This window comes from Meriones unguiculatus, chromosome 17, assembly GCF_030254825.1.
Source record: "Meriones unguiculatus strain TT.TT164.6M chromosome 17, Bangor_MerUng_6.1, whole genome shotgun sequence".
Classification (NCBI taxonomy): domain Eukaryota; kingdom Metazoa; phylum Chordata; class Mammalia; order Rodentia; family Muridae; genus Meriones; species Meriones unguiculatus.
Window position 1 is genome coordinate 78,037,284 of NC_083364.1, and position 144,179 is coordinate 78,181,462.

General features: G+C 39.2%; 1 protein-coding gene across 5 annotated transcripts; it reads right to left on the bottom strand.

The window, feature by feature from the left end:
- Nucleotides 1–6,777: 6,777 nt before the first annotated feature.
- On the bottom strand, nucleotides 6,778–92,490 carry Nrip1 (nuclear receptor interacting protein 1). Of its 5 annotated transcripts, XM_060370664.1 has the most exons (5): nucleotides 92,146–92,490; nucleotides 71,179–71,256; nucleotides 49,833–49,944; nucleotides 23,163–23,276; nucleotides 6,778–14,453 (listed from the first exon to the last, which is right to left on the bottom strand). In XM_060370664.1, the coding sequence occupies exon 5, from the start codon at nucleotides 14,107–14,109 to the stop codon at nucleotides 10,618–10,620; it is 3,492 nt and encodes a 1,163-aa protein (XP_060226647.1). In that variant the 5' UTR covers nucleotides 14,110–14,453; nucleotides 23,163–23,276; nucleotides 49,833–49,944; nucleotides 71,179–71,256; nucleotides 92,146–92,490; the 3' UTR covers nucleotides 6,778–10,617. The 5 variants fall into 5 exon arrangements, with proteins under 5 accessions (XP_060226647.1, XP_021505714.2, XP_021505713.2 ...); XM_021650039.2 differs by lacking the exon at nucleotides 23,163–23,276 and having other exon boundaries at nucleotides 71,179–71,253; XM_021650038.2 differs by lacking the exon at nucleotides 23,163–23,276.
- Between the last annotated feature and the right edge of the window lie 51,689 nt (nucleotides 92,491–144,179).

Below are 144,179 nucleotides of genomic sequence, written 5' to 3' on the forward strand. Positions count from 1 at the left end.
TGCCAGCAAATATGAAGAAGAAATCATTAATTCAGGGGATAATTTCAAGAGCAATGAATTGAAATGTACTAAGAGAAATTTATCTTTTGAATTAAAATGTCTTAGGTATGGTTTTATTGCTGTGAGGAGACACCATGGCCAGGACAATCTTTTATAAAAGAAAGCATTTAATTGGGAGCTTGCTAATGGCTTTAGATGGTCACACCACTGCCATCATGTCAGGGAGCATGGCAGCAGGCAGGCAGGCATTGTGCTGGAGCAGTAACTGAGAGCTACATTTTCATCTAAGGCAGATAGAGAGACATTGAGACAGGCACGGGATTTTGAAAATCTCAAAGCCCACCTCCAATGACACATATCCTCCGAGGCCACACCTCCTCATCCTTCCCAAACAGTTCACCAATTTAGAACTAAGCTTGTAAACATTGGAGCCTCTAGGGCCATTCTCATTCAAACTAACACAGTTGTGTTTATATTCAAATAAAATATCTCACTTTGGAACTGGTAGAAACCTTTATAAACTAAAATTCTAAAGAAAATGTCATATGCTAGATATACAGTTATATTGGACCACAAGTGAGTACCCCTATATTCTTATACTGAGCCTAGATGAAAAGATCATATTCTCATTCATTTTGAGTCCTACAGTATCAGAAATGCCAAACTCAATCAACATCTTTCTAGATCTGTTCATCTTCTTTAGCAGTAAAAGGAAGTGACTTATCAAGCCACAAGACATGAAAAATCTTCAGTGCATATCACTAAGTAAAAGAAGCAACTCTTAAAAGGCCGCATATTGCTAGCTTCTAACTACAGTAGGACATCTAGGGAAAGCAATATCTCCTATGCTGTAGTATGTGTGGAGGGGATCCATGGGCATGGGGAATCTTAGGTGCTGAATCTGTTCTATATGATAATATAATACTGCTACACACCATGCATTCACCAAATTCAATGTAATTAATAAATACAAAGATTAAAATCAATGTAAACTATGGACTTTGATAGTACAGTACTATTGGTTCATCAGTTATAACAAATGAACCACATTAATCAAAATGTTAATTAATCAAAAAAGAAGGGAAACTTATATAAGGTATATGGTAAATCTTTGCTGCATCTGCTTACTTTTTCAGTAACTTTAAGTAATAAAAATATTTTGATGTGGTAGACACTGGGTTATTCCAGATTGCATGTGTAATAAACACTTGAGACAACTGATTTATGATGGAGAATGGTTTGCTTTGGCTTTTTGTCTTAGACTTGGTCAGTGGTTAGCTGGTTACTATTGCTTTGGGCCTGTGATGGCAGAGCCTGACAGGGAGCACATGGCAGAGCAAGCACCAACCTTAATGGCAAAGAAGAGATGAAGGGCTAACATGAAGACCTTTTGCTAGATAACATGGCATCTGCTAATGCTCCATCCTTCTTGACAGAACCACTCGGGGGCCAGGCATGTCACACATGAGCTCTGGGGGCACATTCCAGATCCAACTACACCTTTAGGGATTTTTATCACTGCGAAACCCATGTTTCTGCAAGCCTACCCCAGGACAAAAGGAACTAGAAATAAATCCAATGTAAATGTATAGATTTGTAACAAACTTCTTATCTTTGATGAAGGAAGTAGGATTATCCTTTAAATAGTGAAGATTAAAAGACATCCTGCTTTTCTCAAGCCAGAAAGGGATTTTTGTGTTTCTTTTCAGTCCTGGAAATCAAACCTAGAACATGAGGAAATGACCTCACTCTAGCAAAAGCAGGGGAATGAGGACTTGTAACTGCGCTTCTCATTCTTTTTACCTAGCTGCCCTCATGGTCCTTCAATTATACAAGGACTAACTTGAAAATATCCCTTTTATTTTAAAAAGCCTTGAAGCCAGGCATTTAGTTTCTCTTCCTTACAACCCCCAGCATTATAATGAGCAGAGATCAGCACTGCCTGGCTAGAGAAAGTGAACTATTCCATCTTCATTGACAACACCCACTCATTCTGAATATGCTCTAGACTTACATTTTCAGGGCCAGTTGCAAAAATTCTGAATGCAAAATTCAGAAAAGATATTATTTCTTCTCCAGGGACAGGAAATGAGCTCTCATTCTGATCCCAGGCAGACAGAATGCACTCATTAAACACATTTATGCCAAGCGTGTGGAATCAGAATAAAGGGAGAACATACCCAGCAGCCTAGCATCACATGAGAAAACTTTACATAAACCCACACACATTTATTTTTCATGTCTGGGGCCACCAAAATCCTAATGATTTGGCCATAAAGGTAAGTTGCCACATTCAAAACACTCCAGCGGGTGACTAGTGAACTAGTTAGCATTTGGTACTGGTCGATATTTCTGTACCCACAGAAATTCATACTTCCTTGGGAGTCTGCAGTAGGCTAATATTAACTGCAGCTTCTATGAGGTTGGGAGTCTTATGATGAAGAACTTTATCTGGCTACCTATTGGCCTTTTAAAATGAGTCCGAAGTAAGTATATTATTCATTCTAATGAGTGTAATAAGAGAAGTTTAAGGAAAAATATTATGCATTTGTCAAGGGCTCAACAACACATTTATCCCAGAGCAGTGAAATCTGAGCAGCTTCTTTGAGGAGGCAGATTTTAAAACGAAATGGGAGTGGACTATGAGGGCATAGCATAAGATCCTTTGGCAGAGAGTGGTAAAGGACTGAAGGTAAGAAGGCAAGAAGGCAGGAGCGCTCAGAGACAGTGAGTCATTTGCAAAGTTTCTCATTTGCATGATTGAGAAAGACGGTGAAGGATGGGAAAGTTGAAATGCAGACAGGGCTGAAAATCTGAGACTTGGATACTAAAAATCATGTAACTGAACTTGCACTAGGCTTCAGTTGTCATCCATAGTTTTGCTTGAGCAGCACAGTGGGTTCTTAAACTTTTGAACTAGAATGTATTTAGAGAGGGTGAGAGGAGGAAGGCTAAGCAGATGCTGGAAACTTGAGATATATGATAAAGTTCAGAATGATGGCCCAGGTGATGGGTTGGAAGCAAAAACTTAAGGAAATATCAGATGAATCATAGTGGCCCTAAGCCAAAGCTTCGGAGGAACACAATTTTGAGACACAGTTTTCCAAAATGGAAAAGGATTGCTACAACCAACTTGGAGAAAGCATGCACATTTGTTACATGTTTTTATGGAATGTATACAGTTTACCATTGTTCATTTAAATGCTGATTTTTCTACCCCACTATCTGGTTTCAAGCCAGACATTACATTGTGATGCTTATTCTAAGCATCATCTGTCTCAAGTTTATGTAAACATGCCACCATTTGTTCTCTGTATTGTCAATTAAACAACTAGCCAATGCTGTACAATGGTGAGAACAAGGTGGGACATCCTGGTCTGGAGGGGAAGAAAAGGAAGTGACGGGGAGGAATAGGAGAGCAGGGATCAGCAGGAGAGGACTTCAATCTTTAATTTCTGGAGACTATTGAAGACATTATAGACTTCCCAGCACAACATTTTGAAAAGCAAGTCAGGACTACCTCTCTCCTGCAGCTATTTTTTTCTAAGCATGTGTTTCCAAAGAGAATACGAAATGTCCCCTTTAGAGGGGCCTAGCCCACAGGCAGATGAGCTGACAATGATATGTACAGCATAACATTTTATGAGTGGCAAGTGGTCTCAAAGGGCTCTCAAAACCCTCACATCATGCTCTTCATGCTAGAAAGATGATCGTAATTACCTTTATTAGCATTAAACTAGGCAAGGCAAGGTATTGGTACATTTGCCTGTGGAGGTAAAAGCCTGAACAGATAACAATGCTTAGTTTGGGCCCTAAGCTACTTCACCCTCCTTGCAGATTATCAGAGCTAAGTATGTGAGACCTTATTTTAGACTCTATTTAAGATAAACAAGTGTCTGTGTGTTATTGGAGGGGGGAGGAATGGAAGATACTTGTTTTTTATATTCTAATCACCTGCTATTAGAAAATAAAAAATGAGCAGGGAGTGGTGGCTCACGCCTGTAATCCCTGGCCCTAGGGTAATGAAGCAAGGTCGTTGCAAACAGAAGGCTAGCCTGCACTTTGACCTGAGTACAGCGCTACACCGTAAGACCCTGCCACTCTCTTCCCCCTAAAAGGCTTTACAGTAAATGCCCACCATACCTTTAAAGCTTTTAGAACGTATAGTGGGGGTAAGAGATGTTATCAAATCCAAAGCCATGATCTTGTAAAGGAAATTTTAGTTTTGTTGGAAGGAAGAAAACAATTAGGAAAAGGGGAAAGCCTTAGCTGAAAGTTCACAACTTATTTATGGGAGACGAAACATTCCTCACATTCACTGGACAAGCTCCTGATGAGTAGACTCAGTCTTCTTAACATGTTTAGATTTTAGCACTCTGTTTACATAAGCGAATGACGCTTTGCCCCAAGGTGAGGTAAATGAGAGACTTATACATGGTTAAGAGTTTGAGAAAGAAGCAAAAGCAAGCATGCCAATTTGGTTTTTGAAGGTTTCTTATTTAGGGTTACTATTGCTGTGATGAAACACCATGACCAAAGCAACTTGGGGAGGAAAGGGTTTATTTGGCTTATACTTACATATTACAGTTCATCATCAAAGGAAGTTAGGATAGGAATTCAAACAGTGTAGGAACCAGGAGGCAGGAGTTGATGCAGAGGCCACAGATGGGTGCTGCTTACTGGCTTGCTCCTCATGGCTGACTTAGCCCAGAGGTGGACCCACCAACATGGTCTGGGCCCTTCCCTCTCACATCAATCACTTAATACTCTATAGGCTTGCCTAGAGCCTGATCCTATAGAGGTGTTTTTCTCAAATCGGATTCCCTCCTCTCAGGTGACTCCAGCTTGTGTCAAGCTAACATAAAGATAAGCAGCACAGACAGAGACTATGTATGACATTATGATTTGGGACAGAATGAAGATGTCTCCTACTTCCTCCCCCAGAAACAATCCTATTCAAAGGCACAATGTGACTGTGAAAGATGAATATAAGCAAATGCAAAAAAAAACCCAAAAAAAACAAAAACAAAAACAAAACAAAACAGGATAGAGGCAAAGCAGCAAGCAGGCACACTTCAAGATAGCATAAAGCTGGCTACTACAATCAATGGGGTACTCAAACCCTGTAGAAACTTCAGAGGAAAACATTCAGCCTCTAGGTAAACGTGTTTTCTGATTATCTGAAAACCATACCACTGTTGTCTTTGAATTAAACAGTCTCAGGCAATAAACCTGTACCGGCCCTCTTCTCTATGGCACTGTTCACAAAGCTTTCCAAGCACAGGATCCATACCTGTACAGTGTTTCCTCCTGTACAGTGCTCTCAAAGGTCAAAATTATAAGCAAAAACAAAACAAAACAAAACAAAAGAACAACAACAACAACAAAAAACAGACTGAAGCTTTCTCAAAGTCTGGGGAATGTGTCCATTATATTTAGAAAAACCAAGAGGCACAAAGCAGTTCTTCGGGGTCTCCATGTCATTAAAAAAAAAAAACAAAACAAAAAACAAAAAACAAAAGTGCAAAAAGGCTCAAAAAACTCCACTATATTTACTATTATATTCTCATAGGAGGGGATCAAGTGTGGCAAAACTTATGGGATTTTAAGATTATTTACACTTATTCTGCTAGCTCAGGAATACTGACTTTTGGAGCAAGGGTCTTTAACCAAATCCAAAAGACAGCATCTTACAAATGTAAATAGTATTGCATTAACTACTTACAGAATTAGAGTATTAGCTCAATGCTACCTGCTGTCAATAGAATAGCAATTCCTAAGAGACAGCACAGCATCAGTCTGCCTACAACGTTTGGAATAAAACCCAGAAGGGTACAGAACGTTTACCAACTTAATATTTAAAATCTATTTTCTGTAGCTGGACAGGTCAGTTTAGTGATCCCAGTGGCAGGGAATGAAGTTTCAATTTATTCTTGATATTCCTACACCAATAAGCATGAAACAGAACCTTACATAGCATGGGTAATTCTAACTCAATTTGGTTTGGAAGATTCTTCATATCAAAGGCACAAGTATTTTGTTAAAAAAATTAACTGGTGGCTCTTTTAAAAATCCATCTCAGGCAATGCACCTAGGCTTTCTTACCATGTAAATAAAAACATGATTTCCCACCTCTCATTTTGAACTCACCATGTATGTATACAGCAAGCTGCAATCTGTCATTATGCAGATAGTGTACAATAGCAAGATGGGCCTTGAAGAGCTAGGGTTGTGAGCTCTAGAGAAGGCTCTGCCACTGAGCTGTACCTCAGCCTAAACACCTTTAAACCTGAGAATACCTGCTGAAATTATAAAACTATCTTAATCCCAGGAGATAGAATTTGTTTCTGGGCAAATGCTTCGATCCTTAATTACTAGAAGCCATATGAAAGTATAAGCCATTAATACATCAGACTGTAAGAGCAACAAGGTTTTATTTTCCTGTTTTTCCCTAAATAAGCTGTTCTTAGCTGGGTCTGATGGCTCAGATCTATACATTTTAGCTCCTTAGGAGGCCAAAGCAAGAAACCAAGTTTAAAGCTTGTGTGGACTACAAAGTTAGTTCAAGGAAATCTTAAGGCAACTTAGTGAGCCCTTGTCTCAAAACAAATTAAAAATAGGGTTGGGAATATAGCTCAGTAGTAGAACATGAGGCAGGTAGAAGCACTGGGCTCAGGCTTTCCTACTGCACATGAACATGAAGTAACATAGTCTCTATCACTGATCACACATGGATACGGCTTGCCAAGCTGAACTCTTCTCCTAGACACATACAGCTTTATTCGGAAAGTGATCCAAAGTTTTTATTGCATTTAAAACAAACAACGCATAAAAGATGAAATACAAGCCCCTGATAAAAATCTTAAGACAAAGTATATGTATCTAATTAACTTTATTTTGGAACACTGTACAAATTCCAGTTTAAAAAAAAATGTGGTGGTCATTCAATTACATACTGAGAAATGGAAGACAGACCACAGCCAGCTGTCATTTTTAGCTATGTTTTAAGTACATGTTTCTAAATATACTAACTTCTTGTTCAGTTGCTTATTTTTTCCCTTCATTTTTCTGAGACAGACAAAATACATGATCTATTGCTTTTTTCTTTTCGTTGTTTTTCTTTTTTTCTTTTTCTTTTTCTTTATGACCTGGGACTTTAACAATGATGGAAAACCTAAAAACCAGGAAAGCCCACAAAAAATAACTCATTTCAAGTTAGAGACAATGCATTTTTTTTCTCATTTATTCAAATTCACTGCAGGAAGTAAACACTAAAAGATTAAAAAAAAAAACAAAAAATTCACACTGCAGTATGTACAATTCATGACATCACATAAAGAAATCAAATTTAATAATAAAAATGGCAAATTATATCACTAAGCAGATTGCATCAAAACTGGCTGTAAGTGCCAACATTGTTACCATGAATGGTAAGTGCCTGTGCTCCAGCATTGAGGAACACTGGACTATTTCTGGTTACGCTTCCAGTGGGATTTTCAGATCTGTGAAGTTGGCGTGTGAATTCTATGTTGAAAAGTGGTTGATTAAAAAGGAAAATTAAGACCATTGGGTTGAAAGCATGTTCTCTCACAAAGCATAAGCCACAGAGGTCATGTCCAGAAACGGAATACTGTCATGTTGGGATGGACGTCTGATCTGACTTGTGAAGACATCTTTGTCAAGTGCACAGATGCACAGGGCTCCCCATGCACGCTTCATGCAGCAGGGATCACAACTTAAATAAAAGGTTTATTTTATACATTTGTCCAGACTTGCAACTGTATACATACATGCACATTTTTAAGCCTGTCTGATTATATTTACACTTAATACATGGAATATACAGGAACCAAAGAAATTAAAATGTTTTTCTGTTGCATTAGAACAATACAAAATATGTTTTTTTTTAAGGAAATCACTATTTACATCACCTTTAAAAACCAATTTTAACATCTTCATGTAACAAGTCAATATATATATATACACATTATATATATATATATAGAAAATATATATTCTCACCAGTTTATTCTTCTGTTAAGATGTAACAGAGAATAAACAGGTAATGCTACCTTACTGATGTCAATGAGAGCTGTAGTACCCATTCACAAATGACTTTATTAGGAAGAAACCACCTAGATATCGAAAATAGTCCTTGAAAATGTGTATGTGTGCATATTTGAATCTACATATGCAAACAAAGTGAATTTGTGGGTGTGTGCCCTTTCTCTTCTCTAATATTTCTTTAAACTCAATGTGGGGAATATACTTTAGTAAGTCAGAACAGCATTCTTTATAGTCATATTTATTTCTGAATTACATATTCTCATTCCAACAAAAAACAAAACAAAACAAACAAAACAAAGCAAAGCAATGCTGGCTCTGGACGTTTTCCTGACCTATGTGCCACTCAAGACGCCTACTGCCTCCAGCTGAGGACAAGCATTAGCATCCTACAATAAATTTCTAAGGCCCCAGCCCTTTCACATTGACCAAGAAAAATGACTTAGTGTAAAGCTTATTGATAGAGTGTAGACAAGGAGATTGTCATAGTATGGACATGGAGTAAAAGATCTTCACTGGCCAGTGGAAGTTTTCATAGCAGACTAAATATATGCCTTCTCCTTTCTCTGACGTAGCGTAATATACACTCCGATCACCATATAGCATATCCATTTACTATTTACAAATCATCTTGAGAAAAAAATAATCATTTAGAATTTTAGATAATTAAGAAATAATGTCCATTTTTTGATATAAAAAATCTTAGAAACAATTTCAAGTACGTACAACTTCAAATAAACTTCTTCCTACCTAATTGCTGAGTACACAATATTTTTTTCTTTTTTCTTTTGGTAAGTCGGTTGCTAACCTGGCTCAACATTGAAAACAAAACATTGTATGGTGGATGAACTGTGGGCTATAAAAACTGAACTTAAAAACCAACTTGCTTCAAGGTTGAAATTCCACCTGGCTCAATTAGATATTAAGTCTTCCAAGACAGTATCAGTGTTTACATTTAATGCCTGTTTCTAATAAATCGATCCTGTAAAGTGAGACGTAGGTCCTGTTATGGATAATGAGTGCCCTTTGATTTGGTGTCAGGTAATCTGAGTTTGATACCTTCCTTGGGTTGAATCTGCTAGCTTCAGAAGCACTGCTGTGCAAAGGATGGTTTGGATAGAAGGTTAAGGATGTATTTGAGAGAAGTTTCCCAACCATCCTGGGATCACCTGAGTTTGCTAAGTGGCCCTGTTATTCCACCTCTAAGGCTAATTAAGTCAATGTTACTAATTAGAACAAATAAATAATCACAGATTTTCCTGAGATGTTGACCCAGTTAGGAAAGTTGTCCCTTCTACCCATTTTTTTTTTTTGTCATAAAAAGTATTCTGAACCCGATTTCCAAAGATATAACAGCAATATAGGAATTACAATATTGCAAATTTTGAGTGGATGGGTGACTGTGCTGGGGAAAAAAGAGGCATCAAATAGTTTCTTTAAAGTCCTATGATCTGGAAAAGTCATATGGCATGGTTTTCAAACATCAGTATGCAGAAGAGACACATACAGAACATGTCAGGATACAGGCAGAAGACTCCTAGGTCCACTCACAGACCCGTTCTGTAGACCTGAGATGTTGCCTATGAATCTGCATTTTACACAACTGCTCTAGATAGTGCTAATGCAGTTTCTGTGTCCAGAATTAAGAAATCCTGGTCATAAGACTTACAGGTACCACAGGAATGATGAGAATTAACTTTCACCAGACATGGTGAAAACCACCTAAAGAAAATCCATGCTTGCTTTTTTTTTAAAAACTATTTCTAAGTAGTCAATTATTCAGGAAACTGCCTGAAGATGAATATTACCATCCCTAATTTTGTAAAAGGAGGAGTATTAATTTAGTAAAGTAGTCAAAATATAAAAAAATGGAAATCTGCCTTTTAAGGATATTAAACTCCCCTCTGTTATAATCAATTTTTACTAAATAGTACAAGGTTTAAAGAAATATATATTGAAAAGGTCTGGGGTGGAGCAGACACATTGGGAACCGCAAAACCCCTTCCAAGAGTTAAAAAGAATTTTCGTTTAGCAAAAGTGAAAAATGTAAGCATTACTTTTTCTTACTTTTGAACTGAGAGGTGTGAATCAGCCCAAGGCTTCTGGGTTTTTCTTAATTTGATTATCTTTCAAACAGGTAACAATTTGGAGTTTAAAAACATGTGTGTAGGCTGACTTCTGAGATGCAAAAATGAAGTACCCTAATAACAACAGCAAATTGCATCAATCCACTATTGATGGAGGTTTGCATTTTAATGTATGCCTCTTATTTACTATTATAAAACTGTTTCATTCGTAGGCTACTCACAGTTGTTATCTGATGCATACAGAAGTATTAAACAACCAACTTCTACTTCAGTAGTTTCCTCATGACATCTAATGTTAAGCAAAAATTAGTATGCATATTTAAACATCACCAGTAACCAATACTTTCAAAAATGAAGAAGTTTCAATTATACCATGCTTTTCTCAAATCATGCTCTTATTTATACAGATCTCAAGTTCATACTGATTAATTTTAAAAAAGATCCAAAATGGTATGGCAGGTACACATTATTCTGACTCTTTTTTTATTGTGAGGACGTTTCCCAGAAGTCCATAAACTTCTCCATTTGTACTGTGTGGGCGAGAAGCGTTATTTCCCATATGGCTATTGTAAGGGCTTCTTAGATTAAAGAAAGACGCTTTAGTTTCTGCAGCAGGAAGGAACTCTTCTTTGACTGTAACCTGTGAGATGCCCTCGGCAGATGAAGGCTCCCTCCAGATTTCTTTGTCCTGTGTTTCTTGATTGGTAACAGAGCTGCCTCCTTTCTGGAGCATGTAATAGAGTATTGGGTTAGTTTTGGTCAGTCTTGGAGAGTCTTTTTCATACTCACTCTTATCCATATCTGTGATGACCCACTTAATGGGTCCCTTCTCGCTGGGCATGGGCACGGAACACCCATTCAAAAGGCCCGGTTCTGGTCTGGACCCCACACAGCCCAAATGCTCTGGGAAAGGAGGGCTCAGAGGAGTTTTTACCACTCCTGGGTATGAAAATGTCCTATTATCCACACAACTGCCAGGCTGAGGGGAACTATACATCAGTCCATTCAAAGAAGAAATGCTGAATTCTTCTTTTTTGCTATTGGGCACATTGTTTTTGTGTCCTTTCTTTTTATTGTCGATGACAGAGTTACTCCGGTGTGGCGACAGATCTCGCACACAGTTCTCTGAGAGAAGCAGCTGTTTCAAAACATTGAAGCTTTTGCTCTCTCTGGCCCAACTTCTATTTTCACTATCACTGGTGGAACCATGCCCAGCAGGATACTTATATTCAAGATCATTTCTGCTAAATTTCAGCTCTTCCTGATTAAGCAACGACCCGTAGAGTACTTCCGGGGCACTGTGACTATTGGCAGTATCTACAGCACTATTTTTCATCTTTTTAAATGGATTTTCTAGTGGTTCTGTATAAAGCTTCCTTTTCTTAGGGACCATGCAAAAGTTCTTTGATTCCAGGGGTGTCAACTCATTATTTCTGTGACTCTTGTCCTGGTCATCTGCTGGGTAGCTCTCTTGATTCTGTCTCAGCAATCTACTTAACAGACCATTCTTTGAGAAAGAAAAATCCTGAGGTGAATCGGGCTCTGATTTGAAGTCCTCACACACTGGTAAGGCTGCTGTGCCCCTCTGCACGGTGGGGGTTACACCTAAGAACGGGGTGCTCTTGCTATCATGGTTTAAATGCACATTCGGGTTGTGAATCTGAAAGTCATCGCAAGGCTCAGATTTGATTTTCACCGTCAGTATCTGCTCACTTCCAGCTTTATCCGAATGCTCCTGAATAGCTCCATCTCTCAAAGGAATCCTCTCTTTCTTCTCGCTCTTCCCTTTGTTGGAGTTTCCCAGGAGCAACTGGAGGACCGTGCGTCTTTCTAGGAGATTTTCTATCTCACAACCAGGAAGCCCTGGTTCAGGTCCTGCTGGTTGATTGCTGAAGGCTTTGTTGTCTTCAAGTGCATTTGTTTTATTTGAGAGCATAGGGCTATTTAATCTATCAATCATACCGAGAGGTTTATCTGTAGTTCCACTTAAGAGCTGTTTGCTGGGTCTCTGTTCTTCTGTGGGCAAGGAAGACTGCATTCCACACTGTGCCAAATTTTGTAACAGTTTACTGGCACTGAACGTTGCTGAGTTTTGTGCACCTTCACTGGGGGCTGGTTTCTCTCCTTGGGATTCTTTGCTTTTTGTGAGGTCCATCAAGTGGCTAGCCATGGTATTTGTTAGTTTTGAAGTGGGAGTACTGCAGGCATATGGTGGGGAATTCCACTTGATGACCAGAGAGTGCTGAGAAAGATTGATGGGAGACTCTCCTTTAGTGGATACGTGCAGGGGTGGAGTGCTTACTGGGGTAGCCCTGCTGGCACTGGGGCTTTCGATGACAGAAGTCCTTGTGTAATTCTGCGGACTGAACTTAGTCACGTCACTGTGGACTTCCTGAGGGCTGGCATTCCTCTCAGCATTTTCTTCACTCTTATGGCCAAGTAGCAACTGAAGAAGCGTGACTTTCTGGTGTGAATTCAGCTTGGAATTTGTTGAGGTATCTTGATCTTCTTTGATGTCAACACCGGGGACTTTTGGATCCCAGGTGTTTAACAAGGACTGAGTTAGGTTCTCAAGGGAGACAGGCCGGTCGGCTTCTGGTTTTTCAATGCGGTGTTTGCAAGACAGGTCTATGGGAACACAATTGGAGTATGAGCTTTCGTCTCCACTGCTGTCATCTGTAAAGCTGGGATTGTTGTCAGAGTACTCATCAATGGTGGTGGGAGTGCTACTCTCCTCAAAACTGCTTCCTCTCTCATGCTGGCTGTGCCCATTCATCGGCGTGGGGACGGTCTGGCTTTTGAGAAGATGTAAAAGCAAACTGTTATTGGCAGCTTGCTTTGTGTTGTTTCTGTCCAGTGAGTTCTTATAGCCCGTATTTTTGGGGGAAGAAGGAACAATGCCTACTGGATTCTGAAATGTTGGAGGGCTAGTCTTGCTGGCCACCAGCTTGCTGGATGATGACGATGTTCTGGCCTGCCCATTGAGATGGCCAGATGCCCCTTTGGAGAGATGGAAGCTGCTTATGTCCTTCTGACCGTTTTCTTGCAGTCTGGCCATGGCAGCAAGTCTCTCACTTGCTGCCTGATGTGCACTCTGTGTTTTGAGAGCATGTTCCCGAGAGTACTGCTGCAGGTGGGCTTCGCTCGAAAGGAGCAGTGCTAACTGGCTGCAGGCAACACTGGGCTTGGGGGAGGTGGCAGGACTGGCCCTTTTCTCCACCATGCTGGCAACAGCCTGGAGTCTTGCAGCACATGACAAGGGTTCACTCATGACCTTTGTTCCGCTCTGCCCCGCATGATGAGGTGACTCCACAAAGCTATCTCTGATGAGGTTTGGAGCTACCTCAGGGAGGGTGGCACCTGACTTTTGATCCTTGGTTTTGCTTTTCTTCAACAGCGTTTTTAAGTGACTTGAGGCCACGCCGTAGCACCTTAAATCCTTCTCCACTTTTAAGGAATCGTGACTGAGGGCATATCCCTGCTCCTTGAGGCTCTGTCTAATTTGCTGTGACAGAGCAACAGTCTGCAGCCTAGAGCTGAATGACTGAAGCAAAGAGGCCAGTAATGTGCTATCCTGTTTGCCTTTAGGCACACTGTCAACCATGCCAGCTAGCAAAGCTTCCTTCTTTACGTTTAAATTCACGATGGAATCAGACAGCCTCTTCCGCTTTGCCGCATTCCAGTCCTCAGAAGACTGCAGCAGTCTGGCTTTTTTGAGATGCAGCATGCCAGATCCCTGGTACGTATGTGTACTGAGAGCGGGACCATTGCTTTGACAGGTGGGAAACGCACTGCCAGAGATGGTAAAGTTCTGCTCTTCTTCGTTGTGGCCAGCAGACTTTTTGTCAACGGCAGTACCTGATCCCCCTGCTGCCTGATGCATTAGTAATCCTTCTAGGTAAGTTAAAACAATAGAATCCTGATGCACATCAGAGCCAAGCTCTTCTCCATGAGTCATGTTCAATAAAAGTGCTCACAGGGGCTCGGCTTCTATTCACTTTAAAGATGGTTTTCTTGTCTGTAAGATCGGACTTCAGGAAATTATTGTCAGTTGATCACCTTCCATAGCAGTCAGAGAGCAATGCACTGTTACATTCTGACCACGATATCATCTGGCAGTGACAGCTAAAAGGCAGGCAAACTCCACTGCAGACTACAGGACTGATCACAGGCTAGGCAAGGAGCAGCCGCACAATCCCCTGCGTAACTCCGTGGTATGCAGTGGCACACAGGAAATGCTTCTTAGGGAAGATACTGTTCTTTCTTCATCTTTTGTTGCTCACCAAATGCACACACCAGTATCTAAAAATATATAAACAAAAATAGTTGAGGTACAGAACTGGAGTCATGCTCATTACCTTAAGGAACAGAATATAGCATAAGTTTATGCATATCAATTTCATATCTACACTATGTACACATACACATGCAAGTCACATCCATTTGATATGTGATTTGTAGGAAGTAGCCTTAAAAATACTTCATTGCAACTGAAGAATGAGATAAGGACTCATGAATATCTGTGTAATCATACTTAGCATAGTTTGCAAACAGGCTCCAACATTGTACAATGATGTTCGTTTACTCGTCTCATTGTTTATTTCCTACCTTACCAGAAAAACTATGTGACAGGTTAATAATAATCATTTCCTAAATCAGAAATCAAGCTGAATTTAACTTTAGGAACACAAAATGACATATAAAAGTGTGCTCCTTCTGGTTGAGGTCTATGCTAACTATAACTTGTATACACAGCACACTAGACACAACACTTTATATATGAATTTTAGAAAGGAAAATCGTTCTTAAAACAAGCCTGCATACACACGTTCTTGCCCTCTGAAGTTTGGTTAAATGGGAATCTAAAAGGCTGCATCACAACTTTGAGACTGTACACTGTAACATCATTTGCATTACAGAGGACTAACAGGAAACAGCCACCCTGAGCATTCACTTTATTCCTTTCACATAACAGTACAACACAACTCTGAAGTCCAGGTCTGCATGGAGATCTGTTTTAGGATTGTGGAGAGACATGAAAAAGAGAAGCTGGGATAGGGGTCACTAGCACTGGGCAAGGGGAGCCTTTACCCACATTTCCACAACAGCCTCAATATAAAGAGAGTCCTCTTCTCCCTATCCTTTCTATTTTTTTTTTTTACATCCCCAATGAATACAAATACTTTCAAACAGTAAACATGATTCAAAAAATATGGTAAAATGCTTTAAAATTTTAAGTGAAAATTTTAATAAAAAATTTCATTTAACCAAGGACCATGTGTGGATATAACCTAGAACCTCCGCTCAGATGTAGCCTGTGGTAGCTCAGTAACCACTTGGTTTCTCATAGTCAGGGGAACAAGGACTATTTCTAACAGGAACTCAATGACTGGCTTTTTGGCCTCCCCACCCCCGAAGGGAGGAGCAGTCCTGTTAGGCCACAGAGGAGGGCTTTGCAGCCAGTCCTGAAGATAACTGATAAAACAAGATCAGATGAATGGGGAGGAGGTCCCCCCTATCAGTGGACTTGGAAAGGGGCACAGTGGAGATGTGGGAGGGAGGAAGGGACTGGGAGGGAATGAGGGAGCAAGACATGGCTGAGATACAGAGTTAATAAAATGTAACTGATAAGAAAAAAATAAAATTAAAAAAAAATATTTTTCATTTTCTGCCCAAAAAACTAAAGAAAGTTGAAAAAGGTTGATTTCCATTAGATGAACCAGAAGCTGAAAACAAAGACTCCTAGACATGCCATTGACTTATACAAGACACACCTTGACTAATGTGTTCAGATATAATGTCTAAGTAGATTTTCTCAAATTCAAGTAAGAACGAGTAAACAATTGTAGCCTAAATATCACAAGAAATACAGTGTTTTCCAATGATTTACTCAGGGGGAAGGACATCATCATTCCGTGGTTTTACTATCATAAAGTCAGAACCCGTTCTGTCCACCGGGATGCCAAGAGCATCTTTCAAACTTTCAAGATGTTGAGCAACTAAAATTCATGTGAGACTCTTTATTAAGTGGAAAAATGCCAAATGCAGGTGCAAGACAAAATGGAAGGAAAGAGAGGATTGAAAATGAGGGTCATTTGTTTGATTGGTCATCACAGTTACAGTTAATCTAAGAATGAAAAATATTTACCAGTTTTTAAGACAAACTTTTCTGCTCTCTACTCAGCATAATTGGCTGTTGAAAGTTTTCAGAGTAACACATGCTGGACAGAAAATGAAAAAAAAAAGTTGCCTTATGACTTGTGCTTAATAAAAACTTATAAATAGGAGTATACAAGTCTGATCTTGCAGATTTTTATATTCTGCGAGATGATGCAGCATCATGTGTTTTACAACTGGCCTGCTTTGAATAGTGAAGGCATTTCAGGATTGCCTTATCTTGTTGGGGACTCAATTATTGTCCTCTTGTCTTTTTAAGTGTAATGAATTGCTGTAATGGTTCATCTCATCATCTTGGTGAGATTGAGAAACACCCAGATCAGTAAAGCTCATCCCTGAGTGCACCCGTGAGAACAATTATTTCTAGAGAGGATTAACCAGGTGAGGTGAGCCACCTGGAGGGGAGGACCCCAGGTGGAATAAAAGCAGAACAAAGACACAGCTCAGCGCAGTCTCTGCTCCCTGTCCACCGAGATGTGAGCTGCTCCACACCCAGCAGACTGACACCTTCCCAAGCGTGAGCTAACGTAGCCTAAATCTCTGTTCTTAAGTTGGTTGCTCTGATATTTCAACACAGCATCATCAAAAATTCCAAACCATTCCCACAACAGCAAAATGGAAAAATCCTTAAAAGAAAACTTATAAAAGTTGGCACAGAAGGCACCAGTGGATTTGTATATGATAACAACAAAATACAATATTATACTCTATTATGAACACGTTCCTAGGATGGAATAAAGTCCAGTGCTAAATACTTGCAACAGCCCAAGGCCTTGGGTTTGACCCTCAGCACCACATGCACACAGACATACATGACTGTAACTTTAAAAGTGATTATCAATTAATTCATATTCTTTTATATAAGCTTTGAAAACTAAAGCTTGAAAACTAAAGCTGGGTTTAAAGAACCATGGTAGTGTTCCAGGGACTACTCCACTTCACAGAAATTTAATGTAGTTCATGTCTGTTATTCAAGAGTATTAAAATTGTACATTACACTCTGCTTTTATTATTATGAAAGCATTTATAAGCATAAAATATCTTTTAGATCTTCCTTATGAAATAAACTTTACTGGCTCTTTAGCTATTTCAACGCACAGATGCTTTAATGAAACAACTATCAATGTTTGAACTTAAGAGTTTATTTTCAAAAGGGATGTATTTTTGTATTTAACAAAGTACCTGAAAAGTATGAAGTTAGGGCAAAGGGTGTATGTGTGTGTGTTTTATAAGGGATGTAAGTAAGTTACATCCCATTCTTGGAATAGGTACAGTATTGCTTCCTTCAAGTAGCTAGATTTTATATTCTCTATTACTTTTGGTTGAAGATATATAATAGTACTATCTTGTTGCTTTTAGATTCAATATCTTTCTTTCAATAAAATGCTCCATTACAAACACACTTAAATGATTTGATATCTATGATGTCACAGAGCATGCTATTTAAAGTAAGTCTAAGGAATGACTTCCACTTGCTTCCATGAAAATTTCCCAATTTCTTCATTGTCAAACCATAATTATTTGAGTATTAAATTTCAAGAAATTTCTGCACTGAAGCTTTTTTTTTTTTGATTCTTGGCTTTTGTTCCTAAAAATATAGAAGGGTTCAAGGATTACTTCCTTGTGCCACTCAAGAGTAACTATTTTGACAACATTATCTATTGTGCATTATACTGTGGGTCCCTTGAAGGGTCTTTCTAGACAAAGGGTTAAAAAAAGTACATTACAGTAATTATTAATGTAAAAAGGAAAAAGTAGTAAGAACATCCCAAAGTCCTGTTTATTGACCAAGAAAGGAAATTTCAAAAGTTGAAAATGAGAGGGAAGCACCACAGCATGTAACACTATCCAGAGGTTGACAATGCTTTTCCAACCCAGTACGTAAGGAACTGCAAGAGGAAAGCTCAACAATTTTACAGAGCAAGAAAGAGAAAGCACTTGAGATAAGGGTCCTAACCCTTTACTAAGAAGGGAGGACCACAGTGACTCTTGCACTATAAATCCAACATGAGGATATTGCTGGGTAAAAAACAAAACAGAACAAAACAAAACAAAATGAAAACACCCAAAAACTTCAAAAAGAGTAGAATGAGCATCCCCGAGATACTTTACAGCCTGGATTTGACAAGTGGGAGGTAAAGGCGCCAAAACTTTCTTTCAGTGCTATCTTCATCAAAAGTTAGATGAGTGGTTGGATGTTTAATGGGCACACCTCCAAAATGAACTTATTGAAATCAGTTTGCTCAAAGCAATTAAAACTTAAAAGCCACCCTCTCAAGGGTGGGAAGTGGGTGTTTGGCCCAAGACTCTACTTTTTCTTCATTTCCGGTCCCTGGCTTTATCCCTATTGGGGACTTGCACAGGTTTAAATCAGTCACTTAAATTCCCCACTTAAAAAAGCTTCCATGGGAGAAGTAGCTGCTTGACTAACTCAAGCGTTCATCACAGGCTGGATTTATCATCACGATTCCAAGCAATTTGCTAAATTGTAGTTGACAAAGTAAGTGGCACTTTGACCAGAAGGGTATGCTGGCATAACAGTTGTACAAAAGACGCAACAACATGTTTTATGGCTTTCCTACTGAATTCTACAGAAGGAGAGGGTTTTGAAGTCCACTTAATTCCCTTCAAATTATTTATTTTCTGAAAGTCACAATATTTTAAACTGTGTTTATTTAAAAGCTAAATATGAAATTATACTCACTTATTTCATAAAGGTTATATACTAAATAAAATGCAAAAGAAAACAAAACAAAACAAAACCATTCTGGATCTTTAAGTACCCAGATAAATGCAAAAGAGAGGACAGGAAATGATTATCTCTATGCTGATATAATAAAATTCTGAACTATCTTAAGAAGACTTGAAGTAATAAAAAATAATCACTAACAAATTACTTTGGTAATGACACCAGTTTCTTTTCTTTTCGCTTTCTTCCCTCCCCTTCTCCCTCCCCTCCTCCCCCTCCTCCTCCCTCCCCCCTCCTTCCCTCTTTTCTTTTTTTAAAGTCTAAATTCACAGTAACATAGGCAATAGCTTTCAGGCTGTCTGTCTTTAACACTTCTTCAAAGTAACACAAATGCATTCTTTTAGTTTTCAAAGTCTATTTCCTAGTCTCTAACAAAATACTGAGTAGCATGGAAAACCAGCCCCTTTCTCTTGGAATTGCCTGTTTCTAACATGTGTACATGGGGATATTGGTGCATAATTTCTATTGAGCTCAACTGCAGTTTCTCCATCTTTAAAATATGTCTGACATACAGACAGAAACCCAAGGTCAAGGTCACAAATGAGCAAGAAAGATTACCAAGAGAACTGATGTAACGGCTGGCGTTCGATCAAAGCTCCCAGGGTTTCTAGCGCACTTCAGACATTTTGCATTTACTCACAGGATACACCCTGTTTTAAAAACATTCCTTTCATCTTGAAGACAAGACCTTCATATCCTTTTCTCATTACAAAGCATGATTCTACTAAATGTAATTCCGCAGGAGTTTTTAACACGTGCAGATGCATACACATCTTGTACTTTTATTGGTGATAATTCATCTTCCTCATGATAATTTTGAAAGTAAACTTAGCTTGCATATCTCCAAACATATCCTGCTCCCAAACAGGTTCAATCTACATGAGATTAAATTGAATACTGTATTTCACAATACTGTTGAGAACTATAGAAATGTTTTGTAATATTTCCATCACAATTTCCAACAAATGTTTGAGAAGAAAGTTTAGTATCCAACAATTGATATAAAAGTATGCTTTCTGTAATGAAATTATTATTAAGGTGAAATTATCTAATGAAGCCATGGACATAGAAGGAGCAGGGTGCACTTGAGATCTATAAGTTAACTTCAAATTTGTCATATCTTTTGATGCATGCTTAATATAGTTGGGCAAGTTGTGATACACTTTTAATCCTAGTATTCTGAAGGCAGAGGTGCAGCTGTATCTCTTTGAGTTCAAGGCCAGCCTAGTCTATATAGCAAGTTTCAGGACAGCCAAAACTACATAATAAAGATGGTCTCAAGATAGTTGGGGGAGGAGGGTGAAGGAAAGAAAGAAAAAGTGTAATGTAGAAATTATCCACTAATTATTTTGATAAAAAAATCACAACCTATTTCTGCCAAATAAGGAAAGTTCCATTGATGAGTTGTTTTGGAAAACAAGCAAAATTCCTTGTAAAATACATCATCCAAGTTGTCTTGGTGGGAACACTTACAGTTAATGACGTGTTCCTCTTTACATATTACTTGGGTAAAAGTGCTGACATGCTGTGAATAGACCATAATTTTCCAGAAATGGTAAACATGATGTACCACTGTTATTGCCAGTGTTGGCCAAGAACCAAAATACCTTTAGACTGCGGTATCTATCTATCTATCTATCTATCTATCTATCTATCTATCTATGACAGATTCTGCTATAGACACAGTCTATGGAGAAGACAGGCATATATAGTGATGATACCTGTAAGAAAGAAGCTAATAATGAGCCCATTAACCACAGCACAAGCATACTCTATGCACAAGGCTCTAGGGAAAGTTCTACATTTGCAACATGTCACAGCTAAAAGGAAAGAAGAACTCACACAGCCAGCCATGCTCAACTTGCAAAATAGGGGTAGCTTTTTTAAATTTTATTTTAAAATAGTTTTATTGATTCTTTGAGAATTTCATATAATGCATTTTGATTATATTCACCTCAACTCTTCCTTCTGATTGTTAAATGTCTACACGCTGCATAGGGATATAGCCCACTTATAAAACCTTTGCCTAGTGTTTGTTAGAAGCTAGCATACAAGTGATAGTATGCAAACACAGGTATACATACCCAGCTATGAACTTTCAAAGGTTTCTACTTAATGACAGTGACTCTGTAATTTCCAGTTATTTCAATATGAACTTTTTAGAGAATGAAAACATTTGATTTTGCTTTTGACTTTCACTTCACTTCATTCCTTCTGAGAGGAAAGAAAAGGAGTGTGTGCTTGTTCTTCTGTAGAGTAGGGGTAGCTTTTTACTTGTGAGTCCAGAGCACTCAGAGAAATTTTCACAATCATCTCATTTGAAAAACTGTATTTTGTTTGCTTGTTTGTTTGTGTATGCCTTGATCCTCAATACAGGGTAAATTCCACACAGGCAAGAATCAGATCTTTTCATTCCTGTATCTACAGGATTGGGCAGACATAGCTGTCTTAGAATGTGTCAGAAAGTCAACATCTGAGAACCTCAATCCTGGTAAATAGGTGCGGGCCATCACAGTATGTGAGAGACCGCCATATTTAAGATGATATTGTGTTATTTCTAACATTTGGCTTGAAATTCAAGACTTGTTTCTTCTCAATATAAACCAACAAAAATACAAAAAAATAAAGTAATAAGATTTGAGTTAGAAATTTAGCCCAGTGGTAGAGTACCTACCTACGTAGCAAATTCAAGGCCATGGGTTAAGTCCCTAGTGACAAAAACAAAAATATCCAGAAGTAAATAAAGTTGTTTGTTTGCTTTAATCTTACATGAGTGACAACTGTTTCTGATATTTCTAGAAGATTTATGCATTTTAAAAATGCATAGTTTTCGCTGTTGTACCAGTCACATGAGAAAGAGTCAGTATACAAAGATCATGTCAAAAGTAAGTGTACATTTCCATACACTGGCACTCTGCATTTTTCTTCATTTTCCCCTTTCTTATTGTTGCCTATATTATTTGTGAAATTTCTTTCGATGAAGGCATATTAAGAAATGAAGTTCCACACTGAAATGGTTGTTCTCTAAAAACAAAAAAACAAAAAAAAAATTCACATCTTATAAAAATAATTATAATGAGACAAAGTAAGAAAAACTTTCTAAAATAAAGCTTTTCCATTTTACTGTATCAAGTATAACCAAGAAAATACTCTTCATTTCCATTTTAAATATTAATCACTGAAGTAAATATTTATTCATTAAAGAATTTAGATTCCATTTCTACCCCTATATATGGAGAACATCAAACATAAGCTTTCACTTAATTTGACTAACTACAAATAGTCTCCTAAAGTGATTCCATTAGAACATGTAAAAGTGGGGCTAGGGAGGTGACTTGTGGGTAAGAGTGCTTGCTGTGCAAATGTGAGGACCTGAGTTCAAATCCCAAGAACCCATTTCAAAGCTGACATAGAAAAGAACTGTCCATAATCCTACTCCTACAGGAAAGATGGAAGGTAGAGAAATGTGACTCCCTGGAGGTTTGTGAGCCAGCTAGTCTGACAAACAACACAGATCTTGTCACAACAAAGAAATGTGAGGATCTGCAACTGAGATTTTCCTCTCACTTCCAGGTACACGTGATGGCATGGAGATACCAGCATTCATAAAGAGAAATGTGGGCGCAGGTGTACATACACACAGACACACATACTGCACACATGCACACGGACGCATTCACATACCACACATAAACACACAAGCACACATGGATAAATGCATATAATCAAGTCACCCCTTAAAACCTAAATCAGAGAAAATGAAAACCAATTCAACAAAAACAAATATTACCAACCTGGACTTTCTTGAATACTGACACAGATGAGGAGCATATATTTACTGTGTCTTTAAAATACTAGCCTGTGGCCATCAGTAGAAACACAAGGGAAACCATTCCTGGGACCTGAATTAAAAAGTGAAGGTCCGGGTTCACTCCTGTTCTCAGACAATATTATTATTATTATTATTATTATTTTAATTTTTTATTTAACTTTTATTAATTATACTTTATTCCTTTTGTATCCCCCCATAAGTCCCTCCCTCCTCCCCTCCCAGTCCCACCCTCCCCCCCTTTCTGCATGCATACCTCTCCCCAAGTCCACTGATAGGGGAGGTCCTCCTCTCCTTCTTTGTGATTTTTTTTTGTTTGTTTGTTCTTCTCAATGCAGTTTCTTCAGGAACCTTGAACAATCTTCTGACCCTGGGGAAAGCCAGCCCACAGCTTAAATAGCCTCTGGGTAGCCAACCCCAGCGTGCCTCGTGGGCAATGCAGATAGGTCCACATAAACGGAAGCAAGCCAGATCCTCAGCCTTAGCCAAATATGGGGTTGTTTGTGACAGAGAGCACTCACATCGGGAAGGTGGAAGGCAGAAACCAGCTCCATCTTTAAGGCACGGCATTACGCAGCTCTCTACAGTTCCCCCTTTTTGTTTTAGACGCATCAGGCAAGAGTAGAGGTCTGACCTCTGATATTAGAAATAAATTGGGACTTTGTACCGATGTTTATTTAGGTGTCATCCACCCAAAGAGCATCAGACCTGTCCGATACCTTTTTCTCAGAGGCGGGACCTGGGGCATCAACCCGCATGCAATCAGACATGCTCAGACAATATTATTAAATAAAGTTAACTCTGTGATTCTTTTATAAATCCAGGAAAATAATAATTTTTGGACAGAAAGTACGGACTATGTTATTAGTATTAATGTTCAACCTTATTTAAACTATGGGCTCAAGGCTGAGAGAAATTGTACTAAGATAGTAATAGAGTGAGAGATTACAGAGAGAGAGAGAACTCAGGTGAAGACTGAATGAGCCAGTGGACGAGAAGGAGCCAGAAGATTCAAAAAGATTGCTGGAGTTAGTTTGAAGTCAAGCAGAGCAATCCGGAGGTCGATAGAAAAGCCAGATTAAATAAGTCAGTTGGGAGAGGAATTTGAGCCAGAACAGCTGAGTTTAACCACCTAGCCCCAGAGCTCAGAAAGAACAAGAAAGGGTGAGCTTATTAAGTTGTAAGTCTCAGAAGGTGAAAGCATTCTAGGCCTAGGTTAGATTGTACTGAGGATAGAAGCTTCCAGGACTAGGCCTAGGTTAGCAGAAGAGGCAATAAGCCTCTAAGACAATTCAAACAGGAGAAAAAAAGTTACTTTCACAGGTTGTGTTCAATTTCTAGGTCTTTGATTTAAACTTGGGCAAGCTAGCCATTCTTTAAAATGGTATTATTTTTAAATGCACAAAACTAATTTGTATTTTATACAACGGTCTTGAGAAATAAATGCATTCAGAAGAAACACTCGGTCAGAGAATTTGTTCTATATTGCTAAAAATCAAATTATTAAATTCTTCTTTGTATTGTATCTGCTTCTCACTTTACATATTGACTTATTCTGTCTCTGGTTCTCACTTGTATGTGTTCACATCTGAGTAGATCTACATGCATGTGTGTCCATGGAGGTCAGAGTAGACCTTTGGTGTTTTGACCTCAGGAGTCACCCACATTTTCCTTTTCTGAGACAGGTTTTTTACATAACATGGAGATCAGTTAGGCTAGGCTGGATGGCCAGTGAGTCCCAGAGATCCTTCTGTCCCTGCTTCCTAAGTACTGGCATTACAAATGTCACCACTGCATCAGGGTGCTGGGGTCCAACTCAAGCCCCCACGCTGAGCACAGCACACACTTCGCTGTCTAAGCTACCTCCATGGCTCCCACTCTTTTCATCATGGTCATCTGGTCCTTTGGGAGTCACAGGAAAGAAGCACAATCATTTCAAGCAGCAGTGCCATGCCACTGACTAGCTTTCTCAACCTGAAGGTTTAGGTAGGATTGAAAAAAATCTACTGTTGATAGGAGTCTATCAAAAGGCACTAAACATGACAAATACTCCCGGTCTCTGGGTACTGTAAAGTCACATTTTTAAATTTTCGACTGGTCAAAATAACAGGTTAAAAACTTCTGGGAACACTATGTCACTATCTGCTGACTCCTACCAAGTGCATTACACCTTTCCAGCCTCTGCTTTCTCATTGGTGTCCCTTAATATTCCTCCTCCAAGAAATAACAAAATATATTTTCTTTGATTTCCTCAGAAGGTGGTTGATGGGTTATTTATTTTCACTCACATTTTTCCAGGCAAAGGCACTGAAATTTGGAAGGACTAAGAGACTGGCTGAAGGCTTCAGTCATTGGCCGATCCAAAACCAAATGAAATTCCTTGGAATTCCAACCCTTCTTGCCAAATCAGATCACTACAGACAATAATAAAAAATGCTTGAGAACATTTGCCCAACCAAATACTTGTGTGGCACTTGGAAAATTTGAGGTTATGTTTCCTATTCTAAAATCTCAGCTCATCTTTGCTCTTCTCTCATTCTCTCCCTCCCTCCCTCCTTTCATGAAATGCTACAAAGCACAGTGATCAGGAGGGCAGTACCTAAATTCTTGACTCCACAACTTAGCAGGTGAATAACTCTGGCCAATTTTATATTTTATTAGTTTGTGGCTCAGTTTCTTTAATCTGTGAAAAAGGAATCATAGTATCTACCTCATAAATTATATAAATAAATATATATATATTCATGTATATTTACTATAAATATTTATCTAGCATTTTCTAGACTACCGTTAACGATTCTGTTACTTATAGATGGATGACACAGAACCAAACCAGGGAACTTTCTCTAAGTTCTTGTTGTGTTTGAGGCAGTCTTACTTACTATGTAGCACAGGCTGTCCTTGAACTCACAATCCTGCTGTAGCTTTCTGAGTGCTGAGATTACAGACATAATTTACCATAGCTACCATGATTGGCTTTTGTTGTTGCTTTAATTTGCTTGTCACCCCTAACTAGATGATGAATCAACAGCATGTGTCTCTGTATTCCCATGCTTGGTATTTTACAGGTCCTGGAATCATCTGTTGACTCTTTCAGTATACTCAATATATAACTTCGAAGTGGGAGCATTTGGATACACAGCACAAGTAAGTTAACCTAGGAAATGCTGTAATTTTATAATCTTTTAGTACAGATTTAAAGCAAGGAGAAACTGCATGTATGAATGATGAGTAATGAATGAATGTAAGTCCTCTTTCCTTAGGCCTTCCTCTTAAACCAAAGTCACCTTCTAGGACATAAAATACAGAGAAAGAAAATGTCATTAACTGTGGCCTTGATGAAGTCACTTTTCACAAGCATATAGAAGAGTGAGTGTGCAGAGAGAAAAGAGTGGTGAGCAGCAAAAATCAGTCCAGAACTGGAGCCTGGCCTTCTGGTTTCAGGGAGCTACAGAAACCTGTCATGTTCTTATAAACCTGCCCCTCCCACACTGGCACTAGAGCTTGGACTAGGGAGTATCTGAGCCATGTAATCACACTTTTGCTGAGATAACATACTCTTAAGACAAACAATTTAATCTATGATCCTAAAGAATTCGGCCAATAGAAGAGTTATTTTTCTCCCTCTTCTTACAGTAACTTCCTCTCACAAATGGTTAGAGAGCAACACACACCTCTGCTTTTTAAGGAAGGAAAGTTAATGACACAGAGAAGAAAATGAGAATGTCCAAGGTCATACTTAAGTTTGTAGGGGCAGTACTGATGATAACAGCATTTCAGATTTCTTATTCCCGGGGGTCTGCACTAACCAAGAATCCAGCTGCTTCCCCTGATGGAATGAAAGGATGCCAATTACTCAAACTGTGTAGAAAACACTGACCAAAACAGGGGTTAATTGGACATTGGTTGTTTTAATTCCATAATCAGCTCTTTGCCTGAGCTACCCTGGGAGGGAATAGCATATCTTTTGCAGGAATGGGAAGGAGGCCAGCACAGGCCATCTGGCTGCACATGTCCTTCTCTGAAGTTATTCCTGCAGCTGTGGGAAACTCAATGATGTTGAAGAACTTTTTACTTTAAAAGGTTTTACTATTTCCCTTCTATCCCATTAAATGTATTTAACTTTTTTAAATTAACTTTATTGTAAAATTAAAAAAATCAAAAGAAAAAAACAGTAATAAAAAATAACAAATTGAAATTGACCAGACCCAAAGTATATACATCTCAGTGAATTTCTCTATTTTTAGAATAGACATTCAGAAGCTATGGAGCTGCACAGTGGATTTTACACTTCCACTATTGAATATGTTTTTTATGCACTTATTCACCACTAAAAACAATTTCAACAAAAATTTATAAAAGAATCAGACTAGAAAAACAAATATCTTTATGTCCTCTTCTATAACTTATCACTACCTGCACTTAGTGATCGTTAGTCTGTGAAATTTAAAGTAATTAAGTCTTTCAGTAAGCCTGGCAACTGTAGTGACTTTGAAGTTACTGCACATACACCGTATGCGCATGAGCACGCATGGGCACATGCACGTGTGTTCGCCTGTGCCTGTGTGAGCAGGGGTGGTGGTGGGGAGCTGGAGCTTGGAATTCTTGATATACAATTCTCATACTCAGAAAGAAGATGATTAAGACTATAGCGAGCCAATCAATACTCAGAGGTGAGCAATTCGGGTCCTCCCATCAACCCAGGAAAAAGGAGCTGCCAACGAATGGGTGCATCCCACAAGGAACTGTCCATTCCCTTCTCTCACTTTGTCAGTCTCCTGAGAGACAAGAATCTGGACATCTACATTCAAAGGAGTGCCCAGTTCCTGAGGGCTGATGGGCAGCCATCAAGTAGGATTCAGTTGTGAGCTGCGGCGCCAGCAGCTCAGCATCACACAGCACCCAGTTCTCCCTTCCCTGCATTCATGTCTCCCTCCACTCTGGCTCTGACAGGGCTTATGCTTTGCTTTTCCAGTTCATTAATTCTCGGGGCCTAAACTCCTGGCATTCAGAGCTAGAAAGGCTTCTAGCGTGAAGTGAAAAGCAGTTAAAGCACTAGAGCTTTAGCACCTCCAGCCTCTTTTCCTTGACAAAAGTCACTTTAAACAAACAAACAAACAAACAAACAAACAAACAAACAGGAGAATGCTATACTGGGGTGGGTTCCTCTCACATTTTTGGTGTGGGCCTAGCTTTTAATGGCTGAGCCATCTCTCCAAACTATGGGTTACTCTTAAGCAATGCAAGCATTCATGCTTAACTAGGGGTGAGAGTAGGATTTCTGAAGCCTTAGATGATAAGCCTTGAGCAATAAAAGGAAAGCAAGCACAGTGGAAATGTCTCTACTCAGCATGCAGCCTTGGTGTTACGTGTATAATATAGGAGTCCATGCCAGGAAGCAAAATAAAGACCCAAGAGGAGGTGGTGAAGCCTTAAAGGAGATGATGGAATTCAAGCTGCGTGAGTAGACAGATATGGAAAAGACCACAGATGAATGGTTAAGTTGACATTGGCTAGCAAAGACCAGCTGTTTCTTACTCAGATGGTGAGATATGTCATAATTTAGCTAACTTGTACTATCATCAAATACGCCCCCATTTTGTAAATGAAACTCAACATGGCATTTAACAGCATGCAGCCTTCAGTCTATGTCAAAGTTCACTGGTGACATGGATATGAAGAAGGGTTACTATGGGCCAGGTACGGCCAGCTGTCCCTAAGTACTCTGGCAACTTCTCTTTTCTTTTGCTACGGTAAACTACGGGGCCTTTACATGTTTTCAGATCTTTTTAACCTTTGGTAGTTCCCGGCCTTAGATTACAGCCCAAAATGTTTAGACAGTTGCTAAACTACAGAATACACATATTAATTATTCAATGATAGAAGAATTTGAAAAGATGGAGGCAGAAGCTCCATGGCCACAGTTCTTTGGGTACATCGACCTAAGTAAGTCGCTTCCTTCCTGCACCTTGCCTGTCACTAATAGGTCTAGGCTGGGAGGTGAGGCACAAGCATACATCACACCATGGACCAATTTTTTAACTCTGGTGTTACAGGAGATACTTAAGAAAAACATATTATTTTCCTTGTGTCGTTTACTCATTTAAAAGCAGAAGGCTCCAATAGATCCTCTGTAAGATTCTATTGCGTGTTCCTGGGGTCTGGTTATTTCCCCTCCTTATTGCAAAGGGCTAGCACAGCTAAATCTGCTCCCTTTGCCTTTTGTTGCTCTCTTTGCCCTTTAGCACAGATATGCCTTCCAGGCATGAGCATGCACTGCCCACGCCAGATGGAATAAAACACCTATTTAATCTTCCTTCTTATCTAAAAAAGGAGACACACATAGGCTCTTTGTTAGTAAAGCTTCAGTGATTAATTATAACTGATAATAAAAAAATATTTATGTATGATTCCAAGTCCCCAAGCATTTTTCTAATGAAGAAACTATTACAGGACCACTTTGGCTCAGTGGTCAAAGGCATGTACTATTCTTGCAGAGGACCTGAATTTGATTCCTAGCATTCAGTGTGGGCCACCGGCAACTATTGAGCAATGATGCATACCTACAGGAGACCCATAGCTGGGGCGATTCCATCCTCCCAGCTTCTGCAACACTGGCACTTGTGTACACACACCTACACCCTCATGCACACTCAGACCAGTAATTGAAAGTAATCAAACAAATCTTATTTTTTCAAGAGATTTCTTTTATGGAAAGGGGAAAAAAAAAAGACACAAAGTGGTCACTCTCTCTTCCGCTTAATTTCCCTACAACATTCTCTGAGGCCATGTGTACAGGACAGAGACTTACAAAGTACACTATGTGTAAAACTGCAAGATGAGTGGAAAATGCTGTCTGTTTACATTGAAGAAAGCAAGTGACCTCATCCAGTGTTAAAACTGCCTTTCCTACGAGACCACTTTTTTCTTTTTCTCCCTATTCTGAGCAATTTAATCAGAATAAATCCTTATTCTAAATACCTTGCAAAACCTAAAGGAACCCTTTGAAATTAACAAGAGACAAATGTATCATTTAAACAGTCTATAAATTGTTTGAGTTTGATTTGTAACATAATGATGAAAATGGTTAAATTTCTACTTTGTTTATAGAGAAGAACTTTCACAATAACCACAAACCTTACTATTGCCTCACAATGTCCAGCTGCAAAATGGTTTTGTGACAAAACAAATAAGAAAGCTCCTTTTTGGAGGAAGGTGACCCTCTAAAAAAAGTATGTATACAGCAGAAAGCTTGACACAAAACAGATGAAAAGGAGAAAAAAAAAAAAAAAAAAAAAAAAAACACCTCATTATGATTAAAACCAAAGCATAGAGAACACTAAAACTGTCCCTAAATTTAGTAATTTTTTTCTAGTTTTATCATTTGCTACCACAAACTTTACAAAGTAGAACTTCTTACAATTTATATTTAGAATAAAAAAAGTAATGCTGCCTTCTGCATAACTAGCACTAAGGAAGACAAATTGTGAGATTAAAACACAAAAATTGAACCAGGTGCAGAGGCACACGCCTATAATCCCAGCACTCAGGGAGGCAGAGGCAGGCACCTCTCTGTGAATTTGAGTTGAGCCTGGTCTACAAAGCAAGTCCAGGACAGCCAAGGCTACACAGAGAAACCCTGCCTTGAGAAACCAGAAAGATAGATAGATAGATAGATAGATAGATAGATAGATAGATAGATAGATAGATAGATAGATAGATATGAGAGAGAGAGAGAACAGAGAACAAAAAAGAAAAAGAAAAAAACAACAGAAATTGAATGATATATAGATGAATTTACTTTGTATCTCCCTTTGACTACATAATTTTTAAGGTAAGATAGAGAGTACACAAACAGAAACTAAGCAATATTATCACTGAGAAGAAAAGAAAAATCAGCTTAAAAGGTCTCAGTTTAACTTAGGTGGAGGGTTCATATACTATTAGCATTTGGGAAGCTGAGGCAAGAAGAGTGCCGTGAGCTCTAGGTCAGCCTTGGCCAGAGTGAGCTCCAAGCTGATCCATAGTAAAACCTTCTTAAAGGAAAACAAAACAAACAAAGAAAGAGGAAACACACACACACACAGCAAAATGAACCTAATGTCTGAAGGCCTAGGAGATCTGAGATGTAAAGAGCTCCCGACAAGACGTATCAAATCCGTATCATCTTTGTATTGAACGAGGGTGTTTACCATTTCAGAGTAGAGATGTTTACGTGAATACAAGGCTGTGGGAGGACGGGGAGATTTAACTTTGTAAATATTGAATATGCCAAGAGTACAGCAGAAAGATGGTTCTCACACTTGTGAAACAAATCTAAGGCCGACATTCACACCATTTCCTCACAGCTGCTGTGCTGACTGGCTTGGGCTGTGCTTGTGCATGTGTGTTTTACTGTACTTATTCCTAAGTGGCCCCTCTAGCACATCCTACAAATTGTAGCCAGTGCGCCTGTAACACATTCTATCCTGTCAAGTTACGCCTCTGACCTCACTTGGAGTAGAGCCGAAATTTCTCTCTTAACCTGCTATTGAGACTCCAAGGCTCAAATGCCTTGAATCATCTGAACCCAAAGAATTATCTCAGGCCAGCCCGTCTATCTCTTAAAGCAACGCTCAGTGAAATTGTGAGGAAGGCCAGAGATAGCATTTTACTTTCCTAAGTGGAAGCAACTTTAAATGTCAAGAGAAAGGTAAAATTAGAGACTGTTTTACCTAATCCCAAATATTATTTTATTATTAAAACCAATAAAAATTCTTAAGCTTTACACTCTTCTTTTAGTTGTATGTGGTGTGAACTTTAGTCTCACTGTGTTCTCTGTTGGGAAGAGCCACCTGTGGCTCTTGGCCGTCAAATCGGGCCAGCAGCTCCTCACATAGAATCTCTTGCATCCCTGCCCACTGGTAGACAGTGCTTTCCTACCTCGGGCCTGCTAACATGCAATTCCCCTTCTCAGAAAGCTCCCACAGAGTTTACTCAGGAAGGGCTCCCCAGTGTCCAAACCCTACACAGCTTAAATGTCACTTCTTAAGACACGCCTTTCTCAGCGACCACAACTAAATAATCTCTGCACTCATTTCCTGCTAAAGTACCCCGGAGACTCTGGGCCTTCTTCAAAAACTAACTTCTGCTCCCTTTCCTTTCTTTAAAACTATTTGTTTATCCGCAGGTTCTGCCACCACTAGACTACAGTGCTGGTCCACAAGGAAGAGGCTATTTTTATTCTGTTCTCAATAGGACTTCTGAGAGACATTCTGCTGAGTAAATGCGCGTCTAGTCATTATCTACATACAAATGCATGCATATAAACCCAGGGAACAAAGGGTTTATAGCCTACCTGTGGGGGTTAAGAAGGAAAAGATCTACACAACTATTCAAATCGTCAGCAAACCAAATGAAGGTATTTTATAAAGTAAGTGGTATTGTCATTTTTTCACTACCATGTTTCTGTGCCTCACGGAATTAACAATTGCTTCTTTTACAATCAGAATGCTGGCTGTATGGCTAAAACAAGAAAACATTATTAAAACTCTCAGCAAATCATTGGGTGTCTCTAACATCTCTTCTCTTGCCTGTTAGAGGAGACGAACCAACTGCTATTCCACTGAGCATTTAATCTTGCGTAGTCATACCACCCCTATTTTCTTTAAAAATAAAAAATAAACTATCCAAAATTCTGTAATTGCTCAGAAATTTCTACAATTAAAAAAAAGAAGAAGGAAGAGGAGGAGGAGGAGAAGCCACTGCCACCACAAGTCTGCAAACTGAGCAGTAAACTGAAGATATGAGAAAAATATTCTTTTTCCACTCTGGCTCCCCCTTTTCCCAAAACATTACCCGGGTTTTGACTGAAAGTCATGATTCACTGACATATGGGCATGTGCTCACTAAAAAATGTGTACAGATATGATATCTTAATAAAAACAATGCAAATAAAAAAATTATGGAGATAAAAATGTGCACATTGGGAAGATTCATATTATTACTGAGCCACAGACCTTATTTTAGGTTGAGTCTAAGCAACAGTTAACAGGTGGAATCAGTAAGCACACCAGAATTACATCAAAAACTTTGAAGTTCCAGAGCAGCTCTTAGAGACATCATAATACGGTGACATGGTTGACCTTTTATTATTCACAGGAAAAGTGCAGTAAGTTAAGTAAACATCAGTGGGGGCACATCTGTCTTACATGTGAAATGTGACCCTGCAAAGCCACCATCTCATACATGATGCTCCATCACTTTCTATGTCTTTTCAGCTAATCCTCATGGTACAAAAAGAAAGCGGCTGAAACAGCCCATTTTACAGAGGGGGACAATGTACTGGAGGCGAACTTGCTGGTAAACTTTGCCCAATTGTTGAACTAAAGGACCAGGCCTAGAGATTTCTTTTCCATAATGGGATGGGGTAGAAAGGGGTTAGAAACAGTTAAACTGCCAACTTCTATACTCGTAAGCTAATGATCTTATCTGTGTTCTCATGGAAGGCAAGTTCTCCAACCACATGCCCACCCACCATTCACTGGTTTCCTTACTGCCTCCATGCCTGGTTCATTTGGCTCTCTGAAAGAAACTCAATTCCTTGTTCATTTCTCCACAGTGCATGAAGGACTAACATACCCAAAGCTAAATCAAGTTTTGTCAGGTGCTCTAAGGAGGACTTCACTTATGCCCCACCCTTGTGTTGCTATCTGCTGTCTTCTGCAGGGACAGACTGGCAGACGGCTACCCCACCCCTGCACCAGATCAGAGTGAGCATGTTTCTTGAATTCAGCAGCTCTCTCTCAGATCAGGGGTGACTACAGTACCAAAGAAAACTCTGTCCTAAAATTTTAGTTACCGAGGGACTACAATGTGTTTATGGATGTGCTAATCAGAAACTTATTACAGTCTCTAAAAGTCTTCTTTAAAACTTTTATTTTTCTTGGTGATACACAATTTTGTAACCCATCCTTGGCATAAAAGTAGTTCTGGCTTTATGTCCTGAGGAGGCAATCCATAATAGGATGTGGTAGTATGTACATTTTGTGCATGCAGTGTCATTTTACTTCGATTTACAGTCTCCTTAGTCATAAACTAATTTAATTTTGGCTACAAGTATAAAACTTGAATAATATTAATATTTTAGGAAAATTAATTCAATCCAGTTGATATCAGATGACAGGAAGATAGTTTCAAGAACCTAGGCAACGTATGTGTCAGGCCCACCCTAGTTGCTAAGTTACCTATGTCAAACAATTTATGTGCAGCCTGGTGTTCTCAATGATTATGTGAACTCTGACACCAGTTGCAATGTATCTTGTTTCTTATCCATGAAACAAGAAAAGAGAAAACTCAAACTTCTCTTTGGTATTTGTCTTCTCCAATCCTTTTTTTCCTTGGCCTGGGGCTCAAGGAGCACAGGTCCATGCCCATAGAATGCTACATGCCAAATGAGAAAAAAGGTTACTTATTAACTAGGCTCATCATGCTAACAACACATAATGTTCTCATGACTAATTTTCACTGTATGGTTTACTTTCTTCCTAACTTAATTACGTAGGCTTCTCTAACTATAAGGTGGCACACAATTTTCCTGAACTTTTATAATAATTCATTGATATTAGTTAACAAACGTGTAAATTCACAAGTGAAACCCTAAGGAAGTTTTATAGATTTAAATAAAAAGCTTAAACAATAGTCAGCATCACAATAGGGCAGCATATAAGCAGGAAACAAAAAGCAGGTATCTGCTGTGGAAGAGGGCTCCTAAGCATACCAAGAAGAACAATATGAGGCTCAGTCAGGCATCTCAACTACTAAGACACAGAAGCCAAAGACATGTGGCTTGGCTGGTTTTTTAAAAATGAATTCTTGTCTCTGTCACACCTACAATACTTCTAGAAGTCAAAAGATGCTAAAAATCACTTTTCTGTATACAGTACTAATTAAAGATAGAAACAACAACAACAAAAAAAGATCTGTGTGGGGAGGGGTTTCATAAGTAGTCTATGTTCAGTTGTTTAAAAGTGACTGAGAAGCCATTATGTACGAAGCAAAATGAAAGCATTAGGGACACTCTGAAAAACAAAATACAGCCCTGGTTCCTTGATCAGAAACAAGAAAACATAAAAAACAAAAAACATAAAAAAACCAAATTTGTGTTTGGTTTTTCTTCCATCCTTATTTTCCTTGGCTAGTTATTACGGTCTATATGCACACAAAAGCATAATTATACATGCATATGTGTATATATACCTAGTATTTGTTTTGAAAGTATGAAAGACCAATACCTTATTACCTTGGAAAGTAAATATTCTAGTTCTTACTTCCCTGCTTATTTTACCTCTATCTTTTTCTGATAGTGAGACACAAAGTAGTTGCACTAAAAATACAGTACTAAGACATTTACTGGATATACTGAAATTTAAATATACATAATAATCTAATTTTGCCATGTAACATCAAAGTTTTAAAAATATATCATATCCTCACGGGGCATTAAGACCTGAAGTGGCTGACTTCATTACTATTTTCCTGCAGAATTTGTGTATTTGTGAATGAATTTACAAATGTGCGAAATGTTTTTCTATCCACCCAGTTTTCTTCAAACCACATGGGGCAAGTCTAGATTACTACCTACAGTCTGTTCAGCTCCATCAGAAAGTCATTGTGAGGTATGAAAGTTAGTATGCACAGAATAACCATGCATTTCATTACATGAAAGCAAGACATAATCTATAGCATGCAGCTATACATTCATTTCAACAATATAAGAGTAAACATAAGCCAACTTTAATTCGTCACCGATTGACAGCTAGTCTTCTGCTCTTAGATCTAGTGCTCGGGCTGTATTCTAGGGACTGAGACATGGGCAGAGGAGGCAAAGGGCACCCACAGTTCACATGAGGCGAGAGGGATTACATCGCTCCCCTCACAGCACAGATGTACACATAGCAAAAAATGCTATGCCTCAGACTGACAAGGCATCCAACTTCAATTGCAGATAATGTGAATCATACTTTAAAATATTACAATATCCATTCAGTTCATATAGGCAATCCCAAATTGCTCACTACAAGTCCCTATCGGAAAAGAATTCTTAGTTTTTAAAAGATACGAGAAAAGAAATCATGTAATTTCTTTTCCTATCTCAGAACCCTAAAAGTATGTCTATACAGAAGAACCATTAAAAGAATAAACTAAATAACACATTTCTTAATATAGTTTCAGACAACACAGCAGCTGCTTCTCTTCTTTTTAACATGAAAACATTTTCTCTTATGTTCTCCACTCCACTGGACCTTTAAGAATAGGACATACTGAAAATAATTTCCTGAACTACTTATGTGCATGACAATTCCCATGGCCCCTCCCACTTCATAGTTAAAGTCTCACAGTTAGCATGAATCTCATCTTTGACACATTTTGAGCAAGGAAACACATTAGTGCCTCAAGATTTTCTAGGGTTTCACTATCAATCAAGTTACGCTCCCAGTGGCTGCCTTTCAGCAAAATTATCTTACTCGAATGAACTCATGGCTGAAGTGAACCAAGCTGTACTCCTCCTATACACTTCCATTCATTTCTTTGTTGTTCTTTTTTTCTCTCCTTAGACTTATCGCACGTGCCACAGAAAGAGCGCATGTTAAACACTGCTGTTGTGTCACAATATGCCATATAATCAAACAGATCACAGCCCTACCTTTCTTTCACAGCAGTGGTGCACAGGTATACCGGAGCAATCAATTTGTTCTGCAGACAGTAAGGCTTTCATAGAATACTAATGCAAAACCTCTTTCCTTTCTCCTTTCCCTTGGCTCCCCAGTGCCCGGGTCCCGACCAATACAAGAAGGAGGGCGGTATGTCTTCTGCTGAGATAGCCACAACTACTAATCAAGTATACATGTACAAGGGCACAGGATTAAACCACCACCAAGCCCGAGTCAGGGTTTGACAACAGCTCAACACACACGCAGCATGGGCAAAATCATCACCGTCGCACGAGTGCACACACACACAAACACACGCACACATATACACATACACACACACGTGCCATGAAAACACAGATGTGTCTATTTCTGTGAACTAATTCATAGTTTATCATTTCTCACTTTTTAATCTCAGGGGATAAAAATTCCCACTGTTCCGCAAGGCTTCTACCTAACAGCATGAAAAACAATTGCTTTTTCCACTGCTGAGAATCATGATCTGTTCTGTGTAATGCTTTTCACTGTTTTCCAAAATGAGACAGTCTTACAGATTGTGCTATCCGGTACATAAGTCACAGATACAACTTTCAAGTATTATGATAGGGTTAATAGAGTCGGCATGGGTTCTTCTGATTTTACATTTAAAACAGAATAACTCAAACCTACTTCAAAAAGAGCATGTGCTTTGTTAATAACAATGAAAAAAATCCATTTATCTTGAAGCTATTACACTAAATAATTCCATGCCATTTAAAAAATATTTTCAGGTCTCAGAAATGGTTTTAAGAGTATTTGTAATACTTGAGAATTTGGAGGCACAGTAGTGTATTTGATCTCTTACATCTAGGGCTTTAAGGTTCTCCTTAATTAGACATTTTCATTTGGCTTATATTTCTTTTATTCAACACACAAAAGGTATGCCAGTCTTTGGGTAGAGTGATGACAGAAGTTACTAAATACTTTTATAAGAACACACACATTACCTCATTTTAATTTGTCTGCCTTAATGTTTGAATAACTTGAAAAGTCCTGAGAGTCAAAGGGCTGCAAACTAAGCTATAATTAAGATCAGAACAGAACACTCCATATAACTAGCAAACTTCATTAAAAAGCTTCCTCAATCAAGTCTATTTTCATATAAACAAATGTTCCACCACTGTTAAAATGCTGCTTATCTTATTCTGCATTCTTCCTTTTTACTCCACATTCTTCCCTTTTCTTAAAAAAAAAAAATTAGTAGCAACAATTAAGAAATACTAGGGAATTCAGTGAAGTATTGCAGTAATGCTTAATCGATACTGATACCTTTGTCCTTGACATGCTGACCATGTCATCAGGCTACTGTCATGTGATATCATGTCATTTCTCCACCTGGCTCGTGACCTTGTCCTCTAAATGACCTAAAGCTTCCCTCAAGTAGCAGGAGGCCCCTCCCCGCTGTCTCAGCAAGGTCGCCTGGGTCAGCGTGTCCTCATCTATAATCCACCACCATTTGTCAGCAGGGAGGCTGAAGGAGGCTGCCTTGCTACAAGGGGAGAATGCCCAATTAGGCAGCTGTCACACAAAGCATAGGCTGCAAAATTATCCCCTGTCAAAAGAAAGAGCAGCTGCGGGTGCCAATTACAGCAACCTTTCAACCCTTTAGGTACTAGAAACTACACAGAAGTAAATGAAGAACAATTAGTGATAACAAATCGATGAATTAGGACAGTAAATTAGAAATGAGTAGCAGGTGAGCTGGGGTCATATATGACACTTAAGGCATACCAGACTCCAGGCAAGGGCAAACCTCACTGCATTACCCCAAGTCACTGCATTTAGATTCCCTTTCAACTTGTCTTTGGCAAACCAGAAATCCTTTAAGATAGTTACACCTAAAAATATGTGTCTTTGTGTGAGGATCCTTTTCTAACTTCATGGACCCAAACAAATGTTTCTCGCCTGTAAGAAAATCCTTTAGAATAACAGATCTAGTAAATTTCTAGATCGTTCTTACACAATCTACCATGTTATCGACTCAAACTTAAAAATTTTAAGTGTGGCCCACAAAATACAAAATATCTGTTAAAACAGTCACACTGAAAATACTCTACATCTTCGTAAACTAGTTGGCCAGATTCCACTTTGTTCCTATTTGTAGAAAAACATCAATTTGAGGACGCCATGGGGTCTTAATTCTGAGGAAACTGTTCTGCAATTTAAAATTGAAATCAAATTTTTCTGCCCAGATGTGATTTTTTTTCACATAAAGAAATAACAATTTGTAATGGTTTTATATCTACTACTTACAAAGATAACAACCATAAGATTGCTCTTTTCATTATTGGGCCCCAATAACTACATCAGTGTCATGCATGAAGTCCAAGCAGAAGAAGTAGGCTCTCCTGGACTCTGTCCTTCTAAGATACTGGTTACTTAGCACAAGCCCACAGCAGAAGGAGATCCAGGCAGAGCAACAACACCCAGTAGAGTGCCAGCCCAGCATGGCTGCTGAGTATTCATGGACATGGTGCCATTAGCCTGAAAGTGTCAACTGCACTCAGAAACAAATTTAGTAGTGTCTGTTTTAAATCCATATCAATCCTCTGAATGATATTGGCTGATGATGCTTAGTTGAGCCATTGACATCAGAAATGGGTACCATCAGGGAGAGAAAGGAAAGTGACCAAGCCCTTTACTCACCTCCCTCCAGTACAGTATAAATAAATCACAGCTGCCAGAGGGACCACTACATCTGTGATCCCTAGTTCTTCCTCAAGCCATTTGATGAAATTTCCAGGACATGTGTCATGGAGAGAAAATTCCATTAAAAGTTTATATCAGGATTACATTTGACTTACGTTTTGCCTCAAAGAAATAAACTAGACATTTATATAAATTGTCTCATGGTATAATGCACCTCTGTAGTGTTAGAGATGAAGAGTGAAAAGAAACAGCATGTAGCCGGGGAGGAAGGAGTTAATGCCTTTAGAATTCAGTTTCCATCATACATGGGTGACTATCTCTTTAAATAATTTAAATCCTCTCCATCAACTACAAAGCTGTTTTGAAGCCATTTAGCTTTGTTCTTTACATGTGTTCTAATTAAGAAATGACCTTGTCATCACACACACCAGAAATCTGGGATTATTTCCTACAGAAAAAAAAAAAAAAATCATTCCCCCCCCCAAAAAAAGGGAGTAAAGAGGGGGGTGAAAAAGACTTCTTCCGCAGTTCCTCACTAAGTTATTGGATGGCTGAATGCTGAAGCAGTTCTACCGCATAATTTTTTTTTTTTGTTGTTGCTGTTGAATGTCACAGGGCGGGTTAGTGTGACCTTGAGCTGCATCAGCCGCTCAGCAAGGGTCGAGATGCCTGCAGGCGCCCTTGTACTGGATTTGCAAGACAAAAACCTTCAAACTGGCTGAAGGACATCTTAAATCTCTTCAAAGGTTTCCCCGAACTAATCTGGGCTGCTCTTAGCAGGATCAGTGCCAGTGTGAGAAGCAAAATTAAAAACAAGGTCTTCCACAGGATGTTGTCTCCTCTTAACTCTTCCAGAGCAGAACAGAACAAATGACAGCATTCTGGAGAGATGGCTTACCTAGAAGCATTCTTTCATAACAAATTATGTAAGCAAGCAATCACAGAAAGGATGGGGCGGTGATTAGTTCTCAAAAGTGAACACTCCATTTTGCTTAGAATGAATTCAAGCTGGGTATTTTTTCTTGACTATACTTTGGTGTCATGGAGATAAACCTTAAAAATACAGTTCTATCTGTTAGATTTCGAGCACAATGACAGGATAAGACTGGAAAATTTGCCAACATTAACCTAGGAGTTTCAATTTTTGAAGAATAAGCTTGGGGCTGGATAAATCCCAGACTTTCTGCAACTGCATATATCTTGCTAAAATGACAATGAAATAGTATCATGTGACTAGAGACATGATACTATACTGGGACGGAGCATCAACAAATGGAAAGTGGACATGAGAAAACATGCTTGTGCTGTTGGTTGTAAGATATAAACACACTATTTTTTTTTTTTCAGTTTTCTTAGCATCTCCATGTACAGGCCAAAAGAGAAAGATGGTGGCAGTTGAGGCTTGCTACAACTTGAGTGTGTCTCCCCCAAATATATGTGTTAGAAACTGCATCCTTAAGCATGTGGAGCCTTCCATTCTGGAAGTAATTTGCATTAAATGACATCACAAGCATGGTGCCTGTAGGGGATGAAATAAACACTTAGCTTCATGGCTTTTTTCTCATCATGTGATGCCCTCTGCTATCTTAAGACATACAGTGAAGCCTTCACCAGATGCCAAGCAAAGTCAGCACAATGCTCTCAGACTGCTCAGCATCCAGACCCCTGAGAAATACCTTCATTCCTCTTATAATTCTCAGCCTCAAGCATTTTGTTGGAGCAACAGGAAACAGACTAAAAAGGAGCAGATGCTTTGTCTTTCCCAGGCATTGCCTTTGGATTTTAATTTAGTAGCTATGGTAGGCAAGTTTTAAAATCATTATTCTAAAACTTAAACACAAAGATAAGGAAAAACAAAGAACAACAAAAACAGAGCTGGGCACAGTGGTGCACTGTTGGAGTGATGTTTTTGTGCACTGCATATTGGAATTCTGAATTCTGTGCTGGTACAGATGGGATTACAGTCTGACTTTGGTATTGCCATTATTTTGAAGCACCTCCAGTCTCAGTATTTCGTAAACATCGTTCTTCATCACCTTTTGACTGGCCATATAAAGAGCTGAACAGACAATAACTGGATAGGAGAGGAAAAACGTGGGATCTATGGGCCCAGACAGAGGGTCTCAGGCGTGGACCAGGGAAAGGAGTCACCATCTGGACATGGATGAAAAACCAGGTGCCAAAGAGAGATTATGATGACAGTTAATGGGCCATGTGGCAGGAAGTAGGCCAGGCTAATACTGTCCAGTTAGAACAGCTAAGTATCTGCCCAGCTATAGTGCCCACAGTTTTTAATAAATATAAAGTTCTGCATGTCATTATTCAGAGCAAGGAGAGAACAGGAAAAAGCATGGATACAGCACACACCTTTAATCTCAGAACTCAAGAGAAAGAGGCAGGTAGATTTCTGTGAGTTCAAGGCCAGCCTGGGGTCTACAGAGTGAGTTCCAGGACATCCAGGGCGATACAGAGAAGCTGTTTTGGAAACAAACAAACAAACAAACAAAAAACTAAAGACACAACAGCCCTAGCACTCAGAATACAGTTGAGTGGAATAAATTGGGTGTGGTTGTTAACGCACAGTGAGATGGCTCAGCAGTGAAGGAACTTGCTGCAGGAGCTAGGCTTCTTGAGTTTGAACCCACATGAAACCCCTGGAACCTACATGAAAGTAGAGAGAAAGAGAACCGATGCCAAAGTTGTCCCCTAACCTGAACATGTACACCATGGCATGTACACACTCCATCCCCACAATTAACAAATGGACGAGTAGTTAGTAGAGAGCTTAAATTGTATAAAGGCCCAACAGGTTGTACATTATTCCCTTAAAAACAAAACAAAACAAACAAACAAAAAAACAACAACAATAAAAAAATAAATAAGTTCGAGATTCTGCTGAACATCAACCACATTTTTACTCACCTGAATTGAGGTAGGTGGTTGCAAAAAATGCAGGGCAGGGGGTGTAATACCGCATGATATATATATATATATATAACAGTACTGTGCGCTGTTCATTCAAATCTTTCCTTTGTTCTCCACGCAAAAAGTCCGGGAGAGTACGCTGCTAAGTACTACATGATGCAAGCATGCATGTAGCAAGTGCCATGGACACCGAGTAGGGATAACCCAAACTTTAATTCTCTGTATGTATGTGGATAGTGGTGAATGGTGACTAAAGATAGGAGTAAGTGCTGGGCCACCAAAAAAAATTTGCAACTATTGCTCTGGTGTGACACAGGAAGGGACAACTGTCTACTGTGAGTGGAGATTAAGCTAAGGATGCTACTAGGACCAAGGACTTTTGAGTCAAGGCCATGCCAAGGAGCTTAGGCCTTTATCTGGTGGGAATGGATGGTTTATAGGAAATGATATGATTAAAGGAATGTTTTAAAAACAAAACAAATAAAGAAGAGAAACAGCGGGGTTGCTGATGGCTTAAAGAAAAGATTTGATGTGGTAAATCAAGTAGTGCAAAGAAGAAATCAAAGTCAAATTAAGGTATGGGCAGCCAAGTTAAATACACCACAGGAAATAATACAATCAGGACTGAACACTTAGGAAGCAACTTGTGTAACATAAAGACTGCTACAAAATAGATATAACTTAACAGCAAAAGATGAAAATAAAATAATTAGTAGATTTTCTAGCATAAGTATATACAATATTTTGTTGATATGAAATTCCAAGAAAAGCAAAAATTCCACTATAGCTCAGAATTTAAAATCTGAACTGTATATAATTAAAATATAATCTTCACTGGGCACAAGTTTTGCTTATTACAAAAGCAGTATGTACCATTTTTAAACAATGTGAAGGCATATTTCTACTTTTCTTTCTTTTTCATTTTGTCTATTTAAGATAAGGGCTTACATCCTATACAGTCTCAGCTGGCCTTGAACTCATGATTCTACCACCTTAGCCTCTAAAGTACCAGAATTGCAGGAATGTGCCACTGGACCCCACTCAAAGGGATATTTCTCTTGGCTAAGAGTGATCAAGTGGAGTAGGGGTCTGGCTTAAATTATTACATGGTTGCTGGAGCTAAGTGTTTTATACAACACTAATGAAGACAAAAAGTACTCGGTAAACATTTACTGAGGGTCTAATATGCTTAGAACAAAAAATGTTAAAAGATTACAGACTCCCAGTGTTCTGTGGCTTTCCTGCTGTGCTTCTAGATTATCACTAGTAATCATAGTAAATCTCCAAATCCTAGCTCACATTATGACATCACCATACAATAAGAGACTATGAGCTGTTAGTAAGTCAAGAGTTTGATGTGTAGCCATTTTTGGATTACCATCCAGCCACACGGTACAAGCTGCATTCCCAGAACTCTCAGGAAGACCCAGTACTCAGTGAATTGAGGAGTCGTTAAATACTCTAGAGACTGACTGTCCTGCTAAGACCTCAGGAGGAATTTAACAGAGTGTCAGCCAAGGTAGAGCAGGGGGGAGTGGGGGAGCAGGAGATACTAGGGCCAAAGAAGTATCTGGCAGATCACAAAAGGCAAGCCAGCATCAGGGGTCAGGCTGAGGCAAGAGGAAGGGAAGGGCACCCAGAGGAAAAGAGAATGAAAGACATGAAGGGGAGCCTAGCACTTTCCCAAAAGAAGGAATCGACTTATCAGAAGACTTCATTAACAACCAAACTTCTACAAACTCTCAAATGAGAAAACTTGCCCAGGAGAACGTGGAGTTTCACAAGTCATAAAAAGGGACAGGTCTTGAAAGCCAGGGTTACTGACAGTGCATGACTAGGAATGACCTTATGAGTATCCACAAATAAAATGCCTTCTCCTTGAGTAAGCATCTCTGTCGTATGACTGCCAGGCTGACACTGGTAATAGGTTCCAGCACATTCTATGTCTAGACATTAATAGAAGAGTGGGAAACATGATGAACTTTGTAGAAGATAAGAAGAAAACTTACTAATCTACCAACACAAAAGTTATGTTAGGAGGAATGTATAGAACAATTGGAAAGTAAATTTCATTGACAGCAGTCTCAGAATACGGGCCAGTCATGCTCAACAGTCCTTATTCAGGATGCACAAGAGATTAAAGACTATTTTCATGATACAAAAATGTATTTATTGCCTTTGAGCATCTTTCTAATATGTGTACACGGTGCCATTCAGAAGTCAGGTGCTATTGTTTTGATGGCAAATGAAATCCATCTTTGAGATAAACTAGGGTCAGATGGAAGGGGAGGAGGACATCCCCTATCAATGGATTTAGAGAGGGCTGGGAGGAGATAAGAGAGGAAGGATGGGATTGGGAGGGAATGACGGAGGGGGCTACAGCTGGGATATAAAGTAAATAACCTGTAACTAATATAAAAAAATAAAATTTATATTAAAAAATCCACCTTTGAGCATTTTTGCATTTAAAATTTTTCTTACTTCAGATTTCTCATATGGTAACTAACAGGAGTTATGGCTGACCTAGGTGAAAACTCACTTGGTTCCTCAACTAACTAAGAACATAAACTGGTCCTGAGAAGTTTGAGAACCACTGATGATGTACTGGGGCAAAAGCTAAGAAGCAGCATCTTGACTGTCTTCAAACAAAATATTTGTTTTCCAGCATCCAGGCTGTCCACTGTAATTGTGCCAAATAAAGAATATTCTCAACTAGGGGTGTGGCTCAGTAGTAGAGTGCTTGCTTATAATGCACAAATCCTTACATAGGTTCAATCTCTCATACTACAGAGACAAAATGAAATAGGAAAGAAGAAAGGGGGAAAAGATATCCTCCATGTCAAAAACGTTCCCAAGATCCAGTTGAAGGAAGAAAAGGAAGTTTGTTTTAAATGAAGATGAGAGGACTTGCAACATTTCCCATCTGCAGTTGGCATCAGTTCGAATTTGCCATACCATCAGTAACACCCACAAATGTTGATAAAGAGCTGCTGTGTGGTAAGAACTGAGGCTACAAGGAAAATCAATGACAAACCTGCCTGCACTGGCTTTACAAGCTTTCCAATCACCAACACACTGAGATCAGAGTTAAACAAAAACAGGAACAGAAAATAAAGAAAGCACCAAGGCAGAAAGAGCAGGGCAATGCTTCTAAAGGCAACAGTCTACAGAGGAGGCACGCGAACTGGCCTAAGGCACAATCCAGTGTTCTGCCAACACCAAAACACTTTAGGGAGTGAAAGGACCATGAGGTCAAGAAAGGAAGAGAAGGGTGCTCATAACACAGCACATTCCAGAAACACTGTTAGCTCCTCAGAGAGCAGGATTTGCCAGTAATCAGGAACTTTCTAACTAATACGCAACAGTATCCTTGTGTATGGGCAAAGACTGGGACACAGGATCCATATGTCTTTTGCTTCACTTCTACCCTGACATGACCACAGTGAGTGAGTGCTGCTACACTACTGATATGGACTGAAGACAGAAGAGAAACCAGGCCTTCACTGTGTACACACTGAAAAGTGTCAGCTTGGGGACAGCTAAGTATGGCATGCAGGAAACACGCTTTCTCACCAGGGGTTACTCATGCCACCCCATGAACCAGCTTTCTGTGTGGGTGTACAAAGGGATCAACAGGGTTTGAAAATGAGAGTGAAGTCTGATCCCAGAAGGGGAAATTGTGTTACCAAAATCAAAAGCTCTACTGCTAGAAACATGCCAAGCCGGGACAGCCAAGAGTGCAAATAATCAAGAAACCCAGTTAGACACTCAAAGGAAATAGACCATGGTCTGTGCAAGCAAGTGGGCTCACAGTTGGTTCGCCAGAGTTTTTCATTGTTTTATTTACGTCACTTGAATCTATCACAGAATAGCAAAAATTCCAGGCACATCCAGAAGTTTAGTACAGCAGGGATTTCCCTCCCAAATGATGTTAGTCATGTTAATTATTCAGAAGAGTTAAGGAAAGGCCACTCTTTACAGATATCAAATTTAGAAGAGATGTTAATTATGCTTTTCCCACTGTAATGATAAGTCAGGATTAATTAAGAAAGGCTTGTTATTTTCCTATGATCATTAAGTTGTAAGAGTTGCTCACGCATTAAATGACCAGAACAACAACACAAGTAAACTGGAGTTTGGGGAAAATCTGGTGGCTAAAATATTGGGGCAAGGACCTTGGTAAAGGGTAAAGGCTAAGCCTTTGAAATAAGGTGGCTGGGTGTGAGGAAGGGAATTAGAAGTAGATGGAAGCAATGTTGGAAATTAACAACACTTCATTCGAGCCAAGGATCTATCTAGATCTTCTTACCAGGGTTGTCCATAGCCAGCGAGGCTCCAATGGGCCAGCCAAACTGGTTGGTGGTAGCCAACCTGACTTATGGCAATTAATTCCAATTAAAGTGACTGATCGGGGCTTTGCCTGGACCATGCTCCTAGGCCCACAGGGCAGAAGTTCAAACGCTTTCACAGACTGTGGTATACTAAGCAAAAAATGCTGCTCACAGCTCTGCCTAGTCAAGGGATTTCTACTTAAACCAAGAGGTTTAAGTCACCTTGGCCCAGCACAGTTAGTACAATGCAAGGCGTCTCACAATAAAGACAGCTCCACAAAGGGTTTGTTATAGCTTATTTCTACATTTTGTCTTATCACTAGTTATTATTGCTAAACTCTTACTATAGCTAGCTTTAAATTAAGCTTCATACCAGGTATGTGCATACAATGTGGTGCACTGTACCTTGGGAATTCTGTATGACACATGATGTCAGACACGCACTGGAGGTCTCTGGATTGGAAGGAGTATTATTCTTTCAGGTTTTTCTGTTTTTAATCTTTCTACTTATTTAATGTGTTTGTGGGCAAACAGATGCCATCGTTGTACCTTTCAGAACAATTTGGTAGCGTGAGCTCTCTCCTTCTACCATGTAAGTCTGGGAGATCGAGCTCAGGTTTAGAAGAGCACATCCTTAGGTGTTGAGGTATCACTGGCCTCACAGGTGGTTTAGAAAGACATTTCCACCTACTTTTTTTCCTCACTAACCTTAGCAAACTGGCACCCTGATCTAACTGAACCAAATAAACCTCTGACCATTTTTATGTCTTTATACAAATCTCTTTCTCTGACATAAAAAGCTAGATACATGAAACACTTGCTGAACGACTTCCACAATTTAATCAGACTAGAAAAAATACATTATATAAAAATTTTCCTAGTGAAAAGACATATCCCAGAAAGCATTTCCTTCTATGGAAAATTATTATGTTCAGATAGTTGAGCTAAATTGACTTAGTCAGTTATCAATTCTACCCAGGATAATCACATTTTGCTTAATCATTTTTTATAAAAATAAACTAATGAATATTAAAGAAAGCGAAAAACAGCTCAATGTACAGGATATTATAAAAATTCACCTATTAAGAGCAAATTTCACTTGTTAGTTACTACACAGTAGGACTACATTTCTTGAAAGAACTAAACTAACAAATAAAGAAAAACTGACATTAAAATCTTCTGAGGCGTTCCATGTTTTATATGGTTCTCAGTATTTAATAATCCAATTGTTTCTTCGATCTTCTTCATTCAAAAAGACATTACCACTCTTAAAAGTATAACAGTGTTTTTTTTTTTTTTAAATTATGGTTATATGGTAAACTATGATAAGGAAAATATATAACTTCAACTTGTCAAACACAGGCCTGCCACATCTTGCTTAGCATGGCACAGTCCACTGCCTGCTACAGATATGAGAAAGCATGATGCTGCCCAGCCAGGCTTCCTTGACTATGGCTCTGATGAACATGTGATCAAGTACATGTATCTGAATGGGACTCATGTAGTTCAGTCTGGCTTGAAACTTACTAAGAAAGTAAGCAAGGGTGATTTTGCACTCATTGTTTGGCCTCTACCTCCTGTGTGCTGCTTTTACATGTCTGGGCCGCTAAGCCTGGCTTTATACCATGTTAGGATTGAACCCTGGGCCTTTGTGCATGTGGTCTGTCAACTATGCTACAGTCCCATCCCAATAAATACAGTTTAGAAAATAAAAAGCCAGGCATATTCACCTTAAAAATCTTGAATCATGTTAAGTGTATGCAAAAGATCTAAAAAATAATTAAAAAAAAAACATTATCAATGATTTATTTTTGTATTCAAAGTTGTTCACTGGTCTAAATAATTTTATTTTACTTAAAAGAAAAATCAGCACTGCTAGTTTCCCCTCCTCCACTTCTTTTCTGGAGATAAGCTGTCTCTCACCACTACCAGGTGACCCAGTCTGGCCTGCAATTCAACACTGCCCTGTCTTAGCCTCCAGTGATGGGATTACAGGCCACCATAGCAGCTAAATGTGCTGAGTTTCTAAGAACTTCCTATTGGCTATATTTTTATCTGTGCACCATCAGTGTCACCTGTTCAACTCCAAGTGATTGTGACTTCTGGTAACTCAGTCAAACAAGTGTGTTGGCAAACACCAACAAACTCGTTACAGCTGGGAGGGGTCTACCTTCTGGTATTTATTTTAACAAACTCAAGCTGAGAAAGGAGTTCAAGGTTTCCCCATCTACAGAATGTATACCAACGAAATAACTCCTTAATAAACAGAAGTGTAGTTGATATAAGTTCTAATTTACAGGAAGACAATGTATAACAATGTAAACAACAAGTGCCCCCGAAATACTAATTTTAGGCTGTTCTAAAAACAATGTTTTAAGGCTTTTCTTGGTGAGATGACAAGAAAAAAATAACACATTAAGGAAAACATTTACACTAATCACACAGCTAGGTTTCCTGAATAGAAGTTGACTCAAAATTATCACCCCTTCTTCCCAGTATCATTTCAGTTAAAACGAGGTGAATTTAAGGTGCGGGTCGCTACTTTTTCTGACCAGAGTTTCCAGTTTTTCAGCTGAAAGCAAACTCTTCCTGGGAACTTGCAAGTACAATAAAGGATCACATAGCTTTTTCCTAGCGTGTACAGGCTGCTATATCCCAGGACTAAATCGTGCATGATCCAAGGCGGCACTTACACTAGGAAAACAGTCGTGCCAATTCAACGGGAATTTACCACTCATTCATCTCTTTTGTTAACTCAAACAAAATATGTTATCATTTCTCAGAAATCCCTTGTAGGAGGTAACCATGTTATATAACTCCAAAAGCAATGACATACCCACAAAAACTAAACATTTCTATCTTCTCCAAACAATAATTAACTTTTTACATGAAATAGGATTACTATTTCAGATATCAACTATATATTTTCTATGGGCTTGCATAAAAAAAATTAAATATCATTGACACAAACATTATTTTCATTTTGCAACCCATCTCTACAGAAGTAATCTACTGGTTTCTATTCACAAGAATTTTAGTTTTTGGCTTCTGATGGCACTTTATCTCTTTCACCGCTTGCTTTCATTTATTTGATTCTTTACTGTAATTTTTTAGATTAGGTCTTATGTGTTTTCTTAACCACACTGCCTAAAGATATAATTCGTAGAGATAAAACACAGAATCTATATCTGGTAGCCGTAAGCTAATTTATAACCAAGAAAGAACTTGTCTAAAACACATTAAAGCCACAATGATGAAGCCAGAGAATGGAAGGAAAGGAAGGATTCTCACCGCTTCTGTCCAGCCTGAGCCTCGGCTATGTGGAAAAGGAAGCAGAGAAGGTTGTTGAAAGTGGCTCTGATGTCACTGGAGTCTTCAGATTCTCTGGTCCTCCTCAGTCAACCTTACCAACAGGAAAAGGACAGTTTGGCAGCTATTCCAAACCGGATTTAGGAATATTATTTTGTCACATTCAATACATTTATCTCATAATCTTCCCTCGTTCAAATTCAAAGTAGGAGTCATTTGACAGATAAATTGTTTGTGACTATTAGCTTGTTAAAGGAATAATACATTTACCTAACTGTTAGGTAAATGTGTGTTGTTGCTCTGAAGTACCTGTTAACTGACATTAACTCCTAATTTTTTAGTGTTCTGAAAACTTCATCCATTATGACTCACCTCATAATTCTATGTACCCCTTAAAACATCTCCAAAAAAAGAAAATAAGGAAGACAACCGCAGTTTCTCTCATATTAAATTTCTTCAGTTTCAAAATACAACAATTTAACCCTTTCAGTACAATAAAAATCAGCTGTCTTTCATTCATACAGACATTAGAGGGATGCTCAGACCAACTTTGATTTTAACAGCCTCAAACTGGGAGGAAAAAGAAAAAAAGAAAAAAGAATACAATGACCAGCTGAGGTAAATAGACTGTGGCAAGTCCATGCTTCTATACAGCTCAGCACTACTGACTGTATCACTGATATAACAACAATGAACACAGAAATTATCCTTGTACAAGAAACTATATAAAAACAGACAGGTGAAGTGTAATTCCACTTGCATACACTCCTAACAATGTAAATTAACTGACTCCCATCAAAAAATGGATCTATGGGGATTCTTGGGAAAGAAGAGACCAAATGATGGGTGTTCAAACAGCTGTATCTTAAATTGTAGTGGTAGTCTCATTATGACTTGAGATGCCACAAAACATTTTATGTCTCTTTATTGTGGCAAGTCCAAGCCTTAGAGTTGCCCTATTTTAGAAGATAACAAAGAACATGAAAAGGATATAAATTATTTAGCAAAAATGTTTATAATATACATTATTTCTGACAGCAAAATTAGAAAGAGCTACTGTATGTTGAAACTAAAAAACAAACCCAAAAGCCCAATGGTTAAACAATAATCTATTACACCATGGGATAGTCTATAAGATACAGTATCATATACAAAGAAATTATATAAAGAAATTGAGCTACATTGAATGATAATGAAACAACCGTATGTTTAGTGTAAATATTTTTGCATTAAAAGCATACGAAATAAAGGCATCGTTTCTGCATTCAGACATAATTATTTTTTTCCTTTCTGCTGATATTTTGTAGTTTTCTTCAACAAACATATATTTCTAACAAATGAAAGGTGAAAATAACAACCATGAAAAATTGTACCTGCCTAGTATGAAAGTATAAAGAAAAGGCATCTAAGAGGTATCCCAGGTCACAGAGGTGGCTCTGCTGACACCTTGCCTCCATCTGTGACCTATTAAATAGGGAGGGATGGGGAAACTGCAAAAAAACAAAAGCAATCATTAAGCTGCATGCTTTCCCAGTTACAAAGCACTTTATTAGACTTGGGCTTTATTAGTTAATCTTTAGAGTGAGGTTACATGGGAAACAGTAGATATGGAAGAGGGTCCCAAATTCTATATTCTGGAATCAAATCGGACCTTGCCAATAAGTGATGACAGGAGCTCCTAGAGGAGTAAGGGAGGAAAAACACTTTTCCTGGATATATATATATATATGGAAGTTATTCACATGTAAATGTAACACCAACAACATTTGCAATTATATTTGTTAGAATACAACAGAGACCTTAGGGATTCTCTACATCCTAATTCCTAGTCTTGGAATCTAGCCCCAATATAAGTCGGTCTTGACTTGGAGACAATGAATATGAAACTGCTGACATCCTGCTAAATATAAATTTTCAGTGATCTGTTTCTTCTCTTTGTAAGATGTAACATTTAACTATGGAAGAAGAGCATGATCTGATTGTGTTTAAGAATGTAGCAAAGATGGAATTTCAATCTACAATTCAAGTTATATCTTCCTTTGTGCCGTCTCTAAGCAGAGGCGTTTTCTGAAGAACGCTACCCACGCCTGGCAAGAGGAAAAGTGGAGGTTTGTAGAGTGTCTGGTGACGGGAATCATAAGCAGCCTTCCCGGCGCAGCCCTGCTCACATTCCCACAGCAGTCACCACAGACAGTGTGGCACAATGCGAAACCTGCCAGCACGCGATTCAAAAGAACCCCAAGAAGCAACTATTATCTTTGACATTCGATGGATGAGAAAAGTGAATTTAAGTTACCCCACATCACGAAGCTAAAGGAAGCCTTTTATGTCAGCACTTCGGAGGATGCAGAAGCAGGGGGATTTCTGTAAGTTCAAGATCAGCCTGGTTTATGCAGTGAGGCCTGTCTAAAAAGACACAAAAATAACAGAAAAAGACAAGAAACCAAACACTGGTAACATTATACTTGAAAACGTCCAAACCTTGGGAATCATCTAGATAATTACAAAAAAAAAAAAAGTTAATATAGAGTAACAACTTTCACAGATAAATATTTATGAAGTTCTTATGTGAATAAATGTATAAGTTAGTCTCACATGAAGCCAATGACTCAATGTTTCAGGTGTGTTTTGAATGATGACAGTAGGAAACGGGTTTTTGAGAGGAAAACTTGCACTCACTATCAGCTGGGGTATTCGTGGAGCTCAGGCGCATTTCTGTCTGTCCTCGGCTTGGAGATGTTCAGTTGCTTTACTGACTCCTGTGCTGGACACAGTCAGCTGCTCTTATGGTGGCTCTTGACATCCTGAGGGTTTGCCCTCTGTTTCATTACTACTATGTATTACATTATGTTTCGAGTTAAAACAACCCGTCCTTGCAGGTCTAAACACAGTTAATGTCACACTAACGGTAAAAGATTGCAGCCTTTACTCCCTAAGACAGTAAGATATTATGCACTCAATGCAAAACACAACAAATAAATGTGAAGGCAGGTAGTGTGATCTTGTATGATATCTACTACATATCTTTGAAGATTAATAAAAAGTTTCCAAAATATTTGATAAATGACAAGACCTAAAACAAAAGAATTACATCTCACCTACCTGCTAAGAATAAAGTGATTGCAAAAACTGGATATATTTGCTTAAGCCCTAGCAAAAAGGAAAAAAAAAAAAAAGAACACAAAAACAACTTTACCATAAGTGAAAAACTAGTGTACAGCCAACAGTGTTTGGCAACTAAACTCTGCTAAGAGAAATGAAAGTGATCCAGAGAAATGAAGATATATACTATTGTCCTTCTAATGGTATAGATTCAGTTGACTGTAAGACTAAATACAGTTTTTCCCAGGCTCTCCAAATTGGCCTAGCAAATGCCATTATGACTTTTTTTTCTTTTATTGGAGACATGAGTCCCAAAATATATGTGGAAGTTTAAAAAGGCAAGGATGTCAAAAACCCTTTTCAACATAAAGATGAGGGCTGGAGAAATTGCTCAGTGGTTAAAAGCACTTGCTGCTATTGCGGAGGACCTAGGTTTGAGTCCCTCCTTGGGTAGCCCATAAATGCCTGGAGCATATTAAAGGAATGGTACTAACCTCTGGGTTGTCGCCCCATTGTGGGTTAAATGACACTTTTACAGGGATTGCTTAAGACCACTAGACAACATAGATTTATATTATGATTCATAACAGTAGCAAAATTACATTTATGAAGTAGCAATAAAAATAATTTTATAATTGGGGGCTGCCACGGCATGAGAAACTGTATTAAAGGAAGGTTGAGAACCACTACCCTAGAGAAGTCAACAGCATTTTCCCCCTTCTGCAGTCACCCGAGATTATGTGCACAAAACCACACACACAGATACTAGAACACATTCAAGAAACCTTTAAAAAAGGGTTAATGTTAAAAGAGTTAAAATCCCCAAATGCCCAAACTTACTATAAAGCTATTGTGAGAACTAACACAACAGTAGTGCAGGCACAAAGCAAGATCTACAAACTGAACAGGAGGTGGATGGAGCACTGAAATAAACAAACTCTCAGACACAATGTCAGTTTACATTTGACTAAGATGCTGTAGAAGTTCAAGGGAGAAATACAACCTTGTTAGTAAATGGTCGTAAAAGCCTAAGAACACATGAGTAAATAAACAAGTGTTATCCTTTAGTTTACTACCTATAAAACTAATTATCTGGACCATGGTTCGAGGCAACAAAAGACAGGAAACTTCTAGAAGAAGGAACAGGGGAATTTAGGTTAGCGAAAGATTCCTTGTGTAGAGCAATAGAAGCAAAATTCATAAAAACTGAACAACTGAACCTCATTAAAGTCCCCCCAAAATATTAGTTATCTAGAAAGCCAACACCAGAGTGACACAAAATGTTTGCAACTCATATACACAATAAAGAAATTACACCTGGCATGTATTAAAGTCCTTAGAACTCAAGAATTTGATAATCTAATCAGAGAAAAATAAGTAAACTGGATGAGAAATAAAAAAACATTTCAACGAAGGCTTAGCCAACACACAGTGAGGTGACCATCATAATTACTCAATAGAAATGCTGATGAAGAGACAGAGATCACACTACAAGCACACAAGAATACCTATCATTTTTTTCAATTAAAAAAAACGTAAGTTGGAAATGATGGGGTGGGGGTGGGGCTCTTGTACTAATTCTCTTTCTATTGCTGTGATCAAACACCAGCAAAAGCCACACTGGGGAAGAAGAGGCTTACTTTATCTTACCACTTAAGCGTCCATAAATGAGGGCAGGCCAGGGCAGGAACTCAAGCCGCGACTGAAGCGCAGCAATGGAGGACTGCTGCTTACTAGCTTGCTCTTCCTGATTTTTTCAGCCTGCTTTCCAGCTCAGGAAGACCTGCTGGGGTGGTCCCGCCCACAGTGGGCTAGGCCTGCTCACACCAATCATTAATCAAGAAAATGCCCCACAGCTTGCTTACAGGTCTATCCGGTAGAGAGTGAAACTCTCTCTTCCAAGAAGGTCCTACCTAGCTAGGATCAAGTTAAAAAAAAAAAAAAAAGACCAGTACGCTCCTGTGAGAACATAAGGGGCCTGGCAACTTTGGGAAAAAGCTGGGCAGTTTGGTACAACCACACGCACACATACATCCAACAATGTCCCAAGAATTTCACACAAGGTTATTAGGAAAAGAAACAAGGCATGTACAAAACTTGTGTGCAAATGAGATCGGTATCAATCCTCTCAGTCAATATTGTAAGCACAGCGAGCATCCACTGATGAGGGGATAAGTCTAAGGTGGTAACCAAAAATACAACAATAAACAAAGGCGCTGATGACCAGGAAACAGGGCTGAGACTGAAGATCAGTGAGGGTAGGAAGCACCATATTTGCACTGCCTTATTCCACACAGATGGGACAGCTAGAAGAGCTGAGTCGAGATGCAGAAAGTAGATCAACTCCTGGCCAGAGAGGAGACATCTCTGTAAATGAGCTGAGCAGGGGACGCTGGGGAGACCATCACCTTCTAAAAAAGACAGTCACAAAGACTGGCACCTGGAAAACTTACTTGAAATCATCAGTCTCAATACGGCCAGCATGTGAACTATGTAGTGTTTCAATTACAGGTCCAGCTGGGGCAAAGACTTAAGAAAACACACACATTTAGAAAAGTAAACTGCTTTACAGGAAAGCTGATGTAAAGTAAGTCACGCTTTTTTCCCCCATTATTTAAAAGAAAAAATGCAATCTAAAAGAAACATAATGTATTACTGTTACTCCTTGGAGAATTCAGAAATAGCTGGAAGCTATGTCTCCCTCACATGCCACAGGTGGAAAGCAGGCTAACGAATGGCAGCTATAGAAGGAATTAAACATTCTTTAAAATTAACAGTTGCTATAGCACCTAGAAGTTCTACTCCTGGGTATATGGAAGATGAAATAAAAACTTTGTCTGCACAGGAATTCCCATGATCCTATCAGTGTTATTCATAATAGCAAACAGCTGGAAACAACCTAAGTGTCCATTATTCAAATAGGAAGTAATGGGTTAAATCAATCAATGGAATATTATTCCACCACAAAAAAAAGTACTGCTGCATCCTACAAACATTTCCATTTTATTACATCTACCGAAAACAGTCAGTCAACAAAAAAGCACACTTGTATGAAAGAAACAAAACTAACAAACAAACAAACAAACAGAAACTGCCATGAAAACGCTCAAGTACAAAACGTACCTAAAGAATACCTAAAGTTATAAACATAGTCTGCTCCTGTCCAGGCAAGGCATAAGGAATGATTATCGGGAGAAACTAAACAACCTAACTTGCCATGTGCAGGAAAACCCAGTGGAAGAAAACAATTCTTCCCAAATCGAATCAGTACATTCCACACAATGTGAATCTAATTTCCAAAGGCTTTATGAACTGACTGTAAACGGACCTGAAGCAGTCAACTGCATTCTCTATCGGACCACGAGGACTACAGGAGGGACCTCGCCCCTTCAGACACCAGGCTCACTGTAAAGCCCCGGAAGTGCAGTTGGTTAAATTAGAGTGAACAAATTGTGGACTGACCTCTGGAGCCATCACATGCGACACACGCAGCACTGTACATCACAGCAATTAGGTATCTGTTGACTGAGGAAAAAAAATCAGATCCCTACTATTACCACAAAATAAAAATTCCAGAGAAATTAAAGTTTTAAAAATGAAAGCAAGGGTTAAATATTTTACAAATGATACATAAGAGATTATGAACCCTGAGCAGGATGCTGGTGCAGGCTGAGGCTGGAGAATGGGAAATTTAGGCCTTCCTCAGCTCTATAGTAGGTTCAAGGATGGCTTGTGCTCTTGTCTTAGAGAGAGTGAGAGAGAATATATGAAAAGGTAGGAAGGTTTTTTAGACATAGAAAGCTAACTAGAAAGCATAAGAAATTCAATTACATTAACATTAAAACCCCCAATCAGTAATAAATATAATAAAGAAAAACAAAACCATAAAATCCATGGTCAAAAAGATAGTACCTAAAATACATGCAAATGTATGTGTGTTGTCAACAAAATTTTATTTTAAAAAGAATAAGATGCAGAGAAGATATAGCCTTATTTTTCAATTTTTATGTGTAGTATTGAAAGAAAAGATTTAGAAGACACGAATAAGCCTTCCTTTTCTTCTTTAAAAAGAAGCCTAAGTTATTATTATTATTTATGGTGCTGAGAATTGAACTCAGGACCTTGCCCAGGCTGAGCAAGCACTGTACAAACTGAACTGTATGGCCAGCTCATATTGAAACATATTATGGAAGAATACAACCATAGTGAATAGTGATACAAAATAATGTTTAAAACGGGACACAGCGGTGCACATCCATAATCCCAGCACTTGGGGAGGCAGAGGCAGGTATATCTCTGTGAGTTCGAGGGCAGCCTAGTCTACAAAAGTAAGTTCAGGACTGCCAAGGCTACACAGAGAAACCCTGTCTCAACAAACCAATTAATTAAAACAATCAGCATCTCATTAGGAAGCACAGAAAATACCACAAAAACATTTATTTCCCAAAACTCACTCACTCTCACTCTCTTTCTCTCTCCCTCTCACAGCCCCAGGATGTCCCTTTTTTGAAAGTCCCTAATAGTGCCAAGATCTGGCAAGGTAGCTACTGAATGACAGGTAACTGTCACAGTACACAGGCTCCTATAACTGAAAACTGCCTACACTTCAAGTAGTCTATCTGGAATCTTATCGGCGTGAAAACACATAAAACCAGTGTTGACCTCTGTAGCTTGTCTTTGCTACTTTGTGGGTTCTTCTTTTTCCTACCCTTTGTTGCCCCCTCATTTTACACCCTAACACTAGATAGGAGAGAAAGAAGGGTAGAAGGGATTTCTTTCCTAACCATTCCTCACAGTTTTCAGCCCAGGCTGGAACTTCTCTTAACCGTTCCTCCTTCAGGTCTCCAAACAGCCAGTCTGCTTAAACAGTACCTTCTCCCAGTTTTCCCAATACTAACAGCCCCAAACTATAATAACGGTTCAAGCCTATCGGCTCAGCTTCGCTTCTCCTGGCTCAACCGTCTCCTAACAACATCTTCTGCACCAACTGCCTTCTCTTCTCACTCAGCTCAATCTCCCTCAGCCTCTGCTTCCTTCTTTATATCCACCACTGAAGACCACAGAGTCAGGTAGTTCTGTGGACTAAGAATTCTTAAAGGCCAGTTGACTAGCAACTGGGAATCCTTTAAAGGGCCAGGTGTGTGTCTGTGTGTGTGTATATATATATATACACACACATATATATACACACACATACACACATACATATACACATATAAAACTCTAACTGTATCATATGTGTGTATAAATACATCAGTACAGACATAGCTGTTATGGTCTTAATGAGTAATGTCTGTACAGGCTCACAATTGTACACTTGCTTCCCGGTTGTGTACACTGTTTAAGATGATTATGGAACCTTTAGTTGATACAGCCTTATTGGAGAAAGTATGTCACTGAGATGGGCTTTGAGAATTTATAGCCTCACCCACTTCCTGTGTGCACCCCCTTTGCCTCTGTTTCCTGTGTGGATGAAAGATGTGATCCGCCAGCTTTCTGCTCCTGCCTCTTCTGCTATGTCCTCCCTTGCCACAGTGGACTCTAACCTTGGGAACAATGAATAAACTCTTCGGTCAGTTGTTTGTGGTCATGGTATTCTACCACAACAGGAAAGCAACGCATACCAAACTAACGTGAAACAAGCAAACAAGCACAACCACTTACCAATCAACAAAGTCATAAATAAACTCACACAATGTAATATTACCCAGCAGAGAAAATAAATGGTCTATAAATACAGCAGTATAAATGATTTCAAAAAATCCACAATGAATAAAAAAGAAGTCTCAGGAGACTATGTACAAAATACTATGATTTCACAAGGCTTAACAAAAGCATAAAATCAAGTAATGTACTATTTAAGTAACCGGGCAGGAAAAGCAGCACTATTAAAAACAAGGTAAGTAGCCTTCCCAGGCCACAGAAGAAGACAGTGCAGTCAGTCCTGATGAGACCTGATAGGCTAGGGTCAAATGGAAGGGGAGGAGGACCTCCCCTATCAGTGGACTTGGGGAGGGGCATGGGAGGAGATGAAGGAGGAAGGGTGGGTTTGGGAGGGGATGAGGGAGGGGGCTACAGCTGGGATACAAAGTGAATAAAGTGTAATTAAGAAAAAAATTAATTTAAAAACCAAGGTAAGTGATTAATATAAAATTCAGAAGTGGTCTGGGGTTGAAAACTGTGCTAAGGGCTGAATTGTGTAGGTAAGGAGAGGTGCTGGTTGATAGAAGGATCACATTAGTGAGGTTCTCTTCGCAGTAGGGGACTAGTTCTTGACATATCATTTTAATAAATATTGTGTCTCAGAATGTAGGCACAGGTGAGCAGCCCTCATTTGGAAATCTGAAATGCAAAATGCTTCACCATCTAACACTTTCAAAGCCTCTGAAACAATACCAAAAGCTTCAGATTTTAGAGCACTTCAGATTGTTGGGTTATAAGCCTAGTAAAGTTTATGCAAATATTCAAAAATAGCATGAAGTCTGAAGCCTGAAGCACTTTAGACAAGGGATGTTTAAGTGTAGCCCCATTTACAGTAAGTGAGACACAATAGGGGTAAAATGAGCCGCTGTGTTATGGCAAATGGAACTCTACCGTGATCAGAAGCTGTTGGGGTATGCATCGCAAACATTCCACACAGGCACGCTAAGCTCTAGGCGGTAGATTTTTTTTTCCTCAATTAAAAAGTAAAGGAGTATATAAACACATGCATACACTCAAAAGAACCTGACAGCTCACTTGCAGGTGAAAGCTTACACCTTGCCTAATCTAAAAATGAGGCTAAGTCACTATCATCTATCACTGAGGCCTCAAAAGTACCCAAAAGCCTTCTTGCTTGTGGCTCACTTCGGAGTGACCTCATGGGAGATGGTTGCGGGGGTTACGCAGTGCTCTTTAGGAGCTTCAGTGTCTTCAGAGGCCTTTCTCCCCAGTGAGGATACAGGCCAGCAGTCATAGACACGTCATGACTAGCAAAAGGGTCATGAGAAAAACCTAATTCAGCGTTCATAGCAGAGTATTTATTTGCCCAACCAAGAATCCCTTCTATTTGTTATCTAATGCTGTTAGCTCAAAAGCAATTAAAATCCAGTGCTGCTAATGACACAGCTTCAGAGGTAAGACATTTCACTCAAGGAAAACCATTGTATGAAACCTATTTTTCTTAACAAATTTAAAATAATGAATTGTATTGATGCTGTAGATCAAGTTTTCTACTTAAAAATTTCCACAGTCCTTATCATGGGAAAGGTCCTTTGAAACGCTCAGAGCAGGCCATGGAATGTACACACTGACGTTCTTAGTTACTCTCCTCATTGAGTTCAACTAAGTGCAGTATTCTCACATCAACAGATGGGAACACACATTTATCAAGAAAAAAAAATAGAAGTTCTTTTTCTAGTGGGTTCCATGATCTCTCCAGCAACAGGTTTGTATCCTGGCATACTGTACCAGACATGTTGAACGGCTTCTTGAAGAGTGAGCCTTAAATTCCATGTGAATGCTATTGATCTTACCCATGATAGCCCAGTCTTTATCTCGAAAGCAGGTGCTTCCTGCCTGGCATGTAGTGTTTTAGCATGCAGGACCCACAGCCAACCAGGAACGTTGGTGACAGTTTTCTCCCAGCAGCCTGTGTGGCTGCTTCTAGCAACATGAATGCCAGGCTGGAGGCTTCCAGTTCAAGCCCAAGCTTACTTTCTTGCTGTCCTGCAGTCACAGCATGCACATGCAGTGTCTTCAGCTGAAGGTCTAGCTTTGGCATACAACCAACAGCAATAGCAATACTCTTTATGGCTTGTGGGGCCTCACAGGCTTCCCTGACCAACAGCTCATAGGAGGTGGTCCACCCCTGGCATGGGGGTTTTCCATAGCTTCTGGGAGTGTCCTTTTCCACCAACTGTAGGTACCTTCTGGCTTTTTGTTTTTCAAGTAGCCCAGCCCCAGTTAGGGTTATAAAATAGGTGGACAAATCATCGCACTTGGCTGTCTCTCCAATGTCAACTGTTCTCTGCAAGTATCAGGTGACCCCAGAGGCTCACAATTAAGAAGATACTAGAGAGGAACATAGCAAGATCTAATACAGCATGGAAAAGTTCCAGCCATTGCTATCACTTGCTTCCTCCACAGATCAAAGTTGGAAGTTGTCTTAGTTAACTCTTGTAGACCTCAGTCATTCTCTCCTAGTCAGTATTTTCCATATCCTAGGGCTCTTCCGTGGATACTTCCTACCTTTCTCAGTGCATAAGGAACCTTATGGTTCTGACTTAGTTTGCTCAATTTACTCAGGGCCAAGGGGGAACACAGCCCTGGTCTTCCCTGCTGCACGTGCTGGCTCCCTGGGTCAGAGTGACCCTGGGCTGGCCCTAGAGCTGGTGCTGTTAGCTCTCCATTCACCATACTTGGCTGCTTGGGGAATTTCTGGATGTGCAAACCATATCCAGCCCTAGCACAGCCCCTTTTTACTCTGGGACAGGGATAATCACTTTCAACCATATTGTTCTATAACAAGGGTCTTCTATGAACTGTTCGTTGGACTTTCAAGCTGTCTAGTAGCCCCTTAGAAAACAATTCGGCTTTCTGTCAGTCTGTCCTTAGGAACTCCAGTTTGACAAAAATCTTGTCACGGTTGTTTTCCAGTAACCTAGAGAGACCTCCTTCTATGTGTTATCTCTTCTATCATGGTCTCTCAATATACACACTCTCTTTACATGCTGGTCTCAGTCACTGAGACCTGCCAAAGCCTTCCATGCTTTATAAAGACCTTGCTCTACCAACAGACCCAGTAAAGCCACTAATGCTCCATGCCAGCCTTAAGGGCCCTGCTGGATCAACCTTTTCTTCAACTCCTCTGTGAACACAGTTCTCTCTGACTCAATGAACTGGGGTTCAAACACAGCTTCTCTTAGCATCCACTCCTCCTCGATGGTCCCCCACCCCTGCCATTTGTCGGGGCCTCTGATGGAAATAGCCCAGTGTTCCTGATGGATTTCCTAAGCCAGGCCATCAGCACTGATTTTGCTCTTCTTTTCTCGGGCTATGCAGCCTTTCTCTTAAGGGAGGACGGTGGTTACACAGGTTTCTGCTTGTTCCAGTCCTAGTGATCCCATCTGCTCCCATGGCCTACGTTGCTTGTTAAAGTCTTCTCCAGTTCCAAGAGTTCAAGTGTCACAGCCGTTTCTTGTACTAGACCACATAAAGACCAATGTCTGCAAACTGAATCAAAGATTTCCCTCTTTTCTACTAAAGGATGGACTTGAGGGGTATCTTTTACTGTTCTTACTACCTTGGTCGCATCCTCTTGTCTATCTAATTTACTTGCCAAATCAGAGGCCAACACAGAGAATGATAGCATCTCCCTTTCTTACTGCAATTTCTCCTTTACACATCAAATTCTTACTTCATGCTGTGGCTGCCCCTTGGCCACAGATGCATTTCGAACTGCGTACAACAATGGCCAAGCAACCTATGTCGCTGTTTGCTGACAACCCCTACCCTTGTACACTAAGCTTAAAGAGTGAAAAATTTCCTCTAAACCTTTAACTGTTTTCAGGACACCTCCATATTCATGTGGTAGACCCCACTCATCCAGCAGGCATGCCACCCCATATCACATAGATAAAATCCTGGGATTCACCTCACAAAAACTTCTAATCTTGATGGCTCAGCCTTACTTGCAGGTCTCATTGCACATGGCAAGAACCATGCAACCCCTGTCATAGATAGCACAAAGGCACATAAATGCCTGCCACACAGGAAAAGACAACTGCATCAGAATTTACTCCATGGCTCTTCTCCTTGGCCTTGGTTGCGTGCCTTGCTACCCCATAGCCAAGACCATTCACTCATTCCTCCCCAGAATCATCTTTGATTCTGTCATGTGCCTGTTACGGCTCCAATTATGAGTGTGACAAAACTTTTTTCTGGGGTCTACTTACCCCAGATTGGATACCAACAAAGTTCAACTTAGTGAACAATGAGACTTACTGGCTACTGGAGTATGGGTGAGGAGAAACAGAAGCAGAAACGACTCGAAGTCAGCTGCATTCTGTCGTTGGGCCACGCCAGTATGGGTGACAGTTCACTGAAGCGCTGGAGCACACTGCACAGACTTGAGGCAGCTGCACAGGTTGGAGAGTGCACTTTCCAGGTGCCTCGGTGCTTTTAATCCAAGTGCTTTCTGTGGGAGATCATCTTGGCAGATGAGAACCAAGGAATACCACAAAGTCACACCACAACAAACCGCACACAAGAGATTTACCAGGAGAAAAATACAATGGCCCCTGTCTCTGAAGAGGAAGAGACAGCAGAGGGCTGAATGGAGGGGAAGGCTTTTATAGAGTTTGTGGAGCATGTGACAAAAGCTTAGTGGGAAAGTATTCTAGTATAGGACACATGGTCTGGTGATTAACTCTGAATGTGTGTGGGGGGTTATGTGGGGTATTTGGGGGGATTTCCAAGTTCCAAGTCTTAGAGGTTAGGGTCAAACCAGGGGCAGGGTATTTTTCCTTTTGCTCTGGTGCTTGGGGTCAAGTCAGGGTCAGGGTGTTTTCTCCTTACACATGATCTCAAGGTTAAGTCAGGTTGATCTTCCCTTGGCCCCGTCCTGGGATCAAGTCAGGGTAAGAGTATTCTTCCCTTGGCCCATGTGCTTGGGGTCAAGCCAGGGTCAGGGTGTTCTTTCCTTTGCCCATTTATCCTACATTCAATTGGTCTAAACCTCTTCCAGGCAGCTTGGCTGGCTTCTGTCTCTCCCAGGGTCTCAGAGCCTTCTTTGTAGCTTGCCTTGTGTGAGGGACTCTCAGCTTTTATTGCTTACTCTGGCAGGGAGAGGTTTAGTGAATCTGGTCAGTTTTAGGAACTTCCTGAAGGTATTCTGAGTTGTCTGCCTTCTCGCCTAAGGAGCTCCTCTGTAGGATAAATGTTTCAATCTCAGAGGAAACAGTTAAACAATTAGGAAACTAGGATGGGGAAGATTTTTCTGCATACACTTTAAAAGGTCTATTGTATCACATTACTGAGGAAAAGGATATTTTTTTTAAAAATCCATACTACTGGTTCTGAGGTGTATTACTTATTTAAAACTACCATGTCTATTATAAGGCTTGCGTCTTCAGAAATGAGGCACTGACCCAAATAAATACATTTAATATGTAATTTCTAAGACTAGAATAAAAATGGGCCCTAAATCTATGCTCAGCAGCTGAATGCTTTGAATACTCTAAAGTTACTTCCATTGTTTCCATTTATTAAGCACAGAATACTTGTCTCAGACTTCTTTATTTCTTATTATTTGCATTTGATTTTTTTTTTCTTTTTTGCAAATGTGTACCATAGATTTACTTATGGTTTTGCACTGCTGTGAAAATGATCCATTGAGGTACTATTGCTATCTGTCTAAAAGCTTCATCTCCCCTCCACCCTCATCCCCCATCCTCCTCCTCACTCACCCACAGGAGCCATAAACCTTCTGGCAGCCATGCTCCTGTCCAAGGACCTCTAACTACAGCTTCCACCTCTCAGCCTTTTGGCAAGTGAGACCTTCAGCAACAAAATCTCAGCTGGCACTTGCCTTCCTCCAGGTCTTCCATGCCGTGTGCTCCACTTCCATTTCTATTTAGCACTTACTAAGACACCATAATGTTCAATTGCTTTGCCTGTCTCACCAACAGCAGGCACACTCTGGAAAGACAGCAAAGCCTTTTGCTTTTGAGTTCTCTGCCCCAACAGCACAAAAGAACAACTAGAAAAAAGTGTCACTGCCTAAAGAGTACAACATTTTATGATCACACAAAACAGAATCTGAACATCAACAAAACTGCAGTCTCCATAGATATGAAGCACTGGTGTGAGAGGAGGGGAATCTAATTAAGTCCAGCTACATCGAGCTATCTATGATTAACAAACAATATTTTCTCTGATCATAAGGGGTATAGCAGGAGTAGATAATGTGACTTTGCTCCTTCGGTTTACTGGGAATTGTTTTCTCACTATTGAACAACAAGCAAACAGCACAGGCAAATGGCCATCTTGCAGCTATGATGAGTGAGGCAGCTGAGACACCAACATGGCAGGACTCAAAAGGGAAAGCATCAAGATCCATCCTGATAACTAACTGCCCACAGTTCAAAGTTTTCATGTGTGGGGTGAGGATCACTCACTACCAGAGCTGCTTTTAAGAAGGTCTTCAAGAGCATGCATTTTACTTAGCATGGAAATATTTTTTAACTATGCAGGTTTCCTATGATTCCCTAGACCAAATTAAAAGAAAGGCAGATACCTTTATCTGAGGGAATAGGCTTTTTAAATTATCTTTTGTTGTGATGCATACCTATTAGAACATGTCTCATGAAAGAGAAAACAAGTTATTTTAACATAAAACCATTTTCTACTGGCAGTGTTATAACAGTATTATCATGTTTGCTGTTCTAAGAACAGGTAATAGGGCTGAGTATGGTGGCACACAGGTATATGTCTGTGAGTTCAAAGCCAGCTTGGACTATCTAGCAAGTACCCAGCCAGTCAAGGCTACATGGCGGGACCCTGTATCAAACAAGAACTGAAAATAAACATATGACCAGAGCAGAGACCATCCAAATGTATTATTCAACATAACTTAGGTTACAAAATCATGCTCAAATCCCTGTGTGCTTAAAACATTCTGCAAAATGGTAAGTGTTCACTCAAAGAAGAGAGAAGGGGAAAGGAAAAGTCGTGTAGTAAGAACGTGGAAGGAAAGGGCTCAAGCCAAATATATTAAGGTGATAATGGATTAAACAAAGCTACAGAGGAAATTATTTGTTCCCCATGAGTGTGCACGCTCTTCAGAAGGCAACCCGGAGGCACTGCCACTCATTACACATATTACCCTTCATCCCAAAGAAATCTCAGACTGCAAATGTGGTGAGAAAGAGGGCAAATGTCAGTTGGAGTCAAAAAGCCCTTTGATCGTTAACATAAAAACCAAACCTCCAGTTAGCCACAAGCCTAAATTTTATCCTTCTACATGGAGAGCTCAAGGTCTCAAAACAATAACCAAAACACCACAATGAAAGAAAAACTTACAAACTCACATAATTCTTATAATAGTAATAGAACCAAAGTTGGACCAAACTTGGCAATGTTGCAAAGTGTTACTATAGACTCAACTCTACATTTATGGTATCTGTAATATATACCATGACTAGTTATCAATATTTTATTAGGTCTAATTTTTAAAAGATATTTGATTATATTAGATAGCTATTTGATTATATTTTATGTATGCAATTTTGTATGCATATGTGCAGATGGTTAACCTATGTGGTGGTCAGAAGAGTCAGTTCTCTCCTGTGGTGGTCGCAGGGATGGAACTCAGGTCATTAGCCTCGGTGGCAAGTGCATTTACTTGCTGAGTCATCTGCTGGCCTTTGAATATCGTTTAAAAACCATTTGGCTAATTATGACACAGAGAAAAATATCTAAGGCCAATATTTAAAGCAGATGTTTCCATCAATATTTTCTCATCACAGTCTCTGGTAGCAAACAAATTCATGGAGATAATTCTGTAGTGCAGCTTTAAAACAGTCACTGAATCTGTTCTAAAAAGCAGGCTGAGAAAGCCACGGCTAGCAAGCTAGTAAGCAGCACTCCTTTGTGTCAGCACCTGCCTGAGGTTATTGCCCTGTTTGAGTTCTGGTCCTGACTTCCTTCGATGAGACGATATGGCAGCATAAGCCAAATAAACCCTTTCCTCTCCATGTTGCTGTGATCATTGTGTTTCATCACAGCAACAGTACCCCTAACTAGGACAGTATCAATTATTGTCAATAGTGCTAAGTCAAATAATGACTCATTTAACTGTAAAATAGATAGTAACCAAGTGTAAGGACAAGGCTCAGCAAGGTTGGGTAATGTGTAGTTAAGAGGTGGAGCTGGGATCTGAACTTGAGCCAGTTTGGTTTTGTAATGCAAGTCACGGACACCACAAATAAGCCCTCCATATAGTCTCATCAAAATTGCCAGGGCCAGGCAGCCCTCCAATTATTCATTTCATCACAGACTACCAACCTAGTCAAAACCACTGTATTCCCTGCCTTGTGCTGTGCTGCAGATGCAAATACACAGCCAAGTCATTTAAGACCAAGCTAGACACCATGAATAAAAACACAGTCTTAGGGACTCTATCTAGTCTCTGGCAACACCTATCTGCAAATTTACCAGGGAATAAACACCCTGGATTTTCCTTACTGGAATAAAGCTGGCTAAAACTTTTTACAAAAAAGTCTCTAAGACTTTTTTTTTATGTATTAAAAAAAGAAAGAAAGAAAATAGTTGATATTTTAAAATAAATCTTGACCCAGTAAGAACTATTGGGGCCTTTCTTTTTGTTGCAGTCAGCAAAAACTCTAAACCTATAAGAACACAAACAGTGGTTAAGAACATATGTTTTAAGGCAGCTCCATGTGTGGTAAGCCAAGTTCCAAACTCACCCTTTATACCAAAAGACTTCTAGTAACCTCAATATGTCAGAAGAAATCACTTTGAAAACCTACAGCCTTCCATGAGAGGAAAAACAAATCCAGGTGAGATTTTACTAATTATTTACCTGAAAGCTATTTCCTGAGAAGAAAAATGAATATCATTGTTTCCAATTGTACTGCTTTGTTTTACAGCTCAAACTCAGGAAACTACCACCCCAAGTCCTGTGCAATCTGGATGTTTGGAAAAAGAAATGAGGGCTGGTTTACACTTCGCACACACAATAAGCAAAGGACATGGGGACAGCTGAGGAGCTGGGAACTGTCAGCAGCTGGCAGACCCTTATGTGTTCAAACTTGAAAGGAATCAAAAAGTCCAGAGTTGGTAGGGTTGGGATAACCCTTAAACGAGCAAGGAAAGAAAGACAAGATGGTAATGTGTGTAAGGACAAGTCCTGATTTAGAAGTCCATGTTGAAATGATGCTGATTTCTATACCCAGAATTGAATACAGGCTGGACTTTGGTGTTATCACTATGAAGCCTTAGTATTTTGTAAACATTGTTCTCCATCACCTTCTGATTAGTTAAATAAAGAGCTGAACGGTCAATAGCTGGGCTGCAAGGTTTGGCCGGACTTCCGGAGCTTAGAGAACGGGTCTCAGTTGGGGACCAGGAAGGAGTTGCTCCCCACCAGGACTCAGATGAGGAAGCAGGTGCCAGAAAGAGACTAAGATGACAAGTAATGAGCCACATAGCGGACTGTCATGGCCAGGCCAGGATTGTCATGAGAATAGCTGCACATCTGCCAAGCTATAGACCCCTAAGCTTATAATAAATATTATATGTCTCCGTGTCATTATTTAGAGCTGGTGCAGGCATAGAAAACCTTGCGGTTACAAGTACTCGCAGCGGAGTCACAAAGATCATCTACAACGTCAAATAACCAACACTACCCAGGTCATTTTCTCTTTCTTTAGCAGTATACACCAAGTTGACACACTATGCTTCCTTGTTCAGCTCTCACAGTGCTCCAGTGACGTACGCTGTAGCCCCAGTTTGCAACCAGGAAACTGAAGAACAGGTTAACGAGGAATCTATATGACCACCTCAGGCTTAAAAATGGCTCTTAGGTCCTTCGGGCCAGAATTCACCATGCAACTAAATGATATGTTACTGTGATGCAGTTATCATAGTATATACAGGTAAAGGAGAAATACTGCTGACATGCACACATATACTCCCCCCCCCCATATAAAGAAAGGTTTTGCTACTGTGGATTTAGACAAATTGGAAGGGAAATATTTACTGGGAAGTACTCTATTTCCTGACAACATACAGATCGTCCTGCCTCTGATACAGTTTAGAGAGTAACAACACTATTATTATATAATGATATATAATATTAATAAAGACATGATAATAACTATGGCATTATACTCCAAACTGTTATCATATATAGATACTTACATGTCATTTATATTGATCTGTGTATATTCTAGAGTTGATTTAGTTGCTATAGTAGGAATGACGTGGGTTTTGTGTAAATGCTACAGCGCTTAGAAGAGATGTAAGCATTTGTTGATTTTCCTGGAAGCCCTAGGACAAATCAGAGTCTCACTTCCTGTGGACTCAGTTCTCTAAGATCAACTACGGTCTAAAACTATTAATTGGAAAAGTCTAAATAAATATAACGACACACAGCTGCAAAGAGCACGATGACCTCTCAGTCTATATCCACAAGACACAACATGCTTTTGTCTAGCGTATCCGCTTTGTATGTGTTCCCAGCCCACTAGCCAGGAACTTTCTCTTTATTAGAGTCACTGCATCACATTATTTACATAATAATGATCCTCTGTATGTCAAAGGAACCAGAGAGCGCATCCTTTAGTGAAAAAAAAAAAAAGGTCTTTACTTAATTAGAAAGAAACTCATATTGAGGTTGCTATCATGGAATTAGGGAAAAACAAATCTACCCGTGAGCTTGTGAATAGAAACAAGCAATTTGTGTTAGTTTGCTGAAACACTTCAAACTGCAAAAGTCGTATTTACTTGGGATGGAGCTTAATCAAGAGAGAAAGGCACATGCAATGGTGTTTGAGCATGGGAAGCCAGTACTTAGAAGTCCAAACTAGGGTTCCGTGAGCCACTGGGGCCTGGAACAAAGAGCTGCAGAAGAGGGGACTTGTGTTTGTTCCATACAATTCTGGTACAAAAGGTAAGGTAGCATGATAATCCCCATTTAACATCAAAGGAACCAAGATGAAGGGAGGCTGTGCCGGTGAAAAGCTAAAAGTGGAAGGAAGGGACTGTCTTACCAGATGGAATTTCAGCCATACGTGACTTTCAACAAGTGCCAGAAGGCTGCTTTGCACCCTGCACAGAAGAAACTTGGGCACACCCGTGGCGCGTGACAACTGAGGCACACACTTACACAGAACTCGGGAGGAAGGATGCCTCCTTCCCAGGATGAAGTCATACTTCAGCAAAAAGTCTTGTAAGTAAACAGTTTTTTTTTTTTTTAAAGGAGGCTCCTGTATTATATCTTCAAAGAAACTACTTCAAAACCATTCCTATTCTAAATGTATGAGAGGGGCTGTCCACATTACACTTCATTTCAACGGTACGTTTCTCTTTAATAGTGTTATCCACCTCAACATTCAGCCAACACACTCATCTTCTGAGATAATGATACATTTCTGTAAATGGATAATTCACAAGGGCTTGAAAAGTAGAACAATTCTCTTTATTACTACACTTGAATGCTTCTATACTTAAATGCGTAATTACAATAGTTAATTCTTATCTTTGGTTAATAAAAGTATTCCAAATTCCTTAAAACCTCAAGATTTCTAAGCTTATTTTTCCCCAAAATATAGTTTAAAAAAGAAACATTCTAAGATTCTAAACATTCATTCTAAGATTTTTTTTTTTAAGAAAAACATCTCAGAATAAAGATTTCTAATATTCTGGGAAACAAAGCAATTTTCATGCATTCCTCAGTATTCATACTGCTTGAGAAGTGATTAAGGTAATTTATAAACTGGTATTTGCTGTTCCACATGAATGTAGACCATACATATTCAACTGGTGAGCACATAGATTAACAGTTCATTATGCACTGTAACCTTAACAGATACCCTATATTATTAATTATATTTATGCATTCTTCCATCATCTATTTGTATCAGGTGAGCTAGCAATGTTGTTTAAAGGAGTCACACCCGAGACAGAAGAAGATGAAGCAGGACATTTCTCATTGGGGTTTAGATATGAAGCAGTCTCCAAGAAGGCACATCTGTTAAAAGCTTGGTGCAACAATAGGGGCTCACTGAGAGGTAACTGGATCGTGAGGCTATTAACTTCATCATTGGATGAAACCTCTGATGAATTGACAATTGAATGGGTGACTAGAAGGTTGGGCCTAGTTAGAAGTAGGGTGCTACTTCCAGGGGTTTATCTTGATTGGGTCCTATACCCCTAACTCCACTTCTACCCTCCAGCCTCTTCCTGTCCATAAAGATGTGCTTTGTGGTTTTGCTCCAATATATCCCTGGCCACCATAACCTACTGCATCACACCTCACAAGACAGGAGACAATAAAGCTGGATGGGATGGACTGTGACAAATGTCAAGCTAGTTGATCAATAGATAAAAATTAAATAAAACAACAGAATAAAGTGTCACAGAGTCTCATGTTCCTATCACTGAAAAGACTGACTATAAGTAATTTATTTTAGTAATGGAGCAACGAGATAAATTACAATACCTTTGAATGTGTTTCTCCAAAATGTTAAAATAATGGGTCCTGAGAACAACTCTGCAACAGCTCTCAATCCACGCACTTCTGAAAGAAAGAGAGAGATGTCTTACTTTGAGTGCAAACAATACTTTCAATAACGTTTGAAAATGGGGCGTTGACTATGGACTAAAATAAGCTAATTCAAAGAAGCAGCAAATAAATGTATTTTAAGAGATTCTCATGTGAGCATGCTTTCCTTGAGAGCAGCTCAAGAAAACTACCTATCCTAAAGAATTACTAGCAAAAAGACGCCTGTGTTTAGACTAATAGTAGACTGTCCCCTACACTCAAGGGTGAGCGACGCTAATGTTGAGGACAGAGAGGAATTTGGATCATGGGAGGATTTCTGGGAGAAAGCACATCGGAAGTATTTGGCATTCATCAGAGTTGGAAACACCTTGCTGCTTCGCACCCAGTAGGAAAAGAACATTAAACTCAGAATTAGAACCAGCTTCAATTCACAATGACACTGACAAGGAGAAAGATGCAGGTGGGCCCAGCTCAACTCAACACTGGACACCTGTCAAAGCAAGAACCGCACAACTGAGTCAGTCTCTCTCTCTCTCTTATACACACACACTCTTACACGTAGCTTGGATTTTGTGTTAGGCTCTATCCATAACTATCTTGGCGTGGGGGCAGCCCACCCCAATGGATACACTTGGCTGGTGGATGCATTTGGCCAGCAGAGACCTGGCCTTCACTCTGCAGGCTTTGGCTCTGTAAATGTTACACTGATCAATATCAGTGTAGTCAGGCAGTGACAGGGAAGGTATGAGAGACATACCCTGATCTTCCCCTGGACTCACACAGAATTTACACCGTTGCCCTCTTTAGGATTTAAACTATAGCTTATGATGTTTTACAGGATCACAGCTTTACTTAAAAAAAAAAAAATCCAAAAGCCGGAATACCAACCTACCAAAATGAAGTATTTAGTTCATCTTCATTTTATTCAGTCCCCTTATACATACACCAAATTTCTTGGTGTGGTCTTCCCCCATGGTAGCCAAGCAGGCTCACAAAACTACGTCTCTGGGTTTCATTGTCTGTATCAAGTTATTGTTATTCTCATTGTGACTGGGGGTCATTCATTTTTCTTTGATTTGCCCCAAGAATATGCATGCTGCAGAAGCATCTAGCTGACTCTCAGTAAATAGCTGTTAAATAAACATGAGCCTTAAATCCTGAATCAATTAATACAATGTACTTTAAAATATCACATGAGGGAAGGGAATGGTACTTATTTTTCATTGTTTTATAACCACACATTCACACTCACTTGCAGTACTTTTTTTCGGTACAACCTCCAGTGTCTACAGTAGTGCTCTCTCTACCGCAGACAATTGGTCTTGCCATGTGGTGAGACTCTCATTCCTACAGTCTGAAAGTCCTGTGCCACCTGCTTGGCATATCACAAGCCCTCTAAGGACATACACTAGCAAGCCCAGAGCTACCTCCCATAAACAGCCGCGATGTCAGCCTATATGCGCTGGTCATCACACATAGAATTCTAACTCTGAGTATGATGTTCCAAGGTTTTAAAAGTAGACAAAAGGCAGTTCCTTAAATGTGTTTACTACTAGGGAGAAATAAACAATCAAGCAATAAAAACAAAGCGACAAAAACCCGAAGAAGTCATCCAGGTAATTAGAGGGGAAAAAAAATTATGATTTTTCTATTATGACACTAGTTTTTCATCAGCTAAATAAAAACATCACCATATCATTTTATGTAATAAAATTCAACCTTATTCTGACCTTCCTCATAAGGCAAACAAACCTCTCCACCCAGTAAGCTTCCATCTGAACTATGTAAGATGATAAGCAATACCTTAATTGCATTCATTTACATGACTTTGAAACTATTCTGGGCTGAAGTCATGACTGCAAGGTCACAGAATACAAAAAGTAGAATGTATGCAATTCACCTAGGAGAAATTATCCACTTCGAACTGTGTGGAAGCAAGTGCCTTCTCTATCCTGCATTAGGAAACATCAAATGCTGTCTGCAATCAACAGGTACACACATCTGTGCACACACACACATATTCACCAGTTTTATAAACACATATAAAACATAAGAATATGTTTGAATAAGTCAGTCACATACAATGGTTCTCTTATTAAAATTCATCAGCCTAAACTGAGGCAAAGAATAATTTTAAATATTTTTACAAAAACACATAATAGAACTATTATTTTCTACCAATGCACAAAGATGTCTGGAAACTATAAATAATCTATTTGTAAAAGCTATATTTTTTTGAAAAATGATTATAAGCAAAGGAATGTATATTAAAATACTAACTCTTTAATACATATATAATATATGTAAAACATCCTTTGTTTATAATTACTTTCCAAATGGACATATTTACAATACAACTCCCTTACCTAAGGTTCAAGAAACATTATAGAAGAAGGGAGCAGAAAGATTATAAAAGCCAGGACAGGAAGTCAGCAGTGAGATTGTATTTGCTCAAAATGACAGAGAAGCTTATCCATGAATTCTCAACAACATGGCTGCCTAAAATAAGATCTAATCAATGACAACACCAAAAACATGCTAATATAGAGCAAGGGATGGGGTGGCTCTTACAGGGCCCTAACCATAGACAAAGAACTACAGATAACTAAGAAATGCTAAGGGCAGGATAAATAGTTTTCCCCAGAAAGGAGCCTCCTAATTGGTTATTCAATAGCAAGTGATCATATACATACAAGAACAGCAAAGGGACTCAGCGTGTTGTGTGTGTGTGTGTGTGTGTGTGTGTGTGTTTGCATTTATCTACACATTTATTGATAACAACTAAAGAAAAAGAGGCCACCAATTTGAATGTGGGGGTTACATGGGAGGGGTCGGGAAATGAGGGGGAATTGACTGTGTTTTAATTAAGCTGTGTTTTAAAAATAGCTGTGTTTTAATTAAGATTTTCTTTTCTCTTTAATAAGGGATCTATGGGGCTGGAGAGATGGCCCAGTGGTTAAGAGCACTGACTGCTCTTCCAGAGGACCTGGGTTCAATTCCCAGAACCCACATGACAGCTCACACCTGTCTGTAACTCCAAGTTCAGGCATCCTCACACAGATATAAATGCAAGCAAAACACCAGTGCACATAAAACAAATAAATAAATACTTTTTTTTAAAAAAGGCTCTAGAGTCTAGAACAGTAGCTTACTGGTGGAGTGCTTGCAGAGCATGCACAAGAGCTTTCCATCCCCAAAGTAAGAAAGAGCCATGAGTTTCTGTTTCGTTTTTAAATAAGTGGAACAAGCATATGTTCCCCTGACTGACTAGAGGGCCATACTTCCAATATCTCAAGTCCAATAACAGCACTTTAATAGAAGAAAGGAAATACCACAGGTTGAAAGAAATCCACTCTTGTAAGTGATAGGGCACATGCTGTACTCTTCAAAATCCCAGAACATATCAAGACATACCAAAACAACAACCTTATAACATAGTTTCTCAACCGTAACAAAATGCAACTCTAAAGGAATTGGATATCACAACACTTGGATTCACCCCCCCAAAAAAGGGGGAAACTATAAAGATGGGCTGAAAGATACTTAAAATTTTATACATATAACACATACATATATGTTATGTTGTGTTGTGTTATGTTGTGTTGTGTTGTGTTATGTTATGTTATGTTATGTTATGTTATGTTATGTTATGTTATGTTATGTTATGTTTATATATGCACATCAACATAAAGCATCAAGCATTTGTTTGGGGTTTAATACAATATCCCAGGAAATTCTCTCAAGATGCTTCTCTCTGCTAAACTTAGGAAATCTCCTCTATTTAATTTATTAACAAAACACCTTCTTTTATACTACCCAAGCCAAACTTTTGTAATTTAAAAATGATCTGGCCCATTTCATCAGATGCTTCTCTACAAAGAACATGGGGTGAATGCATACTTACCATGCCATGTCTAAATACACTGCAATATCGTGAGATCACAGTTAATTTTTTACCTTTCTGGGCGCTCATGCCTGTGGTGGCCAGAGGCGGATGTGGGGTGTCTCCCTGTGTCACTCAGCACTGTGTACTTTGAGACAGTCTCTTCCTGAGAGTAGAGCTCTCCAACGCAGCAGCTCTAGCTGGTGACAGACCACCAGGGATGCTGTCTTCGCATCCTAACTGTTAAGGCTGCAGGCTCTGCGGACCTAACGCCAAGTCCTTATGCTCACACAGCAAGAGCCTCACTGACTGAGCCTTCTCCCTACCCTCGCTGTAGCCTTTTAGAGTAATAAATTAAAAAGCTTCATTTATATCTATAAATTAATTCACTTTGGATGAGCTTAGTTTTGAAATACAATTGAAGGTCAATTTTTAGCCTTATAAGAGGAAATTATTGCTCATCTCTCTCTCTCTCTCTCTATATATATATATATGTATATATGTATATATATCGAAAGATTGTTTTGTTCATTTGAGCTAACACCTCCAGTGGAATATCAGCCTTCTGATGGAAAGGGCATGTGTTTCTCTGCACACTGCTCACGTCCCATCTCATGAGACAGTGATTTAAGCCCCTCAGCACATCAATTATGATGAGACTATCCTAAGTTCTAAAACAACCACAGAAAGTCAGGATTTTTCCATTCTTTGGATGTTAGAAGATGTAGATGCCAAATTTTATAATGACAAATTAACCATCATTTATTGTTAAATATTGCTATAATGTTGAACTGAGAGCCATCTATATTAACAGGATCACATAGCCTTCAGAAAAAAAAATCACACAGAATGAACAATAACATGAGAACAAACTGATGTCTTGATATTGGATCATATTTGGAAACGTAATATTAAGTATGCATTCATCCTTGTGTTCTCTGTGGTAAAGCCTCAGTTGAAGTGGGCTATGCCTATAACACAGTTAAAATAAAGTGCTAGCCCTTCTCTGACAGACAGAAGGTGAACAAGTCCAGATTCTGAATCTTATTCGTAGATGACGATAACAAACCCCACCCATAAAGCTTACACATTTCACTTTTCATTTTCTGTATATAATAATGTTTCAACGTCTTAATGATCTTTTATCTTAAAGGCTGCTCCACTGGAGCAGCAAAGTGCTCAATCTGAGCACGCCTCTGTTATGAACAGAGAAATCAAGATCACGCCCTCTCCACTTGGTCCCACAATCTAGGAGGCAATATTTTTCTGCTTTCTTCACACACTGAAACAAAGGAAGCCTACTCCTGTATATCAGTTATACATCTATGTCTAATTCAAAGCTACTATGTGATACCAGCTATTATGTTGATACATATATAAGAAGATGTAGCTCGTTAGTATCTAACCATTGTTTACTAAAACTATCTAGTCCTGTACTTGGTTACCTTGCCTCACTCTGCATTGCTTGTCCTGGGGAAACTCAATAAAGGCCAAAGCCCAGGCTCCTTCCTAGCCCCTCCTTGGCAACACTGGTGCTTTCCATGAGCTGACATGTTATGGGAGATACTGAGCACAATAACTTCATTTTCCAGAGCCTCTTTCCTTACTGTACTTTCCTATCGAGGAACGGTATGTGTCCATGCTTGCGTGGAGTCCTAGTATTTTTTTTCCCTTTCCTCCTCACCTTGTAAAATACATAAAATGAAATAGAGATAGACTATCCATCTGCTTGCGAAAGAGGTGCCTAAATAAAGATGCCTATCAATCCCATAAGCAAAAGGAAATCCTGGGTTCACAATGCCACTCAGGTAACACAAAAAGAACAGTATGACACAAACTGAAAAGGTGAGGTCAGAAGCACTCCAGACAATTAAACATCTGCTGCAGGATATGTGAAATCATAATTTCATCTAGGAAATACTGTCCCTTCCTACCTCACCTGCTTACCCACCCGCTTTGCATTCAACGCCATAAACAGCAGTTATCCTCCATTATAAAACATTTGACGGTTAAAACAATGAGCCAACCAAGAAAGTACAATATTCCATAACTGACATTTACAGCATGGGCCTTGGACTTCTAATCTTTCCCAGACGGGCACACAAATCAATCCATCAGCTCATAAAGGTGTGCTTTTTTAACCTCTAAATCAGATGGGATTGGCCAGAAGTATCTGGCATGTCAAACTGCTAATCACCACTGCCCTTTGCTTAAGTTGAGGCATGGCTGCGCTGTAACCGACATTAGTCTGTGGGAAACCCATTTAACTGTCACACACCCCTGCCACTCCTGCTCTCCCTTAATTAAGCCTAATGCCTTATGCTTTGACCTTTCGTTCCAGCCTATTAACCCTATCCAGTACAAGTTCAATTATGTTAAGCTAAAAACTTTGCTGTAAAACATTAAATGCCAAGCTCGAAAATTCAGAAGGGCTATCATCCTAACATTAGGTTCCGTCATCCAAACTTTAGGTTCTGTGCACCTTGATACACAAGCATTAAAAAAATAAAAAAAACAAGCTCCCTTCTGAAGTCACGCTCACTTTTAGAGCTGAGAAGAACCACATTATCATCCTCGCCCAACCTCCTTACTTTATAAAAGGAACAGCCAGAAAACATTGAATGACTCACCCATTTCAGAGCTTTGCCCAAGCTATCAAACACCAGTGTCTATGATGAGCAGCTAAGCTACCACACACAGCATTAACATACAAGTTTACTTTTCAATATCCTATAGGATTTTCTTTATATATATATATATATAAAGATATATATATATCTTTGGTTTATTTTTGTTTTTGTTTTGTTTTTGCTTTTGTTTCTTTTGAGGCAGGGTTTCTCTGTGTAGCTATCCTGAACTTGCTTTGTAAACCAGGCTGGCCTCCAAGTCACAGAGATCCACCTGCTTCTGCCACCCAAGGGCTGGGATTAAAGGCATGTACCGCCACCACTGGGCTTCAGTATAGTTCAGAAGTGATTTTTCCTTTCTCCTCTAAGACTTCTCCTGTGCTTACTGCCTTTTCCCTTTCAGAACTTGTAACACCACGGTCAACAAGGGCTGTCAAGTGCTGCACCACCCCCAAGGCAATATAATATTCAAAGGTAATTTTTCTTTGATGTTTCATTGACAAATTCAGTTAAGCCAATAGCTTGAGCTACAGGACACAGCTTCCCAAGACAAAACTACAGCTCACATATATTTCTGAATAGACCTTTCTTTACATATGTAAATATGGATTTTTTTTTTGTTCAGTTACAAGAATTACAAAAATAAGAACAAAAAAAAAGAAAAAGAAAATGTTAAAGCTTCACAGTAATCTCAAGCTGTCCTATACTAAACAATACTAAAAACTGCATGGTACTGGCATAGAAACCAACTGGTGGATCAATGGAATCAAATAGAAGACCCTGAAATAAATCTACACACTTATGGACACCTGATTTTTGACAAAGATACCAAAACCATTTAATGGAAAAAAGACAGGATCTTCTTCAACAAATGGTGCTGGTCTAACTGGATGTCTACATGTAGAAAAATGCAAATAGATCCATATTTATCACCCTGCACAAAACTAAAGTCCAAGTGGATCAAAGACCTCAATATAAAACACACTAAATCTGATAGAAGAAAAACTGGGGAAGAGCCTTGAACTCATTGGCACAGGAGACAACTTCCTAAAGAGAACACCAACAGCATAGGCTCTAAGAACGACAATCAATAAATGGGACTTTATGAAATTGAAAAGCTTCTGTAAAGCAAAGGACACTGTTGTCAGAACAAAACGACTGCCTACAGATTGGGAAAGGATCTTCACCAACCCTATATATGACAGAGGGCTAATATCCAGTATATATAAAGAACTAAAGAAGTTAAAGAACAACATATCAAATAATCCAATTAAAAAATGGGGTACAGAGCGAAACAGAGAATTCTCAACAGAGGAATATCGAATGGCCAAAAAACACTTAAAGAAATGCTCAACATCCTTAGTCATCAGGGCTCTCCTCTTAGCCAACTCCAACCAAGTACCATGCATGGAGATAACCTAGAACCCCTGCACAGATGGGCCCATGGCAATTTAGTGTCCAAGTGGGTTCCATAGTAATGGGAACAGGGACTGCTTCTGACATGAACTGATTGGTCTGCTCTTTGATCACCTCCCCCTGAGGTGGGAGCAACCTTACCAGGCCACAGAGGAAGACAATGCAGCCACTCCTGATGAGACCTGATAGACTAGGATCAGAAGGAAGAAAAAGAAACCCTCCTGTACCAGTGGACTTGGGAAGGGGCATGTGTGGAGAAGGGGAAGGGAGAGTGGGAATGGGAGGGGAAGAGGGAGGGGGCCATGAGGGGATACAAAGTGAATAAAGTGTTAATTAATAAAAATTAAAAAAAAAAAGCTTCACAGTAAAATAAAATCAAATGAAAACCAAACTGGCATGCCCATTTTATCACATAGTATGTAATCTTTGCTATTTATTCTCTTTCCATATACTTCTCATCACTACAAAAGGAAAAATAAAATAAAATAAAATAAAATAAAAACCTTATTGCTTTCACTGTAACATAATCAACTAAAACATAATCAATAACATAACATTTTAAATGTCCATAGCAACTAGGAGAAAATGCATATCAAGTTTAGCTTTGTTTAAAGCTGGAGAGATGACTCAGTGTTTTAGACATACCTACTGCTCCTGCAGAGGGCCCAAGCTCTGTTTCCAGCCCCACATCACCACCTGAGGTACCTCACAACCTGAGGTAACTCTAGCTCTGGCTCCAGGGGATCTGTCACCCTCTGACCTCCTCAGGTACCTTCATGCAGGGTGCATATAAACTCACACAGACACACGTGCGGAATCATGAATAAAAATAAATACAGCCTAACTTTAGCCAATCAAAGGGTTAAAAACAGGATGGATATTTATCATTTTGTTCATGTCACTGCCATATGGACCAAATTTTAAACTGATTTCTTATTAGGTAAACTTCTCAGCTACTTCCAATTCTGAGCTTCACAGGTGTCAGGTAACCTACCACTAAATGGAGCATGCGCATTTGCAAAAGTAGCATCATTTACACTGCACAAAGCAACTAATCATCCCGATATTAAGGGTGGGAATTGGAACAGTAAAATCAGTGCATGTGCTCATGTTATTAGAATATGCTCATGCCCTCATTAAAAAAATTCCTGGGCATTACTGGGAGGGATACACAAGAACGAATAAAATCTGGAGCTTGTGGATGAATAACTGGCCAAACTCAAGAAACACCGGACATTCCCTGCCTGGTGCAGGTGACCTTGTGTCCATTAAAAACTTTGTCTTTAGCTGATGAGACACCTCAGCAAGCCAGAGGACCTGAGGTATATCCCTAGATTCCAAGTAGTGGAAAAATTGCCACAAAAATTGTCATGTTGGCATGCATGTTTACGCACACACAAACACACACACGCACACACAAACAAATGCAATACAGTTTTTTTAAAACCTTGTCTTCACAAAACATGAACTGTGTTAAAATTGTTTTCAGAACATTTGTTAATGATCAAAGCTAATAACAATACAAGTTTCAATAATATGCACATGCCTAGATGTATATAATATAATATGTATGTTGCATATTACAATGTATATATTTATCATTTGAAACTAAATCTCCCAGCAGCTAGATATTTCTGAACTCCATTTCCACATAATTGTATTTTCTGCCTTCCAACAGCAATTGTTAATTATCAATCGACACAATGACATCATAACAGGATTCATGTCCAGGGGAGAGCAGAGCCATCTTTGGACGCTGCAAAAGGCTTCCTTCCTATGCTACCGCCATCCTACAATGTACCAGACTTTGCCTCATCAATCATTCTTGATACAGTAACTTTGTAAGGTTATTAAAAATCAACAATATCCAGGCATGGTGGACACTCATTTAATCCCTGTACTTGGCAGACAAAGCAGGCAAATCTCTGAGCTTGAGGCCAGCCTGGTGCACACAGGTAGTTCCGGGACAGTCAGGGCTACACAAGATAACCCTGCCTCCAAACCAAAACCAACCAAACAAAAAAGAAAAAATAACTCTAAGCAAGTACTGTCCTACTGGCCACATTCCCACTGTCAAAGTGAAGTCTATACGTCAATTTCTTTTTTTTGCTTGAGACATCGTCTCTCTCTTTCTGTCCTCGTTCCCTCTCTGCCTCCCTTCCATCCTTTCTCCTTAGAACTCTGTAGACAAGGATGGCTTGAAATTCACAGAAATTCGGCCTGCTTTAGCCTTCCTTGCATCACCGCATCTGGCTATAGATAAAACTGTAAGGCCTGTGTTTTAAAGATGTGTGTCCATCTTCTTAAATAGACAAATGCACAGGATTAAACATCCCTAGCTGGTCAGTCCTTCTGGCTATTAGAAGTGAACTAAGAAAACTGTTTAAAAGGCTTAGAAATACTGTTTTACTTCCTTAAAAATAAATAGTGAAGAAAGAAACTAAATGTTTTCTACAGATTTTGCTAAACATATTTTCTAATCTAATTTGTATAATTTGAAGACACTTAGTATTTATTATAAAACAAATTCCCATTTCAAGCGTCAATTAATTATAATCTCACCAACAGTTATGTTCATTTTTCTCTCCTATAATTAATACAACTGAAAAGAAGATATATTTTAAGCATACAACATTATTCGTTTTAGAAGTGCTAATTTAAACAGACTGAAGAAATGCAGAACAGCTATGATTCGTAAGTTCTCCGTAACAATTAACAGTTGTCAGGAACAAAAGAGATTGGTACAGTTCTAGTCAATAAAGATTCCTGGACTGGACACTGTCCTCAGTCCTCTGTGGCAGGCTGAAGAGAACAAGCAGTCTATCCATGAACACTCTGCATGGAGTTTAAAGACTACTGCGAGGAACTATCAGCCAAGTGGGGCTGTGGGTAAGAGTGAGGGGCTTCAAGAAGCTTCTGAAGTCCCTTGCCCACTGTCACCATAAGCAAGAGTCTTCCAATTTGCCTTCCAAGGTGAGGCAGCCTGTCAGCTTGTGGCTTGTGTAAAGGGCTATAGTTAGGTTTGCTGCCTTCCTGTCTACTGGGCATGCAGACTAAAGTAGACTTGGTTCAAAGCACATAAAACCACAGGTTTGTGCTCTCAATTGACTAAAAAGACCCCAAGCAACCTCTTTGATAGTTTTAGAATACTGGTCATCAGTAAAGCAAGCTGGCTGAGAGAACTCTGCTCATACCAGGCAGCTAAGGGTGATTGGTCCTGTTAAGTCTTCAAATAGGAAGCTCCTCTGTGGCTTTCTTAAATTATCTACTTATTATTTTAGGTTAGCATATAATTACATCATTTCTTCCTTCCCTTTCTTGCTAAAACTCCTTCCATGTATCCTGACTTGCTCTCTTTAAAGCCTCTTTTCCCCTTAATTGTTGTTAAGTGTGTGTGTGTGTGTTCCTAAATACATAAATACAGCCTGCTGAGTCCATATAACATTACTTGCATGTACATTTTCAGGGCTGACTATTTGGTATTGGATAATTAATGGGAATTAACGGGTGTGCTCTTCCCTGGGGAAGACTATTTCTTCAACTCTCAGCATTTCTTAGTTGCCTGTAGTTCCTTGTCTAGGGCAACCTACAACCAGATAAATGCCTAAATACATCCTAGTTTGTCTTTATAACTACGTTAGAGTCCCGACATCCCATCAAGAAAACGTCTCTTTGTAACAACAGAGCGAGATCATCACAGAAAACGACAACTGATCAAAATCCAGATTCCTGCACCCAAGGCTCAGGGATCACTTCGGAGGATGGGCTAGACAGACTGTAAGAGCCAGACACTCCAGGAGTTTGCTGTGAGATTGTGTCTCCCAGACAAGTCAGAGAAGCTACCCCCTGAAATCGCACCAACAGGAGTACCTTAAAAAAGACTTGAAAACGGTGATGTCATGCTAATGTGGAAGGGAAAAAGCTCAGAAAACCTCAACCCTGTCGCGATTTAAAGAGAACTGAAAATGTATGAAGACAGAAAACAAAGTGTCCGCAGGAGCACGCACATACCTGTGCCACAGAATGGCCTAGAAATTATATTCAAGTCATAGGACTACAAAAAGAATCCTAACTATGAAAAGAATCCAAGGCTACTCTGAAGAGCACAAGCAAATTAAGTGCCAAGGCCACAGAGATGTGGCTGCCCTCCACTCTCCCCTTATTACCCAGCCCTGGGTACGAAGTACTGATCTCTCCTTGGCCTTAACTTTCACTTTGCTGCTGTACCCACTGCCAAAGTTGGACTCTGCCACACCTGCTACTTCATTTCTCATGCCCTAGTCTCTCTGTCCTCCCTGAACTGCACCAAGAAACCAAAACCAGAAACAGAAGAGTTCCAGATAAATCAAGACATGACTTCTCAGCCTAGGTCTTTCTAACTGCCATCTAGATAATTCTTATTGTTAACTTGACTTCTTACAGGCCCAGTTCCTCCTCTGGGGGATTTTGAAGTTAATGATGACACACACACACAAATACTAAAGGATTTAGTAAACAGCAGCCTAGTTGTATGGAATGGATCCCTGGAGATAGGTAGATGAGAAATTCCAAAGTTAAAGGAAGCAATACTAAACAGAAAGGATTAGGATGGAGGGAAAAAAACAACAAAAACCATGCCTAAATACCAGGCGTACTGGAGTGCTTGTACTAAAGAGGAAGCAGAGCGAGGTCCTTTTCACCCATATAGATGCTTAACTTCACCCATCGATAGCGTTCTGTATTATTTCAACTTATAAAGATTGAAAACTCAGTACTGATTCACATGGTGGGGAGGGGATCCTCAGCCCCAGAGCTATGCATGGCTATGCCTCAACAATACAGAACATGCACACACCAAGAAAGCACCAGATGGTAAATGCCCAACCCTTATGTTTGTTATCACGCATCCTGTTTCAATTAATTCAGTAAAGGCACAGGAGGGTTAGAGAAATAATACCAATACATAATCTTCAAGGGAAAATTTTTCCTCCCCAGATTGTTCTCTTTCCTAATTCCTCTCATTTCTTATTTAGCCAGAATAAAATATCTATTCTCTTAATAAAAGATAGAAGCAAAGCATTCTTTTGCAGCTTTTATGGAAACCCTTTGTTGCCTAACATTTATTTAGCAATTCACACTAAAAACTATTATGCATATTCACTTTATGTCTCCTATGGCTCCAATATAGTTTCAACTTGTACCTTTCAGTACAGCTAGAGTGGTTTGGGGTTCAAAATTTTATAAATTTTAAATGAGTCAAGTTAAAAAAAAAAAAAGTGGAGAGGTACATAACTCCATTTCTCATGGCCTCACCAGTAAAAGCCCAGGACAGGTGTAGCTAAAAATGCACTCTGTGCCATAAGCCTCCTAACTCAAAAGGCTCCCTCCTCACCAAGGTCTACTCCCCAATTGGAGCCAACTGTTCCTTATCTCTCTCCTTCCAATAAACTCACAAACGCATTATCCATTTCCTGTTTGGAGCACATTAACATGTCACAGTCTTTAACAAAAATACTGTGGGGGAAGAAAGGTAGTAAAAAAAAAATCATATTAAGCATAGCCAAGAGTGGCAATTTTTCAACCAAGAAGCCTAAGGTACCTTTGCCACAGCAGCTCCCTGAAGTGGACAAACACAGTTAGCCTTGGGAACACCAGGATTAAGATCATGACAAGCTATTTTAATGAATTATATCAGGAAACACAGCGGCATTCACCGCCTTGAAGAACACTGCAATAATTCCGTGGTACACATGTCGCTGGCGGAAGAGTGGCCAGCTGCCCCTCGGGACTAAGTTTCCCTGGGGTTTAAGGTAGGTAGCTGAGGAAACCATAGAAGAGAGGCCTTCCCAGAGAAATCTGGCTGTGAGCATCAGGCTGGGAGGCTTGTCCTTGCAGCCTGGGGTTTGTGACTATCAGGTAGGAGAGCAAGGCTTCCTAAAGGCTTCCTGGAAGTCAGGGGGCAGCTAGATTCCTTTTCCAAAAACAGCACATTCTCGTGGAAAATGAAATTAGCTATGTGACCTCAGGCAAGTGACTCTGGAAACTCACGCACTGGGTTTCTGTCTCTATAAACTAGAGGAAATAATAGCTATATGTCTCTGGGGAGTTGTAAGGATTAAAAGTGAAACACTCGTGTAAATTGGCCAGAGCGGTATGGTTACCTCCTCAGAATGAGTTCCTTCACTTCCTTTCCCTGCTCCTGCTCCTCCTTCTGGGGGCTGAGAGAGGGTAAAGCAGCAAAATGCAAGAAGCAGTGCAACCTCTGCGCATGCCCAGCTTTCATTCAATCATCTCTACTCCTTCTAAAGCCACCAGTTTGAAATCATGAACGCCAATCCGTCCTGACATACAGCAGCGGAACCTCAGGATTGAAAATCACATCTGACCTCTCATGCTACGGATGTTGTTGCCCAGGGAGACAAAAGGACTTCCCTTTTACCAGAATCTTAGACTGATTCGGTAGAAGACTCTACACTAGAACCTGAAATGCAGAGTGAAAAAAACAGAAGTACCATTTTTAATGTACTTGTGCAAAATAAAATAAAAAAAAATTCAAACCCTATCCTGCAGGACCCTTTGTGTAAACGATGCTTCTGGTGAAACAATGCAAAGGTGATTGATTCATTTGGAGTTTTCTCATGTTTCCTTCTGCCCCTCCATCGTTAATTTGCTTACTTTCCAGTGTATAAATCAACCTCTCCATTCTTAAGATGCTAAAAACTCAAAATTCAGGAATTAAAAACTCAAACTTCGCTTTCCCAAACCACTTATCAGGCACTCCTTAAATATATCATCTGTTGGGCTGCAGATGAGATGTATGTCAGTGGTGGAGCACATACATCTGTAGCATGCACAAGGCCCTGGGTTCAGTCCTCAACACACACACCCATCTCTCTCCATTTCTGGAGAGACTCCTCAAGAAGACCCATTATATGCAGAACTTCCAAATCTCAAATTTTGATCCTAACAGTCCGTGCTAGGTTACAGCTCACATTGAAAACCATATTCTATTATTATTCTCACTTTAAGCTTATATCTAAGCTTAATTCCCCAACCTCACTATTGTAATGCTGAATTAGCATCTGACATTTTTAATGAAGTGATATTTAACATGGTCACGTGCTATGTCTAGGCAAATTCAACACTTAAAAGGTCATAACCACAAGCAGCCAGTTTAACCACTACGTGTAACTATATTAGAGTTACTATAAGCTTTTCTCCTAACTTTATTCTAAAGCGAATCCCTGCAACAGGTACTTTGTACCTTCACAGAGCTGGTAAAGCACATGAAGCAAAATATTCAAAGCAAACTAACAGCACAAGCTCCAAACTCCTTAGCTCCGAGCTTCCCTCAGCCTTTACAGCAGACGGAAGTTGCAGGCTGTGAAAGGAGTAACCCTGCCTGTCACTAAAGGGGCTTTCTTCATTAGAAGTCCAAATATGAGAGACGCCCTTCCACTAAAGCTCTCAGTAAACACCAGCATGAGGCTGTGGGAGTCCTCCCTGTCCCGGTGGGAAACTAAGGCCAAGCACTTCAGTACCTAGCAGGTTTCTAATCCAATGTTTGTTGAAACTCTGAGCTAGTCACACAGATGTGAGTCATACAAAGGATATTTTCCTTTCACCCTTAAAGGTATTTTAACAACAAAGGGTCAGTTTTAACTTAGAGCTTATCATTCCTAATCGTAGAAAGTGAAAAATCTGAGGGGAGAGTGAACATGACAGGTAGAGACTGCAAATACAACTATTCACTTCATCAGATGCTAATGCTATTTCCAAGTCTCTCAACAAAATCCTAGGTTTATCCTAGTCCTCTTAGTTGAAAGTCAAAAGAAGAGGGAAGGAAGGAAGGGAGAAAGAGATGATCAACAAGGTATGTTACAGTTACCTGTCCAGCCTTTACTTCAATGTATCCTGCCGCCCTGCCTGGCATTATTTCAACCCAAACAAACAAACAAACAAACAAATCAACCATAACTTCTAATTATCCACCTGATTATCTTCAAGAATAACTTATCTTAAAAACTAATACAACATTAAATTATTTTAGCCTACTAATGCAAATAGTATGTTTTTCTTGAGAACCCAAGTGGCTTTCTTTCTTGCAATTTGGGTTGCCAGCCTTCTAAATTGCTCAGATGTGCTTCTCTCTATAGCACCCCTTGAGTTCTAGGATAAACAGTTATTCCTAGCATGAATCAAAATCCTAATATAATTGTAAAATGATCACAGTTTTTAAAAGTTCACGTCTAGTCTCCACTGTATGAACCTAAAGAAAATTGTCTCGTTCAAGGCATATTGATGATCAATAACACAAGTTTTATAATGCTTTATTTGACATGTCTGCTAGGAAGTGTGAGGATCAATTAAAATGTCAAGACTCATAAAGCAGAATATACAGTAACAGCTACCAAAAAAATGGCATAACTTTCTAGTAGTCTATATACTGGTTTTCATCATAAAAAAATTATTTTTGTACCCACAGAAAAACAAAACTTTTGTGAAATAAACTCCAATCTACCTTATAGAATTTCTGCATGTTTGAAATACAAATTGAACATTAAATGTTAGTGATGAAAAAGGAAAATACAAATGATGGGGTAACCACGTAAACAGTTTGTAAGGAAGGCCTGATGAGATTTCTGGTGTTTTTGCTTTCCATTCCTCCCTTGGATGATAATATACTTAAACAATGAGTTCTTCCTGTAGCCAGTTACACCAAGCCATCTCCACCATAAGATTCTGTTAAAAGACCTCCATGTCACTTCCCCAAATCAGTACTCAGTTGCCTATGTCCACAACAATACTTATAAAACTCCAAAAGAGCAGATTGTAAAAGGGGGAGATAATATTTATTTTCTTCCAAGTAAACTGTACCACCTGGTTCTATTCTGGTACCCAATTTTGACCTTCCACTTCCGATATACTTAAGGAACATTCAACAACTGAATATGAATCTGCACAAATGGAGAACTTGTCGTTTCATTCCCTCCAACATTCACTATTTATATGATACTGCTGGCCTCATAAAAGGGACTCCATTACCATCAGCAATTCATGTCCCCGCTTCTGCATCAGATGCGAACAGGAATGGGAAACAAGATCTCTCTCCTCCATTTACTTTTCATTCATTCCAACCTTTGCACGGATCCCAGCTCCACTCCACTGGCCTGCTTCATCCTTTGACATGCGTTGCTTCTACCTGCACAGGTCTCAGTCCATCTGATGTTAGGTTTCTGACTGTTGTTAGCTAAATACTACTGAATGAACATGTACATCCCTGGGGTTCCTGAAAAACTACAATTAGTTTAAGTCACAGACCCAACTTAAGTTTCCCTACCACATTCTGCTGAAAACATGGCCTAACTCTTCAACAGAAGTCAAGATATTTTTAATAAAAATATGTCTCCAGTTGGAAGATACAGGCACACAAAGTTTTGCTAAGAACAGCAAATGCTTTTTCCTAAGTCATTATCCCTGGAAGGGTAAATCATCATTTGAAACTACAAAGCCCATTCATGACTCTACAGTCACCTGAAATGAGAAGTGGAGAGCTACAGAATAAACTTCACAGACATAAAAGAAAGTTAACAAGTTAAAGAATGTTTCATGGAAGAAAGGAAAATGGCTAAAGTTAGGTAGTTTGCTTATTTTAGAGAGAGAGGGTGAAAGGGAAAGGAAGGTTAGGAGAGTTGGGGTACACAGAGAAACTAAGTGACTACTACTTTAAAACTGCATCAGGAAGCCGAAATTTTAAAAAATAAAAGGTACTTATCGCAGATTAAAATGAGCAATTTTTACTAATTAAAATTTAAACATCTTAAACATATTTTTAGCTGAATGATCTTTTAACTTCATATATCCAAGTGTTATCACTGTTCTGGAAGACATTAGCTGCTTACAATCTTCAGCTTACAAATTAAAAAAAAAAATTCTAACACCTTTAGTTTCATAGATCCTAAGCCACCCTGATTTAAAAGGATCTCCATGCCATGATTTTCCAGTACTGGATGGTGATGAAATATGTGCAATTAATAATAACCTCCTTTTCTCTCAGCTGTCTAGAGAGCCAAGGATGGCACATCTACCCTGATCTCCCTATGTGTTCCATTAGATTGACATATTTTGCCTCATCTGTCACCTTCTATAAAACTCTGCTTTCAGATATGAGTTAATTCATTTTTAGTTGTCCTCAATGTTCTAAAATAGTGATGCCTGACAGAATTAATACAGTGCTCTAGTTCTCTCTGTTCAACTGCTATTTAATTAAAGATCTTGGAGGCCATCTTTCAGGCTACACGTTTTAAGAAGGAACAGTACTTCCTCCTTGGACAATGCGATAAGCCACATGGCAGAGGCTGCCTCCCTACGGTCTTCCCTTTAACAGACTGCTTTACTGCATACACACCACTCCAGGACAGACGACCACTTTGTTTCACACTGACTGTATCCTCAAATACCTGAACCCAGGTTCAATACTGCCTACATTCCCTCCAACCTTTCCAACGTCCAAAATTTTTGTAGTGGCCACACACCTCCCTCTATATTTTTCACCATTGCTTTTGTTTCCCCTGAACCCCAAAAGCACTGAGAACACTTATTTTGCAATATTTCTAGGATCCCTAGTAACACGGAAAATCTTTAAGCAGTCACAGCCACCTTGGAGCACAAGCTAAAAAGGCTGTCTTAAAATTGTTTTGTGTTGTTTTGTGTTTTTTTTTTTTTTTTTGAGTTAATATCTTTTGGACACTAGCCCACGTGAGTTGATATGTCATAATTTTCAATTCCGAAGGTGGCATGGATAATTTAAATTGGCACTTGCTGTTTATTACTTAAATAATTGTTCTCCTGGACGGCCTTTGGAGAGCCTGAACTTCTTAATCATGTTTTGACTGTACAGCAACCATAAGGGACATGTCAACGTAAGCAGACTCCAAGAGCAATAAACTAACAAGCAGACTCTAGGTGGTGGTATAGGTTATTTTTTTATCACAATGTTTTGCTCTTAAAACTGGAGGATCAGGGGAGCCCTGGCCTCATCCACAAACACTTCTCCATTGCTAACTCATGTTATTTCCAGGTATCTCAGTCAGAAAAACTCCAGTTCTACAAAGTTTAACACAGATAACTGACCTGAAGCCTTCTTATAGGCATTAAACCTCATTTTCAACTAACTCAAAGGCACTTCACAGAACTCATTTGTATAGAAGCAGCACCGAACCGTCCTCCTCACTTACTTTTTAAATGCATTTTCCTCACACTCCTTGTACCTGAAAGGCTAAGTCTGGAAAGGAGTCTCCCCACTAGAGTATAAAACAGGCTGGAGGAGGTCCCCAGTTCACAGGTAGCGCCTGCTGGATTACTGACTCTCCTTCTTTGTCCATAGGAACTAAGTCCTATACAGAAAGTTCCTATTGGTGTTGAATCAGGCTCCCTGAGCCAATTAAACCCTATGGAGATTACCAAACTGCTGGGCAAAACCTTGGAATGTGGAAGGACATTTCAACATACCCCAGGCAGGAGCCATGCCCATGAAGCACCGTTTGTTTAAAAAGTCGACTTATTTCACTGTCTCTTAGACAAAGGTGGCAAACTGATGATTAAACACTAAATAACAGCATCTGGAAGATGCCGCCCACTTGCAAAACCTATGATTGACTAATAAGCAGTTTCAATGTAATTCATAACTTTAAAGGGTGAATTACTGAAGCCCCTTGCTTTACAAAACTCAAGAAATACAAAGACTAGACATCATTTATGCATATATTTGTATACACAGTCACGGACAGACAGACATGCCAATCTTGTTTTACTTGCAGACAGTCTATTTCTCTGAAAACACAGTTTTCCTTCAGTGCCACAATCACACTAGCAGACAAACTCCAGCCTGGTACCACAAAAGAAAAAAAAGAAAAAAGAAAAGAAAAAAGAAAAAAAAAGAGTTAAAAGTTCTTGCACCTAAGAACGTTGGGACTTTCCCCCAACTAAACTTACCCATTGATTTAAAAAATGGGGGAAAAAAGTATTTTAAAGTAAAACTACCTAACATTCCGTTCTTCGTTTACGACCGCCAGAATCCAATTAAATTACTGACATGACGGAAGGTAGAAACTCCTGGAATGCCTCAGAGATCAACATGTGTCAGCCTCAGCCTGTCCGCCTTCTACACACAGTGGATTCCTTTGTTCCTTCAGTCTGAATATCAACTCCTGATTAAAATTTGGAAACTACTTTGGAAAGGATGGGAGAGTCTGGGGGGTGTTTCCACGGAAGAGGGTTTCCCCAAACAACAATAGTAGTAAGGAAGGCAGTGGCATTAGCGAGAAGAGCGGTCTCCCAGGACTTCACCAGGCTCCACGCTAAAGGCGAACCCCTTTACCGATGCTGGGGAAACTAGCCAGAGGCCTCGGGTGCAAGGGGCCTCGCCCTCCACCGGCGGACGGGGAGCTCGTGTCCAGCAGGCCGGGCCTGGGGCTCAGCGCTGTCCCTTTCCCGAGTCACTTTTCCCTGCCGGGAATCGGCGAGCACCGCGCAAGGGAGGCACCGGGGAAAGGCGGGGAGCTGCGCGGGCGCCACCGCGGGCACCGCTGGGCGGCAGGACCGAGCGGCGCGGCAGCCGGCGCCGGGGGCTCGGGGCCAACGGGGGCAGCCGAGCGGGCTCGGCCGGGGGCCCCGCGACCCGGCCACCCGCGTGGGTCCCCGCGCTGGGCACCCGGGGCGGCTGCGCCCCTCGCGCCGGGGCTGGCACCGGCGAGCTGGCGGCTGGGAACTCTACAACTTGGCAGCCGCGCCGGCCGGCCGGCCCCCGCGAGTTCCCGGGGAAGACCCGGAGCGGGGCGCGGCGGCGGGCTGTCCCCGGTCCCCGCGTCGCCGGCACCCCCCGCGGGCCTCCCCTGGCCTCCGCCGCCTCCACGGGGCCGCGCGCCCAGGCCGTGCCCGGGTGGCGCGGCGTCCGCTCCGCGAGCTCCGCGCGGAGCCCGGGCCGCGATCGCCACTCACCGAGGCCGCCGCGGCTCCCGGGCCGCCGATCCGCGTCGCTCCCTCCTTCCCGGGGCCGCCGTGCCCTGCGGCCGCGCGAGGCCACGGGCGGTGCGCGCGGGCTGGCTGGGGCCGGCTCGTCCTCCGCCTGCGCCGCGGTCGCCGTCGCCTCCCGAGTTCGGGGCTCTGCTGCAATGTCTGCGAGGCTGACTTTGAGCGCCTCGCTCGCCTCCCGCCCGCCGCAGCCGCGCTCCTCCCTCCGCCGCCGAGTTCGCGGCGGCCGGGTCCCTCCCCTCGCTGCTCCACGCCATTCAGCTCTTCAGCCAAGTTTCTTAACCCTTTTCTGCCCCTCCCTCCCATTGTCACCCGGGCAGAGCGCGTACCCGGCGGCTCGCTGGGGCTGGGCAGCCCACCCGGCTCCTGCAGGCCTCCGCGCCGGCGCTCTGGGTGGGGGACCAGGGGCTGCGCGGCCTTGAAGACAGAGAGAGGACACCGTTTCACCCGGAGAGGAGGGGTGCTTTGCTCCGGGAGCCGGCACCCTGGCTTCCCGGCCCCGTCCAGCTAGCGGCCTGGACAGATTGCCCCTAGGGACCAGGCGATCGTCCGTGTCACCCAGGCCGGGGCGAGCGCCGGGGGCACCGCAGGGGAGTCGGGGCGTCCTAACCCTGCTCCGGGGTCCCCACCTAGAGGCTGGCACCTTAAGTGTCTCCCTCCCTCCCATTTCACCCCACAGCACGCGTTCTCTTGGCTCCCTTTTTACCCACCCTCAATTTCCACCTCCTTGGAGTCTGTGTCCTGCTTAAATTCCGGAAGCTACGGCTCTATAACTCTAGGTCGTTTTGACCCCGTGCCCAGCACCCAGTAGGACCCAGTAATCAATGTGGCATGATTCCAAGCGGAAAACTGGGAAGGAGACCTGAGGAGTGCACAGCTCAGCTCCCTAGACGACGCAGGACCCAAGAACCCGGTTTCTCCTCAGCTGCTTTGTCCCCAGCAGCGTCTGCCCGCCAACCTGCACCACCCCCAGAAAGGATCTGACCCGACAGGACTAGGAGATGGGCTGTCACTTCGCAGCTCTGCTGGCTTCAGAGTCACAGTACATAACAATTACATCACGAAGCCAGGGTGGCGGTGCAGCGAAACCTGGGTTTCCTGCAGCCTCGGGGCTAGCTGAACCCGCCTCTAAATCTGAGGGGGGCTAGCAGATTGGTGAAGCGAGAAAGTGGAGGGAGGAGAGAAAAATACGAAACCGCGATCTCTTCCTCTCCTTGGGTTTTCTGCTCTAAAATCTTATCCTCACCGCTCCCTTCACATCTTACTTGTGAAGCCTCCTTCTAACCCTCCCCCTACCCCAGATGTCACGTTTGGGTTTGACTCGAGTTATCTCGGCATGGAAAGATTACCAGCAGGAAAAGTGTGTCCGCGGTTACAGAACTTGTTTTTCTTTGACACAGAAACCGCTAAACTCGGTTCACCCTAAACTCTGAAGCGGTATGCTTCCGTTAAAATACTTACTGAACGAGACAGTTTTATGGATGAAGCTACCTACTCTCGTACATATGTTTTCAAATCCTTAAGAATTTCGGTAGCATTTGGAAACGAGAGTTATTGATGCACAGCAGAACCAAAAATTACCCAAGTGATCAAAGTGTATTCTTTACTGTTATGTAATAGCTCTGTAGCTATTTTTTCAGATTTTTCAAATGAGCAAGGTCTGGAGGATCTTCCCAATCTTGAAAGTGAAAGCAATTTTTCAAATTAATTCATAATAAAACAGTATCCCAGCACGGTTGTGAGGACGTTAGAAATATTTTGCTTAATAGTGATGGTGCATTTTAAGAATACTTATTGTCTCTCCTAGTGAGTCACCTATGCAATCTGTTGTCATCTAGTGTAGTGTAGATCTCGTGGAACAGCAGAGCGTTTGCATATGACACAGTTCAAAATCGGCTTAAAGCAAATTAGTAAAGGCAGCAGATCTTTGGGAATCATTTATCCTGGATTGACAAAAAGCAAATAATTGCAATTAAGTGACCAGCATAATTGGAACTTGGCTCTTTAGAAAAATATATTTAATATTATACAAAGATTTTCTATGTGCTATAAATGTGTCCTTTTCTTAAGCAGTTTATTGGGCATTGTTTGGCATGTTTATTGATAATTCAATGTCGGTTTCATTAAAGGTCACCATTCTGGGAGACTGTTGTGGACTCAGCAAATGCTTTCAGTTAACCATAGTGGTACTAACCTGTAATCCCAGTAACTGGGGAAGTTGGAGGGCCATCCAGGACTTTTTAGCAAGTTCGAGGACTAAGTTATAAAATGAGAGACCCAGTTTTGTAAAACTAAGATGGGAGAAACGAAAAGGGTTGAAGCACTGGAGTAGTATGTGTAAGCCAATGAGTTCAAGCACACACACTCATGCACACACGCAAAGAAAAATTGAGCTTGTATTCTATTTCAAGCTTCCTCTCTTTTGATTGGCCAGTTCTTCTCTGGAACAGACTAAGAATCCAGATAACCTGTCCCAATTACTGCAAAGCTAAACTACTTAATAGATTCCATGTAAGAGAATGAAGCTCCCAGCAAGGGGTAAGATACATGTACCACAGTGACAGACAGATATTTAAGCCGCTCAGATGTCACTCTGAAAACACATTATTCTCACTTTTTAACCAGGTCAAGACTTCCCAGCAAGCCAAGTCTTGCCCTGCTTGTCCAATAGCAGTGCTGAGACCAGGACCTCTATATGTTAGATGATGCACCAAAGCTCAATATAATAACTAAACTCCTAGACTCTTTTTGATAAGACATTCCTATTAAATTAATTGTGTACCTCATGTAGAATTCATTTCAAAGTACTATGCTAGTTTTGTGTTTATTCTTTCACACACACACACATATATATGTGTGTGTGTGTGAAAGAATAAATATATATATTTATTTATATAAATATATGTGTGTGTGTGAAAGAATGTGGTGGGCCAGTGAGATGGCTCAGGGATATTGCTCCTTGGAACACACTCCATAAAGTTTTCTCTGAACTTTAACCGTGTGCATGACACAGACATCCACACACAGAACACAATTGTTTTCTGCTCCAGAAATTGAACCTCATACACGCTAGCTGGTCAGAGTCTCTCCCATTGAGGTATGTCTCTTAGTGGTTATGAGCTAATTTTTAATTTTCAAAAAAATCAATATCTAAATTTCTAGGCTAAGAAGACCACCTAATGGATGCTGGGGTATATGTCTCTATAGTGATTTGCGTTTGGAAGCCAAGTCTCACAGGAAGCATGTGTAATGTGAAAATATGTCTTTCAGTTTATAAACCTAAACACATATGTATTATTAAAGAAAAAGTCTATCAGTCAGGGCTGGAGAGATGGCTCAGTGATTAAGAGCACTGAGTACTCTTCCAAAAGATCTGGGATCAATTCCTGCCACCCACATGGCAGTTCACAACTGTCTGTAACTCCGGGATCTGATGCCCTCACACAGACGTACATGTAGGCAAAACACCAGTGCACATAAAAAAATAAATAAGTATATTTTTAAAAGTTTTCTAGTCCTCTGGAATTCAGTATTTTAGTTTATTCTCCCATGCATATATACAGGTAGTCTGAGGAAAACAGATTTTGATGTGTTCTCTACATCTCTCAGGTCATGCATCCTTCTAGCCAGTTTTTGTAGATGGTCAGCTTGTCAGCATTCCCTTCTAGTATGAAAGCATATGGGCACAAGTCTAAGCCCCTCTCTTGCTCTCACCTGGCTTCCATCAACACTTAGCCCTGCGATTAGCAAACAGTAGGTGTTCTGTTGGTACTGGCCAGGTCACTGTTGTACCCTAGAGCACAGTGTTTGCTTCTAGCTGGGGTATAAATGTTAGGCCAAGGAACTCAGAAAACGTGTTACAGGGAACAGGGTGCTTCATCTGGCCGATGAAAGGTGAGAAGAATTTGCTAAGTAGGCAGAATGAGAAAGGAGTTCTCCGGGAATAAACAGATCACATACAAATGGAGCCATCAGTGTACTTACAGCAATATTGCCTCTTGTGCATGTGAACTTGGCCCATAAAAACATGGAGTGAATCAGAAAGATGAGTTTCATGTGTGATTTAAAATTTGCAATAGCTACATTTCACAGATACAAAGAATTGTAATCGCCAATTAATGAAACATCTACAAAGCACTTCAATATGTGTCCCATGAAAAAAAATAGATATTTTACCACCTTTTTTTTTTTTTTTTTTTTTTTTTTTAACGTGCTTACTGTTATGGCTGGCCTGGAACTCATGATGTGCGCTGGGGCTACAGGCATGCACCAATGCGCCCAGCTCTTTTATTCTTTTGAACACCAAGTGTCCAAAATCCAATGCTTTTCAGCTCACAACACTCCCCAGTTTAAACCACTACGATATTGAGTCCTACAGTTCTAGAGAAGGAAGACTGCAGGAAACTGTTAATGGTATCAAGAAAACAATCTGTTGAATGAAAACCTAAAGCTTGTTAAGCATAAGATTTTGTTTATCAGTTGCTGGTATTTATACTGTGTTATAAAGCTCACTTTGGCATGTGTAGGCTTTGATGCCAATCAGAGAATCAACAGAGCTGACATTTTATCTACTGTGGCTTCATCAACCATACTGTAGTTACAACTGTTCCTATTTTTATTAACTTTTGGTGGAAGACTCTAAATGTAAAGTGTTTTTATAGCAGAAATAAAATCCTATAAATTTTGGGTTGAATAAGGTAAATGAAACAAAACAAACAAACAAAAAACCCAAACACCTACTGCCCTAGAACATAATACTACCTCTGAGCCAGTTTCTGTCACCATAGCTCTAGAAGCCTATTGCTGGTACCAGCACTTATGTGTAGACGTCAGAATCCATTCTAACCATGTTGGAGGCAGTCACCTATCCCAGTGTGCCGGATTGTTTTGGAGATTCTGGGTTTTTTGTTTCTCCATATGAAGCTGAGAATCTTTTTTTCAAGGTCTGTAAAGGATTGAGTTGGTATTTTGATGGGAATTGCATTGAATCTGTAGATTGCTTTTGTCAGGATGGCCATTTTCACAATGTTAATCCTACCAATCCATGAGCACGGGAGATCTTTCCATCTTCTGAGATCTTCTTCAATTTCTTTCTTCAGAGACTTGAAGTTTTTCTCAAACAGGTCTTTCACTTGCTTGGTTAGTATCACCCCAAGGAACTTTATGTTGTTAGTGGCTATTGTGAAGGGTGTTGTTTCCCTAATTTCTTTCTCGACCCTTTTGTCTTTGGTATACAGGAGGGCTTCTGATTTTTTTGAGTTGATTTTGTATCCTTCCACTTTTCTGAAGGTGTTTATCAGCTGGAGGAGTTCTCTGGTTGAATTTTTGGGGTCGCACATATATACTATCATATCATCTGCAAATAGTGACACTTTGAATGGGTGTGTGGCAGGTCACTGAGACTGAAAAAAGTCTGAAGAACCAAAATGAAGACACTGAGACCCCTCAGTTGCAGCTTTCTGTGCAGTTTTCTCTAATGGACACCAGCCTTTTTTAATTCAGTGGGGCTTGAGTCCCAAGGTCTTCCAAAACCACGGTGCTCCATTTCCGTATTAAAATGGATGCTGAAAACTTAGTCTCAAAGATTCCAAGTCTGGGAAGGATTGCCTAAAAGCAGCCAAAAGTGTGCAAGAAAAGGTGGAGGCTTCACTGCAATGTGCATGATGTGCCTCATTCGTTCTCCAAACAAGGAAGCACATACAATAGTTGACGGGGCCAGAGAGCCAGGAGTTCCCACCGAAGCAAGGGAGATCTGCCAGTGTTGATCAGTTTGCTGTATATAAACAACTAAAGTAAATATTGCACAAAAGTTCATTTTCAGGATTTCACAAACATTCGTGAGGACATTACATTAAACATAATTCAGTTCAGTAAAAACATAATCTTATTAATTTTTAGAGATGTATTCAATTAAAATCAAGTATGTATCTTGATTTCTAAATTATTCAGAGGGCTATAGTGAAGGAAGCTGTAAAGAACTGTAAAATGCATACATGCTTATTATTTGTCCAATTGTTTGAATCTCCAAAAACTCAAAAATAGATATGTACATATATGCTTCAGATTTTTATTGTTAGAAAACAGTCTGATATAAATTATCTTTTCACAAGTACAAGCCAAATTATCTTCACTCTTGATACACAAACACACTCCAGAGTAGGCAAATGTTTGTGCATGTCTCCCCTCAATACTTTATTCACTCCAATGGAAAAATAACTTTTCAACAAAGGATGCTGGGACATTTACAGATTTACACATACATGTAGGTGAAAAGAGTGAAGATGGAGGCACTCTTCACCTTATATCCAAAACGAACTGAAAATGGATCAGGGAACTAAATGTAACAACTAAGCTAGAAAACTCTGGAGAAAATACAGTTTAGTAAATCCTGAGGACCTAAGTCCCTTCTGAGGCAAAAATCTTGTGAGGCGCAAACAAAAACCACTAGTGACAAAATTAAAAAGAATATGAGCATACCACACCTAGATGGACAACTAAATATAGTGAATTCAAAATGTATAAAAACACAGCACATAGAAGGCAGAAAGTATTTTCAAATATATATATAATAAGGGATTTTTTTAGAGCACTGTAAAAAACACAACTCCAAAATAAATAAAAAAAAAAAACAAATTTTGTTTTTTGTAATGAGCAAAGTTTCTGCAAAGGCTCTTCTCTGAGGAAGATATTCATGAAGCACATGGGAACATGCTCCATATAATGAACTATTAGGAAAATACAAACCAAAACAACAATGTGACAGAACTTCACACTCAGTAGGAATAGCTGTAACGAAGAGTAAAAATAGTGTTTCCAAAGACACAGGGAGTAATTGGAGCCCTCAGTTTTTATTCCTTGTTACTGCATAACAAGTTGCCTCAAAATGTAGAGGCTTAAAACTACAAATAGTTAGCTCATATTCTGAGGGTAACACACACTCAGGAACTGCTTAGTTCCATGCTCCAGAGATCCTCTGTCTGGGCTCTTGTGGTTTCGAGAATGATGCTGGTGAGGCTGCAGATTTCTGAAGGTTTACTTGCATCTGAAGAAGCCTCCCTCCTGTGACTCTTGGCAGAAGATCTCAAGTCAGGACAGCAAGGATGTCTCCATAGTTGCCTGAGTAACCTCACTATGTGGAAGTGAACTTCCACTAACGTGAGTTATCCAAGAGGAGCAAGGATGAAGTCACACTGTCCTCCGTGACCTGGTCTAATTCACACACAATTACTTCCATTTTATTCTAATTAGAAGTGAGTCACTGGGTTCATTCCGTACTCAAGGGGAAAGTCATCTGGAAGGGAGGAGTGTCAAATAATTTGTAGACATGTTTTAAACCACCACTGTTAGATATTGGCCTTTCTGCTGTGGTCAGTCCCTTTGCTTTCTCAAGCAAACATGCATAGAATAGGTTCACTGTCACCTCTGAAAAAAAAAGAAGGCTTAAATCTTAAATCTGTTCAAGATATGGCACCATATCCATCACTGCCAAAGATTATATGACGATATATTCAGTCCTCTGAAATAGGTCCGGATTGCAGCTTCCTTTGGGAAACTCAACCTACACAATTTTCCTCAACATATACACCTGAAATAGGCACATGGGGAGGATGCTCGTTCTTGGAGAGCTCACAGACTTTGAAGTCTCATGACACAGGCTTGTTTAAGTTTTCATAATAGTGAGTGACACCAGACAAAGCTGGGGATATCTTTGGCAAGACAGTCACTTGAACCAGATAGCCAGATTAATTTGTTTCTACTCCATGGGCAGAGTTACCACAGCCAAAAGTCCTGCCAGGCCTGTAGACTCTCCACTTTTATTTAGTAGGCCCTGGACTCTCCCCATCCTTCCGGTCCTTAAATTAATGGTGGCTACCTTGAGATCATCTGAAATAATAGGCTTCGGTGGAAGAGCAATACAATTTATCACCTCTTGCTAGCAAAATCACTGATGCTTTATGACAAGCAAGAGTCTCGCCTCCTGCTATGCCCGCAGTTTCATGGTCACTGCAAAAAACTTCTTCAATTTTAGGTACAAAGCAGATCACTTTTAGCTCTGCAAGACCCAAATCACTGGGCTCTCCATCAGAGCAGTCAGCGGACGTTTTGAGAGAGTGCCTTTCCCAGCAAATTCTTGCTTTCTTCCACTGCTGACTACAGAACACTTCTAAGTTCATCTAACCTCTATGAATCCACAGGAAATGGCAAACTACTCGTGGAAACTACTGCCTCCCAATGTTATGAATTTTTAGGTCAGTTCTCTTAATGTTATCGCTTATGTTAGCAAACAGCCTACATTTCAAGGTAAGGAAACAGCAGCCTAACCAAATATGTCTACACACTAAATGTGGACCTTCCTCACTGCCTGACTCCATTAGAAACAATATTCTGGCTGTGATTCATTTATTATTATTATTAATTATCATTATTATTATTTACAATTTATTCACTTTATTTCCCAGTTGTAGCCCCTCCTTTATCTCCTTCCAGTCCCACCCTCCCTCCATCTTCCTCCCCTTTTCCTCTTTCCTAGTCTACTGATAGGGGAAGTCCTCCTCCCCTCCTGTCTGACCTTAGCCTATCAGGTCCCATTAGGACTGCCTTAATCCTCTTCCTCTGTGGGTTAGTTAGGTTGCCCCATGAGGGAGAAGTGATCAAGGAGCAGACAACCAAGTTCAGTCAGAGACTGCATCTTCTTCTCTTACTAGAGAATCCACATGTAGACTGAGCTGTCTATGGGCTACATCTGAGCAGGGGTCTAAGTCCTCTCTGCATGGTCTTTGGTCGATGCATCAGTCTCTGCAGTCCCTCCTGGGCCCAGCATTTTGGCTTTGCTGGTCTCTTTGTAGGGCTGCTGTCCCCTCTGGGTCCTACTATATCCCTCTTCTTTGTGATTCCTTATTTAATTTTTACATAGGGTCTCTCTGACTGTCCTGGTACTCACTAGATCTGGTAGATCAGACTGGCCTCAAAATTTCCAGATGTTTGCTTGTCTCTGTTAGGATTAAAGGTGTGTGCCACCCAGTTAACAACTGTGATTTTTGATCATAAATAAAATGAAGTTTGTTTGTTTGCTTGTTTTTGTCTAAGTAGAAATTGGTTTATTATAACTTCGTGGTTATATAACCTATGCTGTACAATGATCCACGCTTGGTGATAAATAGAGAAAATGAGGATCTGTACAAAAGGAAGTGACAGCCACATGTCACTCAGAACTTGCTTTTTCTTCCTGGGACAGAAGGTTTATTTTGGCTCCTGATTCTAGAAGCCTCGGTGACTGGTTGCTTGGCCTTTTTGTTTGGGGCCTTTTGTGAGCACAGCCTCTTGGCTGTGCTTGTTTTCTAGAAGGAGAGAAATAGAGAAAGCAACTGCAACTGCCATAGACCCTTCGAGTGCACACCCCCAGGGATCATTTTCTTCAATTAAGATCCGGTTCCTCACGTTTCCAGGGGTACACAATAGTGCCCCAAGCTGTGCTCCAAGCCTTTAACACAAGCCTTGAGGAACGTTCAAGATCTTGTTAAGAACTAGTACCTGTATTACAAGTATAAAGAAGTAAACGCTTCGGTCATGTTTCTTAACAAATAGCACTACTATAGATTTGGATTTACAAAATTTATACCCATCTTCTTGGGCCATAGAAATATAATTTGTTGATAAATACCAGGCCCTATGTAAAACCCCAGTTTTGCCTAAGTCCAAGATATAAATGTGGCTTCCAGTCTTCCAGCTTCTAGAAGCCAAGGTAGTGCACTAGAAAAAAAATCATCATTTATTGTGTCAATTTCCAGTTGCTCTCATGGTAGCCAAAGTTTATTTCTAAAGTTTGATAATACTTTAATTGTTTTCATAACATTTAAGGAAATTCATGACAATATATATAAAAGATAACATTCATTAAGATAACTGAATTAACTCACTTTTTTGGGACTAACAGTGTTATACTTTTTTTAAATTTACGTTTTTGTGTTAAAGGTGTTTCAAAAGTGTTTTATACTTATTTCTTTGTGCAGATGAATCCCAGTTTGTGCCTACAGATTGTATTCTAATAGAGGGTGACCCTTTGTATCAAGCCCTTACCTAGTAGAGACCCAGGAGTAAAAAATAGTGAGATGCTATCACATGGCTTGTATGAATACCTGCAGACAGCAACTGTCTGTTGGGAAGAGAAAAATCTCATACAGGGTAAGCATGACTCAAACTCAAGGAAGAGCACAAAGCAGAAAGAACAGAACTTATGGTTTCTGAGGCAATGGAACTAGTTTAGATCATAATGGGAATAACAATTCATCCAATGCTCGTAATATAATATAATAAATATAATAATTTTATGTTTATAGTTTCTGTGCTTTAGTTCTTGAAACACTGGCTAATGACCATTAACCAAAATCCTGTACACTGATCTAGGTGGAATTAAAAGAATACTCTATTTACTCTTGGACTAGTCTTTTTCACTAGTAAGGGGTATCTATGCCAGTAGACATAATAAGAGAAAATTATTTTTTATGATCATTTTAGCAAAAATACTAATTGTGTAAAACAATGGGTTTCATTGTCATATTTTTCACATATGTATAAAACGTGGTTTGCTCAAAACGTCTCTACCACTATTGCCTCTAGGAGACCACAGTCTTACCGGCTAGTTTCTTAACAGTTGCATGAATAGGTTCTTAGTATGTTTGGTCCACGGTCAGTTCTCTCATTCTCTGAAGGACAAGCTCAATCTGCTCTTAGATAGCTCTTTTGTGTCTTTACCAGCATGGTTCTTGTGTGGCCAGGTTTCTACCCTAGTCTACACAGCCAGACTCGGGAGGTGAGGGAAAGTTCACTTAGTAAAAATGATTGACACTCCCAAGTCAGTGTATAGGGCTGGCCAAATAAGGACAGGATGGATGTGGTGCATGAAGACATCAGTTCTCTAGTGTCATCATTATCCTTTATTCCACATAAGCTAGGACCTGCAATGATACAATTAATCTTAGATACTAATCTTATATACATCATTAATCTTACATGCTAATTATCTGCTTGCAAATTAATGCTGTGATTTTCTGTACAAAACACACTAAATATATTCATTCTTTTTAGAATTACTTACTAATTGCCTACGAAGTCCACAGAGTACACTGTATCATGCTTCTTTGATACTCAATAAACAAATCACAGCTACTTCTTCTGTGATGCCCACAAAAAAAGAGAAATGTAAGATTTACCTTGATATATATATATATATATATATATATATATATATATATATATTGGATAAAGATGTAGTAAAGATGGGTGCTATAGGGAATGGGAAAAGAAGCCACAGTTCACAGTTTAAAAATTCGAGCAATGTTTTCTTCCTTTGAGCAAGTGCTTTTGAACAAGATTGTGAATGATGAATTCACTAACCCACTTTATTCTTACAGCTAACACGAACTAGCTTTTAAATACTTATTATGACATTTTCTCACATCAATCTTTGCAGGTGTTATTAATCCTTCTTTCCCTCCCAGCGCATCAATGTACAGAGAAGTTTCTTTGCATGGAATGCATGTGTGTGTTTAAAATGAATGTTTAGTTCTTCTTAAACATAAAGTTGAATCCCTTAGACCATGGAAAACCACTGTTGTTGATACAGCATTTCTCAAAAGTTCTCTGCTGCTATTTCTAGGGTTTTCTTGTCTAAAAAAAAAAAAAATCTTTTTAATGTCTCCATGACTTGCATACCATCCAAGCTTTGTATCTTTACCAGCAGGAGTTGCTGCTATCACCTCGTTTCTTCCTTGCTTTCAAGGCTGACCTTAAACAGAGCTGTAAGACATTCTAAACTTACCTTTTATGCCCAAATATATAATATTTCTAAATCACTTTTAGAACAGCATGCTCTTTGCTGCCCAGTAACTTCAAAATGATGTTGTGAATTTATGTTTCATATTTCTTTGACCTTAACACATACACTATCAAATATTTCATGAGCTCCTAAGAAAGAAGATTATAATTAATTAAACAATGCCACAATGCTATTTCTTAATGTATAGAATTCTAATTTTATACTTCATGGACTTCATCTATCTATTTACTTATTTATTTATTTTTGTTTTTGTTTGTTTGTTTTTGAGAAGGGTTTTTCTGTGTAGCCGGAGCTGTCCTGGATTTGCTTTGTAGACAAGGCTGGCCTTGAACTTACAGAAATCCTCCTGTCTCTGCCTCCCTGAGTGCTGGGATTAAAGTCATGAGCCACTGCATGTATATATATGTATATACATGATCTCATAGCCCTTCTCCATAAAAATACAAGGAAAATGTAAGTAAAAATGCCTTCTTAAACATATTTCAAAAATATTGTCACATTCCTGTATGTCTCCCAAGAGTTCCTGTATGATTTAGGCATGTTTCATCTTCTTAAAGATGCATGTATCAATGCATGCTGTTGATGCAGCGTCTCGAAAGAGTGCTCTATCGCCATGTTAAAAATATGAACTGCTCAGCTGGGGCTCTATGAGGCAGAACCATAGCGATGTGGCATTATCTGAGAATTTCCAAAGTGTCATTGGGGATGTTGTACGTCAGGTAGACCTTTAAACTCACTGGACAGATGAACTGCTGGATGGCACAAAACAAAATGCCCTGCCCCAGTGTCAACTAAGGAACTGAGGCTATGGTCTCCTTGGGAGTACTGGTGTGGCTCATGGACGGTTCAAGCCTCTCGCAAAGGTTCATGATTCAGCCCATCATATTTCTCAATTTCGTTCTCAACCTCTTCCCTACTGAAAATTTTAATTCAACAGTTCACAAGTTGTACTGTAAATCATCTGTGCCTGAAGACTTTCTATTCTTAAAAAATGAGATAATAATGGACAAATGTAACACCGAGGCAGGCTCAAAAATCAGCATTTTCTCATACTTTGTCTCTGGTTTGTGCTATCATTAGGAAACTAGAGTCTTGTTTCTTATCTTATCACATTTACAGAAATTATAGATTAATGTTTAGTTTAGTAAAACAAGCTCTCAGAGGATTCTGAAGACAGGGTTCTATAGGTGTTTCATTTCTTGTACAAATATAAGAAACCTTGAGTTCAGTCATTCTTCAGGGAGCCTAGCCATAGTGGAGATTTGTTAATCTCTGTTAATGAGTTAGCAAACTATTGCTTTAGACTTCTTATTAAAGGTTGAGAAAATTATGAGGATTGTCTTTAAAGATGGGAATTTTGTGTATACCAGAAGACAATGGCAGGCCTATCTCCTGCAAACTATATTTTAAAATATTCTTCTATTACAAACCATAGATAAGAAATGTTAAGGTTAGGATAACCCTGCCTGTAATCAATACTTTTCCTGGGGACAATTTTTTGGTGGAGGGGAATATCCAGTTTTTTGTTTTTTTTTTTAATCAAAGAACAGAATTTATAGTTCTTTTTACCACAGAGATTGCTGATGTCCTTAATTAATCCATCCAAGAAGGCAGGTGGACTCTCATTACTTCAATAGGTCTTATGTTTAAAGCATGTATAATTTAATCTTGTCTGAATGGTGTGTGGAAAGAAGTTGATATAAAATAGCAAGAAAGCTCTGAAGTGAACTGAGCTGTGTAATTTGGGCATAAGCATTCTCGACATCACCTTTAAAGGAACCTGAAATGTGTTTGGTGGTGGGAGAAATTTCCGTATAGATTTGAAAATGATCAGGCAGCATCTGCCACCTTTTTCATCTTGATGAAAACATGCTCACAGGGAAAAAAGTGGTTTGACTGCGACGTCAAACACTAATGAAACGTTTGCTAAAATAATCTCTTTAATTTGGACAACGTTTGGCAGTAAAGTGTACTCAGTGGCTCGTTTGCCAGTGTTTTGAGCCTTCAGAGTTAACTGAGCACGGCTAAGTCTAATATGGTAATGAGCTCTTTGTTGAGACCTGGGCATATGCATTTCTCATGCTCTGCTGTGTCCGACTCTGGTGGAGGGAGATAAGAAGTGCTATTGTGATGGCATTAAAGGTCTCCCATTGACATGTCTAAGCACCATGAGCTGGAACAGTCTCATTTCATCAAGTCCTAGATGCTTCTAGATATCTGCTAGATCAAAGGCACCAAGCTCGTAAAAGGTCCAGGTGAATAGTGAGGGTGCCTGATATTAACCAAGTCATCCACATAAAAGTCAGTCATTAAGCTTCAAATGCTTAAATGCTCTTTGAATTAGTCGACAGTAGTTTGTATGCAAATGCCATATGTATGACAAGTGAAACAAAATAAATCAGTGTATGATAACAGCATAAAGTAGAAATAACTCATATCACCACATTATACAATTTTTAACTTTTAAATACTTATTTTAATATTATCATATTTAGTATTAATATTGCATTAATATTTATATCAATCAAATATTATAATAATTTAGGCTATGGAATTAGTAATTAATAAATATTTTACTGCATATTTATTAATATTTATTTACTTGCTTACTTATTCTTAGGTATATGGGCATTTTGCCTGAATGTATGTCTGTGAATGACAGGTGTGGCTGGTGTCGCTGGAGGCCGGAAAACAACTTCATAGCTGGCTGGAGTCACAGATGGCTGTGAGCTGTCAAGTGGGTTCTGGGAACTGAACCTGTGTCCTCTGAAAGAGCAGCCAATGCTCTGAATCTCTGTGCTGTCTCTCCAGCCTTAATATGCTGTTAGTTTGTGAAGATTAGATTTATAGAATTCAAATTCGTTCCTTCTCAATGACCAGTGTGTATTTGAGAATGCACATACCAGCATACAGACCCCTCCCAAAACCCATAGGTTAGGCAAGTAAAAAGTTAGGCTCAAAAAGTTAGGCAAATACATCTAACGTACATACACAAAACAAGAAATTCTTCCGATACTTTGTGATAACTACAGCTGCTTTCATCCATCTATTTGGAAAACCTGACTTGATATATGTCCTTAAAGACACATCCTTAATTTCTTTGGGACTTTTTTGGACCGTCAAAAGAACAGCAAATGGACACCCTTCTTAAAATGTTTTGTCATTGGTTGAGATGCTCTTTCTTTTACTGTTCATCTCTAAAAATCCACTCTACTTGGTTAGTCTGTTCACATAACCCTCTTAATACATGACCTTTTTTGCCCATTTGTTTCTTAACATTTTTCTGTCCGTGTTTACTTCATTCCGGGCTTCAATGTGGTCAAATTTCTATGTATGTTAGGCATGTTAGAATGTAAGCTCCTGGGAGGCAGGGGCTTTGGAAGCTCTGGAAGCAAGAACAGAGGCGACAGTTAAAAAATTGTGATGCAAATGGGATGGCTCAGGCCAGGGCTGAGGGTGCTGTAGAGGAACCTAGCTGGCCTCCCTTTAGTGAGGGGAGATGATAAAGCAGAGATGCACGGGAGCTGGAGCTGGAGAAGCAGCCAGTCAGTTTGGCTTGGTTCCCCAGTAGGAACTGCTTCAGACATGAGTGCTACTCCCCAGTCACCCTACATTATGAAAACTTTCAGAGCAGAGTGAACTTTTGATGACAGCGTGATTATGCAGGCAGTTAGGGTACTTTTGTCATAGTGATATAAATAAAGTCTCCCGCTCTCAGCATTAGTTCTCTGGATGAATCCTCCTCCACTCCCAGAGAAAAAGAAAAAGCAGTTTCTACAAATTTGCTGAGCCGAGAATCCAAGGCTCTGGTGGACCGAGCACTTATATTGGAGAATACCACTACCACAAGTTAATTGTCTAACAGATCACCTCTCTCTTTGTGGACAAGGATCAGCAGAGTGCTCTAGACACTCTGTACATCACAAATATGTATGTTAACATAAATATTTGCTAGGTGATCAACTAACAGTACATAATATTTGCTTGGGGCTTATGGATGTCAGACATGGTGTAAACTACTTTATAAATATGATACCATTTAATAACAATTCCTGTTTTATGGACAAGTCGTCTGGATCTCATGAGATTCAGTAACTCAGTAAATGTTACCTGGAGAGTAGGTAGGAAATTAGATTTGAACCTGAGAAACCTAGATCCACAGATTATCCATATAATAACTGTATATTATGAAAGGACATGAGGTTCCACCACTGAAAACACATAAGAATGAATGGATGAAGATTGCACACTTGACAAGAAAAACTAGACTTTTATAACTCAATAAGAGACATTCATGCTTTAGGTCAATGACTATGATCACAAAACTGGTTGGTACAATTACAGGGGCTCTGGGCACTGCCAATCTTTACAAGCAATTTGTTTTTGAAATAGCAAATAATTCTTGCTTGTATTTTCCTTGAACTTGGATGACATGCCCTATCAAAAATTTCCAGCATTATTTTTAAACATACCACATCTACATGATAAAAGGAAATTTAAGATGACGACGACTTCAGCAAAGAATGATAAGTGAAAGACCAGATGCTACATATTTTCAACTGCAAAAATATCACTAGAAGCCAGCTGTAGCTTCTAAAATTTCATGATGTCATCATATGGCTTCAGGATCTATTTAGTTGCTTCATAATCGCATTAACTTATCTAGGCTTCCAGTCATGCAGCAAGCCTTAATTGCATAGGTTTGTTTATAATATTGTTAGAATTAGAGGTCTCGTGTTTCATGGAAGAAGCCTCTCACAGGACAGTCCACAAAACCTTGTCACCCTGAGCAATCCTTAGTGACCCACTGCAAACTGATGTCACCATAGACATCATCCAAAGAAGTCATTGCTTCCTGGCACTGAGTTATAGCACTAGTGACTCAGAGTTTTCGATCGTGTTCAACTTTTCCCAGGAGTTGAGGTCTTGGATGATGACCTCCCAAGTGTGATGGGCATAGTTTGCTGCTGCCCAGCAAGTTGCAAGGTCACAGCCAAACCTGCAACATTTTCCAGACATGCATTACAGTCTCAGGTTCAAAAATTTCAACTGTATTAGAGATGCGAATAATTTTACTTTTCACAAATGATTGCTCTGAAATCCACTGTCACCTCACTTCTTGCGTCACCCCAACTTTATTCACCCATTTTTCTTCATTGTCACCTCAACTTTATTCACCTGTTTTTCATCAGTCTCAAATCTGTTCTTTCACACATCAATATTTTCCTGTGAGTGATGTTCAATAGGGTGATGTCACATATTTTCTTAGAGATTTTAAAGATAAAGGAAAGGTAGGCCTCTCTTAAAGGCAAGTTAAGTAATTACCTGGTAGAAGAGAAGATTCCCCTTAGAGTTATAGGAGCTAGGCTGAGTCTGGTTGGCCCTGTTTTCCCCTCTGATGTTAGTTCCACCCTCAGCTTCATTGATAGAAACAATATGAAAAGAGACACTTTAAATACACTAATACCTAATCTGGCAGAAAAGAATGAATGTGATATCTAAACCAGGCAATAAGCATTCCCTCCAATCAGTGTTAGTGCCTTTGATTGACCCCGCTTGTTTTATGAGTGAACCAGGAACAAATGGTATTCTGATGGTCAATTTTGGGTCTGCATTCCCTGTAGAGCAAGCATGTCATTTTCTCCTCCACAGCAACACACAAGAAGTCAGATACATGGAAGAACAGATCTCCCAAGATAGTTGGTTTGTTTGTTCTTTTTTAAAAAATTCCACTCCATAAAATTTGCTCATATTCTTTCCACCTTCTCCTTCTCCTTCCTGATCTTCCCCTCTCTACCAAATCAACTTTGTGTTCTTTCCTTCTCTCTCTGAAAACAAACAAACAAACAAAAACAAAGCGAACAACAAAACTATGGAGTCTGTTTTGTGTTGGTTGCCTACTCCTGAGCATGAGGCCTGCCTTGGAATGTGGTTGATGTACCCAGTGTCATAACTGAAGAAAACTGAATTTTGTCTTTCTCAGCAGATATAAATTACAAAAAGCTTCTTGGTTACAGGTGGGACTTTGTGCTTACTCATCGCACACTATGCCGAGATTTTGTCTGGCTTGAATTTGCGCAGGTCTTGTACGTGCTGCCATAGTCTCTGTGAGTTCATATGTGCATCAGTCTTGTGATGTCTGGAAACTGTTGTTTCCTTGGAGTCATACATCACCTTTGCTCTTATAATCTCCCTGCCTCATCTTTTGCCTTCGTTACTGAGCCCTGAGGGAAAGGGCATGATAAATACATCCTTTAGGGCTGACCACTCCAAAGTCTTTTGCTCTCTGAAATTGTTCACTTGTTGGTCTCTATGTTAATTACTACATTTTTTGAGAAGTTTCTCTAATGAGCAATGAGCAATGCACAGATCTCTGGGTATAGAAATGTGTCATTAAGAGTTGTTCTTATTATATTGATTTAGCAGAATAATAATAATGGGTTTTCAGTGCAGCCCATGTCCTATCTAGCATCAGATTCTTGACCTCATTAGCACTATCAGCTCCTTCTCATGGAGCAGGCCTTAAAAACTGAAAGAATAAATAAATAATACATCTAAGAAAAGTCAATTTAAAAGTTGTTGGTTACTCTCACAGTACTTGTGCTGTTACTGTACATATTACTGCTTGTATTGCAGAGAGGTTGTTGTAAAGCTCATAAAGTTCATAGCTGGGTAAGACTGACGCTTACTTTTCTCCTCCAGTGGCAGGCATAGTACCTTCCAGCACTAGAAATGCTAGTCAGTAGTGGTGAAGCTTCTGCTTAAGCACCAGCTGAAGTTGTTCATGTCCAATGACATAGTTATGTAATCGTGTGGTGTTTTCAGCACCAGCGTCTTCCCATTAAGGTATGGAGAATAACCAAAAAAAAAAAAAAAAAAAAAAAAAAAGGTTATTACAACATTTGGAAGGGATCTACAGGACTGTTTTGGCCAGCTACACAGAAAGATGTAACCCGTTCTGGGCACTGGAAATTTCATTTGGTAGCATGCGATATCTATTTAGTTCATTGTATCCTTCATTGTACGGTAACTCCATTTGAATTCCTTTAACATTTAACATTTTAAGAAGCTGTTACAGTAATAGGTTTTCATGTGGCTTTTTCATAGGTTTTGTGTATTCTTCCTCATTTTCCTCCTCTACCCTGCTCTCTCACCTATCATCTTCACCTCTTATTCTCCCTATTCTAATTTTCATTTATCCCTTTATAGCGCACTGTTCCATTTCTCCATCTATGGAAGATCCTTTCCTCCCCACTAATTCCTTATTATCTTCCTAACCTCTATGGATATTCTGAAGGAAACACACATATCTAAAGCTTAAAAGCTAAGATCTACCTATAAGAGAAAACACACAATGCTTGCTTTTCTGGGTCTGATTACCTCACCCAAGATAATTGTTTGTAGCTTCACCCATTTACCTGCAAATTTTATAATTCTATTTTTTCTAGGAGATAAGTAATATTCCATGTGTAAAGGTGCCATGTTTTGATTATCCATTTATCAGTTGAAATCTGGGCTATTTCAAACTTCTGGCTACTATGAGCAGAGCAGCAGTGAGCACAGATGAGCAACTATCCCTGTTAGGTTACATAGGTGGAAGTGTGGTAGATCACACATTCTGTAGGTTTTGGAGGACCCAGCGTACTGATTCCTATAGTAGCTACGGGAATTGGCCCTCCCATCTTCAGCGAATAAATGTTCCCTTTCCCCACATCCTTAACAGCATCTGCTGCCATTTGGTTTCTTAATCTTGGTCATTATTACTGTAGTAGGATGAAATCACAAAGTAGTTTTGATTTTCAGATCTGTGAGGGCTAAGGATATCAAACATTATTTTTCGGTTTAGTGTTCCTTTTCCATCTGTGCTTTGTCTTTTGAGAACTTTATTTTCCTTTCTGTTTTAAAACTGGGATTATTTGTTTTCTTATTGAACTTCAGACTTTTTTGTTTTGTTGTTGTTTCACTGTTCTTTGTATATGCTAGCTACTAACCCTTTGACAGGTGTAAAATAGAGATTCCCCCCCCCCCCCACTTTATGAGTTGCTTATTTGCTTAGCTTCCTGTTCAGGAGCTTTTTAGCTTCATGAAATCCCATTTATTAGTTGTTGGTTTTAGTGCCTGTGCTATCAGTGTACTGCTCAGAGAATCATTTTCCTGCCAATGAGTTCAAATGGATTTTCCATGTATATAAGCTGGAAACAGTAATCAAAATAGGAGAAACAAATTTTAGTCACCTACTAAACAATAGCTGTGCAGTATAGTACTCTCTCTGTTAGCTGCTTTCTTCCTTCAAGTCTTTTGATATATTATCTATTTGTTCATAGTTCTTTTATTAGGTGCCTGAAATAATTGGATTCTGTTTTTCTACGATGCTGCTTTTTAACAGCCATGCTTCTATCTTGCCTTTCAACAGTCATTCTTGGGCCATGTTTATCCCACTTTACTTTGTGCCTTTTAAACATTATTAATTTTTATGTTGTTTTATTTCACTAGATCCTGAGTCATGTGTGTCTTTCCTACACTTGCCACTGTATTGTTTGTCCATTTTTTAACAGCAGATATTTGGGAATACATGTTAGGAAGCTGAATGAGTGCCCCATAGACCTCCAACTCCTTTATGCAGGTAACATTTTTAGGGAGTAACGAAAAAGAAAGGGCAGCACTTGTAATTCACGGTGTAAAGAAAGAAAATAACAAACTTATTGAAATAACTCATTTTAATCATTACCCACTTAAAATAAACTTTTTTACATGTGTAAATAATTAAATATATTTGAATTTTTCCTCAAGGTTGTGCCCATTGGAGCTGGTAATGAGTAGGAAGGTGATTAAGTGCCAGGTGGCAGGGGAGCTTAGGATATGAGTCAAATAGTGTAGATAATGCACACACTCAATAGTGATGTTGAATAATTGATCTATTGGTGTGTACAGTCCAGAGAGCACAGTGATACACAGATCCATGTTCTCTTGTTACCTGTGGTCTCAGTTTCCCAGCTGCTATCCACCAATAACTTTTATATCCAGTTCTTAATGATAAGAAAACCATGTTTTTGATATGGCATGCTCTAAGAGGACTTAGTCTGGAAGTCTTGGGGTAGATAAATACTCACCTATCTATTTCACTCGATAAAACACCCGCTAGGTAATCACAGAATAGTTTCTAAAATCTGTTCTTTGCTTATTTTTTTTCACCAGTGTAAGCATATCAATTTACTGAAGTACCCTACAAGGAAAGCAGATGGGGCAGTAACAAGAGTACCCATATATTTATTTAAACAAACCCATCAAAAATAACCACAAGGAAAGTACAAGTTATAAAGTCTATATTATAGACAAAGGACAGAGGGAAAATAAAATTCTATCTGTCTCACAGCAACCCAGTTCTCATCACAAAAAACAGTTCCTGGGTCTAAGAGTGTCTTCTACCATAATCTAAGCATTTTAAAATATACATGCATCTAGAAACACAAATGTATCTTTGTATATGTGTTTAAAAACAATATACACATTATTTATTATTAATATATATATATATATATACATACTAATTATTACTAGAGGTTGAGGTAATAAGAAGGTGTTAGCTTCATTCAGCTTTCTAATAGGAATGTCAACATTTAGAAAAATGGAATTAAAGTTACTAGGATAGTAGACATAAACAAAACATTATAACAACCAATAAACACAGGTAAAAAATGCTAAAGAGAAGAAAACCTAAAGGAGGAAAGAATTGTTACCTATAATAATGTAAAGACCTAACATAATGTAAAATATGTGTAAATAGTAACAAAACAATTCACTAGCAATAAACATTTTTAATGCCAATAGTCAGTTGTTGAGGCCAGAAACCTAACTATAAGTTCTGATTTCAAATATGTATGGGAGATACCTCCAGACCCTATGGCTAAGTTTCCCCCAAATTCTCACCCAGAGAAATGTAGGACGATAATTGTTTTAGGTAGAATGTATGTGATAATTTCTTATACAGTGATACCTAACCAATGCACATGGAAGTGCTTTTCTGGTACATCTCTGGCCCTCTATTCTTTTTTTAACCTTCTTATTTGAAAACTATTTCTTTCTAAGTTCAGACTGGCCTCGAACTCATTCTGGAGCTGAGCTATCTGTAAACTGGCAATCATTTTGTCTCAGCTTCTGAAATAGCTGAGACCACAAGTCAGTGCCACTACACATAACTTCTTGTTTGTTTGTTTTTTAAAATAATCATGGTACAGTTTGAACTTTGTCATTGATTGTTCTGAAACATACTTCATGCCTATTCTCTCCTGTTTTAAAATCAATACAGGGGGAGCAAGAATCTTGTATATTTGATTCTCAAAAATACCTGTAGCATTTTAACATAATCACAATTGTGAAATAAAGAATGGGTTAGCAATCGCATGTGCTCTTGATGAGAAAATACAAACTGATATAAACTTATTATCTTATGCGTTTAATACCAGAGCTCTTAACCATGCAGTCTTTGAAACAATGATTTCCTGGTGAGGAACTATTCCTAGAATATTGAAATTTAACTAGAATAAGTTTTATTGTAGCTATGTTTATAGCGCAAAATAGTTAAAACAAATGTCATTTAGCAAGACTGTACAAAACTATTATATATTCAATGTATCTATTAAACTTAAATGTATCTATTAAAATTCAATGTATCTATTCAATTGAATAAATTTAATAAAATTATGTCAAATAATTTACCAACATTGAACATATTTAGTCTATGCTGCTGAGCAGAGCAAATAACAATAATAGGATGTGAAATGATTTAATATGATAAGATCTCATGTGTCTCCAAATAATTATTGTGTTGCAATGAATCACTGACAAAAACTTTTCATATGCTTATGTGTGTGTATGTATGTCAACAGACCTAGAATAAGTCTAAAAGAATATGTCACTAAAATTCTTATGAGAGAAAAAGTGGGGTTATTTTTGCTTTTGGTTTCTTTCCCTCATTTTTCTACAATGAGAATGAACCTAAGGCCTGAAATGTCGAAAGGAAAGCTGCCAAATGATAAGGGTTACAGATACCAAAGCTAGAAAATGGAACCAGAGAGACAAAGAGCAAAGCAATAGATCAGGGATTGGGCAGCAATCCAGGGCATGCCTAGAATAAGGAGCCATTGTTAATGGTTCTGCTGGGATATGCTGCCACTTTTCTAAGATAATAGGGATCCTGTAAAGTATGGGAAAGACTCTGGCCAGTGCCTTGGTGAGGCACTAACTCAAGCATGTATATGCTGTCCAAAATGAATTGTCTCCATCAGTTACAATATAGTTTGCTGAGCCAGGAGGTCTCCAGGTCTGAGGACTGTTAACAGACATGTCTATTCTCCAGAGACTTACTGGATTATATGAACTGGTTATCTGCTTCATGTTGACTACTCAGGAATGAGGCAGTGGGTGAGTAGACACATACAAGGAACACAGACCATCTCATCTACATCCAGTGTTCTGATTCCCTAAACTGTTCTTAGCAACAATGTTTGGGCGTCTAGTCTTCACTTGTCTGGAGACTTGACTGAAACTTGGCATCAAGTGTCAGAACTTCTTGTCCCATAAGCAGTGTTTATTTCTTTACCATGATGCTCCTGCAGAATCATTTGCAGTGTTGATGGGGTGCTAGGTGGTGTCAGCATATCTGTCAGGATTTTTGATGATTAGGCTAGTGATGGCTCATCCATGAATTGGATTGCTCTTTTCAGAACCATTTAGAGTACTCATAGTGTAAAGGAAGGGCACAAATGATTGTGGATTTCTGGTTTCTAGAAATCCAAAGGTACTACACAACATTCTCAGCTATTACCTCTCACCATTCTAGGACTTTTACCTCCAAACTTGTTCATTTGTGTTACTGGTGAACAGGCCTGTTTCATTCCAATCATCTTTATAACAGTCCTAAACAAGAACGTAAGGAAAGGAGCTCAGTTGTATATGTCAAGAAAGGTGCCAACATGAAACCCCTTTTTTATTGCATCATCACTTGGATTTGGTTGGAATTTATTACAGTGAATACTATTCAACAAAAGTAACTTTTTGATGGTTTTTGATCTGTCACAGTTCGGAATTGGATATGGCTTCTGTCTAAATTTAATTCCATGGAGTACGGAGTATTTGTCTCACCTTCCTATTTGCTACATGAATTTGAAACATAATACAAGGCCAGGCTTGTTCTCTTCCGCCTAGGCCTTGGGTTATGGATGTGTACACAGAATGTCCTGCTTTGACCAATTCTATTCTAGGCACTGACTGTAATGAGCAATTTTCCCTGGTGCCACAACTCTAAGGTAAAAGTCATGAAGATGGGCTATAACTTTAAGTATCCTGCTCAGACAGTGGATTGAAGGGGTCAGGGCAGGTCACCAAAGTTCACCAGGTCACACACATAATAGGCAATGATTCTCAAATAGTATTGGCAGGCGTATAGAACCAAATTGTCAGCATAAGAATTGTTTGCGTCAACATGCACTGCTAGGTAAACCATTCTGTTTAGGTCCTTCAAATGTTTCAGGGGAAAATGGCCTTTTGCGTAAATCATGTGTAAGGACTAAGGGTTAATGAGGTCAATAGGCTTCCTGAATTTTCTTTTTTAATATAAGCACAAACTAGTAGCAAAGAAACACTGACACGTGAACATGCTTCTTTTAGTAAACATGTAATCTTTCTTTAGAAAGCACAAAAGGTAATAGAAAACTGGGAGCTTGCTTGTAGAGATGTTAGAAGTTAAAGATCATTCTGTAAAACATTCATGTGTCATAATCTGACCTGAAACAAAGTCCTCAAATATCTAATACCGAATCTTTCACCTAACTAGATTATTGACCATGATAGAGCTTAAATTTATCTTATTGATCTCCTAAGATAAAAAGAGATGAAATTTCCTGGAAAAGGATGGCTATTTTTTTTTATTATCAATATTTTTGACATATGTCAAGTCAAACCCTCATTAGTTTTTAGTCATTCAGTTATTAAAAACTGTTGTTTTTGCTATCATGTCAGAATACAAAGTCATTGATCTTTCTGGAAAAATTACAATAAAGCATACTTGATTACCCTTCTTCATGAGCCAACTTTAGGGAAAAACTTCTATAGAAAAGATCTATGTCGTTATCAAGAAAAATGGTTCTTCAAAGCTCTATTGATTGCCAAAAAAACTATTACTGTGAAAAAAAAATTCTTCAACTACTGCTAAAATAATTGACTGGACATATGTTATGTGTGACCCAATGGCACAAAAAAAGAATGTCATTTAATCAACAAAATAGATCCTTCACATAAAACTTGGCCTCCCATAATGACATACAATAATCACCAACTTTATAGTAGACTCCAATATTTAAAAAGCCCTTTCAAGAGCAATTGGATTTTAAGTAGTTTCTTTTTCTACATCATCGCAGTCACCTGCTGCCCAGATTAAATTGTCTTGGTCAGTGACAATTTAGAGTGAACAGCCAGAAGCTCCTCAGGTTCAGGAAGCTTCCAGAGAGGCATCTGCTCCCCCAGGCCAGGCTGCCTTCATGTAATTTGGCATCTGCCTGGCATTGCTTTCCTAGGCCTTAGCATGCGAAGTCAGCAGAAAGGGCAACCATACAGATTCCCCTGAGAGAACTGTGTTTTGTTTGTATATTTGGTTGACTGAACTTTTGTTGGAAAAAAAAAATGTAGGTTGAGATGTAGGGCTGTTCAGTCACAATGCGAGCAAGTTACTCTTGTGATTTGTTTGTTTTTGATTTTCTTATTTACTGAAGGAGGGATGGAATTGCACAGTGTCTAATTCCCTTCTTGCCTGTAAGACACAATGATTTTATCAACGCATACAACTGCCTGTTAACACGCTAGTGATGACAACGTGTTCGCATGTCATCATCACCCAGGGAATTTTTCTTCATGTTGGAAGTGTGAGCTCACTTCTACTAGATTCCCAGCCTACATTTTATTTTATAAGTTAACCTTCCGCTCAGTTTTAGCTAGCTTAATTTCTCACTTTCGAGTTAAATTAAAATTTTGTTAACAAATTATTTCAGCAAGAGTAAAATGTAAGAATGGAAAACAATAGCTTCTCCCCTAGTCACAGGAACCTTTCTATAGATCTGAGCATTCACAACTCAGCTAAACCTGATGGCTTATAGTGACAGACACAAGACACTCATGGTGATGGGCGGTTTACAGCCACTCAGAACTGAAGAAATGCCATGCAAACCACAGATCCTTTCTATAAATATATACTCTCTGTCCACAGGCTTCAAAATGAATCGGCGAAAGAATTAGAGACATTTCTAAGCTGGAAATTGAGGATTTGTCCAAAGCATTTCTGAATGTTTTAGCCAGTTACGATTTATCTCTTATTTTCTTATTATCTTGATCCTGAAATTGACATGGCCACTGGATCAGTAACTTTTTTAGCAGAATCTATTTTTGCCACCTTGATCATTGGTTACAGTCAATCATACTGGTAACATACTGAATTTGATTCAATGAAAAGACCACTGAAATTTTGAAATGAGCTACTTTCCATATTCATGGTGTTTCCTCCACATCAACAAAGGACAAAGGTCGAATCTCCAGCCACTCATTTATATGTACCAAATATTTTCTGACATTTATAACTGCAGACCATGAATGGTGAGCTGGTTTCTTTTCAAATTGCCAAAGGAATGTCAGATTGCCTTTATAGCTGAATCAAATTACAACATTCAGCCTAGTTCTAGCTTCATTTATTTTACACAAACACACGAACACACATACTTAAAGCTAACGTAGTCCATCCAACATCATAAAATTTATAAGCATTAAGGAAAAGCAAAGTTTAATTGTTACTCTGTTATTCAAATAATTATTAACAGTTTAGTTTGCTTTTTAATCTCAACACTTACATAAGATATATGCACATAAAAATACAAGCAAAATGCCACCCGTCCACCTAGTTTATCTTTATCTATCACTGTGTGCACTTCAGTTCATATATGTGTTTCATATTATATATGCAATTTACTTTTTTCTTCTTTTAACTTTGAAAAAATTTTAATCTTGTGTCATGAACATTTATTTACATTTACTTTGACATCCTAAGAAATAATTATGTTTCCAGTTTAAAATATCACCAACATATTGAATGTTCCTTACGCACTTTTTAATTGAACATTAATGCTTGCATCTAGGACTATTTTATTTTTAAGACTTTCATATTTGTAGTTCTAATAATTTTCTAGCTCAATGAAATAATTACAGCCAGATCTTCATATTGGTTCTGTTTAACAGCTCTGCTGTCTCTTAGACCACAGCGATCAGGTAGGAGCACAAGCAAGGAGCTATCTGACTGCCTTCTTTCTTGATTTTACTTTTCAGGAAGAGTAAAACTCTTCTCTTCCAAGGAACAAGATCCTTAGTGCCTAATGCAGCCTTTGACTGGATCAACAACTATGTGACTGAGCAGTGACTGGATCTGATCTTACAGGGAAAAAGAGTCCACAGTTTGCTTTGGCTGCGATGTGGTTTATGTAGAAGTAAAATTTTTGTTAAGGCTGTTCTAGCTCAGTCCGTTTTCATAGGGAAATGACCCACATATATGACTTTTCTTTTTCTGCATAAGGAAAGAATGTAGCAATTCTGTTCTGGAAATGCTGCTCGAAGTTCACTCTTGGTCTCTCCTTGTAGGGAAGGTAAACTCAATTTTTGTTTGTTTGTTTGTTTTAATGATTTATTTGTTTACTTATATGAGTGTTTTGTCTGCATATCAGGAGAAAGACAGTTTTAGATGGTTGTGAACTGTTGTGCAGGTGCTAGGAAGTGAACTCAGGGCAGCCAGTACTCTTAACCACTGAGCCATCTCTCCAGCCTCTTATTTCTTAGTTTTTATTTTATTTCATTTTTCCTGAACTTGATGTAGAATGGATCATCAGGCTATATTATCAGTGGTTGAGAAGACAAGTGAGGAGGGGACTTTCCCCAAATATTGGGATGCACACTCTTGTGTGACTGCCTTGGAGATTAATTTAGTGAGGTCTACTCAGTTTAAGAGTAGGCATTTCCTACAATGAGCACTTTCCTTCTCAGTTACAAAGAAAGAAAACTGTATTCAACGATGTTTATTACAGCATTGTTTTTAATGATAACAAACCAAACAAACTGTGAGACTATTCCAATGGCAAAGCTCCATTTGCTGTTGCTTGAGAGGAAGTAGATTTATAGATGACAGTACGGGTGTATTCCAAAACCACCTTTAGTGTTGAAAGCAAATGATAAGTGTACATAGAACAGACTAATTATAGTCAAGTAGAGTCTAAAAGCAGACAAATATGATCACTATTGTTCTACATGCCAGATACCTTTCACAATTTAAAAATGGCTTCTTTATTTATAAACTGTCCTACCAAATGTTGGGTTAACAAACACTCGTTTTTTTGGGGGATCTGGGTCAGAATAGAGACTTGCAGCTGAGGTTTCTTGGTTGCTAGGTGTGGGCTGTGAAGGAGAAGAAGCATGTTGAATGGCCATAGAAAACTTTCCCTGGAGGAAAAGGACATTTTCCTAAGATTGAAGAGGTCTGAAATTTTGACCATTTACCTGGCAAGAAAGTATATCTCCATATAACTTAATAAACCTCTTACTTTTAAGAAACATGAGCCCATAACACCATGAACAGTTGTGTTGTTACAATAAAAAACACTAGAAGTATCTTAAATTCCAACAATAGTGAAACAAACAAATTATTGCCATTATATCCATGAAATGGAATATTCTACAATCATTAAAAATAGAATACTCTGTGGACATTAAAAGTTATACTATTGAAACCTATTTATGTGCTTGAGAAAAAATTCACAATATAGTTTGTTCAAGGAACAGGACAGGATATAATATAGAGACATAACACTGTCAATTTTATAAAATATGCATGCAAGTTTATATATAAAAATGACAGAGAAAATGTTTTTAAGTGTTACTACCTTTGATTTTATTAGTTCTTTGTACATTTCTATTTTGAAAATGTCCTGCTATAAACATGTTTTAATTTCTGTAATAAAAAAAATAAAATACAGGAAAAAAATTAGATGCTAAAATTGAGAACAGGCGTCCATTCCCTTTTATAGTAGACATTTCGTGTAGACAGAAAATTGCCTTAGGAAGGTAGAGTCTGGAAACTGTCTTTCCTCAGACTTTGTGCTGTTTTTCTTCCAGTTTCCAGATTTGCCGCCGCCGCCGAGGGTGATGACAAACACTGCTGAATGAGTGTGCTGGGGTGATAGTCAGCATGTGATCTGTAGTCTGTGCCCACCTTTTGGGCTGAGCTTTTCCTAGGTCCACTCCTCCCATTGCAGCCCACTACTCTGGGACTTCTGTCTGAATCTCATCCCTCATCTCCTGGTTCTGCAGACTCTGCTCTCTACCCTGGTAAAAAACACCTTCTCCCTGTTTTACAGCACTTACCACAGGGCAGTGCAACTTTTTGCTCCAATGCCCTTCCCCCCAATTTGTGAACCTCTTGAGGCTGGTTGTGTGTTATATTACTTTATCCTATTAATGTCCACACAGGTTCTTAAACATTGTCAATAAATACTGTTTAGCTAATGACTGGAGAGTGTGTCCTGTGAAAGCAAAGCACTGTAAAGTAAGTACTCTTCATATATGTAAAGCTCTTATCATTATCTTGTATTGGGAAATACAAGATACCAATGTAATGTAATGTGATGTGATGTAATATAAGGTAAGCATCTTCTTGGAGCAGGAGTGCAAATTATGGCAAGCTGTACAGTGAGGTCACTGGTGTTTGTTTGTGGTGATGAAACCAATGCAATGTATAGAAATTGAATAAAAGAGTCAAGATTATGTAGACAACATATATATTTTTTATTTTATTATGATTAATAATTATTGTCATTGTGTTTGAATCATGTATGTATGGTGTACATGTCTGCCATGGCATCCACGTGATAGTCAAGGACAACTTTATGAGTAGATTTTTTCCTCCCAACTAAACAAGGGTGCTACAGATTGAACTAAGGCTGTCAGGTTTGTATTGCATGTGCTCTTGTTTGTTCAACCATGTCGCTTTAAATCTGAAAGTCTGGCCAAATAATCTAGAGGTTTTAAGTGAACAAAATTTCCTAGATGTGTTGAAAGAGAAACTCCACAGAATTTAGGAAAAGAAGATATGACATGAAGTACTTGGAAAAAATAGAACAGTATCAACACTTGGTGAGAAATGCTTAGCTGGTTCACCATCACAATATCACAATATCGTGGTTGTTAAGCAGCTTCTTGGAGCAGGAGTGCAAATTATAGCAAGCTACAGAGCGGGGTCACTCGTGTCGGTTTCTGGTTATGAAAACTCATATAACATGGGCACACTTTCACATGTCCACTAAGCAGAAAATGCTGCAGCGGCCAGCACATGATCTAGAAGCGCAAATCAAGCCAACTCCATAGAAGGCTTTGTCCCATTTGAGGTTCTATATTTTTAAGTGATTTGGAATGTTGGAAATGAACCAGGGAAGAGCAACAAAAATAATTAGTGTTGGCAAATGGATCTATGGGGAAACAAAAGTGAAAAGAACTTGGAATTACTTGAGCTGGAGAAGAAATTGCTGCAGGGTGACCTCATAATCATTTCCGACTGATGAAGTGGTCTCATAAGGATAAATAGGTGCTGGGGAATGAAAATGTCAGTTAATTATTTTCCTCCCCACTTCCGGTTCCCAAATTCCAGAAAGGAACAAAATGGATCAGAGCAATCAAGAATAGAGGTAACTTTAATACTTTTAAAAACATGGTTTTTGTTTGTTTGTTTCCTTTCTAAAAATTATCTTATTTTATTTATCAAAGGGTGCAGATTGAGTCTGAGCACAAAGTAAGGTCTGTTGCTTTACTCTTTCAACTCACTTAACATAGTGCCCAAAAGGCAAGACATCCACAGGCCTGGAGGAGATTTCAGTAGGCCTTACCTACACTTCAAGAAATAGGAGGAAGAAAATGGGCAGGGCAAGAGTAGTGATTTGGTCACAATCTTAACCAGAGAGACGAGAGATGGGGAGGGGGTGAGGTGAAGGGGGCTAGTTGGGAGAAAAAGGGAAAGCACAGAGGGAGGAGGCTTGAGGAGAAAGAAAAGGGAGAGAGTGAATTTTTCCAGAAAGGGCATCCCCGGGGTCTGGCTGACAAAATGAAAGGCTGCTGAATAGGAAGCATCTCCCTGTCCTCTCAACATGAAAAACCAGGAGATACTTTTCTCAACACCAGTTTGCCTTGAAATGAAGAATAATTCAGTCTTCCTGAGAGAATGACATAGCTCTTTGCAGGACAGTTAAGTATTTCCATGGAAATCTTCTAGAACTTGTAATCATGGTACCGACAATGTTCAGTGTGTCTCTGTTCAACTGGTCCTCTGGTTCTATGGGCTGCTAGAAGCATCACAGGAAACAGAAATGGTTCTGTGGTCAGATTCTTTTGCAGAACACTAGGTTACACCAGGTGAAATCACATTGGATGCTGCAGGTTCCAGTGGAGACTTTAATATTACAATATTAATTATGAATCTCCCTGGTTTCCAGAACATTCCGCACAGTCTCCTCTTTCTTCTTCCAGCAGAGTGGACTGCCTGGCTGGTGTTTCATGGATGTGACCTGAGTTGGCTTCATTAACCCTCAACCTCACATGTCGACAGAGAAAGTTGGATCTTGTTGGCAAGCCTCGTCCAGCTTTGTTTCACTACTAAGTTGGGTGCGGTGACTCATCCTACTCCACAGTAAACACAGCCTTTCACCAAGATTCACCAAGAGTGACTGGTAGCACTTCATTAATGGAGATCAGGCTTGAATCCAGATGAATGTATCTCATTGATAGGACAACATGGCTTTGTATTAACAGTGTTTGCCCACACGATTCCAGTTCATTTTCAATTACTTTAGTCTATATTCAGCAACAACGTGACTGTTATTCAGATGGCTAGAGTAAAGGGCTAATGAGCAGGGTATTATATCAGGCAATCGTCCTTGATTGCATCTCCACTTACAACGCCATTACTCCTTTATGTAGGAGGGGCACACAATTGAGAACCACAGAACAGAAAGGGGCGGGGAGTCAGAAAAGCTTTGTCACAACAAATCCTGTTACTGCTTTCCTATGGCAGTATCACACCACACCACAAAAGGAAAATAAACCCTCAGAAAAGAAGACTATTAGTAAAGCGAAGAGGTCTCTGTCCTTTTCTTTTGCTTCGGAGTCTTGTCGCTTTACACCTTCTGATGATGTACCTTTTCAAAGTTCTCCGTTCCGATGGATAATAAAGTGGCTCCTTAAACAACACACTGCATTCAGTTCTTGCTTTGGCAGGAAGCGGCTGCCTCCGAGAAATTGCTTCCATCGGCAGGTTTCCCTGCTGAGGCTGCAGGGCAGTCGTGGAAGCAGGACGCTTTGAACTGCTTTAAGGGTTTTGCAGTTTGGATGGTTAGTCCAGAGTTTGGTAATTAAAAGATCCCTTCAAGGGAAAGAGAACTGCTTCAAGAAAAGAGAAGAAAGAGAGAGAGAGAGAGAGAGAGAGAGAGAGAGAGAGAGAGAGAGAGAGAGAGAGAGAGAGAGAGAGAGCAAAGAAAACAAAAGATATGCAAGAGCTTCCCAACTCCCCAGCTCAGGGCAACATGCTGCCTGGAGCTGGGACTGCATACCTGAGTGCCTGGAAAAAGTCCAGGGCCTTCTCTCCGGTGCCTCGGACTCCAGGTTGCTCCAGCTGCCAGCCTGTCAGTAGCTCTATGTACCACCACTTCCAGGAGCGCTCTGAGAATGGGAGGGCAGATTATGTTTCTCTCTCTGACGTACTGGCTTTGGCCATACTGTTTGGAATCTGCCATTTACACTGAAGATTTATCAGCCACATTGTGAGTCCCAACAGGAAGGAACTGGGTACAAGACAAGACAGTGATGAGAACAAGGCATCTGCTGAAAACTCAGTTTTCCTATGAGGTATAGGTCAAGTCTAGACACACATTGCTGGGTGCTGAAATAGTCAGGTCAATGCTCCGGAGTTTGCCAGAACAAACAGAACTAAATATATACATATTTCTGTTACCCATAGACCCACAGACCTTTACTTGAGAAATGTACCGCTTTTGCTCCAAGCTACAGACCTATGTCCACATAAAAACCGCAAACTCAGACGCATTTGGTTAGCAATGAACTGGAATAAATGAAGCAGCTAATCTGGGGAATATCTCACTGCTGGTTTGCAACTGACCGGGTTGGGAAAAGGCCACAGAAACAGGTACATACACCCAATTCTAGAACTTTCAGGAAAGAACAAAACCTTTTTTTTTTAATGCTATACTAACAACATGCAAGTAAGATGGGAAAGTAATAAATTATCAAAAATATCAAATAATCCTTTTCTTCCCCCAAAGATTTATAATGTTTTTCAGGATAATTGACATATAGCAGTATTAGCCAAGGTCATGGAGAATATAAACCGTTTTCATCCAAACTAGCTCTTTCAATAGAAATAAGTACAGGACCGTCTATGGTAAACATGGTGAAATAGACATCACACGGATATTGACATGCATTGCTTGAACTCACTGAGAAGCTGGTTCTGCTGGTGAAGTTGGGTCCCTGCCTGTCTGTGCCAGGTGTCCTCCACAAACCTAACTCTGTGACGAGGAGGGAGGAGAATGAATGGCAAAACAGTCCATGGGTAAAAAACATTGTGTCCTTGAGAACAGCTAGAAGGGGAACCATTTCCAGAAGAGATTATTGCTGTTTATCCCATGATGTTGAAAGTGCCTGCAGTGGGAAAGAGGACAGTGAGGTTCAGCCAAGGGCAGCTCATCCGTGGAGAGAAAGCTCAACTGGGACCCCTGCTGACTGCCCCAACCTCTCTGGTCAGTTCTTGCTCAACATGGATGATATTGTCCTTTGGTGTTTTTGTTTGTTTGTTTGTTTGGCTTTTTATTTGGAAGCCTCCCTGGATATGACACTCTTTGTTCTACACAGAACTCTCTGGAGAACATCAGCTGATAGCTTCAATATGGTTTCACAGTCTATGTTTGATGTTTGGGCACTCAATTTGATGTTTTTGTTTTTGTTTATCTGCCTGCCTGCCTGTCTGTCTACTGTCTACTGTCTGTCTGTTTATGTATCTGTGTATTGATATTTATTCTTTTACTTTGAATCACAATATACATAATAAATGTAAGCATTCAATACTGAAAGTCTGGCTATTTTATATATATATATATTTATATATACATATATATAATTTATATATACATACACATATAATTGTATATACATACATGTATATATGTATATAATGTATACACATATATATTATATACATACATGTATAATGAGAGATGAAAACACAAAGTAGTGTCAAGAAAGACAAACCTGAGAATCAGAATTTCCGTCAGGTTCTCCAAATAATCAACAATAGTGGTTTCCGACAGTAATACAAAATACGCACAAACCAGAACAAGATGGGCAAAAGAAGAGAATAGCGAGTCTACACATCCGTGTTCTAGCATGCTCAACCATAAGTGAGTGCTTCATCAAACTAAGCCAAGGGGGTATGAAAAGTGCTAAGGGGAATGAGAGCCAAGATAAAAATAAAATCTCACTCCCCAATCATCAGATTATAGGTGCAAGTGGTTTGCTTTCATTTACTGGGTTGGATTGTAAGGAGGGGTACCTGTATTCAGGGCTGTAGACATGGTGTTGTTAGTTGTGCTTCGAAGCCCTTGGCAATGCCTGCTGGCTGACACACACACACACACACACACACACACACACACACACATGCACTTCTAGTGCAACAGTTCTACTTGGAGATACTTTGTATTAGTTATTTTTCTGTTGTTGTGTTTAAAAAACAAGAAGCACAAAACAAAAACCTATGACCAAAAGCAAAAGAAACTTATGGAATAAAGGCTTTATTTTAGCTTACAGGTCCACAGGGATGTCAGTTCTACTGGAGGCATGGCACAGGTGTCAGGCATGATGGCAGGACTAGAAAGCTGAGAGATCCCATCCTCAGACACAGGCATGGATCACAGGGCAAACTGAAAGTAGAATGAAGCCATAAATTCCTAAAGCCAGCTCTGAGCGATATGCTTCCTGCAGCAAGGCACCTGTGAACCTCCCAAACTGAGCCACTATCAGGAAACAAGCATTCAAACATCTGAGTCAATGGGGAACATTTCTTATTCAAACCACCATTCATTTGTTTACAAAAAAGCCAAACATGTAAATATCTACTGCATCATTTTCTATGATGATAAGTCCATCTGATTGTAAACATGAGGAATTATTTAATAACTCTTGACAATCACACCAGGATCTGTTACTTAATCACCCAAAATGTGCTAAATTTGTTCCTTGATTTACTTTAAAGTTATGATTACAGCATGATAGAGCATAAGAAATAAGCCCATCTGGACTGTATAATATCAAACTCTTTAAATGAGGACCTATAAGGCCAATGGTTGATTAAGAAAACATGGCAATCAGAAAAAGGGAGAAAAAGCCTTTACAAAATAAGTACAAAAAAATAATAAAGTAGTTCATGTAATGAGAAATAATGTTGCTGTGGTTATATTTTAACACTCTCATATAAGTCTGTACAAACAGATGTGAAGGATGGTGACTGCAATGTTAGTGGAACCACAGCTAAATTTTAACCTTTCCCTCACATGCTTTTCTTATACAGTATTATTCTCAGAAGAACAAGAGAAGATGTTTTTGAGTAGCTAGAAACCTTATTTCAAAAGCCTGTTATTGTTTCCAGAAGACAATTCATATATATTAGCACCAAGTTTACAAATTTCCAGAGAAGGAGAGATGAGAGAGTTTGGACAGTGTAGCATTTTAGCCAAGTGTACATTCCTTTTATTTCCTGCACTCTGGATCTATTCAGACCTTGACTCCTACCGAGAGATTCAGTGCAGAACTAAAATATGATGACTTACTTGGCAACAGCAGAAAAAGAGCATTTACTCAAATGCAATAAAGATAAGCAATAAGTTTCGGTGATGCATAGAGTGTGTTCTCCGCTCGCCTGGCTGTTCTTTCTTCCCTCAGCAGAAGCTCAACTGAAAATAAGCTCAAACAGCAATTCACCAAATTAGCTAGCCACCTCACTTGTGACCAAATCACACCCTACAGAGAGATGCAGAACTCCAAGCTTTTGCTTTTTGGAATATATGTCTGTTAAAGGGGCGTTTCTGTTAGCAAGCAAACGGGTACTTGATTAGAATAACTAGCTGAATGCTCACATTTTAATCCACAAGCACAAGGCAGAGGAAGCTTGTTTGGGATGGCATGGACTGTTGAAACTTCAAAGCTCACCAACAGTGGCACACTTCTTCCAACATGACCACACATCTGAATCTTTCCCAAACAGTTCCACCAACTGGGGACCAAGAATTCAAACATATGAGCCTCTGTGAGTCAATCTCATTCAAACCCACCACAAAGGGCCAGCCCTTATTTGGATTTTGTTATTGTTGTTGACCATGGATAGCATGACGGGCTACTTTCAGAAGAGTTGACAATTAATTCTTACAGTCATCAGTGCTGTTTTATGTTACTGAGAATAAGAAAAGCATTACCCTTTAAGCATTACCCTTTACTCACAATAATTGGTTAATATTCTTCTAAAGGATTTATCTCCATGTAAATGCAAATAAGGACTTTTTAAAAGTAAATTCACTCTAACAATTAGAATGGGAATCCTTTTAGGATCTCAAATCACCTTTTAGATTATACTAGTTATTTGCCACACTTTAAGACAATATGTGTGTATATCATGATCTCGAAGCTCAGCCAACTGAACAGGTAGAAGAGGGCTGAAATTCTCTGACTTGAGTCTCTGAAGCAAAAATTGAGCTGTCAATTGGCTTGTCTGTTATGTGGAGCCTCTGGGCAGGAATTGAACCTCATGCAGATTAATGGCTAAACCTAAGTACTTGTGGTTTTAGAACTGAAGGCCCCTTTTTCTGCCTTCAGCAAGAAGTTACTATAGGTCCCTGAGACTCTGCCAGTCTTTCATGTGAGCCACCAATACTTCAAGGAATCGTTTCAATGTTGCAAATCTCTCTGACCCACTTTTATGCCACTACTTGCAGAAAACAAGTACTGCACTGATTACATGAGGATTACCAAGATTAGCTACCTTTCCGAAGGTCAGCTCTACCATGTGACCACAGCATCATCTTGCCAGTGCCATTTGATGAACGCACAGTTTTCAGAGATCAAGGCAGGACATATTAAATAATTTCAGTTGACATTTCATCTGCTAGTTAAATATCAGTAAAATAATCTATAGTTACTTCTTAAAGGCAGAACATCTTTGGAGACTATTTTGGAAACGTGGGGGATTATTTTAGAACTTCTGCCTGCCACCTGCTTACTTCTGTTCCCACTGGCCAACATTATTCGGGGCTCGTCAGTGCCTTCCAGGTGCTCTGCTATATGTCTTATATGGATTATTTATTTAGCATTGGCAGTATCTCAGAGGTGGGTACTGTTGTCACTTTTGGACAAGGAAGCTTGGAGCCATTCACTTCCTTGTCAAAGGGTTCAAGGGTGTAGTTTTAGGAGGCAGGTTTCGTTCCTAGTTACTCCCTAGTTTTTCATTAATCGCCAGGTCCATTGGAAGTAAACTTGTACAATATTGGACTAAATTTACCTAGGAAATGAAAACTTCAGAAGTTTTATTTCTTTAACGCTTACATTATTAGTTTTAGTAATATTTCATATGGACAAATAAAATAGGCTTTTTGCATATCATAAATGCTTTAAATATACTGCAATCTTCAAGAGTAAGTAAAACCTGGCACATTTTAAATGCAAAGTAGCAGATACTATCAATTTTATGATTTTAAATTATGCTTCTAGCAAATGCAGTTCCCTTTACCCCACTGGGGCCACACATGTCAACAAAATGTTTTTGTTACTAAAGATCTCACATTTGACCTCAGAGTAGAGTCTCTAATGAAAGAGTGCTCAGAGCTTTGAGTAGATGAATTAGCAAAGAGGCACCTTGCCTCTTGAAGCTTCAGTAGCAAAATGTGGCCAGGTTTACACCACCACTCACACCCTTGGCACGCTGCCCCATGCATGTGCCAACCTGTCAGTCAGAGGCTAAGGCCATTTTGAGTTTTGAACATTCTCAGAGCCCCACCTTGCAAGCAACATTCATTTTCAAAACTTAGACACATGATAAGATATCTTGCTTTGGGCCTGAACTGCTGGATTTTGTAGGATCAAGTATCTTCCAGGTAGCTTCCATTAGATCAAATACTGGAGCACTGGCCCAAGACTCCAAAGAAAAGATTTGACAAATGTACTGTTGCTAATAAAATCAATTTAATAGCTATCAATTTAGGGAGATGGTTATGCTGTGTCTTTCCACTGTTCATTGATCCTTTCTATCTTATGGCTTAAGTATAGGAACACAGATAAGTCAGGAGGTAGAGTCAGGAAAACAATCTTTTGGTTATTTCTAAATTATCCTGTTTACATTTTATGACCAGGTCTAAGAACTAAAACCCAAAAGAAGACGAATAAAAATTCACTGTGTGTTGAGGTCAACCACTGTAAACGCTGCTGTTCAAAAGTTGGCTGATTTGTAACATTTAATGTGGAATTTATGAATTCCTATAAACCATTTATGTTTCACTTAGTGCCCATTTGAGCACTGAACATTTGTTTTAATACAGCATATTAGTGTCAGAACTTTCAAAGCAAGAGGCTAAATTACTCATTGTCTTGAAAGAAAACAATCCTTGTTTTCACTTTTACAGCATGAAATGGCAATGAGAAAAATCCAACTTTAAAAAGTCCTTGCCTAGGAAAAGGCATCTCTCGTCTTTAACACTCACAGTTTGTGACTTCGAGTACAGTGTTTGCTTCTAATCTTAACTTCACTATAAGACTTCACATTTACAGTACGAGTCTCTAGGGTCCTGGGTCAAAGTCCAGGCTAACAGATTGGTAGTGCTATCCACTGGGCAGCAATAAAAGCTCAATGCCTTGTCATAACATCCAGTACTCACACCTATTTAAAGTTCTGATATCTTTATTTGAGGTAAAACTCTCTCCAAAATAACCTTTTAGTGACGCAGGCATTTCCAATTTGATTTTTAAAGTCTATTTATTTTATGACTGCTCTTTAGAAACAAGGAGTTCGTTAGTCTCTATTAATTCTTTTAAATGAAACAGTACCCTTCACAGATGACAGCATCTACATGATAACCAAAATCAGAACCATACCCAGCCTTGAAACAATGTTGAGTTTCCAGCTAGAAGATAACTAACATATCACCATATGGTTAAAATTACGAAGTTGATTAGTCATAAAAATTCTAGTTGAGAAATACTTGGATCTTGCCCTTGACTAGCAAAAGAGTCTATGCCTAAAGATCTACATTTTCAAACCATTCAAAGAAGCCATGAGTATCACAACTGATGACCAGCCCACAGTTAGATTAAGCACTTACATTTATTAGGATGTGGTGGCTGTTTGACAAATTTTGCTTCTCAGAAGGCTGCTGCAAAAATGCTGCTGGCCAAATGCCCTCAAAAAGTCTCATAGAGGGACACGGGTGGGGAAGGGGGAGGGTGGGATTGGGAGGGAAGGAAGGAGGGAGGTACAGGTGGGATAGAAAGTGAATAAACTGTAATTAATAAAAATAAAAATAATTAAATAAAAAAACAAAAAGAAGGCTCATAGACTCTGGATTCAGAGGAGGAAATGATGTAGGAAAATCGCTTATGCCAGCATTCCACTTGAATAAAGTATTTCGTTTTTCAAATGGTTTCCTGTTAACTAACTAAAAATGGAGTTTGCTAATGTGTAGACAATGCATATCCTGGCCAAAAACAAACAAACAAACAAACAAACACTGAACTCTTTTGGATCAGGTGCCAGAACTGATTCAACCAAATGTCAAATATCTATTCAATACTATCTGTATTGGTATTTGCTTGGTATTAACATACATTAATATTTTGAAGCTGGGGTTTTAAGAGGGCAGTAGGAAGACAGCGTGATAGAAATTCCATTTTTGTCCTCTTGACTTGGAGTTTTGTGTTTTTATCTTCTCCTTGCTTGTATGCCAGAGGTGTTTGTGGTATGTTTTGGTTTGGTTTGGGCTGCTGGACCACAAGAAAGTAAACGAGATATGTGACTATGCAAGACAACTGGAGTATACTACTAGGATCTTCATAACTCAAGAGCTAATAAAAGCTCTGTGAACTTGGGTTCGTGAAACATTACTCAAGGTGACCCAGGGTCTTGTGGGTATACTTCTATGCTGCCTTTCTCAGTTGCTGGGAATATCTGTATGTTTGTCTCTTTCGTGACATAAAAATGTGAGCATACTAGAGAAAGAAATCAGTGCGCTGGTATGAACCTCTCAGTGAAGAAACAAGTATGAAGCTGAGCTGTGACTTGGTAACTTAGTTCTAAGTAACAGGCCCTGAAGGTAATTAGTGAAGACTATACTTCAAAATTTTCAGAGAAATATGCTCAAACAAAAATATATGATTAATAGAAAATGGAGACTGAGTAGATAGCAATTTTGTGTAATAGAGACAGATTATGCTGGTCACCAAAATAACGACGTAAAAGGGCTATAAATGTTATAAAAATTATTGATTCAGATAATATGTGGTAATTTTGCTAACACAAATGAATGGATCACCAAGAACAAATACAGCTTTCATTCTGAAGCCAAGTCAGGTTTTCAAGAAAGAATCTATAATCCTTTTCTTCTTTTTTAATATGTGTTACATAAGCGAGCAGATAGTAAAACCAAAGAGAAACCTGTCCTTAAAATATGTAGTCACTTGGTTTGGAAAATTAAGTCTAAAACTAACAAACTCTTTAAATGTTGGTCCAAGAATAGAGCCATAACTGGTACAAAAAAAAAAAAAAGAGAACTTCTTACCAAACTATCTGTTTTTGTTGTTGTTTGTTAGCTTGATTTTTGTTTGTTTGTTTGTTTGTTGTTTTTGACAAACAGGTTCTCATGTTTCCCCGGGTGACTTGAATTCACTGTGTAGCCAAGCTTGGCCTGGAGCTTCTGATTCTCCTGCCACTGCTCAAGTTCGGAGAGCATAACACTTCACAAAAAAAAAAAAAAAAAAAAAAAAAAAAAACGAACAAACAAACAAAAAACTAGTTTCTGCCTAGTTTGATGATATAGAAATGGGCAATTTGAAAGGTATAATTAGAAAAGAAAAATATCCTGTCTCAGTTGTTAATTTTAAAGGCAAAGATTTGCTAATTTTGTATTGCATTTTGAAGAAAAAAATGTTGGGAAACTTAAGAAGCACAGCAGTACTCCTTTGAGTACCACTCTTTTTTTCTTCATATTCATTGTACCATGGTAATGCTGTGTCTGCCCTTGGTAGGGTTATTTGTTCAGAAGCAATCCTTTTCATTAAGAAACTTTTATATCAGCAATGAGGAACGATAAATATAAGGGGGCGGGGCAGATCCTCTTAAAGATGGTAAAGAAGTTTAAAACTGGGTCTTGTGTTTAATAGCCAGTGTAGAGCTATGTGGTTCTGTGAAAGCTAAGATGCTGCTCTCTTTCTTTTTCATTATAAAATAGGAACAGTGTTAATGAATGCTTGCAGAGTTAATGAGAAGGTCAAATAAATCCAATTCGAAAAGAACACGAAATATCTAGCACAAAATAAATGAGATATAAGTTGCTGTTGGTTTTATAGTAATGTTAAATAGTTTTAGAAACCACTAGTTCGTCACTTTAAAATGTGGGTAATGGAATCACATTTGTTTCTTCTTTACAATGCAATGAAGATGAAGTTGATAGTGGGTGAATCCTAGCAAATCAAGAACTCCAACCCAATGCAAATGAAGGTGCTCTCTAGTTTTGAATTTGTCTTCCAGAAGGAGTTGGTATCAGCCATGGCTTACCTTTCTACTCAACAAGTATTTATGACCACTTAGTGCCTGCCAAGGATGAATGTAGAAGCAAGGGACATCATAGAGATAACATCATTGAAAGGAAAGGTGTTTTCTGTAAGTGATTGAGGCAGATGGTTTATGACAACAGAGCAAGATAGACTTCTGACTCCTGTGATGAGACTTTAGGTAAGTTATGAAGATGCAGTGGCTTAAATATTAAAAACTAAAGAGCTAAAGTTCAGCAAGAAATGCAGGCACAGAGAGGAGGACTTAGGTAAGCTTCTTTATTGATAGACTCCTGTGCTTCTCAGCTAGGTGGACCCATTTCCTCTTGCAGTCTGCATGCTTGTTCTTGTTGTGCTAATTTTCTACTTTTGATAAAGAGCTCCCTGGGTATAGTAGACTATGGATGGAACTTTCCGTCTGCTTTCTACGTCATACACTCATTGTTTCCTAGAGAGCTTTTACAAAGGTTAAAGTTAATACTTTGTATTTTCAACACTGATTTCCAGTATGCCCCAAAGGACAAATGGGTGGCTTATACTTGAAATAAGTTAATTTACTCCATGTAAAAAATTAATGGGTTCAAACTGGAGTGAGGAGATTTGCACATCATCTAAGATGGAGACTGAAGCGGAGAATTGTAATCTATTCTTTTCTGTATAATGGACCAATCCAAAGCAATCAATTAGAATACAATCCTCAAGTCTCTCCAACGAAAAGTGTCCATTGAGAAGTGAAGCTCAAGATGTCATTTGTTATTCTAGAAGGGGAAAATGAGACCTGCAAATTTTTAACTGTTTTTTTTTTTTTTCTCACACTAAATCATAGTGGTGTTCTCCAAACTTAGCTTTCCTCCACATCTCTAGAAAGATGATTCAAATAATAGAAAATAAAGTATTGTGTGACTTTCACTTAAAAACCCAACCTTCTACAAAATAGTCAGTCTATGGAATTAAAGATAGTTGAGCAAGCAGCTGGAATCCATTGTTGCCTAACTTCTTGAGACTAAAGCACTAGTAAAGTAAAGATGAGCTTTTCTTACTTAAGAACTTCCTGTAGAAATACTGAGTTCTGCACTTGGCTTTCGCTAGCATCCCCGCTAGAGCTGCTAGGCATCTGGTTTCTGCTACTAGCTGTATCCTCACTATGTTGCTCTGAACTAATTTTGTGAAGGAGGCTGGGATTTTACAGTCATCTCTTAGCACAGTCTTTTCCAGAGCACACACATTAGCATTGCAAAGTTTAGCAAGTCCAGCTGTCTCCTGAGCTTTTCATCTGATTTACACGCTAAGGATTGGAAAGTGTTCAGAAACGAGTTGTCGGGCTCTCATCTCAACCTCCACTTTTCTGGCACATGATGGAGGGGGTGGGGATACTAATCTACATTAGAGAGTCAGCGCCTCTGCTCAAATATATCCTGTCTGCTCTACTTTAGGGACTCCTGTTTGCTCGTTATTTTAAGAAGTAAATCAGATTCTTCCTTTTCATGGGTATACCTGAACACCTTAGAGTCCCTGTGAACTCGGATCGGTGAAGTGATCTGAGCAAAGAAGGAATAGAGACCTGTATGTGTGTATCTGTGTATGTGTATGTGGATGTGGGAGGGGGGTGGAGACAGACAGTTAAAGAGTGAGATAGAGAGAGGCAGAGAGACAGGATATGTACAAGCATACCATAGTGAAGGTATTTACAGCCAGTATGAAAGAAACAAATAGAGGGAGTAATGATAATGTAGGTTTCATGAGATAGAAGAAGAACTGAAAACAAAAATTGGTGTCAAAAGTGTGAATGATCAGTAGTCACTTTGCTATTCTTGCTAGAACTTGTGATAAAAAGATCAGTGAAAGGCACTCAAAACCAAACTTGCTGGTCCTTTTCCATGTAATATCCTTATTTCCAGAATATGTTCTAACAAGTTTGGTTGAGGAAATGCTTCAGAGATTAGACATCACAGAGGATTCATTTTACCAATGATGTTGAAGTGTTGAAAAGGTGGAAATAATTATACAGAAACATGTGATTAGTTTTAACTGAACTTTTGTACATTGTGGAAAGTGATATTTTGTCACTCTAAACATATATATTATTATGATGGACTTGTCAGTTACAGACTTGATTTCTGCCTGATCTCATTTTCTTATTCTCACTGAAGTTTGCCAGCTGTAACTTGGAGAAATGTTTTCTCAGTGCTGTGTCATTCTCAGTCATTACTTCAACAAATATTGCCTAAGCTTTTAGGCACTTTAGAAAATAGATCAAGTGATAAAAGTGCAAGGCTGATCTCAGAATGGTGCCTTTCAAAAATACGTGGAATGAGAAAGACAGAGTATACTTCATGCAGTGATAAAGGAATTCACTAAGAGCAAATCTGATAGGCTCAAAGAACAGAAAGTGCAGTAGATATATGTAACAGTAGGAAACAAATTCTGGGGAGCCAATGACAACTATGCTGGAAAAGGTCAAAGGGTAGAGCAAGACATTTATAGGCCGGGAAGAAGGGGAAACCATGATGCTTTTTGTCATCCTTTTGATTCTGAAGTAACTATAGGTTCACAGAAAGGGGCAACAATATAGAACTGCCCATCAGTCTCTCTGAATGATTCCATTCTTGTGGCTATGGTACAATACCAGTGACTGGACTAGAATTCTTATTTCATTTCCGCTGCATTTTTTTATTTCTTTTTTATTTTTATTTTTTTAATTTTTCATCAATTACACTTTATTCATTCTGCATCCCCCCATAAGCCCCTCCCTCCTCCACTCCCAATCCCACCCTCCCTCCTCCCTCTGCATGCATGCCACTCCCCAAGTCCACTGATAGGGGAGGTTCTCCTCTCCTTTCTGATCTTAGTCTATCAGTTCACATCAAAAGTGGCTGCATTTTGTATATGTGCTCAGGGTGTGTATGTGTGTTTGTGTCATGTGTTCTGTGTATTGTGTATGACAATATCATATAATTTAACTCCATGCAAATATTCCTGAGACCACTACTGCAATCAAGTATAGAACTATCCCAACACCAAAAAAATATTTCCTTCATATTTACTATACAGTCACACTTACCAAGAACTTACCAGGAACTTAGTGGTTCCTGCAGGTAACCACTACTGTGTTCTATCTCTCTCTTCAAGTTTATAGTTTCTATAAAATTATATGAGTGGAATCATATAGTGTGTGATCTTCTGAGAATCATAGTTTTCACTAAGCATAAGACATTTAAAATCCATCTAAGGAACTCTATCTTATTAACGCTATGTTCCTTTTTACTATCAAGTGATACCTACCCTGTAGACTATACCTGCATTCTGAATATAGTCTATCGTCTGTAGAGTGTATCTATATTCAGTATATATTCTACCCTATTGACACAGAGAGGACTCACTCATCCACTGAAGACTATCCCAGTCAGTTTCCATCTAGGGCTGTTAGGAAAACAAAGGTGAGGCAGTCCTTTGTCTACTCAATGTATTTTAAGGAATGAGACAAAAGGCAATTCTGGCTCATGAAAATGATTTCTATTGGAGTCCTTGTGATACAAACCTACACGGCCTTCTTTGGCTGTTGAACACAGTGGCAGAAGAGCTAAGGGAAAGGAAATTGAATATAAACACAGAGCCTTTTAAGGATTCTGACTTTTTGTTGTTTTATCAAAGATCCAGATGGATAATTTTTATTTTCCACTTCTTAATCTCACTGTTTGCACATAATGTGATGGTCAAATATGAATACTAGTTTACAGATGGATCGGGGGTACTTTTTACTTGAGATTGCTCATTAAAACATAATTCTAAAAACAGGCTTACAAAAACTTTTCTTCCCTCTGTTCACTTAGGGAAAAAAACTTACTTTAGCATATGAATTTTATGGAACTCATCAAAATGAAAAGCTATCAGCTCAGCTACTGAGACCAAAGGAATGTGATTTCTTAATGTTGGAGAATGCAGAAAAACAAATTGAGAAAGTGTGTGTGTGTGTTTCTATCAACAGACATCTCTTAATTGGTTAGGAGAATGGTAACCATGTCGAAGGCCTACCACCAAACACAGAAAGAAGGAAAAATCACTAAGCATATTTTAGTATCAAGTCACTTCATCCATTTTTAAGCCTACATAGCAATGTAATTGTTCTTAGAATGTCTGATGCTCATTTTAACCTTGTAGAATTCTGTTTTGTTTTAAAGATCCTAGAATATCACCTCTCTTGCTTGAGTCTTACCTTTCTTTCAGCATAGAGTTGAGGGCTTCTTCTTCCATAAAATCCACTAATTGCACTATTACCTTCCTTCATGGGTTTCCTGTGAAGAAGACACAGCCTAAAACTTCATGGATGACAAATTTCTCTTTCAAAAAGCCTTCGGTGTGGTTCCAATCATGCTTAGTGCTTGGAGGGCTGGGTAAAACACAGGCCAAATGTTTTTTCTTTTCTTTTTTTTTTTAATAATCAATTTAGAGTCTTACTCATTTATCATATCCATAGGTCAAATACAGCTACTTCTAAGAATTTCTGTTCAAATACTTGTTAGCTGTATAGACACCTGTAGTATATGTAAGATCACACATTACAGCATTGGTTGCTATATAAAAGATGGAATATCTTCAGAAAGAGTTTAATAAGTCAATAATAGTTTGGCAGGCATTAAGCATTGAAAGAATGTTTAATTCCATGAGAAAATCCTTGTGCTAGAGCACAAATTGTGAGTATGAGGTTACATATCCATCCTTGTCCTATTCAAGTCATATGGGTTCCTGCTTCCTTCTCTTTCTCCTCTTCTTGTACATCTGTCAACATTTTTATAATAAACTGTTTGCATATGGGAATGCTAGTGATCAATTAGAAATTTCTGATCCTAACATATACCTATGATTCATTTTAAACAATTAGCATTAAATATGATTAATATAAGCACATGCAAAACTAAACACCAGAAAGAGCAAAAGTTAATGTCTTGTCAGTTCATTGTAAATCAATAATTGTTCTTATTAGAAAAGATTTCCAGTGCTAAAATGACAACTTCTATCTGGGTCTAAGTTTGGTTGTACATGAAGCCACACTATTCTTGCATGTGGCTTTAGACATAATAATGTACCAAAAGTTGTAATGGCTCTTGTTTTTTTTTTTTTTTTTTTTTTTTTTTTTTTTTGTGGACATGGTCATGTGACCCTGAAGCATCTTCATAGTTTTGATTCAGCTTATCTATCTCTGAAGTGGAAATAGGCACTGTGTGGTCCTCTGAGGATCATGTATGTGTATGTATGTGTATAAGTTCATGCATTTTAAAGAATAAATGAGAAATCTGAGGCATATCAACTCGAATGACTTCTGGTTGCAATATTTTAACTCCATTATTTTATAATATTTATTTCACATCCTGCCCTATTGCCTATCCCTTTGTAACTGATAACCTGTCTTTTGGTCTATTGTCTTGAAGTTGCTTTAATAGACACAAATGCTCATGTATAAGATGAGGTCCTATCAGCCTATCCAAGTGTGTTTTCCCAAATAAAGCAGAAAAGTGTATGGTCAATTCTATGTGAGATTCTTTAAACATAATACACAGCACACACCTCCTGAGAAAAATCTGAAATTTTCTGTTATAATTTAATGATTGACTTGCCAAAAATTCACTACACTCTCAACTACACATTGCATGTATTCTAAAAATGTATTGGTCATAAGTCTTATTGATGATATAATTACTTTTTCATGCGTTCCCAATGCTTTCTTTACTGTGTTTTATTGTTTTGCACATAACATACAAATATTCAAAGCTAAAATACATTCTACCAATTTGCATTATTGTAAGGCCATAAAAAATAAAATATTACCACTAAATATTTTGGCTTAATGGACCTGGTGCTTTACTATATATTTATGTTAACTCACTGTTAAAATGTCAAATGAAACTCAAAAATCTGTTGAATTCCAAATGCAGAATGATTAATTTTATGGTCGAATATCTGATTAAATTGAACCGTGTTTCTAAAAGTGCTCAGACTCCACACATTAGATGGGCTGTTTAATCCCATCGTTTTAAGTGGAGCTGAACCCCATCTTGCCAAACATGATAACACCCGGGGGAAGTAAGGAGGGGATGGGGGGTACGGCGGGCAGGCACGCAGCAATAGAAGTTAGAAGGTTTTGTCTGTTTGTATTCTTCACTTGCGATGATAAGCAAATCATCCCAGTGCCTACAGCCTCTGCCAGAACAAAGAGCACCAAAAGTGAAAGGCGAGCGTTTTCGCTTGGTTCTCTAGCATAAACAGGAAGAGGTGTAGGCAGTGAAAACAACCTCTGCCTGCAGAGCACAGGCTTTCAGGTGGGCTCTGCGGCTGTATCCTATCCCAAAGGCTGGCTTTTGAGGGAATGGCTTTCTTCGTCTGGGGGAAGAAAAGCAGAGACAGGCTACCAGTCATGCTTGTCTAGGATGCTGCTGACTGGCTCCTTAAATAGAGCGGTAACTGACCCCCACGATGAACGTTCTTGATGGCCTTCCAGGCGGGAGGAAAGCTGCTACGTGACACATATAAAATACAAGCGAGAAGCAAGAATGAGCTGGCTCCAGTGGTAGCCCGGGGTTCGTGAACTGCTAATCGAGGAGTCTTGAGTGGGTACCTTAACCTGCATGAGAGACTTCGGGAATATTTCCTAAGGGTAGCACCACTTCCGTTATTTCACTTGAGCATTCTCTGAGCGTCTGTCGTCTCAATACATTATTGTGGTTTTATACCATGAATGTAAAGTTCCTTAGAAAATGTTATGCCAATAGTGACACTAAAATTTAGTTATTTTAAGGCTACGATTGAGCAATTTCTAACCAAGAAATGTAGCTCAAAATCTACGTGCTAATAAATCATCTTGGAAGCCCTTCATCGTATTTTTTGTCCAAGTAAGCATTTTAAAAAAGCCCAAATTAGAGTCTTGAAGAATTGAAAGTATTACAAAATGAACTATGTCTTCCCAGGTTTAAAAAAAAATAATCAATATTCTTTGTCAGTATTACAAGGAATTGGAACATACATCTGGGAATGGATTTCTTATGGATAAAGAGTAAACATGATTAAGAGTTGGCTGTCTGTGGAGGTAATATTAATATTTATGTTATTGTTGATGATATTTAATGAAATGCGTTTCTTACTGCCTATCTTCAACTTCTGCATTTTAGCTGTTTGTCTTTTGTTTGTTTGTGTATCATGGTGGCGTGAGGGTGGGGAGTGCACATGTCACAGTGATGCCACTGTGGAGGTCAGAGGACAATTTTCAGGCGTTTGCTGTCTCCTCTACTCTGCAGACCCAGGGATTCAGCCCACACGGTTAGCCTTCAAGCTACATACCTTTACCCACTGGTCCATCTCATCAGCCTTTCACTTCATTTCTCCTCACTAAAAATTAATGTCTTTATAGGCATTATGTTTTAGTTGTTAGTAACTATCAGAGTTTTATTATCTTGACAGTAAATATACATATAATATGAAAATAACTATATGTAAAATTGTTCCATTTGTAAAAAAATAAAAGAAAGAAAGAAAAGAAATCAAATGGTTTCTAATTGCTTTCACAAATCCAAACGTTTCTAATGAAAATTGTAATTAAAGAATGCTAATGAAAGTCTTTATTCTTGTCTAGGCTAAAGAAGAAACAAACCATTTCATTGAATGCCTCAGCTTCTGACAATGGTTCTCACGTGCATTTCCATTTTTCTCTCACTAGAGGAAAATGACTGGCTTAATAAATTGAATTTTAAATGATCCTAATGGAACATTTACCTAACTTAAAAATGACTATAATGGAGCCAAACAGTAATAAAAACTTCATAAATACACAGTGACATAATTCAATCAGCTATTTACATTTTCATAGATCAAGGAAAGAGACTGCAAAAGCCCCATTCATCTGAGAAGGGCAGGTAGAGGTAATAACAGAGAAGAGGAAACAGATTGGGGAAAGGAGTTAGTGTTAGTACATCCTGACAAAGAAGTGGAAATGAGAATCATTCCCCACCTCAGACAGATGACATACGAGAAATAGGATGTTTCAAAAACACTTATGGCAGGAACATTTTTTTCATTATTAAATATAAAATACAATAACCATAAGGACAACAGATATGAAAACAGTGACAGTTACTCTTAAAGTACATATGTGAGCAAAAGTTTCCATCCAGCCATATCAATCAAGCCACAAAAATAATGTTTAAAATGATTTTTACAGGGCCAATGGGACAGCTTAGCAGATAAAGGCTCTTGTCACCACGCAAGATGACTTGAGCTGGATCCCCACAGTGGAAGGAGAGTACCCACTCCAGCAAGTTGTCCTCTGACTTCCCTCCATCCTGCCACCCCCAGACCTGAGAAAAAGTGAATTTAAACACATTTTAGATAAAGAGCTGAGCTACAACCTCAGCCAAGGGTAGACCATCTATTTAATATGTTTGGGAATCTGGGTTCTACATCCAACACTGAAAAAGAAAAAAGTTCCAAATAATAGACAGCTTTTATTTTCTCCACAATTCTTCTGGAATTCTGGAAGAAGAATTTGATGGGAGGAGGAAAGCAAGAAGAGAGGAAGGAGGGAAGGAAAAAAGAAAAGAAGGAAGAAAGACAAGAGAACTATATGACTCCAAAAGCAGGAATGGATGGACACACTGTTTGTATTTTAATAGTGCTAAACCAAATACTGCTGATAAGAAACCCTTTTCATTCATGTTTACAGTCTCCTAGTAGGCGTCTTCTATTAGCTGTATCACAATCACTTTGATTTCAAACATGGTCCAACACCCTCCATCACCTCCCACTCCCCCTTCCCTCTCTATAGTCACTATTGTACATGCCATTTCTCAGATCTATCACGCTAAATACGTGGGTACATTTACTGACACCCACCTTCACTCACACACTCTTTGCTACATTCTGAATGTCAGGACCACTTAACAATACCTTAATCTGACTACTTCAATCAATATGCTGGTGCTAAAGCAGTCTGTCTTAGAAGTAAATTCTAGAACACCATAGCTGATGAGGAGCCTAGAATGAGAAGTATTTAGGTGGTTCTTCCCCTATATACACATCTTTGAGTTTTGGTTAAAATCGGTGAACATTCCTCCTCTCGTCTAATTCCATGGCCTGCTGATGACAAGAGGCCTCTCTAAGGATTTCATGCAAGCCCATAGGATACAAATTTTAGTTACTTCAGCTTCTGCCTCTGGAGTCCTCCTTCCTTATTGTGTGTGTCATGTTCTATCAATTCTGCCCACCTCATCAATTTCACAAAGATTAAAATACCTAATAGCAAAACTCATGTTTAAAAGAGTTGGAAATTTGAGAATAAAGGTAAAGAATGGTGTTTGCCCCTTCCCCGCTGAGAGGGGAGGACCTCCTCCACTTCCATCTGACTCTAGCCTATCAGGTCTCATCAGGACTGTCTTTCATAGTCTTCTTTTGTGGCCTGGTAAGGCTGCCCCCACTCAGGGGAAGATCAAAGAGCCAGCCACGAATTCATGTCAGAGACAGCCCCTGTTTCCCTAGCCCATTTGGAAACTGAGCTGCAAAGGGCTACATCTGTGTGTGGGTTCTAGGTTATCTCCATGAACGGTTCTTGGTTGGAGTATCAGTCTTAGAAAAGACCCCTGGGCCCAGATTTTTGGGTTCTGTTTTTCTCCTTATGGAGCTCCAGACCCTTCCAGGTCTTTTTATCTCCTCTTTCTTTCATAACATTCCCTGCACTCTACCCAAAGTTTGGCTATGAGTCTCAGCATCCGCTTTAATATCCTGCTGGGTAGAGTCTTTCAGAGGCCCTCTGGGGTAGGTGCCTGTCTTTTTCTTTGTTTTCACCTTCTTCCAATGCCTACCCCATTTGCCTTTCTGAATGAGGATTAATCATCTCACCCAGGGTCTTCCTTCTTGCTTAGCTTCTTTAGGTGTACAGATTTTAGTATGTTTATCCTATCTTCTTATAAGTGAGTATATACCATGTGTGTCTTTCTGCTTCTGGGCTACCTTTCTCAGAATGATCTTTCCTAGTTCCCATCATTTGCCTGCAAATTTCATGATTTCTTAAAAATCTTCTTTTTCTCTTAGAGATATCTAATATCTTATGTGTTGTCTTTTCTGGGCGTGTTCAGGTTTGTTCTTTATCTCCTGTATCATACCTTCAGGTTCATACTTTTTTACCACATATTCCCTTGGACTGACACAGTTGAAAATGACAGATGCAGACTGGACATTTGAT

Excerpts from the sequence above, each read along its gene's own strand:
- Nrip1 (XM_060370665.1), bottom strand. The coding sequence starts at position 14,109 with ATGACTCATGGAGAAGAGCTTGGCTCTGATGTGCATCAGGATTCTATT.